Below are 144,179 nucleotides of genomic sequence, written 5' to 3'. Positions count from 1 at the left end.
TTAGCCCAGCATGTTTCACATGCACTCATGCTTACGGAAGTAGAAACAGATTGTGAGTCAGAGAAAAAGTTGAGTCAGAATGAATATGTGAAGTGAGTAGAAAGGAATGATCAGAGCCATTAACTTTGCCTGTGAAAGGTAGTAAGGCAAGACCAGTCAAAGGACTGCAGCAAATGGAGCACCCAAAGGGCAACTGGGTAAAACTGCCAAGATATGTTGACAGCTGAAATGACAGGTATTTCTATTACCCACAGCAGTTACATCTGCATGTTGCAGAAGCTCAGATGGCAGTTTATGTAAACCTTTTGGGTACTTTTTGTTGACATTACTTCCCACTGCCCTTGTTTTCATTACCTAAGACCTGATTGTACCATGAATAAATAAGGTAAAATATAAATGCTTCCCCATGGCAAGGTAGGAAGCCTATATAAATGCTCTCACAGACTGTGTATATGAAGGAAATACAGATACTTGACTTCTTGACATGTGATTTATTTCACAGAGCTTGAAAGAACTGGATATTGCAATTTAAAATGCAACTGGGAAAATGTGACAGAGAAACTTTCTGTAAGAAAATGAGACCAAAGAAAAGCAGATTTCCTTATTAAGATACCAATGATTTTCTGGGTTTTATAATTCACAGATATCATGAACCTAGTGTATATAGAGTATTTTAGTGTTGCAGCTCTGATTTAATTAAGGTTGTGTTCAGGGACAGAGAAATGTTTACAAGATGTCAGTTTTATCATGCTTCATTCAGCATCTTGGGTTTCAGTCAATAATTCTGTTAACAAAACAGTTGTCTTCTCAAGATGAACTTGAAAATAATTTCTTGAAATAGAAATCAAATCGACCAAAATAATTTATGAGTCCTAAAGTAAGATAAGCTGTATTGAGCACACATACTTCTGAGCTTCAGTAAGCCAGTATGACAGGGGAAAAAAATTACCCTATCATGATCATAGAGAATTCACTCTAGATTTTTGTGTTAAAAATATGTTAGTTTGGAAGGCATTACAAAACTCAGATCAGATGAATTGGTTAAAGAGGCTTTCTTGCTGAAAAGACACACTTTGCAAAGACAGGCAATCTATTAGGCCCATTTACATCACTGAGAAAAAAGATTTCAGGCACACAAATACTTGTACAGGTCTGAAACAATAGAAGCATTTTGCAAAGGTAAACAAATTTAGATCAAGTTTCTGAGTTTCAATTGACTGCTGAATACTAAGATATGACAGGAAAAGTTGCAGGCAGCAAAGGTAGGAAGTGCTGGTTAAGCCAGATGGTGATAATCTCCTGTGGGTCAGAAACAACCGGCTGACTGTGTTTGGCTCATCCTGACAATACTTTACAAGGGAAGGCATTAGCATTGATTTTTTTTCACATATATCCATCATAAGGAGGAAAATGCTATCAAGTTTTAACACAAACCCTGGGTTCAGACTGGTTAACTGACCAGGAAAAATGATGAGTGAATTTTTTACTAATTTTTGAGCATGACCACTCAAAGTAAAATATTTTCAGCTTACTAGTGAAATCAGCCCCAGCTCACACCTATGTCTTTCTCCGTAGTTATGACAATATAGAATTAAGGTCTTGGAGATGTGTATATCTCTAAGCATAAGAACAGTCCTATTGATATCACTGGATTAAATCTATGTTTACCATGTGTAGCAGTATTGCAAATTTTGAAGACTGTGTAAAAACCAAGAGCATTTTTTTTTTACTTCAGCAAATTCAGAAATGTTTGAGAGTTAATTTTAAGTCAAAGCAGCACATTAGAAGCTAAAAGGCCATGATTGTCATCAAAACTGTAATCAAAAATTTTCTGCTGATATCACAGGCCCTCCCCACCTGGATTACCAATAATTGAAAAGCTTGTTGACAACACAAAAAGAAACCCCATGGACTACCTCGAAAGAATCCTTGGTCTGATCTTAACAGCTCTTTGGAGTGATTTATGGGAGGTGAGAATGGTGGTGTGTGGACAAATCTGAACACCCTCCAGTCAAGACACAGCAATTTCAGACTGGGAACCCTTCTGTGCTCTCTACCACAGGAAATCCAGCAGCCACTCCAAGCCAGGAGTCTGGCAGAGGTCTGCTGCACCAGGGGTTTGGGTCAGGCTGCCCCGCACTGCTGTGTGTCCTGATCCACACCGTAATCAGTCCCAGCTCCTGGTGGAAGCTCTGCAACAGCACCCCAGTCAAAAACAACAATAACCAAACCATATTAAAATTTCTTCAAATGCCAGTTTATGGTGTTTGCCATAGCATATGAAGCTCCATATGTTGTTTTTTGTACTGTCAACTTTGAATTTGTCACTTCTTCATGCACCAAGTCTCTTTTCTTCTGTGTTTGGATTTTATAGTATCAACCACATCTGAGATTTTCTCTGTCTGCTGTCCCACTTATGAACAGTGCTGTGCAACATGAACCTTTGCCCAGCACAGTGCAGAGCTCTAACCATCTCCTCTGAGATCCTTGTAGAGCTACAGTGACTATCACCAGTAATCTTATTCTGAGCCAGGTACATTTTCTGTAATGGTAATTTATAACACTTATACACCAAAAACACCAGTACCACCTGTCATCAGAAACAATGCCACTGATACCCCTTTTGATCCATTTCTCCATTCATATTGCTTTTTCTTTTCTGTTTTCTGATCCTGGGTATTCTTCAGAGAGTCTAAATATCCAGAGTTTTACTTCACTCATTTGTTTTTCTTTTTCTAATGGCACAGCTGCCTGCTGTATGAGAACTCAGCTAATACCATATGACTTTTCTGAGAGTATCTTCAAGAAAACTCATCCAAAAACTTACTCTAAAAAAGATGCCTTCAGCCTTGTCATAAGTTTGGGGGTTTTTTCCCTCTCTTGGTCTTACAAAATCTAGTGATGAAATTGTATTTTCAGACTTATGTGATTTTTTGTCATATTCTAAAATCCAAGAGAGAAGAAGCCATTAAACAGGAAATTAAGCTTTTCTTTTTCATCAAAAAGAAAAAAAAAATATAAGCATCTTTTGTGTATTATTGTCAAGAAAAATGCAAAGTCTAAGATGAAATTGAATGAAATAGCCTTGCAAAATTATTTGGAAGTGGGATGTTCCTTTGTCATCACCATCCCCAGACTCTTTGTGAGACTATCAGCTAATTCTGCATATGGTATGTTGTAAATAAAGTATCACACAAATGCTTTTCTTCCTGTAGCATAACTGAGTGATTAATGCCACTCTGCTGTGCTCTTCACCCTTCACTCTAATGACTCATGCAGTCTGGATAATGGTGGACCCATATCCATTTTAGTTAGGGTTATTTGAATACTTGTTAATTTTTCTGGGCCACGACAATCAGGATGTTATATATTAAAGGAGGAGTGCAAGATTACAGCTTTTGACACTCTCCCGCCTTGAAAATAAATTCAGCAATTATGATAAGATGAAATCATCTCCTGTTTTTCTGAGAAACTGAAGAAAACTGTTGGGTTTTGGGGAGAGGTTTTTGTGGGGTTTTTTTTGGGGGGGTGTGGTTTTTGGTTGGTTGGTTTGTGGTTTTTGTTTGGTTTTGGTTGGTTGGTTGGTTTTTTAATAAAAAAACAGACTGGTCTCAAAATTACTGCATTAGAAGTTTTGGGACAGAGTAACCAACAGAAGAATTCTACACGCTCCTTCTCAGCCCAGGAGCCAAATGCTCTGGATCTGGGGCAAGAAGGAGCATGCACTGGCAAGCAGGCAGCCATTACTGTGCCCTGAGTGCCAAAGCAGCTCCCCCAGTCCTTCCACACCCAGTGGAAGCTTTTACAAACAAGTCTCCCCTTCCCTGCACCTGCCTTAGCCCTGCACTTGCAAGGGCAACCTCCCCTGGACTTGACTGCACTCAGGACTAAGGGTGAGAGGGCTGATAAAAACATCTGGCATTTCCCAGTTCTAGAATAAAAAAGAGCCAGAAAAAAAAAGCTTATCAGCTACACTGGACTTTTGCACTTCTGCAAAACTGAGGGAGTAAGCCCGGGGCAAAGCAGGAAGCATCTGTAGCCTCATCCCAAACCCTCATGGAAATTCAGACCCTGGAAGCATAAACATCATGCATTGTTTTCTTTGTAATCTGTGTACTTAATTAATATCTGACACCTTCCAAACACACACTCTGCAAATACAGATCTAACAACTAAAAAACAGAATATACCTTTTCCTGTATAGACCCTCCTTCTGCATCATGTCAGTAGTGAAAATTGGACCAAAGTCTCACTGTGACTTTGTTTGCCATGATGGCCAAGGTTGGTACTTATCAAATGGAGATGCCTCTGTCTACACAACCCGAAGTGTTTCTAGCCCATAGTCTCATTTACTCTGATTAATGTGAATCACACAGAGTATGCACTGCTTCTCAAGGGTCTTCACAAGATCTGAAATGCAGATATCTAATCTTTGAATCCCACTCAAACTGTCCTCTCCCTACCTCAGGGTTTCCACACAGCTCCCTGTCCAAAAATGAGGCTGCTTAGCCAGACCAGTGACAGTCAGTCATAGCATAGCCATCAACAGACAAACTTAACAAGTTATCCAAATAAACTTCAAGCAGAGCTCTGGTAGAAATTTGACACCCTTTGTTTCATACAAATATTTGAGAGGATCAAATGTAAGAGGTCTTACTTGCAAGGAAATTTGTTATAGATTGAAACATTATTTTATTTCTTACAGAACTTTTCCCTTGAGAAAGAGACAAGTTTTCTTTATCATGTCTACTGAAATGTTAGTTTATACCACTGTAGAATATGTTTCGGAAACCTCTGCTATTAATTTTTCACTGAGATAACCGTAGAACTATTGTTTTAAAGATACTGCACTGACTTGTAAAATTACCATTTTCTTGGTAAAATGTCCAATAGAAAGAGGATTGGGCCATGAACTGACTGTGTGTTTTGAACAATTCTCAAAAGAGGCATTTTCCAGGACACAGATGAGGAGATTTTAGCAAAAATCCAATCTAGCTTCAAAGCTGGTCAGCATAGATGCACACTGAACAATCGAAACATCAGTTGGCTGCTTCAATTTAGTACATGGATTTTGAGAGCCAAGCAATCAAAAACCTGAAAATATGCCTAGAAAAACTTCAAAGAGTCCATAGCAGTCCACAGACTGCGGGGGCTCCTTATTAGAAAGTCCCTACCCTGGCTTCCTTTCAGCCTGAATTCTGATTTTCATCTAAAATGTGAGACTGCTCAATTTTACCAGGAGACAGACATGGGTGGTTTTAATGAATGCTATCATATATATACACAAAAAATGAAAGGATATTTCTACATGCTGTAATAAGGCATAAGAGATTGATTTAGCTCAAATTAACATAAACAGAGATAGCTCTGGTGGTGTAGGTTGCCCCTGTGTTGTGCTTGAGCTAATCCACCTTGTGGAGATTAGATGTCCTTTCGCATGGAGACTGTTTTGGCATGAGCCAAACATGATCTCTGTGTACACTGTGCTGCATGATTTGGATGTAGCTGTTCACTTCAGTGTGATCCGTGTTCCTCAACCTGACCCTCAACCATGCAGTGAGGACATGTCATGACTCACCTTCTCCTCCCTTTCCAGAAGCAGACATGCACTGAGCAGACATCTCTCAAGCCACCAGGGTGTCACTAGGATCCAGGTCCTCTGGCGTGTTTTTGCTTTAACTCTTGCTCCTGCCACCAGGAATCTTCAGGTTATTAAGTAACATGCTGGATCTGGGGCCAGAACCTTCAGAAAGGACTGTCCCATCAGAAATACAGATTGCAAGGATAAGGCACCTCAACTTTTCCCATACACACCCATAAATTAGCCCCAGTGCCTCTGATGTACACAGCTTTGCATTTTCTGATAACTTCTTAAGATTTTTATAATTGGAAACAGAAATCCCAATTCCTAAAATAATTCTCTAGCAAAGCACATTCTGAAGAAGTGCTTCATAATTCTACCAAAATCCCCTTCTTTGCTTTTGGATCATGATTTTGCCTTCCTGTCAAAATGTAGCCATTTCTTCCTCCTGGAAATGGTGGACAAATGGCTACATCTGACAAGCTTAGAACAAATTCAACCTTGCACTTTATTGTCTTCAGAATTAGTGGAAAAGCAGTGATATAAATTTTAAAAGATCACATTCAGCAGCCTCACAGGAGATTTTGCTTACACAACTTCCTCTGTCTTCTACCATTTCAGAGGAATGTTTCTTGGGTCTTCCCCTTCTCTAATTCTTGAGATTTACCTGCATGGGAAGAGGGGACCAGATAAAGCACAGGATATATATTTCTTTCCTTTAGTCTTCACAGAAGTCCACAAGAGGTTGTGAAGATGATCAGAGGGCTGGAGCAGCTCTCCCATGAGGACAGCCTGAGAGAGCTGGGGCTGTTCAGCCCAGACAAGGGAAGGCTCCAGGATGACCTCATTGTGGCCTTTCAATACATCAAAATGGACTTTTAAGAGAGCTGGAAAGGGACATTTTACCAAGGTCTGCAGTGAAAGGAGAAGGAGCAATGGTTTTAAACTCAAAAGGGCAGGTTTAGATAAGACATTAGAAAAAGATTCTTTGCTGTGAGGGTGGTGAGACACTGGCACAGGTTGCCCAGAGAGAAGCGTGGATGGCTCATTGCTGGAAGTGTTCAAGGCCAGGGTGAATGGGGCTCAGAGCAATCTGGTCCAGTGCAAGATGAGGAGCTGGGTTAGTTGATCATCGACTCATTTCCAGTCCAAATGGGTTAGATGACCCAAATGTGGTGTTATGACTATGATTTCACACGTGACATCACAGTCTCCTAAGATGTGTTTTTCACTTGAACATAGGAATAAACAAAAAGTAAACAAACAAAGAAATTTCCCTTTTGCCACTTTCCATCACAGAAATAATGATCTTGAGCTGATAAAAAGGGAATTTCTGTCTTGAAAAAGATCCTCTTTTTTCTTTTAAACTAAACTCAGCTATAAAGCCAGCAGTTATCATGCATGCTTCCCACCTTCAAAAAATTACTTTGTGAACTCCAAATTTTCTGCTCAATATATATAATTTTGAACATCTTTTTTGTAGAAAAATAAGTGTATTTAGAAGTGAACATTTTTTCACTCTCAAATCTTTTTTTAAGAGCTCCAAACAGCAATCCACCAAAATCTGTATCCATTTAAGAAATATATTTCACTAGTGCACTCTTCCTTCTAGAGACAGCTGCTCAACAAATGTTTTTTAACAGTTCTCATGAGATCTAGATGGGGAGTTATGAGGAAATAAGTATTGTCTTTACAATCAGGACAGTTTAATCGTTAGAAAACTTTAACTATAACATGTACATCCTCTCCATCAAGAGATATTGAGGTATCCTACCCTCCCTGTTTCATCTGCTCACTAAAACAACACAAAAGGAGTAAAATTTTATTAGTGGTGGCAGACCTTGTGCAATATGATCAACCTTATGCAGAGTTCTTCTTTCTTTCTTTTTTTCCCAAATATGCTCAGAAACCATATCCTAATCCTTTAAAATACATAAATATATAGCTATTAAATACAGTCGTAGCCACTTCCAAGGGTAAATCTGCTTCTTTAGCACTCATCTTCCCCCTTCGTGTTAATATGGGACAGTAAGAGTAAATTTCAAGTAAAGTTCACTGAGATGTTACAGGGCTAAATATTAAAAGATATTTTGCAGTAATATTTATTTGCAGCTTCTGTTCCTGATCTCTTAGTCTTCTACTGCACTCTCAGATCAAAATGCAACATAAATAGTAGGATTTGCCACAGTCTTTTCCACCTCAATAAAAGATGTCTTTCTCTCTCTATTTCCCAGCCATTACCATTTCAGCAGAGTTGCTTTAGGAGGTAATCAAAAGAAAACGTCCCGGAAATTTCTGACATAACTTTTTTTTTTTTCTCCCCATCTTAAACAAGGGCCAGATGCACACTCTGAGACTGAGTCATAGTGAGGGCTTTTTGCTTATTTAATTACAGTTTTTAATTAATGTGAGAAATCTTAACTGATCCTAAATGGTGGTAGCGGTTGACAAATTACAAGAGCATTCCATGTCCACAGAAGAGCTAATGCTGCAAGGAAAGCACAGGGAACCAACACTAGTTTGTAATCAGTTACATTTCAAAGAAATCGTTTTTCCAAGTGTCTTTGTGCATGTGGGTTTACTATCGTCTTTGAAGTTGAATCATTTTAAAATCTGGCTAGGGGCAAATTAGATAAGAAGGCGGCTATGCAATTGAATTAATATTTTGGAAAGCTCATACACTTACAAGATCCAAATACTTTCCCTGACAAAATGCTGCCAACACTTTAAAGAGATGCAGTGACTTATTTTTTACCTATAAATTTTTTTGCTGACAGATTTGGTAGGTGCATGATTCAGCACTTAGCACTGGTACCATGATTATGGTAACACAGGTTTCTGAGCAGCTGTCCCGGATGACGGCTGCAGCAAAGACTCAGCTCTGTGAATCCACTCCCACAGCGCTTGGCCACACTCACAAGCACAGCTCGGAGAGACTCGCTGGGCCGAAACTCGGTGCTGTTTCCCAGCCCAGCCCACTGGAACAGTGGCCAAAAACATCTGCTTGAGGTGGTGTCAGACTCACCGAGTCGCGCAGATGATGACAAGATCCGTGCCCGTGCTCTCCCTCACGCCGAGCAGCGGGGCCCGGGCAGGGTGTCCCGGGGCAGGGTGTCTCCGGGCAGGGTGTCCCGGGACAGGGTGTCTCCGGGCAGGGTGTCCCGGGACAGGGTGTCTCCGGGCAGGGGGAGCCGCTCCGCAGATCCATCCCTGTGCTGCCCCTCACGCCGAGCAGCGGGGCCCGGGCAGGGTGTCCCGGGGCAGGGTGTCCCGGGGCAGGGTGTCCCGGGGCAGGGTGTCCCCGGGACAGGGGGAGCCGCTCCACAGATCCATCCCTGTGCTGTCCCTCACGCCCAGCAGCTGGGCCCGGGCAGGGTGTCCCCGGGCAGGGTGTTCCCGGGCAGGGTGTCCCGGGACAGTGGGAGCCGCTCCACAGATCCATCCCTGTGCTGCCCCTCACGCCCAGCAGCTGGGCCCGGACAGGGGCAGCCGCTTCGCAGATCCATCCCCGTGCTCCCCCTCACGCCCAGCGGCGGGGCCCGGTGTCCCCGGTCAGGGGCAGCCGCACGGCAGCCGGGCTGGCTCTGGGACAGGCAGCGCTCAGGGACAGATGCTCTGGCAGCCGGCGATCCACGGCCTCTCCCACAGGCTTCCCCTGCCACCCCCAGCACACTGCGCTCATCAGACGCCTTCAGCCCCTGATCAATGCCTGCCCCATCGCCGAGCTCCCTGCAGGGTCCCTGCACAGGGCTTTGCTAACTCGGCAGGTTTGTGGTGATGGACTGTCAGATCCTGCCTCTGAATCTCCTTTTAGATTATGTGGGGTTTGGGTGTCAATCACTCTCGCTGACAAAGAAATCAAATCTCTCCACACAGCCTAGTGGTTTTGTAAAATATATTCTGAATCATATGAGCCAGAAGCCTTTATAAAGCTGCATTTGTGACCAAGACTTGACAAAAGAAAGAGAGTTGCAAATTAATGTACATTTTAATCGTTAAACCCATTGAAAAGTCAGCTAGCTGTACGGAGCAACAGCAGGTGAAAAAGGGCTGTTATTTGAGCTTGTACATATAAATCGTCAGTGAAAAATTTGAACAAAAGTAGTGTCACTTTTTCAGAAAAACAAAAAAAAAATCATATTTGTGTTTGCAAGAAGGGTCAAAGCTTTGTGCAAACTCCTTTCACACAGCCTTTGAGAGCTGAGCCCCATACAAGCAGCAAGTGTTTGAGGTGATTCACTGTGATTCACTCCAGGAAAAATTAAAAAACCTGTGATATTTTGTAAACCTTATTGTGTGATAGTTTCCGTCTTCAGATGCCTGAATATTTTTAGATGTCTACCCTGATTTACCTGTCATATGCACAGAGTTAAGGTGAGGCATTATCCCATTTTCTATGTCTGGAAATGAAGGTGCACAGAAGTTGAATCATTTACCTGAGGAAGCACACAGGAACAGTCCCTCCGGGTTAGAGCAAAGAACCACTTACTCCAGGAGACTGTGCTGAGGGGTGTCAGCAATGGAGGCTCAGGACAATGCCCTAAGTAATGGGCCTTGAGCTGTGTTTCCCTTCTTTTTCCTTCATAGTTACTGACCATTAGTGTAGGGACCTCTTGAGACAGAGTGGCCTCCAGCAGACTGTGTTCAACACCCATCAACAGTGAGCTATTGGCCAACAGTGGATCAAATCCAAATTCAGCCTCCTGTCTCATAGGTTGTATCCTTGCAAAGGTTGTCTGAAGCCTGGAATCAAATTCACCTTAAGATTGAAATCTCCTGAAAATTAAAGCATAAAACAACTGTCCCCTGAGAATCTGGACACACAACTCAGCCTGACTTCAGGCACACAAGGTTTTCATTTGGGCTCTCTCACAGAATTTAAAATTTCCATCTGGATCCTGGCTCCAGCACGGTGAACAGAAGTGTTGCAGAACCCCGAAGAGCCAGCTGTGCATTTCAGTTTGGTATCTGTGAGACTGAGCAAGGTGAGTCACTTATCGCAATCGTTACATTCAAGACGTCCCACAAGAGGAGCCGCTGAGAGCTTTCAAGAGCACTTCAAGGTTTGCTTTGCTGCAGTGCCCGTTGCAAAGAACTGCATTTTCCATTGTAATGCACTGCTTTAGAATGAATCCCAACAAGAAAAGAATGTCTTACGCTATTGCGGTATTACAATTTTAATAAATATTTTCCTTGTTTCCCAAGTACTCCATGGAAGCAAAGCAGGGAAGGAGTCACTGCAAGCAACATCAACTAACAGCAGCAACTGAGAGAATCAAAGGATTTACCTGCCAGGCATCACTCACTCATCAGCTTGGCTTTCATTTGCCTTAAACACCCACTAATGATTAGCAGCACTTTACATGCCCACTAAAAAGAAAAAGCACACTTCTAGGAAATTACCTGTATTGCATCTTACAGGATATTTGAGGCAGAGGGAGGGGTAGGTTTTGCAAATTCTTCCAAGAAAACCAATGCCTTCACTTAAAGAAAAAAGTCAGAAAAGCACAGGATGAGAAACAGAGGACAGTGGGAATGAGACTGCAGCAGCACAGATCCTTGGAACCTGGATAAGGTGACAAGCCCATTCTGCCAAGTGCTAGGAGTCTCCATTCTTGCTGGAGTTAATGGACACCCAAATTCCTGGTGGAGAAAAAATATTTCTAAACTAAAACCTCTTTTACTCAGCTCTTCTTTCTGCTGAAGCAAAAAATCACTGAGTTCAAAATCAGTCAAAAGCTGTTCCAACAGCTTATGCGAGTGAGTTTCTTGCCAAAGGAAGGAGTGCTGGAACAAATGAATAACTTAAAGAAAAATGGGGATACTGTGGTAACATGTAAAATAGTTTAATGGTGTGTTTGAGCCCATTAAAAATAGTGTATTTCTTGCTGGAGTATGGAATTGAAACAAGTATTTATATTTCAAAACAAAAAGCAAAAGCTAAATGTCATTTTGGCAATTATTAAGCAGTTAAATTTATTTTTTTAAATGGCATTAAATTTAAAGGTTATATTTGTACAGCATAATGCTGTATCATGTAAAAATGCCCTTACACTGAATGATTGAGAAGGGTATTGCAAGGGAGCAAGGAGACAATTAATGCAAATAAAACTCCTGCTGCTTATGAAGGATTGTGAACCAAGGCAGAGTCGTGCTGTGAGGGCCAGGTCCCTTCTAGAATCAGAATTAGCTTGCAGACAAGTGAGGCCGAAATTTCTGGATGGCAATGCCCTTTGCAATCCTGAAGAAGGCTACATTCACTTAGACACTTCACTTAAAGCTCATTCTGGTTTGTAGAGGTTTTCAGGCAGTCTTTCCACATACTGTGCTTGGTGTCCCTCTGCCATTTTATTCCTCTGTATACAAGATTCAACACTGAAGGGGAACAAGTTCATAAAATGCAACTGATCCTTGCTTCAGCTAAAAAATTTGAGGTACTTCAAAAATAAGCAAATAGAAAAAGGATCATATTTAGGGCTCTTGTGACAATCTGCACTGCTCAAAAAATCCATGTCTGCAGTCCTTATGGTAGTACTGGCCAATAAACTCCATTTAAAGCCAAAACTCTGGTTTGCCTATGCAGACCTTCACCTTGACTAATGTCCTTTTCCCTCCATCTTCAATGTTAATTCTTAGGGGCTGCTAGCACAAACCTGAAAATAGGGACTAAGGGAATTGGCTCTTCCATAGAAACATGAACATCTCAGGCAACAGAGGAGGGGGAGGGGGGTGATTTGAGTGATAACTTTTCAGCTCTCCTTGGTAACAAAGCAGCCTGGCCAGGGTCCCCATCCCTTGGCAGGGCTGAGCTGGATATCACATGTGAGTCACACTGTGCTGGGTTCTGCTGGAAATGCTTGGGAGTGAAAGAAGTGTTTCACAGAGACTGTTGAAATGAAGATGCTTTGTACAAAGGAAAATACAAGAGGTGGGAACATGTGGATGAGCTAAGAGAGAGAAACTAAAAGGTAAAATTGACATGCTTGTGCATACTTTTTAATACAATTTTTATAATATTTCTGTGAAAGACAGCCATCATTTTTCAATGTACTCCATAAATTGTCCTTGCAAAGAGATTTGCCCTTTCTGGCTCTTTCTCCAGTTAGGTGCTGCCTCAGTTATCTTCCTCCTGAGAGCCTGATTGGAGCTAATAAGCAAAAATACTGTTTTCTGTAATCTCACTTGTCTCTATTATACCTCCACTTGCCTTAGCCCCACAAAATCACAACATAGCCTGGTTAGAGGCTGGAGAAGAAGCAAAGACCATGGTACAGCTCAGGGCTGATTCTCTCAATGAGACCAACATATTTCCCCATCTTCTGTCCCTAAGGTCTTCTGAAATTTATCATGCAAATGCAGAAAACTTCACCAACAACCTCCCTGTGCAATACCTCCTTGTCCCAGGCATAACCACAGGCAAATAGCTAACATCTACCCAAGTTTTGCTAGTCTCCAACTTCAAGATATTTGGAAAACAGAGAAAAGCAATTTAGAAATTTTTTTTTGCTTATTTCCTGCAATAAAAAAAAAAATCATTTAACTAGAAGTACAGTACTTACCTTCTTTACTCTGATTTAAGCCATTGTTCACTGTCTCCAAAGCTTTAGCTTATATTACCTTTTCGAAGTGCTGTAGTAACACAGGCACATCTTCAGTATCTTCCTTTTCTTACTTTTCACATTTAACCTCATTTATAGCTGGAAAAACTCCTCTTTGGGGATGGCAGCTAATGCAATTGTTGCAAAAAAATAAAAACAACACTGGAAAGAATGGAACTAAGTCCTAAAAACACAAAGTCGCAGACATAACAAAAAGAAAGGCGGGTCATGTTTTAGAAGTAGAGTAAAAAAAAAAAAAGTTGGTATTCATTAATTGTGGAAAACTGATACATACGTACCACATGAGGACAGCATATGATACAGATCAATCACTATCCTCCAACTCTTATTTTCTTTTGTGAATTTTCTTTCTGTTTGTAGCAGTGTGCAGGCTTTACAGACTACTTGAACATTTTCTTCTTGCATCTTCCTATTTCCACGAGATCATTTCAACAGAGGCATTTCCACTCTCAGCAAAAGCAGACTGTTCCTGTTTGTATCAGGCAAAGCAGATGGAGAAAACAAATCATTAATTTATGACTTAGAAGATACATTTGTATGACAGGACTTTGTAACACCCTACACTTCTTTTTTAATTTTTCATGACATTAATGAACAGATAGGAAAATAAAATTAGAAACAGGAGATTCCTCACAGTGGCAGTATTCTGTCCTCAATCCTCATGCTGCAATTACAGATCCTCTTCTGCCAGGAGCAGTTCCAGGCAAGGCTGTTCCTACTTCCTGCTATTCCCAGAACCCCAGCATTGGTGTGTAAGGAATCAGGGCTGTCTGGTGGGGATTTGGGGGGAACAGCACCTTTACTGAGCTAAGCAGCAACAGCAGAGCAGCACGTCAGGCCTTGGCCTCGGCCAGGGGGAGTCAGCCTAGTCTAGAGATCCTGTGTCTTCTTTGGTTCAGGATGGTGTCCAAGAGCATTTGGATACACCTGCCGTGTCCTGCACATGAGTGTTTCACTCTCTTGCTGGCAGAGGCCTGGGAATGAGCATTTGGAATGAGCCAAGTTCCCTGGGCTACTGGAGAGATCCAGTTGCCTGTGGCAGCTCCATAAGAGTAGGGCTGCTCTCTTGCAAACAGCCTGGGATCTCCCTGTCTTACACTTGCAAGGTTTCCCAGTGGCCAGGAGAGGAGAGGAGGGGTCAGAAATATTGCTCATCATGTTTAAACAAGAGACTCTGCTCTGCATGTCTACAGCTGAATTATTCCCAGAGCAAAAGAAGGCGTGTGCTTTCTCACTGCTCCCTTAACTCCTCTAATAGCTTCAAGAGCAAATGATCTGTGTGCCTCTGGGTGCTGTGGATAGCCCTTTGGGCTTCTTTATGGACCTCTGTTCAGCACAGCTATCAGTCAATGCTGACAGAGAGACAAGGTTATCAAAGCATGTACTCTTTGGAAGCTGGATCAGATTATTGGTTTTGTTTGTAAAACTGCTCCAGTTGTGTAAACTGTGACAGGCTCTAAGAGGGCAATTTCATTTTTTAAATTTTTTTAAAATTTTTTTTTTTTTTAATTTTTTTTGGATGAAGCAACTGCTGTTTTTACTTAATTGCCAACTCTATTTCTCAGTACCAAGCAGAAAACAAATTCTATTCTATTTCCCATAATAAGCCAATTCAAATTAGGGTAATTACCATGGGATAATTGCAGACTACCTATGGTTAATTAGGGCACTGTGTGTTTACAACACTCCAGAAGCATAAATACTCAATAATAACCACAGCTTCATAGACTGTTACCACTTAATTTAATATATTACATCATTATTATTGGGAGGGCTGGAGAGAAAAGAGGCAAAACCTTGAAACATGATCAGAAAAGCTGCAATGGGCTCTTTCCCCAGTAGTAAATCAGCTTGCCTGATAATGTCATTATGCTGAAAGATTCCCCTTTTTTAGACCATCTCGTGTTCACTCAGCAGGAGAAACAAGTGCACCATCACCAGCCATGAGCTTGAACTCTGAGCTTAATGGCAAGCAGAAAAACAAAGTGAGATGAAGGATGGTAGTAGACTCAGTCCCCCTCATACAGCCCTGTCTTTCTGAGGCACCATGCTGGTGGGACAGTGGGAACTCTCTCTGCATTTTCACCCTGCTGAAAAACACTTCATGAAGCACAAGTATTCTTACTAGACAGAGAAACAAATATATGCAAATTTTACTTGGTGTGAAATACTGTCTCATCTCCTTGGAAATATGGGTGTCCTTCACTTAGTCATTATTTCCTTGAAAATGTGACATCATGAGCAATAAGAGAAAGTGAAAGCAAGCACTTGACTTCAGAACATGGAGAAATGCACAGGAAATTCCATCTGCAATTAGAACTAGGATCAGGAATATAAAACTCACAGAAACACCTCAGTTTGCTCGCTGGCCCCTTAAATTTGTCATACATGCAGAAATTAGCATTTAATAGAGCAAAGGAAATTCCCTAAAGCATGTCCACATGTGGGGTGTGACCATGTGCAGTTTGCCAGTTGTGCAAAATAATTCTTAGTCTGTTAAAGTCTTTCTTTAAACATACAGAAGTTCAGAATCCCCATCCCAGACAATAGGGGGAAAATTAAAATATCAGTTCCTTCCTCTTCCTTATAGAAGAAAATAGTGATGCCTAATATGGTTGTAAGTATCCATTGTAGTTTCCAGCTTTATCAGCACTTCATGATAAAATAGTCTCATTCATCTATAAATAAAAAGTTTAGCCAAATTTTTCACTTATAACTTTTCTCAAAAACAGAGAAGCTGAGTTAATAACTCATGTTGCCAGTCTCCTTTGGGATAACCTCCCATTCTAGTGACAAACATGACAACTGGTGAGTCTTTTTCTCCCTTTGAATTCTGTTTTCTGAATAATACTACAACTGATGCAGAAGCATCTTTCTCAAACACCTCTGTCATTCTTCAAAATGGAAAACTAGGTCTGTAGCACAGGAAGCTTCCTTGTATGAATGCTATGCCAATAGTAATGGACATTTCTTCTGCTGATCATCTTCCATTGATTTCCAGCCAGGACCATAAATCAGACATATTTGTATTAAATCCCTGAGTATAACTCAGAAGTTATATGAAACTACAGGAGTTAGAGACATCCATGGGAATGATACTGTTTTATTCACACTCTGCATCTAACCACTGGGCTGTACAAACTGTGCTTCATCTGCCCCATTTTCTGTGGAAGCAGGAAAAGGGTGGCAGTGCTGCCAGCAATTTGTATCTCTGGAGCTGGCTGCAGTACTTTGTTAACCCATAAGTATGTCAGTGATTCCAGGTCTCTGGTTTAGACATAGCCTCTGGGTCTATCCCAAACATGAATCCCAACTCCATTAACTATTGGAGTTAATATCACACCACAACAAATCACTCTTGGTGAAAAAATCCATTTGATTCCCTGGTTTGTTACCATCCTGTTATCCCTCATGAAGAATTATTTCACATTTATTTCACAATCCCTAAATATAGTATAGTCATGTTTATAGTTTTGGTGGTTATCGAAAAATCTTCAAACCCACACAATATTTTTAAGTCATACTGCCAGAATCCTGAAGAAGCCTTATTGCCACCTTTGTAGTGCCCAACTCATCTTTGAAATACCAAATGATGACAATTCGTATGCAAGCTTCTTTTTATTTTCTGGTTACTGATGTTAATGAAGTTGCAAGTGATTTGAGGTTTTGCTCATTTTCAAAAACCCTCCAATATAAAATATTTAAGATGCTCTCTAGCCAGCTGCCAAAAGCTATTATCCACCTTTTGCACCTTTATCAACTGAGACTGTCTTTGAGGGAATTTAAGAGACACTAAAGATTCAAATTGTGGGGCAGCATTAAAAACCCTTATATTATAGCCTGTACTGTATTTTTTAACTACTGTGTGTATTCAGTATTCACAGAATCCCAGAATCCCAGAACATGCTGAGTTGGAAGTGCCCCACAAGGATCATCAACTCCAACACTTAGCCCTGCACAGGACCATCCCCAAGAGTCACAGGACCATCCCCAACAGTCACACCATGTTCCTGAGAGCACCCTCCAAATACTTCTTAAGCTCTTCAACGTGACAGAATATTCACCACTACAGAGTATTCACTGTGCAAGTAGCAGTATTCTTCTGCTTTGAATTTAAGAAAAAAATGCAGTTAATGTTTTGCCAGATTTCTGTTGCTCTTGCTCCACAGATCGTGCAGGTAATTACAATTTCATTTGCCTCCAGGACCTGACAGAAGTCCAGCTGAGACACTGGCATTATTGGGTACTTGGGAAGAGGCAAGGGCAAAGAAATAGCCGTTATTTAAGAAGCTTTGCCAAAGGGGGACAGAAGAGGAGTTTAACAGCATGTCCTTTATGGAAAAAACACACTGCAGAGAAAGTGTGTGCAGGAAGGCAGAGGTTGGGCAGAGGGGACCATGGCTGAGGCACCTCACAAACTGACTGGCAAGGGAGTCAGAGCCCTGGAGAGCAGAACCCTGCAATTCCCCCTCTCCTCCCCTCAACATCACCAAAGCCTGATGGATTACCAGGAATATGCTGGTCTTCAGTGAAGTCCAGCAGCTCAGGAGGAACACTGCCCACTTCTTTTTGTTTCTTTGTGTGTTCATGCCATGCACAAGATATGGAATTAAGCTTCACCTTCTAAAGACATTTTATTAGGTCATGCAGAATGAGTGAACTCTGTTTTATTTTCATTGCCAAAGACAACGAACAATTAAACATTAAACATTAAGCATTAAACACAGCTCCATCATGAATAAAATTCAGCAAAGTCACCTGATAATCACGTTTTTCATTCCTACTCTTCCGCATTAAAACTTCAACATTAACTGTTTGCCAAAAGTAAAGTCTTACTTAAGTATGCAAACGATAAGTGATTCATTTCAAAGCTAAAACCAACAATTCTTACAAGAAAGCCGGAAGCTGATAAAGATATAATGCACCTGGTCTAATCACATTTCCCTTTCTTGAACTCATCCTACACTTTAATAGCTTGAATCACCTCTAAAGGAGAAAAATAATCAATCCATACATATGTCTGGAGCAGAGTAGAATTATTTTTAGATTGCACTTTGTGGCTAAAGCTATAATGCATTGTTCTGCTCCAAGAAAGCACTCCATTAATGTGGCACCACACAGGTCTGCTTCAGCAGATTTACCAGCTGTTCATTTCTGAAAGAGCTGGCATAATCAGAAGAAATGAAACTCTTGAAGAATATATTTCCTTGAAAAATTATGTCTATATCAAAGGTAAAGGTCAGTAAGCAATTGAGAAGTTAGCTGAAATCTCAGGAGGATAACTATTTTTAACGGCCAGTCCTCTTAAAAAATCAGGAGGAGGCAGATAATGGAGTAACTGCCGTATGGATACACTTTTAAAGGACTTTAAAGAATACAGGAAAATAACTTCATGAAGGGAATCCTCATACATAGTAAATAAATGCTACATAAGAGGTTTGTATAATAGTCAGCTGAATAAAAAGTTGGTTTGTAAGCCTAGGGAGGTTCACAGGTGAACACTTATTTGGGAAATATAAAAAAGTAAGGGAGATAAGAAGAGAAAAAATATGAGCCTGATCCTGTTTTATTTCATGGCTGTGCTCAGAGCAATACTAGAATATAAATGCAGGGGGCAATATGGCTTTAAGGTAGCTTCTACTTCTATTCAAATTTGAGTTTGAAAAGAACAGAAAATTACATATCCTGAGAAAATAGAAACGTGGCAAAATGCCAGCCCCATAATCTGTGCTCTCCTGGCCTCGGAAAACCAAGCAGGCAGTTGTACCAAGACATCAGCACTCCCCACCATTCACTAATGATTCACTCATTCCCAAAAACCAATCTGCTCAGCCTGCAGTTCCTTTGGATGTGTCCAGGAGCAGCTGGTTCTTCACAAGAAGTTTCTATTTCTTATCTGACTCTTTAGCACTATTTTCAGCCACCCTGACAGCCATTAAACCTCTTCCAATCTTTTTCTTAAGGGAAGCCAAGCCTATAAAAAACAGTGGGAGCACAGTACTGAGCATAGCAGGGCAAGGCAATTACAGATAAATTGAAACTATGGCCTGTAGTAGACTCCATGTACAAGCTGTGCTGACCCATTTTAATGAAAATGGGAGATAGTTGAAGAATTACATAATCTCTGTACCTCCTACTGCCTACATGGCTTAACTTGCCAAGCACTTGTAGCTGTTGAGCTATTGTTTTCAGAAGAAAGGGTGTGGGTGAGTTTTATATTCCTTCATGCCCGGTGAAACATTCTCCTTACTCTCCCCTTCAAGTCATAATGCACTTTGATTAAATCATCAGATGGACTTAATAATTTTTTTCTTTTGAGTATCCTCCTGTTTCTGTGTCTTTCTAAGCTTTGCAAATGCTCTATTGCTCTTCAGAGCAGATGCCAGCATGGACCTCCACAAGCATCACTTCATTATTTCTCAATTACACAAACCATACTTCTGAAATGGCTTGGTTAGCTTTATTATATCCATGAATTTTTAAAGGGTTTTTAATTACATCCCCTGCTGTCTTAAGCACCCAGCCTTTGAACAGGAAACAAATTTCTAGAATTAATTTCACAACAGGCTACAGCAGCAGTTGTATTTCTCAAAAGCCCAAGAACAATGGGATGTTTTTGTACATACAGTAGGAGAGCTTCAAAAGAGAATTGCTAGACATCAACATTTTAAACTGTGACAATGCTAGGCATTGCAATAATTCTTTTATTTAAGAGGATAAACACTCAAAATAGCTTTTTTTTAAAAAAATCAGTTCAGTTTCTTGGTATTTTGATGACTGTTCTATAGAGTCCAAATACAGATGAAAAATTCAGCATATGAACACTACTGTAGCTCAAATCAAGAAGTACACTCATAGTCTGAGGAGTTAGTGCAGAAAAAAGGGTTTTCTAAGGCAAAGACTCAGAAGATGCAATTTCCAGGAAAAGCAATCACAGTAACGAGCTGCAGCAGAGCCACAGTAAACTTGAGAATGAGCAATCTCACTTAGACCTTATAAAAAGAGAAAACAAAATGCATTAAATACCTCTTCTATTATTGAGATAATTGTCAGTGCAGCAGTAAATATACACCTTAAAAGTAGAGGTGAAACTATTTAATATCTATTTTGCACATATGAGTTTTATTATTTGCCACTGATGTACTTTTCTTGGGCGAAAGATCCCCTTTTGCTGGTCATGGTGGAACTGGTAACTAAAACTACAGAGAAAAGACCTGAATAACTACAAGCCAGGTTACACAGAGCGTGCATAATCCATTTGCACAGAGGAGAGTAGCCAGAGGAGCAGTCTGTACCTGGGCCATGCTGAAGATATATGCTATGGAAAACAATTGCATTAGTTTATTATGAGTCATATGGATTTGTTTATGGAGCCACTAAACTCAAAGTACAAAAGTGGGGAATGTTGTGCAGCTACAGATGCTGGACTGCGTCATGGCAAATGTGTGAACTATTTTCACCCAATTATGCAGCATGACGCAGTCAGGAACCAAAGCATCACACCCTGAGCTCTGTCCAAGATGATGGAATCATGCAAACCCATCTGAAAAAAACATGGCAATGAGCTGGAAAAATTGCATCTTCAGAGGAGAATTCTCCCAGAATCCTTTAAGAATCATGGACCTAAAATATGACAATTCAATCTTTTTACCACATATACCACATGGATTTCTATTTGCATATCATGTCAGCCTCATAGTTTTGTGCCATTTTCCTTTATTTAAGAGATTTTGTCCTGATGTTCCTTTCATCACAATCAGCTTTCCATCACAAAACCTATATCTTTAATATTTTCATTACCTGCTATGAGTAATGCATACATGCATAGTGATTCAGGAAATCTACTTCTGTTCAGGTGAAATTATATTATTGTTAACTTTAAAATCGAAGCATCATGGAAAATTGCTGAGTGAATATATTTTTGTGGTCTGTAAGTGGTAGTGCTTTTTTTTAGGAGGGGAAATATCCAATGACAAGGGTTTAAGTGAAGTCAGCAAAACTAATTTTCTTCTTCCAGAAAAAAAGAGAATGTAATCTAGAGCACAGGAAGTAAATGAGTACCCAAAGAAAAAAGCCAAGTATTGCATAGGGAGACCTGCAAAGCTGCACTAAAGTCTTGTAGACTTCATTTGGATGTATGCTACATCATTGGGGACTGTCTATTCTAAAGAATTAATTTATGTATTGAGAACCCTCTTATTGAATCCACAGCTTCTAATGTAATGCAACAATATTTTCTTTGGGACAGTGATAACTTTTACACTATGTGTGCAAGTCTATTTTTATAGACCGTTCAGTAGTATATATGACCAACTCAATTAATATCATTTCAATAGTTTGTCCATAAAAAAAACCAAAACCAAATAAAAAATTTAAGAGGGAAATCCTGTTTCCATTAAAGTTAATGAATACTTGGCTATTGTTTCCAGCACGGGTGAGCTTTCCCCATAAAAGAGAACACTTACATAAACTCAGTTTGATTGCTTTGCAGAGTCTCACAATAGGATCAGCATAGCTTTAAGAAGAAGAGAGATCTTCTTGCAGTCAATTTTTAAATTTGAACTCTATGTGATGCTATTAAGAAAGTTTTATGTACTTTTCTAGTAGCTGGGATATTTTAAAAATAATTCAGTGAAAAATCCAACTAAGATGTATTAGACACTCTTGTTCTACCGCATTTCATCTTTGATAATCCAGTGATGAATAGAACTAGATAGATATACAATCATAAAAATATTTCAATGCTAGCAATTTGCTACAAATCCCTGTTAAAGTGATTCTGTTGCCAATATACCCAGGGGATTGATCAGCTGACAAATTTGGGTTTCATCCAATGGGGGCATAGAAGGCAAATCATAGGATTAGATTTAGACTGTTTTTCTGTTGTTCCTATATATCTCAGTATTTGTCAGTTGTATATTTGTGCTGCTGAGGACAGTCACTTAAATTCATCTTCCACAGGTTTTTTTCTGTATTCCTGCAATGACGAGTGCAGCCCTCTGCTCTGACATGAGACGTGTCAGTGTCAGTAGTGGGGGCCTGAGACTGGCAGAAAGCACCAGCTCAGCTCCAAATGTGTGTCAGTAATGAGCTGGGCAAGCTACCTGAAGTGAATCAGGTGTGGACTTCAATTATGCTGCTTCACCTTTCCTGTAGCTCCTAACTCCTCCTCTGCAAAGCAGCAAGCTAAACTAGAAGGCACAACTAAATTAGATGCATCTTAATCCTATTTATAGCTGTACAGAGAAATTGCTGTAGGAACTGTGCAGCTTAGAGTGTCCCACTGAGCTCTGCCCTCAAAACCTAAAGCAACATCTGAAACTAAATCCCAGCACTAAAATGCAACTGTAATAGAAGTGTCTGGTGTGTGTTAGCAGAAGGGATAAAATGTCTGAGAGTGCAAAACCAGGAAATAGTAAAACAGACAAATATTCTCTGCATGTTGCTCTCCAGGTTGGCAACAGCAACTCTACACGTCTCATCAAGTTGTTGTAAAAAATGGCATTAAATTTTAGGTACCTTGTTGCTCAGGTTAACACCACTAATATGATGAAAAACAGACTTATAGACAGGCTGGCAGTCAAACAGAGGAAAAATAAGCACCAAAAATAAACTTTTGGAGACCATGGAGAGGAACACTCCAGACAGAGAAAATAGATATGCTAAGTGTACACAGAAATATGCTTAACATGCTAATATGACATGGAAAATATATTTAGATTTAATGTAAGTCTAGTTTCTAACAGTCAATTCTGTCATTCTTATAAATCATTGTCCAAAAAGCATACTAAGGAAATTTTGAAAAACTTACATCAGATATCTTTTGGTAATTCTGAAAAAAGGTTTGGATGAGAGTTTCATTACCATGCAGGTAAAAGTGATGACCCAACAGGATCAGTAATTTCTAATTCATCCAGCTGAAATGTATATCACTGAGGTAGTATAAAACATCTCACATTTTCTGGAAGTCTGACATCATGGGATAAATACTACTGGGGAAATAATGTCAGATCAATTAGCCATCCATAGCTCCTTATTATCTGTCTGCTTTTTCAGCTTTTTATAACATGAAAGCCATAAAAATGACAAGAGCCATTTTACAGATATTTATGGGTAGATGGTCCCTCAGGAGAAGAAACTGCTCCCTGCCATTGGGATAATATGTCCTACATTTAGCAAAATCTACAGCTTACACATTAAATATTCATACAAACACTGTGCACATAGATTGCATCATTAACAGCAGGGATTTTTTATAACTGTAATAAAGAAAGTGAATATATTTATGTATCTTATATACAAAAGAGTGTGATTGTATAGTGTGGACACCTGTACATATTTTATTTAATTTCTTCCCATGAAAGGAACCATTTACAGTGTCTGAGACAGAATTCAACTGTCAGACTATTTTTGTGCTTTCTGTAAAATTTATTTCTCAATGGTTATATAAATAAAGTATCTGTAATCTGGCTGAGTCATTATTTAAACTATACTTCACTGTGGATGGTTGGTTTGTTCACTTTGCTTTTGTGAATTTGATTTATTAGGGATTGGTGGGCAGGGGAAGAGTTAGGGAACAGTAACCATGTGTTTATCCCAATCAAGATTCACTAATTTTGGATTCCTCACACACACTAAGTTATTTCTTGTGCTCATTCTGCAATTTGGGTAATTTTCATAAAAATTAATAAAAGATACAACCAAGGAAAATTAGCTGTTAAAATACAGAGGGAAAGGGGCTGGGTAGACAAGTCTCCTCCTGACAGATCTCAGTGCAATCCTCAGTGGTTACTGACTCAATCTACAGCAAGAAAAGTAGGTTTTGGACAGGAAAAACAATCCTTTTGCCGTATTTCTGCATTTACAGAATAAAAACACAACCCAAGCATTCAGCCAAGCAGCTTTAGTTTGGTCCACTACATCTCCTAATTCAATCAAGAATCTATTTATGATTAATATAACTTTTCAATTGGACTCTCCTGTATACATTCTTACTGTACACAAGGCACTGGGGAAAACAGCTGAAGAGCCAGGAGAAAAACTGACTGAAGAAATATCCCAATTAATATTAATAAAATGTAATACTACAGCAATATCTGCCTCTTCAAACTGTCTCTCATTTTTTGTTGGAGGTGTACCTGAGCAGTCCCAAGGGTTTAAACAGGTGGAATTGGCTCCTTTGCCTTCCCTCACACTGATTAATTTGCAGTCATTGCAACCATTCATGGTTTTTTTAACTGGCAGGTTGTTGTGTTAAAAAACAGATGGGTATTTTATGCATTCAGTTTTGCTTTCACTACAGTGCAATTCACCATATTATTTTCCAGACTGGAAATGATAATTTATTATAGCCAGGGAAAATCAGGAATTGGGAGGAAAGACAACAGAGGGGACTTCATCAAGGTCTGTAAGTGTCTGAAGGGGGTTGTCAAGAGGATGGATCCAGGCTCTTCTCAGTGGTGCTGAGCAATAGGACAAGAGGCAGAAACTGATGCACAGGAAGTTCCACCTGGCCATGGGGAAGAACTTCCCTGTGCAGTGAATGAGCACTGGAACAGATTGACCAGAGAGGGTGTGGAGTGTCCCTCACTGGAGATATTCCAGAGCTGTCTGGACACAATTCTGTGCCATGTGCTCTGGGATGACCTTGCTTGAGCAGGGAGATTGGACCAGATGACCCCACTGTAGTCCCTTCCAACCTGATCCATTCTGGGATTCTGCGGGAGAGTTTCAGAATTCTGTGGGTTTCAGGTTTCTGTGAATTCAGCGATAAAAAGCAGCAAGCAGTTTAAAAAGATAATAGACAGAAATGGCCATGAAATATGAGTAGCATGTTTGTCATATCTCAGAGGAACCCTGATAAGGAAAATTGCTTAGGAAGCACTTTGAAACCCTCCAGTGGCAACACAAACTGTTATTACTATTATAATTCCTTCCCTCCTGCAGGTTCACTGGAGGTTAAAATGATTCATCAAATGGGCATGCACTTGTTCCTGATTGCAGGCACAGAGAAACCTCCTCTGAAGAGCCCTGAAGATCCCTGGCTTTAGCAAGGAAACTGAGGAAAAAACTGGTGTGCTAGTGCTGCTGTGGCTGCAGCAGAGCCCTAGAGAAAAGCACAGGTGTTCAAAAACTGCTTTGCCAAAGTTCCATGTCTTTCTTTCAACAATTGCATGCTCCCAAGAGTTGAACCAAAGCACCCAGAATGGAAGAAACCCAGAGAAGGGTCTCTCCAACTACAGGTCCTCTGACAGGCTGGGCCCAACCACTCAGACACAAACAGTCTCATTTTGGGTGCAGCCATTGGACTCAGCCTAGAGAACCCTCAGAGGATGGCTCAGCCAGCCAGTGACAAATGAACATCAGAAATAGGCTCAAATAATCCTTCCTGTGGTTCTCCCAACCCTCACATTGTATTTTTTCCTGTTTACAAGCACCCTGCACTTGTGCGCATGCACTGCCTTCCCACTGCCAGCTTGGACACAGTCCTTGTTTCCCCCTGGGAAAAACAGGTTGGGATGTTCTAGCTAAAGGTCAGGTACAGTGACCTGATGGAATTAAGTGACTTGGAGATATTTTGGGAGACAATGAGGGACCTCATGCTGAGAGGTAATTCAGGTCCAACATCTGTACCCAGGCAGACAAATAAAAGAAACTTTCTTTGGCATTCACAAGTGCAACCCTTGGCAGCTGTTAGAGCTGGCCAATGCCCTGTGTGGATGCACTAATGAAAAATGCCCTGTAATTGCTAGTAGCCCTGTCAGCAAGTGATTGTTCCTTAAATGCTGCAATAACATTTATGCATGAGGAGCACAACACTGAGCAGAGGTTTTACTCCTGGCCAAATTTATCCTTGCTCTGTCTTCCCTGAAAAAAGAGGAGATAGAGAAGGTGCTAATTGTGCCTGGTATGTCCAAGTGCTTTGGACATTAATGCAATTGCTGTCTTTGGCAGGAGGAGGGATGTGACTTACGTAAGAATCAGAGAATGTATATCCTCTTGCAAATAAGTACATTTTGTCCCAAGACAAAGGCTGCAGTAAGCAGAGGTGGCAGCCACAGCTGGGACCTTCAGTGTCCTTGGCCATATTTCTAACATGTCCTTAACCAGTTATTTATGTGCCTGTGTAAGATAAGAACATCCCAAGAAATCTGCAGCTGTGAGGATGAGTGCAGCACGACATTGCCAGAGGAGCAGAGCACAGCCCTGACAGAGGTGTCCTGTGGGCACCTGCAGGAGCAGCCTGGGCTGCATCCTGGCTCACTTTCTGCACCATCTGGGAGTGTGGACCACTCAGGAGTTTGAACTCACCACAGGCAAGCTCTTCTTCCATCCCCACAAACAGAAAGAGATTGGGAGGGAAAGGAAACATTGAAACTCCTCTGTGGGGTAGGAAGGGAGGATGCATAGCTCCATGCAAAAGCATCCTGCTTTTCTGCAGGATTCCCATATTTTCTGGTAAACTCATAAAAGTGACCACCTTCAGCACCTCTTCATATGGAGAGCATTAATCCCAACAATGGAATAAGCAGAGGATACCTTACTTTGCATTTTCCAAACAAAGAGTGACATGCCAGGAATATCCTCATGAATAATTATTCAAGGAAAAAAAAACCCCACGAAGATTTGCCAAATGCTAAACATCAGGAAGCACTTTAATCCACATGACCATAAAACCTTGTGTTCATCTCTGCGTTCATGATAACAGGCTTTCCTATGCTTTAACAGCTAAAATGCACTGTTACATCTACAAAAGGATTGGTGACAGTTGTTTCACATGCATTTCCTACACTTTGTCTGACAGATCATTTCTCAAAAAGGTGCTTGATCCAGGCATTTACACAGATATAATAGTAATTCAATATTGCAAAGAGAAAATTGCTTCCCATTATTGCCTCTATCATCTCAAAATTAAATGGGTTTGAGGATGAGGATTGTAACTCCCACTGTGTTATAGTACTTCAAACAAAAAGCTGATGTAAATCTTCATCTGCTTTCCTTTTAGCAACAAAAGAACATAAAACTGCCACCCAGAAACACTGTTCCTCACTTGACCAGTTAGCTGTTGAATGGAATTTGCCATGTAATTCACTTCTGGGTCACATTTGTACCAGCCAAAAGGGTCTATATGCCACAGTGGGGACCCCATGACTTTAGAGTACATTTCTGGGAAATGCCATCACCACCATTGCCAACATGGCAACACCTGCAGAAGAGGCCTGTGTGACCTTCTCTAGTGAAAGGGAGCCTTGGAAGAGACCTGAGAGAAGCAGTTGTCCCATTGTAACTCTTCTGAAATTTCCTTGCAAGGTAATTAAGGTAAAACAGCTTTCCACCCCAGGACATCAGAAGGTTGCACAAATATATGTACAATGTTTCTGGAAGCATATGCATAAGCAACAATGATTTTTTTTTTCTTTTTCAGCCTTTACCATTATAATGAAACTACAAAAAAAAATACCTGTCCTACTTAACAGCTTCTTAGGGTGATTTATTGTCATTGCATAAGGCACTGAAAAAGTAATTAGAGACTAAATGCTGGTATACAACTTAAATGCCCTCTTCAAGGCCATAATTTACCAAATTAAGAAAATCCTGATGTGGGGGGAGGCTTTCCATGACACTGCTGTGACTTTGCAGTGAGTGTGATGGTCCCTAGCTGAGTTTATTGGCTTCACTGTCGGAAGTGATGGGGACCAGGAAGGACTGCCAGCAGTGAATTATGGGAAACTCTATTCCTGTCACTTGCCAATTTTTCCAAGGCTGAATGCAGGCCTGCCCACAAAGAGCACTGTAACTTGGTTGGCAAGAGAAGAGGCAGCACAGGAGGGCAGCAGGAATTATTACAATAAGAAGTGAAGTGCCCCATCCCCTCAGGGGCAGGCATGGAGTGGGGTGCATTTTACCCAGACTCAGGGAGGAGGTCATGCCAGCCCTGGGCTGGCAGCTTGATGGGCTGCCCCTGCTCTCCCTGCACCTGGGAGGCTTCACTGGGCACGAGAAAAAGGGCACTTTTCTGCTGGTTTTGTTGTGCTGAGCAGGAAGAGTGTGTGTGGTCTCCTGGCGTATGAAACGCTTGGCATTTTATTGCTCCTCAGCTTTAGTGTAACTGAATTGCAGCAGTTTTTCTGCTGTCCGGGCCAAGCGTGTCTCAACTTGCATAAAAGGAAATTAACACTGAGGTTTTGAGCTAAAACCATTTCTACACTAAAGCAGAACTAAAGCAGTTTGATACATTCAGCTAATCTGTGCTGTAATCTAAACAGTGGGAAAGAACTCCCTCATGTTAACCTGTGAGCAGCTAACATTCACTACAGCTCCAACTCCTCCCTCCATATTGGGACTGAGTCCTCTCTCATTAAAATTCTGCCACTGGCACCAAGATGTGAGGAATCCCTGAGGATTTCAGCACACATTCATTCATACTCATGAAATGCCTGTGAAGCAGGGACAGGCCCTCAGCTAGGCTGAAACATTTGTGAACGAGAGCCTGGAGGGAACGGGAAGAGCTTCACTTTGTTAAACCACTGCAGTTGGACTGTCTGAGCTTTATTTAATTTATTTCTTTATTTTAGGATGGGCTAATGAATATCACCTACAGTAAGAACTATAGCAGTGAGCTATGTCCACTAAGCATATCCATCAAGCATTCAGATATGAAACTGTAACATCACTGACAGGACATAACCCAAAGGGCAGGCCACGTTCTCATCTTTAAGTATTGATTGTGGCTGTTGCCATTCTTAGAAAAGCAGTGAGATGCCAGTAACAAGCCAAACCACCTTACAGTTTTGCTACTAAATTATCAACAGGATTCTAAAAAAATTTAATTATTTACAAATAAACCACCAAAAGTTAAAAAGCAATGAGCTATTTATTTTGCAACACCACCACATACAAATTTACATCTACTAATTTCTGGGAACCATATTTGTACAGCAAGGGAAAGATCATGCAATTATACACAATCTGTTCCTGTGGAAATTTACACTAGCTGGAAAATAAGTTGCAATCCTACCTCACCATGTGGGATGGAGAAAGACTCTCTCTTCAGCTGCCCCAAGAGGGGAGAATAAACTTGTGCTTTCTGTAAGCCTTCCAGTTTCATCTTAGGTCCAGTACTAACAGGAGTGTAAATTTTTTGCAAAGAATGTCTGCATCTTGTCTTGTGGCTTCTGAGGGTTTCAGCTACAAGCCAGAAGCTCACGTTTCCATTGCTCTTCTGAGAAAGGAAATGTTTAAACTACAGAGAAAGAGTGAAAAGTTAGAGCCCAGATCCTGTGGCCAACACCATGAGACAATGAGCTCCTATACACATAGGAGCCTGTCTCTGCTACAGCTACAGAGCTGGAGTTTCCTGAAGGATCCAACAGCTTTGTCCAATGATTATAATCTGCTAACAGGTCAATGAGGTCTTTCAGTTCGGCAAGTGTCACATAAACTATTAGCAGTGGAGTTTGTAGTAAGATTCCCACAGCATTCAGGCTATAATTGAAAACCAGAAATATTGAATGAATATAGATAAAAGTAACTATTCCTTCTATCCAATAGAGATGTCATGGTGGTGAATTAGGGCCTGCCTGAAGCTCAAAAGTGTCTTTCAAATACCCACTCTTCATTGCATTGAAATTCCTTCCTAGCCCAGTGCTACTGTTTCAACAAGTCTCCACTGAACACATCTCTGGGTGGAAGCGTGTGCTGGCTAATCTGGCTTTACTGCCTCCAGAAAAAGAGGACAAACCAAACCCACTGGTTTTACTCTGGACTTTGTCTCTTTCCAAGTGGTAACAGAAAGGGCTGTTCTAGAGGAGCCAAAGGTTGATGTCTGTTGCAAAACTGGAGATGAAGTTCCTGGAGGCAGAGCACAGCAATTAAGCAGGTTCTAGCCTGGCTTAGGCTGCTCACCAACAGATTGCTTGAAGACCACTTTCATGTCCCTCATCTATGATTCCTAAATCAGGACTTAGTCAAAGTGCAGCATTCAACTACTCCAGCAGCACCCCAAGAGGTAAATGCCAACCTCTCCTACACTATTTCAAAACTCCTTCCTCAGTATAAATGAGGAACTCAGGCTTTACCTGGAAATTTTTGCTTTTAATACTTCAAGGTTACTTTTGATGTTGATTTTCTTTGAGCTACTGCCTCCTTCTACTTGTTCCCTAATTGAGATGAAAAATTACTTGCGTGTATCATGATCAGCTCCTAGAGACCTGTTCATGTACAGGTGAGGTATTCATGGCTTATCCTGGGTTGAGAGTTATCTCAAGTGTTCAAAGCACTTCCTTGTTATTACAACATTCCTAAGTCTAATCCTGTGTGCTACTAATTATATTTTAGTTGCACATGCTCTTACTAACTATGTGTCATCAAACAATCTTTACCATTAATTTGGATTTTCATAGAGGTTGCACATGACACACAAATATTATATGTCACAGACTTTGTTTAAAGGCTTTTAGTCCAAGTAACTTCCACTCCACCCCACCAAGGCACAGAACACTACGGTGCCATGCTGAATGCTTCAGATAGGAGGAGATGGTACCCATGAAAGCCACAAGTCTGACATCTGCCAACACTGAGCTTCTGTTTTGATCACTGCTCTGCAGTTGCTCAGACTGGTGCTGCCTGGATGAATTAAAACCAGAAAGGAATTACTCCTTCTCCCATATTTAAGAGTTAGAAGAAAACTCAGCTCATAATGGATTTTCTGCAGAATCTAATGCTAGTCATAGATAGAGACCTGAGTTCCTGAGCATAATTACTGTGCAGGGCTGCTTCTCCAAGATTATCAAGTGCAAAAAGAAGTCACACTGCTTGAGTCTGATTCTAAGCTAAACATAACTGGCAAATACTGCTTCATGATCCTGAATCTGCTGACATGTTTATATTATTTGCTCTGTGATTTCCTATGCACTTGTTAAGCAAATTGAGAAAAGTTGAACACACACAGACCGAGAACTAAAAAGACTTTTAAATTCTACATTTAAAATATGAGGATACCAAGAGAAAAAGAGTTTAAGTCTGTAAGATAGTTTGTTGTTGGGTTACTTTTGAAAGTTGATCTGTGCAACCTTGGCTTCCTGAAGTGAAACTGTTTGGGGCTACTGGAACAGCACAAGGGGAGGAGGTCCTGGAGTCAGAGCCACAAAGAGGAGTGTGCTGCTTGACTGTGCCAGTGCATCCTGAGAGCAGCAAACGCTCTGCACCCCACACTAACCCCAGGGCAAGCGCTGGGTCCTTTTGGTCATGCTTGACCTAAAGGCGTGGCTTGTGTCAGGTCACTTCCTTTGGCATTTTAGGCCATCTCCATGATGGCTGGAGTGCAAGACTGGCTTCAGCAGACACACACCAGGACACCAAAACCACCAGCAGGCAACCACCATCACCATTCCAGGCTCTGCCCCTCACCAGACCATGGGTACAACTTATGCTGAGTTATAACCATTATGCCTTTAACATTAACAGCAATGGCAATATGAGTTATTTTCAGGGTGCAACAGGTGCAAGGAGCATCAGTCTTGGTAGGCCATAAGCTGCCTCTTAAGATGCCATTTTTTCACTTGCTCTCTAATCTCTGTTAGTGTTAACTGTCTTTAGCATCTGCAGCTCTGTATGGATGGTTGTTAAATTCTACTGGTGACCATATATTTTGTGAACTCAATCTGAAACAGAACTCTTGCTTTCCTTGGTGTTTATTTTTATCATTCTCATTTCCTTTTTCTGGGTATGTGACTATAGCACATCCCTGGGTGTAAAAACTTTCCAAAAGCTGTGGTAGATTCCTCAGGCACTCTGACAAGGGGAGATGCACATATTTGGTGTGGATTCAAGAGGTGAGCACAGAAGAAGTATTTGACTCCTGAAGACCCCAGATTTTAGGCATTGCAAGATGTGGTTTTCTCACCCACCAAGCTGGCTGGCAGACACAGTGGTCAGGGCACTTCTGGGACAGAAGCCAGAGCTGTTAGACAGAACTTCAGTACTTTCAGCAGCATATCCACAAAAAAAGATAATTCCCCCAACAAAAAGGAAAAAAGCCCCCACAGGGTTGGGGATTTATTGTCAGCAACTTCATCTACTAGTAACTCTTACTAAATAACTTTCACAGTCTGCAAAATTCTCAGACGTTGGGTTGCGCCATCCTCATTTTAAACATCTTTAGATGCTTGCTGAGTCATGGAGATGGCAATCTGAAGGGAAGCTGTCATTTCTCTGAGCCAGTGCGTCCAATATGAGTGTGTGAATGTGACTCTTTGAGGGCTCTCAGAATGAAAAAAGACAAGGATAATGTTCCAGATATTTTGAAAAAAAAAATAAATCAGGGAACCTCTCTAAAGTACTTCAAGCACACGCTAAGTAGGAATGGACAGTTGAAACCTGGATCAAGAATATCATGGCATTATGATATAAAAGCAAAATAAACAGAAATAAAATCCAAAAGCCAGAACAAGGAAGACAAAAAACTGCTTGCTTGCATGCAATAAAAAACAAAAAGCCCTTTAATGAATTATCAGTTGGAAAAATTGGAATTATTCTATTTTAAAAATAAGCTGCATACCTTCTTTCTTTCTTTTTCTTTTTCTCTCTACCTTTCCTTTTGGGATGCTTGCTTTTTTTTCAACAATAGTGAAACTGGTAAAACCTCCCATAGACAGTGACTTGTTTTGATATGTATTATTTACTTTAAAACTATTTTCCTGTCAGCTGAAGAACTGTGTGTGCAGCTTGCAAGATTAAATTCATTCATTAAATGTCTGTGACACTCACTGATCTGAAGTTTCTCAAAGAGGTCAGTGCCAAGTTACTGTTTATTTCCATAGCAACTATGTGCCAAAGAAAAGGTAAGTATTGTCAATGTCTAACACTTGTTAAAAGTTGGAATCCTCATAAAGGACTGCTGGGAGAGGCATTGCCAAAGTCTGCTAATGAGACATCTCTTACTTTACCTCAGCATTAAATAGAAGTTTGTGTTTTCCTTTGGTTTGGGTTTTTTTATGTTCATGAATTTATTAAATCACATTTTGAATCAAAGTTAATTTTTAGTACTTCATATATCCCCATGTCTGGTTTCCACAGCTGAGCTGCTGCCTAGTGATTTCCTTGGATGCTCCCTCTTATTTTAGAAGAGCAAAATTATCCTTCCTTATTGATCTTCATGCCATGTATGATTTTACAGCTCTCTTTCATATTTCCTCTGAGTCATTTTTCATAGCTGGAGTCCTTCCATGTTTGATTTCTTTTTTGTATTGAGCCTCTTTACCCACAGTTTTCCTTGTCATTCACCTGTACCTTTTATAAATACATACATATATATGTGTATGAATATATATATATATATACACACTGATATGAAGGCTAAAAAATGTCCACAGCCAAGATATTGTAGCTTAATATTGTTTTATGTATCGTTCTCCCCTCCTTCCCTAGTAATTTTCTTCATACTTGCTGCCATTCAGGACTATGCTGATGTTCCTGAATAATTTGCTATTATAACATCAGAATCTCTGTACTAGCTGATAATAGCTTCTTCAGAGTCTGCAATCCAATATATTAAATTAGAATTCCTCTTGTGAACTCTTTTTACATTTTCACACATTCCCTTTCCCCACCCTGCCACGTTACTCAGTATCACAAGATGTTACAGCAGCTCTTCAAACTTTGCTAGCTTTTGGTTTTAACACAAAGAAGAGTTCAGAACAGTCACTGAACTTTGTCACTTCATATTCCATTCATTTGTGAATGTAATGAAGAGCAGGGCTCATGAGATCTACTCCTATGGGACCACAGTGTTACGTTGGCTCTGGTGAGAAAAGTAACTTCTTTTAATTGTTTGCCTATCCATGTCAGCATTGTCCATCTCATCCCAGTCTCAACTTCTTTAAGACCCTTTGGTGAAGGATCTTGTCCAGTGACTTTCAGGAATGCAAGGAGACCATATCAGCTGTATCTCCCAGACCAGCATGGCTGTTCAGTTCTTCAGAGAACTCAGCTAGATTTATGAGAAATTCATTACCTTTGCAGAACCATCAAAAATCGTTCTGAATGTAGCATATTTGCCTACATATCCAGTAATTCTGCTCTTCTAATAATGTACAAAACCAGTCTGTAATCTTCTGAAGTCTCTGAAACTCCATTCAACATCAGGCAGCATCATTTGTTACACTTCCTTTCCTCTGTTATCCAGGTTACTGGTTACAGGTGAGAAACAAGTGGCTGTACACTAAACTAATAGTTCATTTGTGTCCACTTAGAGCTCTCAGGTGAAAAATATGGTCCTGCTGGTAGCTCTCCGCTAACTCACCATGCAGTGGCCATTAAGGGCAATTTGAGTTTTCATGGGTATGCCATTGCCAAGGCTCAGCTCTCCAAAACTCCTTCAGGTCAGGACATTTTGAAGTAATTCTTTTATTCCTATAAAATTAACTGAAATGAGAGTTGTGAAAAGGCCAGGAGAGGAGAAAAAAGTAGTAACAACCTGTCAGTTAAAGACTCTGTCAGAATGCTCATTTAATGGCTGAATGTTTAAAACCTCCTGATTTAATTTCCCATGGCACTTCTTGAAAAGCTCTGAGAATTAGCAGGAGAGAAAAACAAGAGCCTGTGCTCACAACTGCCTCTTTTCTTTTTCAGTTGTGTTTGTTTTCCTGTCTAGATTCAGTCCTGTCCAGATTCAAAAGGAATGAACAAAAAGATAGATCATGGTGCATAGGCATGCTTTTCTGAATTAGGATGAGCCTTCACAAAATGAGAGTTTCTGTAACAAAGGCTTTTAGACACTGGGGATTTTTATACATTGCTCACATATAATTTAGCAATGAGTAGTTACTAATGTAGTCAGGCAGTTGTGGACCCAATTATCCAATTACTGTAACTGCAGACACACAGGGTAATTGTACAATGAATGCACTCACATACTTGGCATCGGTGGTTTGTGAGCCTAGTGTCACCCTTTCAGTGCTGTGCCAGAGCAGGGACCTTTCATCTTGCTTATTAACACCTCTGTCCTTGGGGAAGTTTTAGCACGTGGCTTGGGGAGAAAACATTCTGGGTTTTTGCAGAAGGCAGCCAACAGTGGAACTACCACAAGTAGCTGGCAACCAGGAGCCTTAATTCTCCCAAATTTAGATGACATTGAAGTTAAATTTGCTAGCTTCTCTGAGCTTCCCCTTCTCAAAGTTGTTCCTTGTGATACTTCACAAGAATTATAGATGTCAAAAAGTCATAGCAGCCTCATCAGCCAGAAATTTGCATGTGACTGAAACAAATCCACAGTGAAAACTGAATTTTTTGCTTTGCCTTAACAGATTAATGTAGTGTATGCCACAAAATACAAACCCAGATGTAGCTCAAAACAAATTTCAGCATTCTTCATGTTATTCCTCTTGACACTTGGGTTTGGCATGAGAAGGGAAAGGTGCATCCATCAAGTCTGTGCCTGTGCAACAGCAGTATAAATAATTAGGCATTTTTTTCTTCAAGACACAAATTCATGTGGAAAGCTAAATAATAAAAATAGATTTTTTGGGCTGTTGCAAATAAATCAGATCAGAATTTCCTTCCCAGTGGAAGTGGAGTACATATTCTTCCACAAACTGAAGGAATGCATTTCCCTTCAAACTTACATTTCTGACTGTGAATTCTTGTGTGGGAAGTCTAATGACTTGGGACAATTACTGAATAAAATGGCACTGCAAGAAAGGAGATACTCTTCGTGGGATGTAGCAAAGGTAAAATCACAGATTGTTCTAAATTGCTTGTATAGAACGTACCTTTATAAGCATAAAACATACTGTCTTTTTGCCTTGAAACAATACCCTTACAGTGTTCATCTTTTCCCCATTAGTCTCCTGGATTCCCACAGTGCACAGCTCCCTTCCATTGGTCCCTTATCCTAAAAAGTAGTTGATCAAAATCCAGACCATGTTTATCTTGCTGGAGGCAATTAGTTGGGACCAGCTGTCAAAGCCACAGCCGGTTCCTAGCACATGTGTGCTGCCTGTCAGCAGGCACAGTAACAGCATATGCTTTCCAGAAGATAATGACACTGATCTTAAACTGAAATCACGTTTTGTTGGGTAGAATAACACATGGAGAACCAGATTAAACCATAACCAAATACTATGATATTTCAATACATGATTCAACTTCAGGCCCATTTTCTGTTTTGTAGACGGTTAGCACAGCAGCTGCTTGTAATATAAGCTCAGTTTATCTACGCCCTCCCAGTACTTAGAGGTTTGAAACTCCTTTTGAATTTACTGCCATCTCTATTTTTAAAAGCTCATTTATCAGATAAGCACAGCTGAAAGACCAAGAAACCTCTAGCCTTTGAATGGAGGGATTAAAGTGTTAGGCACAAGAAATGAAGATTTTTTTCAATTATGCAACTTCCCCTGCACATCAGTGTTTTCAACACTCTGTCATATTTAGAAACTGTTTTGCTGCAATATTATTAGAAACAGTAGTTAAGTGTTACTTATGAAAGAAAAGCAAAATAATGTTACCCATTTGTGAGCCAGAACTGTCTACCTCCTACTGAATGAGAACTATCAAATAATAAAAAGCTCTTTAAAATCTATAAAAATACTCCTGTGCTAATTATGTTTTACATTAAACCTTTGTGATTCCCAACAAATTCATTATGTAAAATTGATAAAGAACAAGTGAAGATTAGGCTCACAGTGATTACTAAGTGCAGGTCAGAGATAGGAATAGTCCATTCCAGGAACAATTATCAGGAATGAGAAACTTTGTTTCTGGGTTGAGATACATTTCTGGGGATGAGCATTCTGAAATACCCTGCCTCCCCCTGAGAGGCTGCAACAGCCCCAGAAAGGAACCCCAAAGGGCAGAGGATTTTCTGTGAAAGTGGCTTTAGGAAGAGAAAGTGTTATTAGACCTGACATGACTAAAGCAACTTACTGGGAAACTGAGACAACCATCTGGAGGGAAGTCCCAACCCAATGCACTGATCTCTTCTGAAACTGGGAAGTAGAAGAAGAGCATCAACAAACTGCTAAAGCTTTGAGCCACTGGTAACTGCATTACTTTGCAATCAACAGGGACCTAATTAAAAGCAGACAAGGTAATGTCTTGGAAAGAAGCAGCACAAGGAGGACTTTCCCCTTTTCTGGATCATTAGTGTCTCAGGCTGGTTTTGGATGTGTGGATGTGCATCACTGGATTTTTGCCTGTGCATCATTTTGACTGTTAACTTTGTTTTAACCAATGCAAAACTCCTGAGCAGCAGAAGAGCTGAGATTTTGTTGTTTGCTTTTGAATTGCTGACTACAAAGGTGATAAGCCTCTTTAATAGAGGCTATTCCTTTCTTTAGAGAAGGAACATGGAGCTGGAAGCTCACAAGTGGGGTAATTTTGAAACTATCTCCATGCTAAATCTTCTAAAACTATTGCAGCAAAAGATCATAACAAACTCTCTCTTTTTTGGATAGCCCTCTGTGAAGTGCAAGACAGAGAAGAATATAAGCAAGAGAAAAAATATGAAATAGGAAAGGAAAATTTTAGGCAGATTATGAAAATTATCCAAGTAATTTTCTAAATGAAAGTAATCCTTGACTATGAGCAGCAGAGGCTGCAAGTAGATGAGACTTTTGGGTAGAGAATTCCTCTTACTAATCAGAAAGAGAAGCTCTGTGCGAGCAATATAAAAGGAGAGTAATAGTATTAGTCACTCCTCATGCTCTGGGATTAACTTCTTTCAAAACACTGAAGTACAGCCCAAAAACTGGAATTTATAAATCAGACAAGAAAGTGGCATTTTTAGTAGTTCCGTTTCAGATCCCAGCCATTCTCTTTCTGCATAACCAAGATCAGCTTTTGTAAGCTTAGGAAGTTCTACCATATATAGTTACTCATCCTATATAGTGAACATTCCCTAAGTCACATTGTGCTTCAGCTGATTTGACAGCTTATTGCCTAGGACTGCAAGTTGTGTGGGGTATGGCAGCCCAACAACCACCTCTGGCCACTGCAGACCTCAGTGAAATGTCCTTATTTGGCTTTTAAATCACAGCAGGCATCTGCATACAGAGGCCAGGATTAAAACAATTTGAGTATGGGTCTCTTTTGCCTCCTTTGCCTCCTCTCCTGTGTTTGCCCTCCCAGCTGACACAGAACCAGGGCCAGTTCTTGCCTGGAGCACAGGGTGGACAGGAACAGTGAAGCCTGACCAGCCATTTTATGTCCCACCCTTGGAAACCCTTGGCTCTTGGCCAGGACAAACCAGCTTTCAGCTCTGAATACTCAAGGTCAGTGATAGCTAAGCAATAAATTATGTCATAAGAAGATGCTGAACCCCTGGCTAACACACCTGGAGAGAATAACACAGAAGATCCATTTTTGAAAAAATACAGGAGGAATTATAAAACAGAAGCAAGGAAGGTTGTCAGTCAGTGGATGACCTTCTGTCAGAAGAGGTCTAGTCTGATTTTTTAAATTATAGCCTGCAAATTTAAGCACATTAAACCTGATGTAGAAAAATTCCATGGATTCTTATTTAACAAGCCCATGTCTCTGGCTTCTCAAGGAACTAAGCTGCAAAGTCAGTTCCTGCCTGATTCATCTCCAGATATCTGAAGGTTGCACATTGCAGGTGTCCAGAGCCACTTCCAGGGTCTCAGGAAGACGAGTTTGCCTCAGAAATACATCTCCCCTTCTCTCTTTGCCTTTTCTTTCTTGTGCCTGAATATGTGTGATGAATCACAGCATCCCTAGGCACAACTCCAAGAAGGGGCATGTTTGTCCAGCAGAATTCACATAACTTTAAGCTCTTGCCCAAATGGAATGTTTAACCACTGCTTAGCTCATGCCCTGCCAAATAAAGGCATAAGGACTAATAACCCCAGTGCTCAATGGTTATGAAACTGTGTGGTCAGACTAACAAAGCCAGTGCTCATTCTATGCTGAATCTGAAGAAGCAGGTCAAAAATTTGTTAACATGTATGATGTCGCTAGAAAAGATCTAAGAAAATTTTAGACTTAAATATTAGGAGACCAAAGCTCTTTAATAATGATATTACAGTCACTCAGCATGTACAGCAGATAACCAAGGTGAAAGCTAATTTATCTAAGTATATACACAGACACAGTATCATCCCTATGTTCATTAAAAGCAATACATTCAAAAAACCATGTAAATTGCCTAAGCACAGCAAGATGGAAAACAGTAATGTTGAGGTTATGCATTCAATCTTAAATGAGTCCCTTTCACTGTTTCTTAACTGGTAATAAAACATTTCTCTCCAGTTCTCTACTTATTCCAGTGTATCAAGTAATTTATTTTATATTGCCACCTAGCTCCAAAGGAGCTGTTTTTCCTTTAATTTTTCCTAAAGCAGTTATTAGTGTGTCAGTAGATGCCTAAATATTAATATCAATCAGAATTTTTTTTAAAAAGGACCAAGCATCATTGCTTCTTTTATATTGTCTCCTCTTTACACTGCTTAAATGACAACTTTTCTAATTATGGCCCAAATTAAATATTTTTCTTTGAAATATGCATAGCTGAATTAGGGTCCAGCTCAGTTCCTATTAAAACCTAATGACGCAAATGAAAAGGAAAATAAGACATTTTAGTATCTTTCACTCCCAGCTTCAGCTTCCTTTTTTCTCTTTCTTCTTAGATTCACTATACATTTATATTGGTTTCTGAAGGGCATAGGGAATATCTGACCACATTGTCTTTATGCTCACCTTCACATTTGAACCCTCTAGCTTAATGTACTTTAACTTGAGAGAGCTCCTGATCTCCAAAAGGTTTTATTTCTCTGCTTCTGGGGAAATAGCAGAGAAGAGACACCCAGATCAGTCACCCCTCTAGGAGAAAGGTGGCAGTGTGAGGGGGGTTGTTACTCCCCCCATTTTGCCAGGCTGCAACCCCTGTAGGAAAGGCAGTCCTTGGGAAGCATGGATAGCACCCAGTTGATAGCTGGGTACTACAGAACACACAGGAGGATGAGTCAGGATGAGTCTGACATGAGCCTTAAGCAGATTGGATGCCAGACTGGAAATCAAGATTCACAACTGACAACTCACAAACTGGATGTTCTGTTATTATTTCTATTATTTTACTTTTATTTTTTTGAGGAGGAGGGATCAGTTTGATAATGACTTGCAGTCCTTGTGAATATCTAAGTTCTGAAGAAGAATCCACATGAGTTGGATGTGGCATTTGGCTGAGCTAAATCTAAGCAGAAACTTTGGGACTTGGCCCAGTGGCTGTAAGAGCTCACTTCCTCACTTCATTTCCTCCCCAGATGGCAAATGAGTATTTCACCAGGGTACCAGCTCATCTCACCTAGGCCAGCTGTGAAAGCTCATATCAAATCCAGCTTCTAAAAGTACCATTTCACCTGGTGTTGGATTTTTCCCTCTCCCCTCAGTGATAAATTCAGCAAATCTTTCATTTTTGTTTCAGAAATATTAAACACCAAATCCCAGGTCTTAATGAAAGCTGCTATATGTAATGTCTTATAAACATAAAAGTAGGACAAGAGATATAAAAATCAAATCCCAAGCCTCACTCAGTTGTGGGAATTTCTTTCATTATAACAACTAGTGTAGTTGACATAGCTCAGCTACATCTAAAATTGCTCAGATGCCTGTTCCATTTTCTTTTTCACAGCAGCTTTGCTCTTAAAAGAAAATTATTTTTAAAATGTTTTGTCCATAGACTGATCTCACAATTATACAGGCCAGCTTCTCCAGCACCTTCAGATAAATCCTTCCTAGCCCTATCCCCAGTATTGAGTACATCCAGCTTCGTTCAAGTTTCTAACTTGTTTTATCTTTCCCCATTCAGGAAGGGCTGTCCTTCTCCATCCCACATCATGCCAGTTCCAAACCAGCTTTTCCTTGTGAATACGGAGGGGAAAATGTCACTGAATACTTAAGCCATTTTTGCTCCATTTTAACTAGTTCATCTTCTCCATCCATCTCTGGGTCCTGAATTTACTTTGAAACCAACATTTCCAGAGTCTGTGCTCCTCAGTAGTTTCAGTTCCAGCTGGGCTATGGCCTTCCTAATTTTGACACTAAGTTTCTAACACTGCTCCATCTATACTGCCTGTCCTTCTTTCTACATCTTCTCCACTTACTTTTTGTGAGCTACTTCAATGAGAAGCTCCCCACCTAGCCATGCAGATCTTCTCCAGAAATTCAGTCTTCCCACATGGTGGGATTCATTCCTGAGTTCTCAGTAAGTTACCTTCAGAAACCAGCCAGCTTTCCTGCTGGTTTCACTCCTCCCCTTCACAGCAGCTCCATAATGGATCATGCCAGATAAACCTTGAACCATTCCCTGTTCGCTTCCCCAAAGACCAGGGTCCTCTGCTCACCAACCTCCAGCATCTTGTGTTGCTGCATCCTGGGCTGCCCTGTGTGACCAGAGCTCTTTCCTGCTTGTGGGGAGCAGGTTGTGTCAATCAGTGGGGTTCAGTCAAACCATCACCCCGAGGAGGAGAGCCTGCCAGCAGGATGGGGCTGCTGGTTTGGAGCTTGTGCCTGTTCCCAAGAAGTGAGCACCCTTCTGCCACGGGTGAGCGCTGTCTGTCTGTACAGCCATGTGTTGCCAGCCACAGACACTATTAAACTTCATAAGAATGTTCCATAATAATTGCCTTGAAGAGGTGAGCTGGTCCTCTATTTTTAGATAAGTGACAGCTTTACTTTCAATCACAGTGACACTTAATACAATAAAAATAGTATTTCTGTTAAAATCTGGACTTTGAACTCCTTTCTGGAAATAACAGGAATATCAGCTCAAATTACTGTTTATCAATCACTGATGTAACTGTTTCAAATGAAATATAGCTTTCCAGTTTGTTTTCATTTTTAATTATTTTCTGCCATGACAACCACAGGTCTTACCATGCTCCAGTCAAAGACTTGTTTTTAAATTTTGATACAGCATGTGAGTCTTAGAAGGGGATTCTGACAGTGGAAAAACAAAATAGTATTGTACAGAGATTTTTTTTTTTAGAGTTAATTAAGAAAATGACCATGTCTGTACTTCACCACTTTATTAAGCACAGCTATACTTTGCTCAATATGTGATTATGAAACCATTGTTTTGTAAAAGCAAACATACATTTGAATGCATTGGGGGGCAAGGGAAAAGTTTGCAGATTAGTGGTAAATGGAGTCTTATATCCCCGACAACAATAGCTTGTCTGAAAATTCTCACTCAGGGATAAAAATGGTATAATTATAGGGGGGAAAAAAAGATATATTGGTTTGGCACTAGCAGCAGTTTGCCAGGCTGGGTGGCTAAACCAGTACGGTCTGCACCAGTGAGACATGACCTTAATACCATGTTGCACTTCAATGATGTTTTTATAACATCTGGAATTTTCAGTGTTGAAATTTAGGTCCAAAAATGTAAAACATGATGAAAAAGAGGTTACCTTTCAGACTTTTATCATCTGAAAGATTTTATGACTTCTTTTTCTACAGGAGAAGAAGAAAACAGCTCTGTCAGAGCTGCTGAGTGTGGTACATGTGTTTTAAGCAAGTTTTAGTCTGCAGGGGCAAAAAATAAAGGTGCAGAGTGTTGGTTTAATTGTTGCCATCTATATTCTTCTTTGGCCATTCTTTTTGATCCTTGAGGTTCACACTGCAGATTGTCATTACCAGAAACCCTAATTTTAGCATCAGAGATCCTAAAATGAGATCCTTATTCCAGGGTATGAAGAACACACTGAAGATGGATAGAAATGCCAATAATTCTCAGGAATAAATTTAGGAATAGACAATTAGAACAGAAATTTAGGAACAGACAATTGGGCCCATCTAGCCCAATATTTCTTATTCCAGTCATATGTATCAGCCACCAGTAAGGTTTTCATTCAGAGCTCAGAAGTTCTGTAGTTCTTTGTTGCCTTTGTTGCAGAAGAGTGAAACTCTGCAGTCCTTGAGTATTTTGAGTTTTAAGGACCATGTAGAAAAGAAAGTATTTTTTCCCTAATGTCATATTCCTTTGCTTTCAAGGTTCTAGGTTAATAGTGTTTGCTAGGCCACCTCTGTAATGTAATCTCTGTTCACAAAGCATTATTTCTTATTCCCTATCTTACCCTATTTGTCTTTATCTAATCAGGTTTGCATGTCGGCACTCATGACTAAGTACCTGAATGCTACCAGTAGGAACTTGATTCTAGTATCTACAGGACCATATTATGTACTAAATAATCACTTGCCCCTCCACAGAAAGCCACTTATATTTCAATTTTAGTTTAGCTTTATTTTTTTCTGTTATGGACACTTGCTATATCTGCCCAAGTATAAAGGTTAGAGACTGACCCAGTAGCAATGGACTGGGTGGGATTTCCCAGTGCAACAAGTTCTACCTATCTAGTATTACTGGCAAACAACCTGAATCATCCTTTTTATAAACTGACTAAGTTCTAGTTTAAAACTATGTAGATTCTGTCATCCCTTATTTCCACTGTAGTTTCAAAGCTACCAAAACCTCATTACTCTGCTAGTTATAAACCATCCCAGCTTTCAATTCAGTTTTGTTCACAGACAATTTATACTCATTAGTTTCTGTGCCAATTTTGTTCTTGAGCACAAGTGGCTCTTTTGCTTCCAGGTGTTTTACCTGTTCGGCATTCACAGAGAGCAACCAGGTCCTCTTTCAGCTTTTGCTTTTCTAAGCTGAGCAAGCTCTCTAGTTCAAAACACTTCCCATAAATGTAACCAATTCTCTGCACCTGTTCCAGTCTGAATTCCCTCTCCCTCAGTCATTGATGCTCAGAAGTGCACACAATACTCCAGATAAGGTTTTGGCAGAGTCACTTACACCTGCATGAATACATCTCTTTTTTCATTACAATTACTTCAATTGACAAATCCAAGCACTGTGCTTCAAGGCAGCTTCTCATTAGTAGCTCACAGTCTGATTCTGATCAGTTAATACAGCCCATAGCACTTATCCTCTCTGTTATTCTCACCTGGCATTCTCACAACTCTTTCACTAAGGTATTTCTGCAGGAATAGTTTCATTCATACAATTTCAGCGATTTGAAAGTTAGTGGTCAGGCTCATCAGCTTTAAAGTATCTGTCAAAGGCAATTTAGGTATGTCCCACTGTGATTCATTCCATCTATCTCCAATAGATTTCTAGTACTGACTTGATGTCTCTGCCCAAAGATCACAGAGTCTGGGACACATGGGCCATATTCCCATGTAAATATTCAGCCCTTGCCTAATACATTGGAGTCATTTTGTCACATGCTGGCCCTATAAGTCCCATTTCCTCCATCATCTTCCCAGTTGCCTCTGAGCTTACACCATCCCTGGCCAACCCAAACATATAAAAACCAAAGCTCCCACAATGACAATCAGTTTTCACCCACTCTGTGTAAATACTGAAACCCTCAGCCATGAATTACCCAACACCAAAGAGATACATAAGATGTGTTTTCACAGAAACCTGATGGGATTGAGTAGAATGAACTGGAAGATAGCAACAGAGCTTGGAAGGGATATTAGCAAGAAGATAAGGACTGGACTACAGCTCATCTTCCTGGAACAATTGTGTGGACAGACCAAGACCTGAGACAGCTTTGAAGTTTGGTGGACCAGAGAGAGCACAGACTATGGGACAGCCCCAGCCATGGCTGCAGGAGGGGTAAGGGGAGCTCCTGAGGAAAGCCTTTTCTCCTAGATATCAAAGAAACAACTGAAACTCCCTACCATGGCCTTTCCCACTGAGAAGTATTAAAGACAAAAATGCTGATTGTCATTTATTTATGATCTGAGCACAGGCCTTTTTTCCAGAATAATTGCTCAAATGATTACTGAGTATAGCATGGGAAGGCCAATCAGGACCAGAGCAGTGTTTGGGGAAACAGCCTTTGACTACATTTGCCAGCTCATTTCTCATTTTTTGAAATGGGTGAAGCCAGAACATGGGACAAGCCCACACTATCTCTGCAAAAGCTGTTGTTGCTGTCTAAAAGAAAATCATGGTTAGAAATTAATTGACACTTTTTCATGTATGAAAAAACCAGGAGCCCAGCAGACATGTCTGATTTGATAGGCAGGTCAGTAAGGCAGGACTAGGTCTGCCTGTCCATTCCAAGGCCAGGGAGGCAGGACTTTCTCTGAACCTGCTTATCTGAGCAGCTCCTGGTTGTTGTGGTTTGCTTAGCTGTCGCTCCAAGTTTTGCTCTGAGGCCCATGCCCATCCTTTGCCCTGACCACAACCCCCTGCCCCATTCTTATAATTGCAAATATTCTGGCACTTAGAAACACTAGGAGTCCCTTTTTCAATTCCTTTGGTTTTGAGGTTGTGTTGTTTTTGTTGTTGTTTGGCATTTCAGTCTAAGGAGTGAAGGTTGATGAGCATATTGCTGACCTATTCAGATGCAGCCACCAATCTGCTCCTATCAGTGAGGGTCAGCTCCCACTGATACAGCTGGACCCCTCGTTCATCTGTCAGCTTGGAGGCTGCTGGGAAGTCTGTCCAGACACCCAAGGCTGTCTCCAAGACATGGTGACCTGGAAGGCAGATGGGCATCTCCTGCCATGGCATCTGACACATGGCTGAGAGGAGAAAGGAGAAGCAACTCTTGCATTCTGGACAAGAAGAGTTCAAAATCAGGGCAGAGCTGTGTGGAACTACACTAAAGGATTCCCAGCAAGTCCTTATAGTGTCTGGATAATCTGCTTGTACAACACTGATTTTGTGCAAGAGAAGAGGCCTCTGCCAGATATGGTCTCTTTCTCACATCTGCATTGCCCTGGTGAAAATGAATTCAGGGTGATAAGAAGGTCTGTGTGTAACAGCTTGAGACATCAGCCTTGCCAGTGGATGTCCAGGGGCTTGAAAAGCTTGGAAGAGGCTAGTCTACAACAAAAATCCACTTGAGAAATTACTGCCTGAGTGCAGAAAGCCTCCTCCAGATACAACACTGAGCTTGATTTCAAGTGACTGACACTTTTCCTCACATTTTCAGGTTCATCTTCAGCCACTGACACAATATAAAACTACAGGTAAGCTACATGTGTAGCATCTTTCTATTGTGTTGATTTAAAGACTGTTAGAAGTTAACAGTACATGTCTCAATATTACAAAATTGCCAATGATAAAGCCCACATTCTACTTTACAATTTTCAGACAGTGAAGTTCAGTCGCCTTACTATAAAAATGTGCTAGAAGAACCAACATTTCTCAACCTTAATAAACCCTGCTCCTCCACCCTAGAGAAGTTTTTTTGAAAGTATGTGATCTCAATGCCTCTGAAAAATAGGGCCTCAGATACATTTCACAAAGCAATAGAAATCCATAAAACTGGGATTGCTCTGTATTTTTAGTTCTCTCATAGTCCCTGCATCCACCTGGCCCTTAATGCATCATAAATGCTATAATAAGCATGTCAATGCACGCATCTATTTAATTTTGGCAAGTTCTTGATTGCAGTCTTTTGTATGGAGGCAGTTGCAGATAGGAATTGTGACAGACAGTAAATCTAACTGACTTTGAATTGGCAACAATAGCTGTAATGAAGATTTGCATTTTTAAAGCCGTGTAATTAACACCAGTATTAGCTTCCTCCTCCAACTAAAAAGTCAAGCTGAACTACCTTTTGCTGAACTTGTGTTGGGTTTTGTATTTCTTTTGCTTTGCTGACAAGTATAAAGCATACAGAGCAGCTGCTGCCCAGGTACTGTTTTGAATATTGCTGTTACAAATGGTTAACCTGTGAGAGAGAAAAAGCAGGACAAATGGGTAGATGTGCTGGGATGGATGGATGGATGGATGGATGGATGGATGGATGGATGGATGGATGGATGGATGGATGGAAAAATACTTAGCTTATCTCAGGGTCTGATCTGAGACATTACCTTAGAAAACTCGGGTTTTACTCTGCTTTCTATGGCAAAATTACACAATGCATAAGGCAGTAAGAATTTTCCTTCTATAGTTTCTTCATTTTTATTGTATTGTATTTCATATGCACATAATGAAACATAGAAATGGCTTTGGTGTCCTTTATGTTCCCTCAGCCTTTAGACACTCAGTTTTAACATACCCCTATGAAGGCATGACATTCAATCCAATTATTTCAATTTTTGTAAACATCACGAAATACATAAAAGAATAATATTATGGTAGACAAAGTACTAATGATAATGGTTTTCAACACTTTAAAAATCACATATCAATCAGCAAGCCTGAATTCCCAATTTTTCACTGCTGTTTACTTATTATTTCTAAAATTTATAATTTTCCAGATATTGTTTCTTTAGCTGAAATCTCCTTCAGCTTGTTTAACAAGGTCAATAATTGACAGTAGTAACAATAAAAAATTATTTACTTGAGCTTTCTCTGGGCCAGAACCTGATGTTTCTATCTAAAGTTTACTCAGTTCTTTGTAAAACAAAACTTCCACAAGATTTGATTGGTCCTTGCCTTTTGAAAGCTATGAGTATAAGCTCTTTTATAGGGTGCAGAGCAGCTTATGTGAAGAATTCATCAAACTGTACAGAGAGTTAAAAGCAAGACTAAGCATGAACCTTGCAGGTGCCACTGTGGGATCGATAAGATTAAGTCTATGACACAGCATGGAAATTTTGGTTCTGTAAATTAAAGTTCTTCACATGTCTTTGAAATGCATGGTGCTATACCAGAAAGCTGTTTTGAAAACCCCTAATTTAAAGGATGCTATGCAGCAATCCTCTATGACCAAATGAACTGTCCCATTTAAAAATAAAAGTTTAACAGCCAGATTGATTTTTGCTCCTGTAGGTATTTATTTGAATTATGCTTATGGTTTCAACAGGAAAATAATTCTATTCATTGTTTTACTGTGTTAGTATATTACAGAATCAGAGAATCACAAAATATTCTCAGCGGGAAGAGATTGCCTTTCCATGGACCTCATATTTAAATTAAATGTTGACATTAGTTTTCAGGCTTTTTAAAAGAAAGTACATTCTACAACTGACATTAATGTCTAGAGGGAAACTTTTATGAAAGTGAATTAATCAAGAGGAAAACATGCTTGACCAAACTGACATCCTTGTATGGCACAAATGGCCAGGAAGATGAGGGAAGAGCAGTGGATGTTGTCTACCTTGACTTCTACTTGGAGGGTGACAAAGCACTGCAATATCTCCTTCTCTGGTGATATTTGAAACTTGCCTGGGACAATCCCGTGCAGCCAGATTTGAGTGAAGTTGCCTTAGGAAGAGGGTTGGACCAGATGGCCCCACTGTGGTCCCTTCCAGCTCCAACCATTCTGTGATCCTGTAAATCTGAAATTCTGTAAGTATTAGTGTTGTTGTGACATCAATTTCTAGAATTCCTTGATTTTTTTCCCACAGAAATGCACACACATGATTAAAAGTGTGACAAACTGAAAAATTATTCATTGAGTCTGTGAGAATTTAGAAATATGCCAGCATGTTTTTCTTCTGCATCCTAACAAAAGGGTGAAAAAACAGCAAGGAGCAGCTTCCAACCTAAACTTTAAAAGGAGAAACTAAAAACAAACAAGCTAAAGGCAGAAAATTAGATGAGATCTGATATGAAATAACTTCTAAGGTTTACAGAAAAATAAAGTGAAAGTAAGGCAATGCTACTTAAACATGCTGAGGAAAAACACACAAATGAAACAATCTCTATATTTTTGCCTATTCCTATTTCATGTGTGTGTTCTTCCTTGCTCTGAATATATACAGCCATTCATTGCATTCAAATATACTTTATCTTTTGATTATGGACACAACTCCATTCTGCTTAGGCGAGTCAGTGGCATCCCTGAAAATGCAAAGTGGTCAGAAAAGCTGGAGCCCCTTTCATCATCTGCCAGCAAAGGATCTGACCCCTGGATACTTACATACAGAAGGAGAGCCAAGAAAAGTATGCTGTCAGGAAAATCCTCCATTTGCTGCTATTTTGTTAATCCAAACTAAACTGCAACCTTTTTTTTCCCCCCATAATGTGCATAAAATATGTCATGTAGAAATCAAAATATTTTTTGTGAGCAGGAGCAATTCTGCTGAACCTTGCAGCTACATGGAAAAAAAAAGATAATAAAACTGACAAAAGAGGGTCCATTTGCACACTCATATTCCACAAGACATTTTCACTTTAGCTTGCAGGTATTTTGGGGCAGGCCAGGAAGGAAAAATAAAAGCATCTGAGCGGTGGATCTGCAGCCAAAGCATCACTTGCTGACACCACTGGCACTGAGTCAGCTGAGGTGAAAGTAGCAATCCAACCATCTCAGACAACCAACAACTAGATAACACTGTGGCCTGGTATGGAAGGAGAAAACTCATCAGTATGACAACTCTGAAAAAATCATATATATTTCTGCTTTCAACAACATCTGCTGTATGATAACAAAGTGCAAAATTATTTCAATCTTCATTTACATTTTCCTTCATTAATAGGAGTGCCTGTATCTGCTACAAAGAAGGTGGATATTTAAAGACCCAAACTCATGGCCAAAATAGATGAAATAAGCATAACTACTTGCTTCAGACCTAACAAGTGAGTCAGCAGTCAGATTCTATTTCCTTTGTTGAAGTCAGAAAACAAATTCAGCTGACAGCATGCCTCTAATGGTGATGACATCACTGAGAGCAGAGTTATTTTCAGTCTCTACAGCACCGGTAAAGGAGAAGCATAAAAGTGAGAAACGGAAACTTAACTTTTTACTCATGCCTACTCCTAATACATTTGCTTTGCACCCTCTCCCTCAAGTTAGGTATTTTTTGCTTTTGTCATTCTGTGTTTAAAAGTATACATGCATTTTTCAAAAGCTTGTAACCATATGACACTTTTCTTTCTTTCTCTAGGAAGCACCAAAACATAAGATTTACAGCAATTTTATCCTTGTATGAAGTGGAAACAAGTCCTCCAAATACTTTAGAATTGCATCTAAATAAAGCAGAGAAGATTCTAAACCATTTCCCAAAATGTTCAAAAGTGACCTTATATGAAATCTGTCAGTCTTCAGATGCCCAACGTGTTGGCCCTGTGGGCAGTATAGAATGTGGCTCTACATCTGCAAAAATACCTCTCTCTCTCAACTGCATCGCCTTCTTTTAAAGTGGAGGTGGAAAAGCTTCTGCTTTTTGACACTACAAAAACTGTGCTTTGAAGAGTTTTCTAACTTGGAAAAAAAAAGACTTTCTGGGACAGTGGCTGAGAGGCACTATTAAGGTGGATCCAGGGAGACTCGAGGGGATTTGGGGAAAAGCAGGCCTTTCTACATGAGAAGCCTGAAGCACAGAGTGACATAAAAAATGCATGAGGCTGAGAAGCAGCAGAAAAGAAGATGCATGAGTATAGAGGCCCATGAACAAGAAAAAGGAGAAAAGGAAGAAATAAGCCAAGGCAGAGCTCTGCCAAGCTATGAGGCTGAACCTGAGTAAGAAGCAGAAAGAAGTGAAAGTGTGGAAGTGTCAAGGGAGATGGGAGCAGCCTGGCTGTGTTGGTGAGTGATGAGATGTGAGGTGATGAGAACGTTGCAGCAACAGGACTGCAACTCCTGGCACTGGCAACAGACAGGAAGGAAATGCTGAATAGCCAATATGCAGGTCCTGAAGGTACATGATTTAGTGAGAAACTGATGACTTGACAAGGAGGATTAGAGAGATTGGCTTCTTGTGCAGCAAGTAGGAAATTATTGAGAGAAGGGGAAGAAAATTTTTGGATGTACCACATAAAATATACAGATAATTAAAAAATAATGATGACAGGGCAGAAAGAGGAGTCATAGTAAGTGAGGAAATAGATGTACATGAGGTGGGTGGGCACCTCAGATCTACTTAATATAATGCAATGAGAGCAGGCAATATTCTGCCAAGTGCCAGATTTAAGCTGCGTGAGAAGGATTATGAAAACCTTGAAAGAAACATGAGAATGAAGCTAAGAAAACAAGGTCTCTCTTCAGAAGATGAAATGAAGAAGAAGAAATGTACAGAGGGCTAAGAGGACTGAGAAAAGGCAGTCAAAGCTGGCCGGAAGGAAATTAGCGACAGATTTCCTGCTTGTGTCCAAGGAAAAAATAAACCCAATGCAGAATGTCACACTTCAGACAAGAACATTCATGACAAGATATGTTGTGAATGTACCAGGTATTCTATTGACTAAAGTGTACAAATTTTGTCATACAGATGAGTGGTGCTTTAAGGAGCTAATAAGAAATCTCTTTGTCCTGAGAAACTATTAAACCCTAAAAAATCTAGTAACAAAATTAATAATTAAGGAAGCAGTGCAACAGACCAATTCAGCACTCTCTGGAGATGGCCATCTTATTGCAATTTACACTCTCTCTTAAGCAACGTCATTAGTAGGGGTTCTAGAAAGCAAAAAGTAATGAAGCACTGAAATACTGCAGGAACACTGTCAACACTGATCAAAGCCCCCATCACAGCTTTTGTTCAACTAGGGCAAGCAGTGTGTTTGTGCACAGCAGAGGAGCATTCATTCTGATGAAGCAGGCAAAATAACGTCATTCCTACCTGAAAATTGTGATTTTTAAAATAGATTCTTTGAAGTCAGACAAAGTTTCAGTTTGCTGAAAGTGAATCAGTAGAGGAAGAATATAATCCTGACAACTCATTTAATCCCTTCTACTGTCTGTGGTGACGTAATACCAAAAACTCTATTAACTTATATGTCCACTCATGAGCTGAAAATTTACTTCTTACTGCAAGCATTAAGCCAAGCCATTGGAAATTGTATCCAGCTGTAACAGATTTAATGAGACAGTGAATGGTTGTTGTTTCATTAATCTTGTATCAAGTGACTTTAAAAAGAAAATACTGACAGATTTCTACAAATGTTTAGAGCATCTCTCTGGCTTATCACTATGAACACAACAGCCTTTACCATTTTTATACTGAAGTATATATTTAACTGGCTATTCACATCCAAGACACAACCACTCCTTATAAACTTATAAGCTCCTTTAAAACTGTTCTGCTCTTTTCCCTGTTTAAAAAGCCATTTCTATTCTCAACATTCCTTCTCCATTTTATCCTACATCCTACATTACCTTCCTTGGCACTTAATAAAGAATGACCAACAAGCCAAAAATCTTCCACAATCTCCCTTCCTCCAGTATTTTGCCCATCTCATAGTAGATCAAGTCCATACCACTCACCCTCACCCTATTTCCACTTCTATCAACAACCTCAAGAACATTCCCAACACAATCACACAGTCAAAACCTCCTTCTTAATCAGCTTAGTTCCCATAACAATCTACATCTACTTTGGAACAAAAAGCTTCACCTCCTTCTGAGATTATAAACTTCAAAATCCCCATCAGCCTAAAAATAGATTTCTACTCCATTACCTTCTTCCCCATTAGTCTGTTCATATCATGATCCATCCTAGTAGATCAAGTCCATACCACTTAAGCCCAGAACATTCATCAGGTATCAGACTTCACAGCTCCTGACTCACCTGTCACATATATACCATTTGCAACACTAAAGCTCTAAGTAAAGAACCACATCTTAACACAGTCTTCAGCTGCTCTGCAGTACAGGATAAATGTTGCTGCCTCCTCATCCTGTTACTCCTTTTGGCAAGTTTGGGACTCTGGAGCAAGGCCTTGAGTGTGTCTTTGCTCCATTAAATAGGACAAAGTGGGTCAACACAGCCAGGGCAGAGTGAGATACTTAAGGGGGTAACAGGGTTGTTTCATTTAACATATTTCTCTTCATTGCTTCCAGATAATGCTTTCAAAGCTGTCTTCCATCACTTTCATGCTTCCCTTCAGAAAGCAGTGACTTTGGGGACAGAAACATGCACTCACTGTGGAACTGTGTAATGGCAATGTGCTGAAATGATTGCTGGGGATGTAAAGTATCTATACTTAGAGTAGGCACCTTTTCACCAGTAAAATCACTTGTAGGACACAAGGAAGGGAGTCAGTATACTTTGGAGTTTGATAGCTCCCAGCCAATAGTGAGAGCCAAAAAACACTTTAGGGTAAGGCAGTCATCAGTGAAGTTCCTTTTTGATGTATCAACAGCACATAGGAGTGTGAATCCATGATTTCACTGAATCACAGAGGGGCCCAGGGCTCATACAGGGAGCTGAGGAAAATATTACCTCTACACAGGCTCTTGTACAATGTACACAATTATGATCCCTACTGATTTACATCTATGATGTAACAGGTTTGTTGATCACTAGATAACATTTTGGACATGATCACAAACCTGGGCCCCCTCTGACACTGCTTTGTTCTCCACAGGGCAAAAGGCAAAGCACAACGGTGAGATGCCGATGGAAAAGCAAGTGAACTGTCTTGAGAGAATACATGGATCTTTCAAACCAGTAGAGGTAACAAACTCTATTTTTAGGTATGATCACTTCAACAGCACATATCTTGGAAATATCCCCAGACTGCTGGGAATGAGCATCAGGTGTTGTCAGGCAGGATAAAGGACAGCTGTTAGCTCAGTCTGGAGAATCCTGTTCAGTATAATTAAGGGTCAGTAAAGAGAAAGTCAATCTTTCTAGATTTAAAAGGGATTCTTGGCTAAGAGATGCTGGATAATCTATAAAAGGAAGTGAAGAGTAAGATTGTTGGAGTAGAATTGGTATCCAGATTTCAAAGAGACTGAGGCACTATTTAATTGTGAGGGCATAAAATCAGGAAATTTAGGTAGTAAGGTTAAAAAGCAAAAAAGTGAGATAAAATAGGCTTTGCTTGTCAGTAGGCTCTTTACTTTGATAAGAATAATAAAAGGGTCTGTGACCCTTAAAGTCCTAGATCTGTGGGGGGTAGGGTGCATAAATAATGCTGTGCCTCATCAAAACAGTGTGTTTTATTGCAATGATTTGTGAAGCTGATGAGTTTTTTATTGCTATATTGTATAATATAACATCATATTCTATCTCTGTCACCACTGATTTTGTTTTGGGTTTTTTTGTTGGTTGATTTGGTTTTCGTTGCTTTTTTTTGTAAATAGCTATCTTGTGTTGTATTTAACACAAGAGAACACTGACCCTTGAACACTGATGCTTGCTCAAACTCCACCATTTCCTTTTTGTCTCAAAATACCCCAATCTGAAATTCTAATCTGCTTCTCAATGTTCCAGTGCAAAGGGGTGACAATTTACATTCCGAATTTGACAGCAGGTCTCCATGTAAGATCTCAAAGCTCAGCAAGAGGTTTCTTATACTCTGTGGTGAACAGGATAAATTTTGTCATTCAGACAATAAATCTGAGCTATCTGTATGTACAGAAACACTAAAATGAGAACATATGTTGGAGACAGGTATGCTGTAATGAGACCATATTTTATTGAATTCCAGATTTCCACTCAGGATGTAGAAACCACAGGCACAATTATTTCCTGCTAGCATAGTGACCACAGATAAAACTCGGATAAGTAATTCCATCGAGCCTGATGCATTAGGTTTTACCCTTTCAGTGCAATTTTATGTAAACATACTTACATCCAGAAAAGCTATAGTTTTAAGCAGTGAGTCAGACATTGTATCTCTAACATATATAGGATTTAGAAGCATTCTTATTGTCATTATCACATTTACTACACTTGCAGGATTAGAACTTCAAAGAAGAGCCTGCCAGAGGAAAATGCAGGAAATGTTTGCATTCCTGTATGATTCCATCATCCAGGGGCCTGTAATGGTGAAAGCACCCTTCAGCAGATGTTGTTTGAAAGGTCAGGTTAAATCCTAATACACAATAGACATTCATTTCAGTTCTTCCCTTTTTAGTTATTGATTATAACTCTGATTCATACAGCAAATCCTTCTGGTGTCTCTGCTATGACAACTCACACCACCTGGAAACTTCTTGCCACACTTTGTCTCTCTTTCCCTGGTCTTTGTCAGCTTCCCAAAAATCACTGAAACCATCCTTCCAATATCCCAATGAGGTTAAGGAGATGTTCTTTATATCTGCACCTAAAGCACAGAGCCAATTCTAACTAGCACTAAGGTTTCCTTAGTTTATTTTGGCAGAATGTATTTACACTTCTTCAATCAAGGCCTCCTCACACTTTTGAAAAGATCATGAAGATAGACTAAGTCTTCTTAGTTGAATCTCATCTATATGAAGTGACTGACTAAATTACACAATTGTCCTTTGTGTTCTGCTAGGAATTGAATCCAGGTGTCTTAAGAGACTCTCTTTGTCTATTAGCTATACAAATAAACAGTGTTGATTATTTTTTACTCCTTGGAGGTCTTTTCCCATATAAATTCAGATAGTACCTTCTGTATATTTTCCTGTGCATTAAATTCAAATTATACACCTCAGTGCTGTGGTCATAATACTTGAAACAGAATTTCACACTTTTGCACTGTATTTACAGTATTTACTGTTTCATATTCTATTCAGAAGATACTGCATCATAATTCCCACCTAATGCACTACTAGACCTTCTAGATGACTGTCAGATTGTGGGGTTTGTTGCCATAGTTTCCTTTCATTTTCTCCCCACTTTTATGTGTATTTTAAAAATGCAAGTTCAAGTTCCCAAATATTATCTTGATAGTAATATTAGTAAAATAATTTTGGTTTATACTTACTATTTTGGGGGGCATGACTATGGTGATTTACTAATTCTGCAATTAATTCTGCACTAATTGCAAAGAGTAAGTAGGTACTACTTCAAAGCTAAGCAAAGCATTAGATACAACCATCCATAAGCAAGCTTCCCTAATTTCTGTCACATATATATCAAGAGGCTGCCTGTAGGAAAAGACAGGTAAGTACTATTAAGCTGATGTCTCCCTTGCAATCGAGTGACATTTTAGTGAGGTATGTTAGAAACAAGAGGAAAAAAAATGGTGCAGCATGTGAAGCCCATCTAATTCATATGACAAGTTAATGGGATTTTATACAGCACTGTCATTTCAGTGCCATATGCTACCCTTTTCTACCAAACGTGATCAAATTTTCGGTTGCAATGCGTATAAAACATCCGTGTGGATGCAGCACAATTGCAAGCACTTATGCAAAGGTGACACCAACGCCCACAGCCCAGCCTGGTGACACACAGTTATTAGCAGTGACTGCAGTCAAGCAGAGCTAGCTGTGCCCAGAGGGAAAGAGGGTAAAGGGAGAGGTCTGCTGCCACAGGTGAAGGCACTGCCTTACTTTGGCCTGAGACAAAAGGAATGAAAAATAGGAGCCACTGTCTTGAGGCAAAATATCTTCAGCATCTTACCTCTTGCTGAGAGGATGATCCAACTCTGAGCTTAGCAGGATTTGAAAGTCAGAATCCCCTGCATCTCCCAGAGATTAACTGATATGTTTGTCTTCCCCGTGGAGACACTTTCCAGATGATTTTCTTGCCCTGAAGTCTGTTCTTGCATAGTAACTCCTACTAAAATCCTGATGCAGCTTTCTCTTTTATAAAATTTAAATGTGTGGTGTGATAATGCTGAAACCCCTGAACAAATGAAATGGCATACTTCTACCTACTCTCTGTACTTCAGTGTCTCAGAAAAGGTCAGATTCCTATTGTTTGCAGCCCTCTTACCTGCTAGTGCAGAAGACCTTTGCCCTTGTTTTATTGTGGATTTGTAAGATGCATACAGTGAAGGACAAAAGAGGATCTATGTAAAAAATGATAACCAAACTATGACCCCCCTTCCCTTCTAAAAAGAGTTTAAAATTCAAACAAGTAATTTAGAATATGTACCCATGGCAGGAAAGGACTAGACAACTATGAAAGGAAAAGAGATCATGGAGATTTTTAGTTAGAGGAAGGAAGTCTTTTATAAAAAGGGACTTGTTGAACTATGTGAAATGCAAGTTGAGGTTTGGTGTATTTTTCTTGTGATTGCCACCTTTCAGTTCTCAGGTTCTTCTCCCTAATGGCACATTTCAGATGTATGTACTGACTGTGCAGTTGATGCAGGTATAAATGCATGAGCTTTGATAAAGTCAAGTGAAATATCCCTGTGGGGGAACAGAAACTTGTATTTCCAGAGGAATGTAAGGTAACATTTTTTGAACATCATGAATTTTTACATTAAATCAGGGATATTTTTTAAAGTCCTGATTTTAAAGTCACCACATAATGCATGACTGCTGTAAAAGAATAGTTTTATGTTCAACATTCCAGCAGCCAGTCTGAGACTGAAGTGACCTGGTGCTGATCAGACTATGAAAAACTATTTCTTGCATTGTGCTTAATATCATAATGTCTGCATTGTTCTAAATTTCATATCATTAACCAGCCAGAGTGCTGCAACTTGACTACATTGGAGGGAAGCAGTCCCAGCTCCTCTTCAGCCTTTAATAGGGTGGGTGGGTGGGTGGGCTGGTTGGTTGGTTGGTTGGTGGGGTTTTTTTGAGGACAACAGGAGGTAAAAAGGATATGGTAGGGTAAGTTTTGATGTGGATCTGTTCCCTGGTATAACTCACCACAAGACAGCACAAGCAATTGCACCCCTTCAAGAGACACCAATGCAAGGGCCAGACTGAACTGCAGTAAATGAGGGCACATCTGCTCCTCCTGGCTTCAGGTGATCATTCAACTGTGACCTTTTACTGCAGATAGGGAAGTCTCTGTAGGACCAACTGAAGACTGGTTCATTATGAGCAACTGCCTATCCACTCCTTTGTTGCTCTTTGTAGATGGGTATTTATGCTTACATGAACGTGAAGGGGGATCAAAACTGCTACCAAGCAGAAACAGAAGCAGCCTGTGTTCATCACAACAGTGTGTGCATGCACACATACAAACACACATACTCTTTTAATTGCTAGCACTCTCGCCATTTCTCCCACTCCAAAAAGCCTTCCAAGTATTTAAAGAACGTTAACATAAAGGATGGAATAAATCATGTGACCTGTCAAAATCTAGAAATGGTCAGGGCAGTGGGGACTGTGGAAAACTAAGAGGCCTTCTCAGAGAGTTCTGGAAAGCTTGACTTTAACAGCAAGAAGTCTGACACCAGCGGTCACCCACCTTCAGTTGCTGGTCTCATGTTTCATGGATTCTTCAGCATCAGCCAAGGCATCTAATGTTGCAAAACGATGGGTGTTTATGACAGGGCTTAGCATTTTAGGAGAGCCATGCAACACCCCACAGGCTGTGGGTCTCAGTTTATATGTTTGCGTACCAGCTAACAGCTGAGAATAAAAAAGTAAGGGCCGTTTTCAGAACCTGTGGGGGGCTTTTTGACGGCTTTACCTTCATGTCTCTTGGCCTGGGGAAGTATGACTTTCCCGCTTCGAGGCAACGCCTACTCACGCAGTCCAACCACTACTTAAATGGTGCTGCCACAAAAACAAATCCCTACACCTTAATTCCTTTCCCTCTTTGCCTAATGATATTCTGCACAACACCACGTCTCACCCGCCTCTCGACTTCTCCCTCCGCGCTTGTTTGTGCAAACAAACTCTTCGTGTCTCCAATTGCCCTCAGCCCGGGGAGGGCCGCAGTCCCGGTTCCCGCAGCCCCTCTCCGTGGGGCCGCGCCCGCCCCAGCGGCAGCGCTGAAGGCTCAGCCCCTCACGGGCACGGAACGGCGACGGTCGGGGCCGCCGGGCGCAGGCGCGGGCGGGACCCGGCGGCCGCCATGTCGTGAGCGGAAGCCGAGCCGGGCCGGGGGAGGGCGGCAGCGCGGCCCCGCCCGGCAGCGGGGAGGGCGCGGGGGAGGGACGGGCGCACCGCGGCGGCAGCGGGCAGCAGTCGCCTCAGGAGCCGCCGCCGGAGCCAGCCGGGCTGTCCCGCGCCCTCCGCAGCGCTCGCTGCCTGCCTGGCCGCCCCCGCCGGGTAGCGGGAACGCGGAGCGCGGAGGCTGCGGGAGCCGGGCGGGGAAGATGCCCCTGGCGCAGTTGGCAGACCCTTGGCAGAAGATGGCTGTGGAGAGCACGGCCGAGAGCAGCACCGAGGTACGGGGCGGGCGGGGGGGTGCTGCGGGGAAAGTTGTGAGGAGAGGACGGGACCGGGACTCCCGGTGCTGCCGTCGCTCCGGGGATGGGCAGAATTTCCCCTAGCGAGGTTTCGGGGTGGGCAGCGGGCGGGGGCCGGGCGGCAGCGGCCCGGCGGGGGAGCGCGGCGAGCGCCGGCCCCTGCACGCCGCTTCCTCTCCGGAGCACTGACTCACGGCCGGCATCGGCCGGGACTCCCTCGCCCGCACCGGGCTCGGGGCGTGTTTCCCGGGACCGGGCTGCTCTCGGCGCACTCCCTCCCCTTCCGCCCCGTTCCCGGGAGGGAGTAACCTGCCTCCGCGGTGGCCGCCGGCTGGGCGCTTTTGTTCCAGCGCGGTGTCTGGTTACTGTCACGGCGAGTTTCCTTTCCCGGGGCGGCCCCGTCGCCTCCGCCGGCGGGGCTCGAGGTGGGCAGGAGGGCCAGGCCTGCCCTCGCCTTGCCCGGTGCCCTCGCCTTGCCGCCGCTCCCCGTGTGGGTCCCCGCCCGGTGCCGCTGCCCACTTATCTCGGCAGGATAGGGTTGCCGGCAGTTTCGCAAGAATTTGGGAAACCGCAGAGACGTGAAGGGTGTCGGAGCATGGGTGAAGCTTTGTGCTCGGCGGCGTTGCCGGGAAGAAGCTCGGGGTGCCGCGCAGTCTGGGTTTCCCGCTGTGGTAGCGGGGAGTGCTGTGTTGTGCCTGTCCTTGTTAGGCAGGACGCGTGTCAGCTTTCCTAGGCTGGAATAATGAGAGCGGCTGGAAATTCGAGTTACTTGATACCGAGGCCATAGAAGCTTTCAGCTATTTTAATGTTTTTTCCTACTACTCTTGGTTTGGATCTATGTAAACACTGCACCTACACTGTCAGTTATGCTTGCTCCCTGAGTCCCTAGTAGCCCACAGTGCGTGTGCTACTTTGTGACCAGATTCCATCTGAAAAGAAAAAGCTGCTTTTGACAGTGCAGCTTCGACCTGAATCGGCTCCAGCTGATGCTCAGCCAGGCTGCTTCAAGTGATGCTGATGTGGAACGGTGTGGACCCAGGCCAGCTCACAACAATTAGTCGCAAGGTTAGGACTCTCCTTAGTGAGACGAGCATAGAGGGACCAATGCAGAGTTTCTGCAGTATCAGGATTTGTCCTTTTGATATTTGTCTTGTCATCCTTCTGCTGAAAGTCACTGTATCTCAAGGAGTCAGAGGAACCTACAGTTCAGATCTGACAGGCACATACATTTTTTTATTCTTGCCAGCTACTGTAGTTACTTTTAAATTCGTGCTAGTTATTCACTGACTTCTGGAGTAGTGATCTTACATGATTTTAAACTGGGAGTTACTACAATAGTAGTGTGATGCTTGAAGGTGGGGCAGAGGGTGGTAGGGGAAAACAGATTAATCATTTAGAGAAAAGTAACTGTTACTTTAGTCTTTGATGCTCACTGCATGCGGTCTAACTTCAATAATAGTGTATTTTCTAGATATGTAGAAAAATAGATTGTTAACTGCAATGTGTGTACTTCCATGATTTTACTTTGTTTTAGCATATTTAAGACATCATTTGTTTTTAAGTTGCTGTCCTAAACCTTTTGAAACAAGTGTATTTTATCACTTCCTTAAAAGTAATTAAACTTTTTTATTGACATGAGTGTACCATGTATAGTAGTTTATCACCAAAAAATGCATAGGACCAATAATAAAACATGAAACAGCATGAATTGACAGGTTTGCACTCCAAGGCCCTAGCCTAGAATAAACAGTTTTTGAAAAGACCAGGCTGCACCTGCAAAAGCTCCTCAGATGACATTCAAAAGGAAAAAGTTACTTAGAAAGGTTGCTTATGTGAAATGACTATTAAAGAAAAGATATTTTAGTAAAAACAGATAAGTTTAATTCAAATACATAGACAAGTGACCTAAATACATAACTTGGATTTTTGATTTGCATGAGTTGTGTTTATCTGTAACATAGCAATATCCTAATTACAGACCCTATTCTGCAAGAGTATCCTTGGGCAAAAATGTTCTTACATTTGCCTGAAACTCATTGTGATTTCAGTCATAGTTTGATACTAATAATGTCTTAGCTGTGCTCAGTAAAGCATTTCTGCTAACCTCTCAGATTTGCTGACACAGTTCTTGTAATGCTGTATTAGCTGCATATGGAATTACAAATCTGTGAGCTCTAAAACTCAGCTCAGACACTTTCCTTTTCTTAACGACTCATAGAATATTTAATTGACTTGATTTTTCATTTGTTTCCCAGTGCAATCCTGTAGTTACAGTGGTACCACCAAGGAGGTGATATTCTGTGATAGGTGAGCAAATTTAGGAGGAGGACTAGAATACCTTTAAATAGCTTTAGATTAGAAGTGTCCTTAACCACAAAGAGCTGCTCTAACTTAAGTGTGCAGAACGTAGAATATAGTCTTTCTTTCTTAAAAAATAAAGCAGACAATATTTTTTTTTTAAGATAAAATGTGGCTTTATGATTTTCAGGACTTCTATTTCTACAGGTGCACATAGGTCAGTGATCCACATTGCATCTCTGACAGCTTTTTTAATATGTAAAGCTATTACACTATTTTAAAAATATTTTGTCTGTATGTGTAGTTTCAGTTTCATGTTGTAAATCACAGCACCTTTAAAGCTTGTGGAATGATGCTGTCTCTTACTGACTCAGGGTCTACTCAGGATTCATAACAAGCACAGGTTTGTTTTTCTTGGTGAGAATATGCCCATTATTGCAAGTCATCTGCTTTTGAGGAAATTAAGTATTGATGACTTGAGTTTGCATTTGAATGCCTGAATAACTAGCCTGATCCTTTGGTCTGCACTCCCAGCCATGCATATTAATATCAACTGGAGGAGAATGAATACAGTTATGGCAGCCAAATTTTGGACACCAGTATGTTGAAAGAACTGGCCATCATAAGGAGATGCCATTTACTAGGTGTTCTGGGAAGTATTTGTGACAGTCGTCATTAAGTGCTTTAATTTAGATGCTCCAGACTGGCTGTGGAGAAAGGTCTTTTTTTTTTTTCCACTGCTCTTGACAGAGTTTATGGTCACTTGTTCAGGTGTTTAAATAGATGATATGAATTTTCCATCCCAAATTTCTTTGTTTTATATTCTGTATCCAGAATTATTTGAACTTTCCATGAGACAAGGGATGCTAGCATTTAACAACCATGCTGTTATTTTAAAGAAACTTGTATAATGCAAATTTTGCTTTGTAATTTCATTTTGATTGTCAGTGTGGCATTCTCTATGTCAATATGTATTTCTGGCCTGGAAGCTGAAATTTGTCAGATGTCTTGCCACATGTAGCCCTGAGCCTGTGGTTGTCTCTTCACATTCTGTACCGTGTAATCAGTGTTGTACTTGTGTTCCACAGCAGCAAAGGCTATATTTACAGTCATTTCTGGTATAGCCAACACAGGTAAATAGTTAAAGCCAAAGTGGAATCACCTAAATGGACTGGTCTGTGGGGTTTTGAAGACTATCCATTGTCGCTCCGTTATAGACAAAATCATGTGCAGCGCTCGGCTCTCGCTTCTCATGCAGAAGTGCTGTCAGCATAGTGCATTCTGAAGTCTGAATTTTTCACTGATTTGTGGGGTGATGTTTTCTTGTACTGAGTTAAAATGGGAATTGGAAATTTAATTTTCATTTAAATAAGTAGTATACACTATATTCCACAAACTGTTGTGATAGACAGATAACAGATCTTATATGTATGTAAATACTGTCTTGAGAAACACATAATCTGCATGAAAAGTGTTGGAGGGGTGTTCAGATTTTTCATATCCTTATTGGTACCATTTTACCTGCTTTGTTTTTCAGTTAACACAATCCTAGTCTGTAACATAATAATCATGTCCTGTGGTCAGCTGAGTGGGACAGGAATAGGCAGAAGCTTTACTTTGTTGAATTCAGTACCTCCATGCACTACTGTGTGCTCTCTGCAGCTCTTGATTTCCTTGTAAAGGTGTAGAGTTTAACTTCTTTGAATGGTTCTGTTGCTTTTCTTAGGACATGGGCAGTTCTTATCTTGTTATTTTGTTTGTTGTAGTGTAGGCAATATTTCTTGACCCAGCTGTAACATAAAGTAGATGTGAGCAGATTGACACATTTAAAGGTGTGTCTGTTGTCTTTGAATTGGTTGTGGTCTGTCACACTGACTGTAGTTGTTTGTCATTTGAAATGCTAAACTTAAAGTCACATTGAAACATAGACGGAGGTGGGCGTTTAATTATTTCTGCACATCAAAAATACTAGCTTTGGGTGTTGACTGATCTTGGCAGGTGGCAGATCTACCAGCTTTCAGAGCCTACTCAAGATACTGGTTTGGAATTGTGTTTTTTTTTCTGTGGGGAGATGTTTTGTTTTGAATTTGAGGCTTTTTTTGTTTGGGTTCTTTTTTCCACCAGATATATAATTCATAGCCGTATTCCAATAGTGAAACTTTTAAGCACTTTTTTAGGCCAGAGTAGATTCATATAATTGGTTTTTTTCAATCTTGGTGATGTTCAAGAGGGGAACAATTTAATCAGTAAAACTGGGAAAAGTTAGAATCCCTTCAAGGAGCATTTGAGTTTGGGCGAAGTGGTTGATACCACCGTTGCTGTGCTATATGCTTGCATACATGATACTGTGCTACTTATTCTGCTTATTCTCCCCTTATTCCCTGAAATAAGATTAAATGCCTCACCCCCCTGGAAGTAGAGGGGAGAAAAAAATCCTGTGTAGCAGATGGGAAAATGAGGCTCAACAGCTTAGTGACCCCATCTAGCATCATTCACTGAGTCTCTTCTAGAATTACATGAACTCTGATTTTTTGGGACCTACTCCAGTGCCTTGACCACAAAGTTACTGCTGGTTTATTCCTATCAGTGAGAGTTACCATATGTTTGCTTTGATGCAAGAAACCTCTGTGGTGTGCTTAATGCTCCACTTAAGTATTTTTGGAGGAAATAATTTTTTTATTAATTTATTTATTTATTAAGTGAAGCCATTCAATTTGGTGTGAGTATGTGTCTTTAAAATACTTTATTATGGTCTGGGTATGTTTCCTGACAGTTTCTAAGTTTAAATTAAAATAAATGTTAAAAGAATATTTAAATAACTTAATCCAAGTGTTAATTTATTGAAACATGCTTAGCTATATGTAGGTGATGTGAAGAAATGGTATTTTGTGATTTTAAATGTCCAATGATACATAGCTTTGAAAAATAAAACTCTCTTTGTCGTGCATATTCAAAAGGTAGTGGTTTTAGGATGTAAATATTATCTTAATTATTTCTTGCATAACATGTTTATCAAAATTAGTTACTGTTAGAACTTAGACTTACTTGTGAAAAAATTATTTTAACTTCATGGGGATTCTTTCTCCTTCTGTCTTCCTGTAGCTGACTTTTGTTACATAGTCAGAACTATACTTCAGAAATCCTGAATTTTAGGAAATAGTGAAGTTGTTCCACAACTTATTCTCTATTCTTAGCAAAATGTGTCAAAATAGTAAATTATAAAGTAAGTGTAAAAAAAGTGTAGATTTCACCCTTTGAATTTATTATGAATTCTGATAAACTGGCTGACTTCCGAAAGCCAGTGTGTGCAGCACAGGGGAGTGCAGGGCAGGGCCTTGCCGTGCCTGCTGCCTGTCCCTGCTCACAGGGAAGGGCCTGGCTCATCCTCCCTGAGTGCATCCAGTCCTTGGCAGAGCCCAGGAGGGCACAGGGCATTTCTGGGGGCCTGGCACTGCAGGAGGCAGGGAAGGAGAGCTGCACCTGCCTCCTCATGCAGATGCAGGCTTGGTATATGATTTGGACACTCTCAGGTGCCAGAGTCACTCTTAAGATGTGTTCAAGCAGAAGGAATTTCTTCTATTGTCAACTGTGCAGCAGTAGTTGGATAGATTAAGGTGGGTGATTTCTAATAATGTGTATGTTTCTTCTTCCTCTTTGGAGCACATGAACAGGGATGGGGTGCTGTGGGGTTTTGGCTTTGTTTTTTACTAAGGCTGCTGAATTGATGTGTTAAGTGTAATAATTTACTACCCATCCACTTGTTTAGGTAGAGAACTGAGCCTTTCTCTTCCCTGTCTTTTTCTCATTTTCTTGGGTTTTTGGTTGATTGGTTGGGGTTTTTTTGTGAACGCATGACCACACATGATTTGGAGCTGGTTTTAGCTACACAGACTGCTTGTCCAAGACAAAGATTTTATAACAGTATATGTACAGCATCTTGAGTAATGTTGTCGCACATGTTTGACTTCAAGTTAATTCAGAGACTAACTCTTGCTGAGAGCTGCAAACTTTTTTACTATTCTTTTCTAATGTTCCTTGGCACAGTGCTGGAGAAATGCCAGGGAAGGAAAGCATTGCAGTGCAGGAAAGGGGGGACTGCTTTACTGTATTGTTCAGCTATACTCTTGAGTCATACTAGATGGGAAGAAGGTGGCAAAGCAGATAGGGTTTACAAAATCACATAAAGTTGCCCAAGTATCCTAACTTAAAGAAGTTTGGCTTTGTACCTAAATGATTTGCAAGTTAATGGCTTTTATCTCAGTTTGTCTGTGGAGAGGCAAGTTTCAACATCCTGTTGTTTCTCTTAATACTTAGCAAATGAAGAAGCCAGTCACCTTAGACAATAAAATGGAAAATAAATTCTGTGGAATTCATGGAACATAAGTTAACAAAGTTTTATATTTAAAAATGCTTATGGGATATTTTTTTAATAAGGAGTTTTTGATACTTGCATGTATTATTTCTAACAGCACATACAAAATGTTTTGGATAAGTGCTATAAGAGAACAGCTAGAGAAGTCTAAGATGGTGGCTCACTTCTGCTATTTACATCTAGTAAATTTTAATCAGGTCAGGATTTAGGTAAGTGCTTTGGATCTGTGTGGCTTCACAGCTCAGAAGTTAGGGCATAAGTCATTAATTCAGATCCTATTAAAGCCTTATATTTTATTTAGGCACTGGAATAGATTGTGAAAACTCCTGAAGATTTAAGGGCTTAGACATAAATGTCTTGTGAGCAGCATTGTAGGAATAGCTGATCATGCTTTGGTACATGGAGATAGATCAGCTGACCTCTTAAGGTCCTTTTAGTTTATTTTCAACTATTTTTTGCAGACCAGCAAATTTTTTCTCGAGGTAGCTCATTGCTACTTAGAATAGCAGTTTTGAGTGTGCAGAGTTTGAAAGGTTTTTACTAAATGTGGTTCCACACAGTGCCTTGTGGCACAGGTTTGTTATGAGTGTTTCAGTGGGAATGCTGCATTTTGTGCTGCTTTGAAACAAGCCAGAAGCATTGTCACAGCTTTCCTCTATCCAAGGAACTCAGTTCTTGGGCTTTGTCAGTTGAGAGTCCCTTGAAAACACAGAGGGAAAGAGCTCAGATCTATATATACCCAGTGTTTTCATGACTAAATAATACTGAAAGTTGTCATGTGTTTAAATAACTCCAGTTGTTGGGTAGATCTGGAAGTTTTCATAGTTGAAAACTAGGAGTTACCTGAGAGAGCCTTCATCACCTATGTTACTCATTGGCATGTTAAAACTTCCAAATAACAATTTGTAAGGGTCTGATTCAGACATCTTATCTCTTTTGCTTATTTGTGTCCTCAAAGCATCATTCTGCACTGATACACAGTTTAATTCTTGATTTAACTCTTGTTAAGTCTTGATTAATTGCTAAGTCTAGGAATATAACATTTTTTGTTTTTACTGAGTTTTGTGGTTCTGCTACAAGGCACCAATTACATGGAAAAGCCAGTAGTTGCCAAGTCTACTGAAATCTGTTAATAGTATAAGGACTGCTTACTAATTTATATACTCAAGTCCAGTATTAATAATTAGGAAATGTTGAGTTTAATGGCAGAAGAATTATTCCAAAAGATGCAATTGGTATCAGTTTCATAAAGAGTTTTTAAGTAGCTGACAAACATAATTGAAGAAAAAAGTTAAAATATTTAGCAGAAAGAATACTTAAATATCCCAAAATAGTCCAACAATAGTCTAAATGCAAAGGAGAGATATTGTAGAGGTGGTAGGAGGTGTCGAATATCAAAGAAGGTCTGGGGACAAACTTAATGCCCTTCAGAAAAAAAATCCTTTTTGACTGTAGAAAAGAACAAAGATTAACAGAATGTTAGAATGGAAATGCTAAACTAAATCTAAAAACTCAAGTGTATACTGTCTATCATATTATTGATGAAACTAAGGGGAAAATGCAAAAAATGAATACAATAGGAAACGTGGTGATTTGCTCACTTAAAATTTCAATTGGTATGGTTTGGATACATGTGAAAAACACTGCACTGTGAATGATGGTTACCTGACATTATTATTAAAATAAGATATCCTGCCCCAGATTGCTAAGTCCTAATTGTATTTATGGATGCTAGGTGCTGTGTTGTACATAAAAAATTGCCTATTTGGATCCAGCACTAATCAGAAAGGTAGATGTGAAAAGCATTAGGTTTATTGTGCAGGTGAGTTTTACCAGACTTCTGAGACAAATTGGATCTCTTGCAGTAAATGCTGGAACTAATTGAAAACAAAAAAAAAAGTGGCATTACAACTTGCAGGTCCATATGTAACTGTAGCATGTAAAGTGCAGGATATTCAGTGCTTCAAAGGAAGTGGTTAATTGATTGTAGGGAGATTGGGCTGCATTTCTTGGTGTACTTCTTTGTTACAAAGGGTTTGGTATGACTGTGTGTTCTTGATGCCAGTACCTTAGCATGTGACATTGCTTGTGACCACATTGTCCCTGCAGTGTGCTTTTTATGGGTGTGCATTGCTGGTCCAGATATGAAATAATTTGAATTTTAAAAAAGCTTGCTTTAAGCTGTCTTTCTGCCAGGAAATTCCTAAGAGTTCTTACATTCTGAGAGCTCAGTGGGTTGAAACCTGTAATTTTTGATTGCTAGAAATATTGATGATTGATTGACTTTTGTGTCACATGTTCTGTCAGATCATTTGGGGGACATTCATGTACTAGCTGCCTGATAAAGATTCCCTGGTGTCTGCCTGCTTTATACCTAGTAGAGAACCTGTAAGAACTCTTTGTGTTCTTGACCATTTGATTTCAGGAAAACTGCTGGAGCCCAGCTGTGTTTAGGTATTGATTTCTACTAATTTAGTGAGATATGGCAACAGGTTTAAAAGCTTTGAGGAAACAAATTTTGTAACTTAATTAACATGACTTTTTCCACTGGAAAACAGAATAGGAAGTTGAATCAGAGTGGATTGGAAGACCGTTTTGTAGGTTGCCTATGTAAGGGATGTAGACCCTCCTTTCCCTGGCAGAAATTGCTTGGTCATGTGTTCAGGTGGAAGTAGAAATTTTCTGTGGACCTTTTCTGTTATTTTTCTTGTACTTCTCTTGTGTTGCCATCTGAAATATGTTTTACTCTTGAAACCAGAGTACTGGAAATAGCCAGATCTTGGATCAATTCTGCTAACTTAGTTGTCCTGCTATGAGAGGAGAGCACCTGAAGAATAATCAGGGTCTAGAGTCTCTGTCCTTTGAATTAAACTAATCTGAGAATGTGAAAGATATATTATTCAGCCTTCTCTTAGTCTGTGTTCTTCAGACTATTGGATCTGCTCCCAGCCTGTTATGTCACTGAGGCAGGCCCTTGGTGCTGGTTAAATACTAGAGGGAGTCTACACCCAGCAAAACAAAACATGTTTCATTTTCTCACCTCTTAAGTGTGCTGCTGACCTCCTCACTCCACACTGGTTTCAATAGTGCCATTTCCAACAGGAACCTTTGGGCTTTCCATTTGAACTCCTAAGAAAGGCTGTGCACTTTGTAGCCTTTTTGAATACACAGCTGTTTTCCATTCAATGGTGTATACCAGCAAACCATAAATCATATATACATATTCTTCTTTACCTTACATGGTTCAGACTGTTCTGAGAAAAACTGGTTCTACCATCCAGTGATTCCCTTGGCATAATCATTGCTTGGGTAGACCTGTTTGAAAAGATCTTGCTAAGCCAGTGCTCTGGCTCAGACAGGACTGCATGGTGCTCATGCTGATTCCTTGAGTTTGTTCCTAGTTCCACTGAGTGTGTTTTGCTTGAGTTCAGCTGAAAAGTAACTGTGAGGAGTGCAGGATCAAACAGGAAGACCAGATTGTGCAAAACAGTTTATTTGTTTTGCAGAAGTTTGCTGTGGTTTTTCTGGTTGACTGCTGAGAAAGTCAGTGAGGTTGAAGATTAGAGCCTTTTTAAAAACAGAGGTTGATCTTGCCTTTTTGTCTTTGAAGGGAAGCTTGTCTGAAGTTTCTGAGGGTGCATTTCACTTCCAACTGATTTCAGTTGTCTTAAAGTAGTAAATGTGAGAACTTACTGTGTTGTGAATTCTTTTTTAACCTGCAGTTAATGTACATTTCTATTTAGCAGAATGACTATTGTAGCAGGAATCACTATTTCTGAAAATCTGCATGTGGAGTGGAGTCAGTGTAGAGCACATGGTTTTGATATACAAATTGCCCTATTTTAGGCCTCAGTGTTTAGCCATTGTTGCTGTTAGGACATTACAGACTCCTCCTTTTCAGCTAAAGTCAATTATTTTATTTGTTCCACTGATTTTTTTTTAATTTTTTTTTTTTCTGATTGCAAGGTTGAAAGAAGCTATGTTGTGGCGTGAACAGAATGTAGAGGTATATAGCTAAAATACTGATGTTAATTTATGTCATAAATTTGAGAAAAGGGGAAGTATGTGACTTGTGGCCTTGATGGTAATGATATATGTGTACTCAATATACAGCTTGTCCCTGTAAACAAGCTTTATTAAAAACACTCATTTCTGTTACTTAGTTAAGCTGGTATTTTTCTGGTCTTCTGTTTGATAATATTAACTTTTAATGTATCTTAAAGAAGGATAGTACAATACAATATTCACTGCCTGTACACTATAAGTAAAAGATGTTACAGTGTGGGGAATGTGGGCTTTTTGGAGAATCATCAAATTACCCTTTGCTGTACAGATAAAAGCTTGTATTAACTGCCCTTAACTGAGACAGCTTTTAAAGATTATATTCACTGCTGTAGTTATGTATAGCACATGCCACTGATTTCTTACTAGAAAGAAATCTTTCCATCATGGAAAGATGATTTCCAGAGTCATGTCAGAAATCTCTAGTGTCTTCCTGAAGCCAGGAAAGATGAGTAAATAGCTCTGCTACCATGTGCCAGATGTCTGCACTAGGAAGACAATCAGAAAACCCTGCCTTCTTCCCCTCCCCACCACCTAAACAAAACAACCAAAAACAACAACCAAAAAAAAAAGAAAAAACAAACCCATAAAAACCCAAAACCCCCAAAAAAACCAAAAACACCAAAAAAGCCCCTAAAAAAACCCTGAAGAAACACCCCTTCAAAAATCCCAACCCACCTGTGTCATATTTGAGAAATCCATGATTCCTATAATTTAACTTTTTCTAGCTGCATCTTCCAGGTTAAAAAAAAAAAGAAAAAAGAAATTTAAAAAATGATCAGTTGCTAGAGAGCTGGTAATCGTCTGATTGAACATTCAGTGTGCTTGCAATATTTGAAAATTAAAATTTGTAAGAGGTAATTTGCAGTATTTGAAAATTAAAACATTTAAGTGGTTAATCTGTCACATATGAAAGACTCTCCTCTAGCCATATGCAAGCTAGAAGATTCTATCAATCAGAAGTTACAGAAGATGTTAGGAAAGTTCTGAAGAATTGTGCTGAAAAACTGAGTAATGGGAAGGAAGGTGTGAAATGAAACTAAAATCTGAATTTCTGAACAGCTTTTATTAACTTTCTGACATCTAAAAGGTAACTATCTATACATGTATGTAACTTTTAAGTAAGTTAGGATTTGAAAAAATTGATTAATTAGACTTTGGATTCTCTAGGGAAACAATGCACAAATGAGCTCAAATTCTGTCTCCAATGGTATTGGAAAATGGTAACCATTTTTAATAGTTTTTCATTTGTTTCTAAAATGATTCTGAATCACTGTTAAAATTTAGGAGCAAACTAAGAATTAATGCCTGAGGTGATGCCCTGTACCCTAACTTAGGAAATACATACTTTTACTTACAACTTCCTATTGGCCATGCTTGTTGTGCAAGCAAAGTCATTCAAATTCTTTCAGGGAAGAATATCTCTTAGAAATTCTCCAAGTATAGTATCACTGTCAAGCAAAAGAAAGCTTTTGTTGACCAACAAGTTAAAGTGTTTTTTTGGGGGGGGGTTGTTTTTTTTTTTAATTTTTATGGCTAAATTTCAAAGACTTTTTCTGTATTGCTTGTTAGAATAGCCCTTGGGAAGGTACAGAAAGTGGAAAATGCTGTAAAATTAGAATTGCATTCAAATTTTTTTTAAGTCTATACTGTAGTTAAATGTTTTTCTTTAAGGTGGAATAAGGACTGACTTGCTGTGTAAGGTCATGCTCTTAGAAGGAGCCCCTTTATCTGTTTATTTTGTGTGGCTTTTTGCCATTCAGTCTTCATCAGGTTTAACTGTTTTGCAGAAATTGGAGTAATGGAAAATAATGTCTACCTGTGTAGTAGTGAGGCTTCAGATGCCAGGTGGTTTTATGTATTTCTTACTGTGACTTCATCCAGGTTGACAATACACAAGGATCAAAGCAAGAGTGGCATTACATGCCAGCAACAGGGAATTTTCCCTTTTTACTGTTTACTTTCAATTACTTTTCATTTTTTCAATTTCAATGTTTACTTTCAATTACCTGCTTTTGTAGAATATGGAGAAGAGAGTACAGTAACATGCTGTGAAAGCCTATTTCAAATATATTTATTTCTGTACTTGGATTCAGTATTTATTTTCACTTTGTGTCTTTTTTACAGAATGGACAGCAAATTGTGGATGAACCTATGGGAGAAGATGATATCAACCAACAGACTGTAAGTGAAAGATGGCTGTAATAAAAACTGTACAATTTTGGAGCATGCTGACATCTCTTAATTCATCATGGCAGTTTGCCACTAGTGTTTTGTTGTTTGAGATTACTGGACATGGGGTGCGCTCTCAGATCTTAATGTTTTTGAGAGAGGTTTTTTTCTCACTGACTCAGGTCTAGTTTGGTATCCTACTGTTCTCAAAATTCATTCCTCAGCTTTTAATAGTGTTTCAGGGAAGGTCGAGTGTGAGGAACAGCTGTGAAAGTCTAGTTTCCATTGTGCTTGTTATTTAAAGGCATTCATCAAAGGAGTTCTTAACCTGGGCTTCTCAGAAATCGAGATTGTTACTGAAGAGGGGATCAATGAACCTTCCTGGCTATGATCATTTTTAAGGTTCCTTGCCTTCATGTCAGACTTGCAGTTTACAAAATTTCATAATGTGAAGGTACCAAGTTCAGTTTTCTTGTTGCAATGCCTGTGAATTTTGTCAAACGTGAAGTTTAACTGTGCTTTCATGTTAGAGAGTACTAGCTGAATCTTAGGTCTGGTGATAAATGGCTTTGCCAGTAAAAACAATTTTTGAAACTCCATACTTGGTTGGACTTCAGGGTTTATATGCTGCTATTGCATATTGGGCAGACTTCAGGCTGTGAGTAATGGTCCAAGCTGTTTCCCATTCCACCTGTGCTGCTTGACAGGCAGGAGGTAGAGGAGTGGTATCAGCCTGAGAAGAAGAGGAGGGTGGAGAAAAAGGTGGTTTTAGCTTCATCTTTGTTTCTCACTATCCTGGCAACAGGTGAAATCAATTTTCCCTAAATAGATATTCTTTGGCCCATGGTGGTAACTGGTGTGTGCTGTCCCTGTACTCAAGGCAGGGCATGAGCTTTTCTCCTACATGTCCTGCTGAGGAGGGGGATTGAGAAAGTGGCTGGGTGGGTGTCTGGCAGTCAGCTAATGTTTATCCCTCAAAATTATCAAACTTCTCTTTTAATATTTGATAACTACAGAATGCTTGCAAATGTTTCCCTGTATTTCCTTTGGAAATTTCCAAACTGCTGCTTTTTTTGTGAGCAATTGATTTTAATACAGTATAACCATCAAGAAGTTGAAACATTAATCTGATATTCTTTCTGTCATGCTTGAGTTGCTTGGTTAAGATTGTTTCAGCTTTTTAATGTCTCATACCAGTATTTTAGGAGTATATTTTGCATTTATTTCTAGACTGTGGTGAATAAAAGGTTGCCAGTTGTGATGTAAATTACTCTAGGGGTTTTTAAACAACATGTTACTTCAGCTGAGTCAGTTATAGCTGGAAGTTAACCAGTGCTGTCAGTCAGGTGTTAAAATACTACTTGAGCTGGGATGTGAGAATTTGTCAGTCCTTCATAATCTGTTTTGATACAAGATGCAGACAATTCTAAATTACCATTGAAACTCATTTATGTTGTGCTGTTTAACTTAAATGCACTTAAATGGACTTGGGGCACTTACATAGTTGCTAACAATTTATGAAATTTCTCAGCTGTAACTGAGGACAGTAGAATGCCTCGGGTGTACTGGCAAATCAGATCAGAATGTAGGTGTGTAAAGTATGAAAGTTGAGGACAGAAGTTGCCATACTTCTATGGAGATAGAAGGTGAAAGCTTGAAATCTGTATCCTTTTGCTGTTGTAAGTGATTGGATAGAATGTTGATAATGCAAATAAGATAGGAAGTTTACAATAAATATTAAAACTTAACACAGTTCTGTGTACGTAGGAACTTTCTCTGGTATTCTGTGTATCAAAAGATAAATTGTTTCATTAGATCCATGTTCTTTTGGTCAAAAGTAAAGTTAATTAACAGGAAAGCCTGAGTTACATGGCTGTGATTCAAATTTGGTGATTGTTTTAGGAAAATCAGGAGCTATAAAGATAGCCATTTCTAAGGAATCCAAGATGCTCTGTGGTTCAAAGTCTTGCTTCTTTTAAAAGTCAACTCATTCAGTACTCTGGTTTTATTGCAACAAAAGTGTGCTGATTATAGCTGACTTTATAGCTTGTTGCCAACAATTTTTTATCTGTATCTCATAAATGACCTGGGACCAGCAGGAAATGAATGTAAGAGCAGCTGGCTGAAGCTTAACCCGATCTGAAAACTTAAGTGAACATTACTGAAAGGGGAAGCTATTTAAAGCTTTTTATTTGCTACCTTTCTCACTCTCGTGCTGTCTGCCATTGCTTTTTGTACCTCTGTGTCCATAGAGATTAACTGAGCAAATTAATTGTTTGGAGCTGTTGTAATCATGCTGCATGCTTTATTGCTAGTTAAAGCTAACCAGAAACTGCAGCTTCGTTTAACAGGTGGCTTCCCATTTTATGTGTATGTGAAGAGTGTATCATGTCTGTGCTGTGTTCTTCATGTTCTGTTTTCTGGGTTCTGTGTAACTGAATGAACACGTAGTACAACTGATGCATTACCACTGCATTCCACTAGCTTAAGCCTACTTATTAAGCATATGAAAAATATTAGGTTCCAAGATTTTGTAAAAATTTTTATTTTCACTAGAAGTGAGATTTTCATTTGTAAGTTGCAGGAAGATTTCTTTTTGGTAACCTGCAAGGATTAAAGGGTTTTTTTTCCCAGTACAGGCAGAAGTGGAAGCTGTTCAATCTCAAACCTGGGATGAGCCTCTCGTCAATGCAGGTGGTGGGGTTGTATTACTACCCTTAACTTCTTGCTTTGGCCCTGCTTTTAAACAAGCAGAATTAAGGCACACATAGAATTAAAACTAAACCAAAACAAATCATATTGAAATATGCAGATCAAGGGGATAAAATAAATCTCAGTAGCTGTCATCCTCTTACTAAAAATATGCAACTAAAGTAACAATGACTAGTCAGTGGGTAGTCAAAGGTAGAGTAATAAATGCTTGCAAAGAGAAGTCAGTAGTTTAAAAAGTCTTTTTCACTTATGTTTTCCTGCTAGAATTTAAGTAACACATCTGTTTGTAGTCAGGAGAGATGAAAATTAAGATCATTGTCTTCCTACTTGGTGTTTTTTATTGAAAGAGTTTATAAGAAAAGCATGATTTTAAAAAAGGCTTCAGTATACATTGGAAAAATAATTTGAAGCATGTGGACAATACAATCTCTTTGTTGAAGTATTGCATTTGATTGGCTGGTGCTGAGATTCTGTATTTTACATGTATGAATACCATACAATTTACAATTTAAATCTGTAAAGCACTGGGGTGGGGACGTCAAGATAAGGAGAGGGAGCTCATTCACCAGTTACAGCCATGGGCAAAACAGCCCCCGTCACTCAAGCAGTAATTCTAAATCCAGGGTAATCTGGGGTAATCTCATTTGTTGTGTCTTCATCTGTGAAAATAATGTCGGATGAGAACATTATTCAGGAAAATTCAGGAAAAAAGCATAACTAAACTGAACGATTTTTAGGTTTTAAAACATTTCAGAGAGGCTTTAGCTGATTTTCAGTTTAGTCTCAATTTTTAGTATTCTGTACTGGTGAGAGCTCAGTGTTTCAGAAACTTTTGGTTGTCTTTTGGCAAGTTGAAGCACTGTTTCAGGACTGCTCTAAACATCTGTTGGATATTCCTGCTCAGGTGATCAGTAACAGTTTCCATGTTTAAGAACAGTCATATCTGTTAGCATGACAATAAAGGCATTTCTGATTTTGTTGTTTTACTTTTTCTGATACAATCTTCACATTCCAATTTTCTGTGTGTGCATGTTTGTCAGTTTTTTGGTTAAAATTCTTGGCTCTGTGGTAGAGGCTTTAAGACATAGCTATAATTTCTTAAACATTAGGGAAATGTTTGGATTCACAGGTGTTCAAATCCATAATCCAAGTTTTGGATTTCTCATTATTTACAGACTGATACTTAATTTTAGCTGAAATAGCTACTTGTGTAGCTACTTGTAGCTTGGATTGCAAATATTAAACTTGTACTTGAAAGTATTCTGTGATTCCTACATTACTTTTAGTGTATTCTACTAAATATACTTAGATATATGTACTCATGTGCATAGTTTTATTTTACAATCAAATAACTTGATTCTGGAACAAATAAGGGTTTTTTTAGGCAAACAATTTACATCTCTAAAAATTAAATCCAGTCATTTCCTTCTCAATGACCAGACTGTGCTTTGTAAAAGGCTGAATACTTTTTGTTTTTTGTCTAATGTAATAAAATTAGAAATTCATTATCTTCCAAAGCACTCTACTCTGCTGAAATTTGCATGAATTTTGTTAGCGACTTTGTGACATGGTGCATCTTACCTTTTTGAGAATGAACTTGCAGGTCCTCATGTAAGAAGTTACAGCATCCTTGTAAACAGTGCAGACCATTGTTCTGAGATGTTAATTCTTAGATATCAAACTAATATATAAAGAAGGCAAGCCCTGCAATACTTTTTTCCCCTAAGATGTCATCAGGTGTTGAGGAAAGACTACAGCAAAAATTTCCTTAATGTGTTCTACTGGATTTTCTGAGTGACTTATTTTGCATTTGGTGTCTTAGTTGCAGGATATGTTCTGGATCTTGGTTAGAAAATTTAAATAATTTGAGAGTGTAAGCAATGTTCAAAGTCAAGCTGCTTACTTGTTACATGGAGAGAAAACAGATGGTAGCCCTGCAAAGCCTGTAAACTGACAGATGGAAGCTGCCACACCCCCTGTTTAATAGAATATTTCTGCTTTGGCTATACAAATGTATTTATTATGAAGAAAAGTATATTATTCTGCTTCTGAAAACTCAAAAAATTAGCTCTCTGTTCCTCAACTGTTGACCTTTGTCAAACAAGGGCTTTTTATTCCATATGTGTACTGCTTCTTTGGTTTTTTGCAAATAATTGAAAGCAATCCATACTACAGAGCCTTGCTTTTCTAGCACTGTAAAGACTTAATTTGCATTGTTACACTTCTCAAACTGAGGGTATAGGAGATAGAATATAAATGGAGTCCTTCAGATAAACTGACAATATTTCAGCATTCAGTACAACTCATGGATTCCCAAATGTTCTCTATTGCTTTGAGAGTTCCTCAGCAGTTTTCATTTCTCCTGCTCTCTGTAGTGTATGTGAGCTCTGTTCTCTTGAAAGTCTAGACAGCATTTCTCTTAATTTTTGTAAATTCAGATCATCCAATTTAAACAATGAGGAGGGGATGGGGGGAGATGAACTCACTTTGTTTCTGTACTGGAGGAGAAGGAAATGCATTGTGCAAGTGGAGTTCTGCAATTGATGGGACTCTTACTGACAGGCTCACCACATTCCCTTTGTTTTGGAGACACTTGTGTCTCCTGATAAACAAGTATAATATAATCCTTATCAAAGATTTTAAATTGGGGAAGCAACTTGCTGGAGCAATTTCTTCTTTTTATCAGAGACTTCCCTGTTGGGGACTGCTGCCCTCTAACCTGTCTCCTTCGTATATGAGGGAATATTTAAAAGGGCAAGCTCTCTTCTGAGACATGCTCAAAGTGAGCTGTGTAGTTTGTATCTTAATGTTTCTGGTTGGCTGCTGGTGCTCTTTGGGAACCATGCAGGCTGTGTTCTCCCAGAGCGCAAGAAATTTCTTCCACCTGCCAGACTCATGCCAGTTATAGGAGAGCTATTGTTGTGCAGTAACCCCAGTGACCCCTGAGCACTGTGCTTTGTACTTCTCTGGGAGGTCACATAAAAGGTTTTGGAGAGCAGTAGTCAGTAATTGTACAAATGTTTCAGTTGAAATGCCTTATTCCCATCACCCTTAGCAGATACAGCATATCTGCAGCAAAATACACTCTTACCTTTACAGCCACAAGAGAAAAAAATTATTATTTACCCACAGTATCTTTTCATCTTTAAGGAATATTGTAGTTAGAGCTGCTCTTACCATTTACTCTCCATTTCTGCCTTTAGCTCTTTCTGGTACAACAGGGTTTAATTTAGTGACTTGAAGATTCCTGGTCACTCTGCTTTTAGTGTAATTGCATCTGTTCTTTACAAGGTAATGGCAGAGAGCTTGAATGGTCTCCCATTTATTTATTTAAATTTCTTTTAAGTTTTCCAAGAGCAAAATTAAATTCTTGGGGTATTTCAGTTTTGAAGGAAAAAGTAGCTACAAGTTTGAATGAATTGAAGAGAAGAAAGCTTCAAGTAATTTTATGCTATTAATGAAACATTTTAAATCCTTATGTTGCAGTAAGCTTCTTGTGTTCAAGAAGCTTTGTTCATCTTGAAACTAATGTTTAATAATTCTTTATGTTGTATTACTGCTGCTGTAGGAAGAACTGCTTCCCAAAAGGCTGCACCACACTGGACTGTAAATAGCACATTGGCATTGAGGACTTCAGAGCCCTCAGTTGAGTTACAAAGTCCTCCTTTGTGTAGTAGCAGTTCCTGAAGGCCTGTGTTTATTATCATAGTAATTGTGTATATTCAGTACACAGAGTTTGAAAGATTGTCCCTGCAGATGTGACACAAATAAAGACCCAGAGGAGTACAAGAGAACACTAAAAGGGCGCAATTTTGCTTCTGGGATATGGCTAAAGTTAGGTCTTTATTTCACCTCTCCATTTTGACAAGAGGATCTTGGCTCATGGTGAGGAGATGTGTAATCCCAATTTAAAGGAAATGCTAGAAACTGATACTGTAGGGAGCCAGGATGTGGGCTAGAGATAGCAATGTGGTCTGTCACTTAAATTACTGGCTTTGTCTTCTGAAGAGGAATTAAAATATAACAAAAAATGAAGTAATCCAGATATTTGTTAGAACCCAGTGAAGGGAAGCTGTGTGCAGGGTGGATTTGTTTTCATGTCTTGTGCAAGCAGGACTAGAGTATTTTGCTGTATGTTTCCTTTGATACACAGTCACTAAACAGAATCACCTGGATATATTTGTAGCTGAATACTTGTATATGCCTTTGACTAAAGGTTTTTACTTGCCTTTGTTTATTTATTACTTGAAAAACAATCTTGTTCCGCCAAAGGAGCATGTACTTTGCAATTCCTTGTTTTAACAAGTATCAAAAAGGCTAAACATAGTGTCAATTTTCAGGAAAATAGCTCCCGTAGTAAATCTAGAGAGATCAAATTAAAAACTTCTTCTCTTACTCTTCACAGTAAATAGATTGAATTCTAATTCCTAAAACATTTGAAGTGTCTGGGGCTTTTTAAACATTGAAGGAAAGCTTAGGAATATTTTTTACTTCAAGAATTTCACTTTCTACAGAGCAATACAACATTGGTGCATAAGTCAGACATTTGAGCTGGGCAATCCAATTTAAATATTTCTGCAGTTTGCCTTGGCCTAGAACATCTGTGTAGCATTTTCTATGTGCAGGATTTCAAAGGATTCAGTACAAGGTCATTTTGGTCCTCCCACTAAGTTGTAGTAAATAAAAACAACCTGTAGGCATTCTCTGCATTGAAGTCTATAAGATAATGATATGTGAGATCTTATAACATTTTGTAAAGTTAAATTCTTAAAAATATAGTAATAGGACCTATAGGACTTAAAATACTTGCTATTGTGCTTAATCGGTAAAACGTTGTGTAGTAGTGTGATTTCTGAAAGAGATGCTGATCTCTGGTGTTCTTTTCTGGGAACCAGGAATCAGTAACATCTGCAACAGCCTGTTGCTATCAGGCAATCTGCTTAAGTTTCCTGTGCTGATCTATGTAAGTATCAGCAGCACGAGTACCACTGCTGCCCAGTCTTTCTTTATTATTATTTTCTTTCACAGCTCTGTATATGTGTGTGTGTGAAATCCATGTCTTTTTTTTAATTTCTTTTCTTTTTGACCTTTTTTTCCCCCTTCTCTCTCCCCACCCCCCAGCTGTGTCTGACTTGCCTGACAGGAAATTTTCTAATTGCCGGAACAGCTGGTCACAGCAAAAACGCCAGGGTTGGTCTTCCCTGCTAGACTTCTGATCACTCAGTCAGAAAATCCAAACATCATGGTTCCTTAGTCATGTTTAAGTTTCTGCCTCTGCGTGTTCGCTCTGTTCGGGTGAGCTTAGTTTATTATTTAAGAGAATAACGGGGAAAGTTTTACTTTTGTTTAACTTGGGATTTCAGAGCAGTTTTAGTCTTTCGCTGCTTAGGGATCAGTGTTGTTTGGATACGAAGTGTTTTGTATTTCCTTTAAAAAAAGTCTCTGGTATGTTTGTATCTTGTAGAAGTTTCTAAGGTACCTGCTGATAAAATTTAGCCTTATTAGGAAATTATTTACATACCGGTAACAATGTAAAACTTCTATTTTAGGGGGAGGTGGGGGTTGTTAATTGTGAGCTTAGCTGCATGTTTTCTCACTGAGAGTCAAGTTTTATTAAAAGCCTTTGTATTTTTAATATTAGTGGTAATTTTAACTAATTTTAATAGTTTCATCTTAATGTAGTGCTTTGAACTGTAAAATATGGCTCTGTGTGGTGATAGTTAAAATAACTCTGGCATATTCGTATCTTAAATTTACTTCTGAAATGGTGTGAAGAGTAGTGATACTTGCATAACAGGGTTAGGGTTATTTCAAATGATAAATTAGTCATAGGAAATGTTTTATTTGTGTGATTTGTCTTGTTGGGCATATATTTAAGCATTAAAAAGTTTGGTTTATGTTGAGAAAAATTACTAGTGGAGTATTGTATTGTGCCAAGCACTGTTTCAGAACTATTTAACATTACATGTAAACATTCTATCATTGGAAGTCAAATCTGTTTTCACATTTATCCTTTTGTAGGTCTGCAAATACTTTTCAGTGAGGGGGTAAAAAACCCAAAACCTCATGACCTTCTTGTGTAATGACTTAAGTGAGGGTCTGTTAACTTGTAAGCAGTAGACACCTACTAGCCCATGTACTGGTTTAAACAATTTGTATTAGTTTTTGCAATGCATATTAAAAAATGAAATGGAATTTTCTTGCCACAAGTGAAACACCAAAACAAGATATGAATGTAAAACAATAGAACATGGATTGCATTATAATCAAGAGATTTTTAACGTAAATCTTATAAAATATATACTTATCAACTCATGGTCCTGAATTGCAGTTCTTTTCCACAGGCAACGTGAAAGGTATTCCTCAGAAATTTGTTTAAATAATGACATTGTTTTATCTACTTACAGCAGCCTGGTTAGGTTGTCTTCAACATTCTGTTGATTGTAAAGTGCTAGCTATTGCAGATCAAACTATGGGTTTTCAACCCATATAGAGTTCAATATATATTTAGGAAATTATGATAATAAAACAGGATTCATAGTTTTCATAGATTAGTGCTGAGTATGCTCAGGGATTATTTTTCCTTCTAAATAGTTTGGGGCTTTTTAACTTTAATTACTTTTTAATTGCAATTCTCTGTTAGTGCTTACCAAGTAGGAAAAAAATTTATATCAGTGTTACTGGGAAAAGAAAGTTCCACCCAATGAGTATTTTTTTCCAATGCTGACGAGCTCATTTCAGTTCATGAGATAATTCTGTGCTTGATCAAAAGACAACTGCATTGCAAAACTGCTTTTGGTGACATTGAGCTTTTAAAATGCTTACAGGAATTCCTCAGCTTACCTGCCAAACAACCTACTGCTCACAGATCCTTTGGGGAGGAAGGGGCAGTGTCCTACTCCTGTCCTGTCCTTTTGTGTTTTCATTCTAAGGAAAGAAAGCATTTTCAGAATGACACTCCCAGCCTGGTGAACCACATTTGTCCATAGGGCCTTACCTGTCCTCTGGCTTGTTTCTCTGGGACAGCCTTCATTCTTCAAAGTCCTGTCTGGCTTCTTCAGTACAACCAAAAGAATGAGTGGAGTTCTGTCTCAGTAACCAGGTCTACAGTCTTCATTTTGTGAGTTGTCAATATGAAACAAATACAGATATAGTCATCCTTCTAGATCTCAAAATTGTTGCAGAAGAAGCCAAAAATGAAAAAGATTAGAAAGAGGCTAAGGAATAAATACATTAATACAATTTTTTTTGTTATCTCTACAAATTATTTTCCTCTAAAAGACTTAACAATTTAAGAATTTAAAAAAAAAAGCCAGACCTTGAAACTAAACATTTACAAATAAAGTTTTCTTTAAGAAATCTTGTTTACTATCAGGTAAAACAATAGATACTGTCTGCAACAAATGATATGCTGTTAGTTGAAATTGTAGGTTTTTCCATCTCTTAAAAAGAAGCAAAGAATAAATTGTGAAAGCCTTGGTTTCTGACTTCAGATGTCCACATTTAGAACTTCTGCTCTACTCTTGTTTTTCTTTGGTAGTAGTGTAAAACACACAGCATACACAGAATATCCTTAGATCAGCTTGACTTAATTTTATGCATGGTACTGCTTTGCTTCTTGTTGTATTGGAATAATTGCTACTTCAGAAGGAGGGTTTTTAGAACAATTGTTTGTGTATGAGCAGATAAGTAGTGGCTACTTCTATAAGTGACTCAAATTGAATATTAGTCACAGTTATAAGGAATGGATTTTAGTCCATGATTTAGCTCACTAACACTGCTTACCAAAGTGGTGGGAGATTGTGAAGTACTTGTTGCAATGTGAGTTTTATTTTTAGGATAGTTTTGAATTTGAGGGTAGGAGTATAAAAAGTATAGAATATATGAATGTATATAAAATGTGTATAACGTATTTAAAAACATCTAGACTGGTGAATTCTTCACATTTTTAATTCCCATTTTTATCTTAATGAAGATTTCTATAAGCTCTGTTAGAAGAGGTAAAAGTAATTGGTTTTCAGTTTGTTGTTCTTTATTATTTATAAAAGTATAACTCAAAAGGAGGGTCTAATTTCTGCAGATAATGCTTAAAATTTATCCTATGTTCATAACAAGTTGGGAAAGTAAAAATGCATCTAGGAGACTTCCTGACTCAAGGGAGGGGAGGAAAAGGAAGTTCTGTATATGAGCTGGGGAACTGTGCCAACATTGAGTCATCCTTTTAAAATCACTTGATATCCAATAAGCTTACTGTCCTTACAGGACATAACTGCTTTATGTAACTTCAGCACCAAGGTTTAATATCATAGTCAGTACTTCAGAAAGAGTTTATTTGATTGTGGGGATCAACATTATGATGCCTGTGACAGACAAACACAGCCATGTGCAGCAGAGCTCTTAGCAGTACAGTGAAGGCTAACAAAGTAGTAAAAGGCAACCTATAGCCATTGTTGGAGCAGTGGTAATAAATTGCTGGGGAATCCATTTTTCTGTTTTCAGCCTTATCTTTGCTGGTACTAAATGTACATGTGCTTCAGGAAAGTGCATTTGTCTAAAGGAAGCAAAACATTCCTGAAAAGAGATTAAGAGGGGTGAAAGCAAAGCTGCTACTTCCGTAATGAAAATGGAAAAATCTATGTTGCTACATAATCAATACTAACAAATGAAAAATTATAAAAGCAGTATCTTGGCTGCTGCACATTTGGATTGCTTTTTTTGATAATTGTATGGTCAACAGCATACCCCGATTTTAGGACTGATACACTGATTTAAGTCTTATCTTGAAAAATAGCTGAGGTTTAAGGGAGGTGTTTGCCAATATTGGCAAAATGGTTTTGACTTAATTGTTATGATCAAAGCTATCAAAAAGGATTTCTTTTTTCTTATTCTGATTCCTGACCATAGAAGTTGAAGATCCAGAACTGTGATGCTTCCTAATGGTGATTCTGGCTGTTTCTAATGTGTAAATTATCCCCATATAAAATAGATTTTAAAATACTGTAGTATGTGATTTTAAACAGAACATATTCATTAAATAGTTCTCTAAAGAGTTTCTGATGGATCCACCAACATTTTTTAATGTTTTCATAGGGTCTATTTAAAAGAAATATTAAAGTCCCAATATTGCTACAGTTGAGTGCTAAATGATGTATTTAGAACAAAATCTTGCACAGTTTGGGGGAGTGACTTGGCTTTGTCAGGCAGTGGCTCTTGGAGGGGCTCTCAGTGCCCACTGAACACAGCCCCGTGGCTGGTCCCTCAGCAGCTGTGGTCACTGCAGGTCGAGGCAGGAGGATTGTGGCTGGAATTGTGGGCGTTGTTGCTCTATGTGCAGCAGAAATCAGTGATGCAGAGGCTTCCATAATAACATGAACTATCAAGTAGTAAAAATAAAAAGTCGGTGAAGACTTTACAAGAACACGAGCTAGAAAATCACTTTACAGTGAAAAATATGAAAAAATCTTTAAGAAGCAAATTAAATCATAACTAAGACTTATGTCTGTATGTAACTGTATGTCAAAGATTGTTCTGTTTCGTACCTTCTTTACTCTGTAAGGCAGTACAGAATTAACAGGTAAAGGTGAAACCTGGGTAATGCTGGAACCAGGATTATCAGTATTTAAATTAATTTCTCCAGTAGTTGCTTAAGATGGCTCAGCTATTATCAAGGTTTTAATTATTTATTGAGATTAAATTTGTTAATCTTCTTATCTGATGTTGATGTTAAGTCAAAGCCTTAGCCTCATTTTTACAGATTTTGGTCAGCATGTCAACAATGTTTGATGTCTGGGAAGAGCTTTTATGATTACTGAACCCATCCAAGGATTTTTTTGCTTGTGTCAGATTTCCTTCCCACTGGGTTTTTATGAACTTGAGTATGTATAGCACATCTACCCTAGTGATGTGTGCTTGTTATTGGAAAATGGCAGTTTATTTAAAAGTCCTGCTGATAGTCAAGTTTCTTTGCAGTTCTAAAAGCAAAGATATGACAGAAGGGTTTCTTTCTGTCCAAAAATTGTGTTGTAAAATTTAGAGATTTTATCTAAAATGAGTGTGAGGTTAATAGTTTGTTCTTGTTCATTTCTTATGTCCTTTATTTCATAACTTCCATCTCTATTAGCTGCAGAAGGGGTTGATCTGTGGCCTTTTACTTTTTTCAACCATGAAACCTTTTTTTCTGATGTTACAGGTTTGGTGCTGTTTCTTGCTATATTTTGTAAAGCCAAGAAGTGTGTAGAGGGGAAGCTTTTTGATCAGTATTTAGTCATCTGCCAGCTGAAATTTACTGCACTTTTGAGGAAATTTTCACCTTCATCTGGGTAATGCTCATTTCATGGGAAAGTGAACTTGCAGCCAGCCTTGTTTTGCACTCAGTCCTTGTGGGTCCCTCCTTGTAACAGCGTGCGGATGTTGTGTGTTATCTTCAATATCCCCTTCCTGATGCAAAGGACTCAGGATGGTCATTCATCACATGTCTCATGCAATAATGACTTCAGGATTTTCTTAATCAACCTTTTATAAAGAGCACTTTCTCAGAAATCTGTTCCTGAATTTGTTCCAGGTAGAACTTGGGTATGGTGAAGAAGTCATTTATTTTCTTTAGCCTTTAGCTGCTGTTACTCCTTTTATGTCATCAGATAAGAACATCCATTTTCCACAATAACAGGCCTCAGAATAATTCAAAAAGTAATGCGAATCCTTTCAAAGTGTTCAACATGTTAAAAATAAATAGAATGTTCTTTCAAAAAGCCTTAATCTACAGGTACTTGTGGCATGTACTGCACATACCTATCTTTGCTCTTGGTATGGTAAAAAAATTAAACCTGCCAGGTTTTTTGTTATTCTTTGCATAGTTAGTCCAAAAGATTTTTTTTTAAATTTGATTTTTTTAAATCCCACACTAACAGACTCAGATAAAATATTCCTGGACCCTTCCAACCCCCCAGTCTTGTTGTGCATGCCTGTCTTTGTTACAAATCTTAGGTTTTGGCTATCTTGCTTTCAGTCAGCTTTCTGTTTAGTGTAATTTCACTGAAGTGAACAAAGTGGACAGCAGAGACTATGCAGTCACTCTTTCTGTTCAGGATGGGTCCAGTTTACTTTTAGAATCACATGCTATTGACTTTAATGTTTGAATGCCTTAAGCTGTAAATGTTTCCCTGTACTTTTTTTTTCTTACCTTTCCAATTCTATGTCACTTCATGACTTTACACCCTTTAAATGTCACCTCTGTGTAGGAGCAATATAAATACACCAGTCCATTATTATTTTTGCATTAAAACTTCACATTTTTTAGGTAGCTGCTGCTTTTGTCCTTTGGAATAATATATGCATATCATAATTTTAATTTATAGTTTCAGAATATAAGCATATCCTCAAGTCTTTGTCCCTCATCGTGAAGCTGATGAACAAATTATTTTTTAGCAACTGTTATCTAAACTATGCTATCAAGATATCAAAATATCCATCTTAATGAAGATTAAAGTGTTTAAATATATCTACACATACTCCTGTAATTTTCAGTATCTAGAAAAGGAGAAATCTGGCTTCCCTGCAGTCCCCTTGGGATACTGGAAGGTTGCTGTGGGCTCTCCATGCAAACTTCTCTCCTATGGGCTGAACAGCCCCAACTTTCTCAACCTGTCTTTACAGGGAGGTGCTCCAGTTGTCTTAGCAACTTCATGGCTCTCCTCTGGATTTGCTCCTACAGTTCCATGTCCTTCTTATGTCCACCTTCCAGAAATACCTTTCCTAAGTACACGTTTCATATGTAACGTAGCAGTTTGTTCTTTGATGTTGTGTTTAAGTTAATTCACATCTAGTTCTTACACTTCTTTAAGAGTACATTCTTGCTGAATTTCCTATTTCTGCCCCGGTATTGTGGAATTTCTTTCCCAAGCACTTGTCACCATGCAAGTTCACACAATGCTTATGCATTTTTTTCAGGAAGCTGAGGCTGAGAATTTTAGGTGCAGTGAGACTCTTATGGTGTTTGGATGTGCTAATATTCCTTATTCTGAATGGCTTTCCTCTTCCTGCTATGAGTAAGAGCACAGATCTGATCCTGTGCTGCCTAATTAGATGATTTGGAGTATTTCCTTGTGAATGATTTTACCAGTATTGCAGCATACATTTATATATTTTTAAAATTATTTCATCTTTAGTTGATTATTTCTCTTTTTAATGTAAAATTTGTGGATGAAGAATGCTTCCGTTTTTTGAATGTTTACAATTTAAACACTAATGAGTTTTGCAATGATATTGTTGGTTTTACTGGTAGTTTTCCTAAATATCAGTTCAGAGCCCAGTTTAGTAGTCCTAGAGCAGCTTTTCAGCTGTCCCTGGACCATACTGCTCAGAGAAAGGTCTGCAGATAACACACAGCTTGTTCTGCACTGATGAACTTATGCCATCCAGCTCTGCATGGGCCACTTCTTTACACAGAGCAGTTTTCAGGTTTCCTATTGAAAATTCAAAATTCTGAAGGGTAAGTTGCAGAAGAGTCTATGTATAAGTAAACTCATGTTTTTCTGGACTTTTTCATTACTACGGAGAAATACATGCCTAGTAAGACTCTGTTTCTACTTCCTTTAGGGTTTGAAGTCTGGTTTTCTTTTAACACATTATCTATTAGTTGTTCCTGTAATAAGATCTCAAACAAATACAAATATTTTATGTTGCAGCAGGGTTAATTTACTTTTGAATTTAAAAATTATGGTAAAGGAAATTCACATAAATTCAATTACTAGAAGTAAAATTATTGTTTAATTGTTAATTAAGTACCTAAAATATTGGGAGTTTTTTTCCCAGCAACATGATTAGGCTATCATTTTTATAGTTTGATAATGATTAAATAGTTTTTCACTGCTTCCCTAGAAGGTGTCTGTGCTTTTGTTTTATTGGCAAGCATGTTTCCTATTCCAATTTGTAGCTGATTATTTATGATAAAAATGAGCTGCCCTTGGTGTTGCAGAATCCCCATTTTTTTTTCTATAAAATTTTTCATTCAGATTTTGTCTGTACCATACAGTCCATTTGGTGTTCTTTCCTGTGTGTATGTGTGTGTTCTTGTGCACAGACATATATTGTGAAATATATTACTATAATCTTACTTATATGGAGATACTGCCCAGAATAGACTAGATCAGTACAGGAAATTGTTCTGGAATATCGTATTTTAAATTCATACCTAAACTTGTTTGTCACTCCCTTCCTTTCTAGGCCAGTGTTGATTTAACCACTATTACATTGTTAAGTAAACTCAGAGTAATGTTACCTTCTGTTTGTTTCCTTGTATTCCACATTGAGTTTCACTGTAGTGGAAGCCAGCAGCAACTACTTAAAAGTTGACACACATGGTTGTTTTGGGGATTTTTTTAAATCGCTTTCTGAGGCAGTGTAACTTTATAGTGTGAAGAAGGCCTTGAGAGAACTGTGTGCCTAGAAGAGGAAATCATGTCTCGAGACTTTTATTTAGACCCTGCTGCAGTACAATGCTTGAGAAAAGGGAGCTTTCCAAGCTTATAAATAACAGAAATGAAATGTAGGCAGTAGGGTATAGTTGTAACTAGAAGGAAGAGCCCACCATTGCAGCTGGTGAGTTGACTGTCTGTAGTTGTGTGAAAGGTGTCAAGGAATGGAAGAGAGGAGCAGAGAACCCAAGCATTCCAGCACCTCATTTATTTTCAATTCATCACATGGGACAAATGTTTTTGCCAGGTACCAAGAAATGATCAAACAATTCAGTACCCGATGGAACAGCTGGCTTCTCTTCCAGTTTACTTCAAGGTGACATCTATAATCTGATAGAATTGGTGCAGCTGGTTGAGAATAGACATCTCTTTCTACAGTGTATAAGATTTGTGTTTTAATTCAGGTAGATAGTGAGGCTTGATTACCTCTCCATATAATTAGTGTTTCTATAAAAGGCTTAGCTTTTGTATTTTTAACTGCATTTGCAGAGCACTGTTTAGGTTAAAATAACAAACATTCAGCAGTCATGTCAGAAAAGGAAACTGCAAATTTGTGGACAACCACTCATCATAAATCTTGCTCCCAAATAAGAGTTACCGACAAATTAAAATTGAATATCATTAGAGTTCCTTTTAGTTTAAAACAGAGTTCTATTAGGGCTGCCTTTTATGGACTGAAGAGTAACTGAGCCCTGAGAAAATGCAAAGCCTGGGAATATTCTCTTGGTATCAGGAATGTGAAGTGGTGGTTTGGGGTTTGTTTTGTTTTTTAGAGGGTGCTCAAAATAACCACTGGAAAGATGGTTGCATAATAATTGCATAGCATTCAAAAATAATAATTTTGTTTGTGTACAGAGAGCAAGTTAATATATTTTCTTGTTCTTGTTGAGTTTTGTAGTGCCCTTAAAGCAATATAGAATCATAGAAGGATTTGGGTTGGAAGAGTCACCTAATCCCAGCCCACTTGCCTTGGGCAGGGCCACCTCCCATTAGATCAGGTTGCTCAAGGCCTTACCCAGCCTGGCTTTCCACACTGTTGGGGCATCTATAACTTCCCTGGGCAAGCTGTTCCAGTATCTCACCATCCTCATAGTAAAGAATTTCTTCCTAATACCTAACCTAAATTTCCCTTCCTTCAGTTTGTCCCCATTACTCCCTGTCCTGTCACTGCAGTTCTTGCTGAAGGATCCCTTCTGGCTTCCCTGCAGTCCCCTTCAGATACTGGGAAGTTGCTGTGGGCTCTCCATGCAAACTTCTCTCCTGTGGGCTGAACAGCCCCACCTTTCTCAGCCTGTCTTCACAGGGAGGAGCTCCAGTCATCTTACCAACTTCATGGCTCTCCTCTGGATTTGCTCCTACAGTTCCACCTGCTCCTTCTTATGTCCACCTGATTGCATTGTATCCATGAAGGCAGTAAATAAAAAAGATTTGAGTACATTGTGTTTCACATGTTCTTGTCTTTCCCAAGATTGCCAGGGAGCAAATAGATAAAACTGTTAAGCAGAAATGGATCAAAGTATCTGAAGTAATGTGTGCGTGGCAGTTTGTTTTTCTGAGCTATTCTGTTCCTCCCTTGGGATTCTCTAAGATTCAGTGGGTGGTTTAAGTAGTATGTAATCAAACTGATCACATTATAATACGAAATATAAAACCAAAAATGTCCACAATATTTCTTTCAGACTCTATAAAGATTCAGCTGGTAATCAACAATGGTAGCATTTTCTCCTGAAATGACACGAAAGTTCAGGTTATTTGGTGGAGTACTCAGCATGACTATGTGCACACACATGCAAAATTTGGCTGTCTTAAATGGAAACAGCCACCTAAACGTACAGGACATCTTGGATTTGTCTTGGGTCTTCTAAAACTATTCTTAAAACTAAATTCTTCACACTAAAGTATCTTTTTTTTCACTCACTGATTTTAAAAGTTGCCAGCATGTTCTGTGCATTATTCCAAATCACATGCTGGGTTTTTTTAATATATACTGACTCTGACGCGCTCTCAGGATTTCTTGTGTGCAACTCATTTCCAACTTTGTAATCTTTTGAAAAAAGAATCTTTTGAAGAAGAATTGTCTGTCTGGGTGGGAGAAGCATGTGTTGGAATATGCTGACCTGGGTGGACAGTGGCTTTGCATTTATATACAGTACTGAAATGATCAGATGCAAAAGGGTACTTTCAGCACTAATTCACGCACATAAATTTTGCAGAATGCTTGAAAAGCTTACAAATTAGTGCTTCAGAAACACAGTTTTAGAACTTGGCCTCTACTAACCTATCACTATAGCTAATTAGTGCACATTTTGGTGCATATAGATGAAGGAAAAGACTGGAGCAAGGAGGACATAGTCTTAGAGGTAAATCATAGAATATCCTGGGGTGGAAGAGATTCATCAAGATCACTGATGATCTGACACTGATGTTCGGCTCCTTGTCTTGCACAGCACCATCACCACCCACACCATGTGCCCAAGAGCATTGTCCAAATGCTTCTTGAGCTCTGTCAGAATTGGTGCTGTGACCTCTTCCCTGGGGAGCTGTTCCAGTGCCCAACCACCCTCTGGATTAAGAACCTTTTCCTAATATTCAACCTAAGCCTTCTCTGACACTGCTTCAGGCCATTCTCTCAGGTCCTGCCCCTGGGTAGGTTAGAGGATACTTAAGCAAACAGGGTGTATCTAAGTCTGTGGGCCCTGATAAGCAAACAGAGTGTATCTGAGTCTGTGGGCCCTGGTGGAATGCACCTGAGTGCTGAGGGACCTGGCAGCTGTCATTGTGAGGCCACTGTTGATTATTTTCTAATTATCACAATTACTGGGAGAGGTGGCAGGACTGAAGGAAAGTGATTGTCAATTCCTGTCTTCAAAAAGCAGGAGGATCCAGGGAACTACAGGTTGGTCAGCCAGGCTTTAATCCTTAGGGAAATCATGGAGAAACAAAGTATTCCTGTATGCATGGAGTACCAAAGGGTAGCTGGGCTTATTCAGCATGGATTCACAATGGTGAAATGATGTTCAACCAGCCTGAAGGGAGGGTGCAAAGAGCTTTTCTTCAGTGCTGCCCAGTGGCAGGACCAGAGGCAATGGGCAAAAGGGGAAATGCAGGAGTTTCTGTCTGAATATTAGGAAACATTTTTTCACTGTCAGGCTGGCTGGGCCCTGGCACAGGCTGCACAGGGAGGTTGTCACCATCCATGGAGATGATCAGGTCCTGGCTCTGGGTGGCCCTGCTTGAGCATAGGGTATGGGGTTAGACAGGATGATCTCCAGACGTCCCTTTGAATGTCAGTCAGTCTGCAATTCTATGAAATGGATCTAAGAGTTCCTCAATAAATAGATGGAAAGTAGTCTCAGATTTATTTTGTTCACCATAACCAATAGAAGAAATAGAGGATGAACAAGAAGTTAAAATTATAGATAGTATGTTGCTTTCTGTTTGTTAACTAGCAATCAGTTGTGTGTTAACTTAGAGTAGCTTGGATTGCATGTAATGCCTAGATAGATCTTCAGATAACATCAACAATGCAGGTTTTTTGACTTGATGATTGTAAGCTCTGAAATTCTTTCCTTGTGTGGCAAGGAGTGTCACTTTTCAGGGGTTTTCAAATTCAGTGCAGAAAACACTGAATTAAGTGCAGAGCACAAGAAGATAAGATTCACTGCTGCTCAGAGCTTTCTGATGACCATTTTCTCACAGAAGGGGAAAAGGTTAAGACTGGGCAGCTCTTATAGGATAGACTTTCCTTGAGAAGAATGGCAGAATACCTTCTTCAACAGAACTTTGTCAGTGGCAGGTGGAGCCTGCTGCTGAAGTGGGGGTGGAGAGTGTTGCTTTGTGTGGGAATCTCTTGAGTCTCACACCGTCTTAAAAGGTGAGCATTGGCATTGCTGCAGCATGGTGCTCCTCATTCAGGTGTTAAAAAGGAGGGCTTTCCAGACATCTGGTCCATTTGATCCACTCCAAGTATGTTTTAAGATTACTGAATTCTTAAGAAGATTGGTTTCCATTAATTGTTTGTGAATCTGGAACAGAAATATGAACCCGATAATATGGGCCTAAGAGGAAAATCTTGGGAATTCCTGACTTCTGTCAACTGTTATTGTTTGGATCCTGGTGCATCTCTAAAAGTTTAAGCTATATTGTTACTGAACTTGTGCTGTCTGTCTTAATTATGCACATAGCATTGCTAAGTGGTTTTTTCCCTATATTTGGCATTGTCTAATTGATTGGGTTCAGTGACACTGTTATTTTCCAACATATTGTGAATTTGTAAATATTTGTAAACCATTAATCTAAATTTCTTCCTCTGTTTTCCTCTGCCAGGAAGAAGGAAGTATCAAAGAAATTGCAATAACTCACCATGTAAAGGAAGGACATGAGAAAGCAGACCCTTCACAGTTTGAACTTCTGAAAGTACTAGGACAAGGATCCTTTGGAAAGGTTGGTAACTGAGCTCTTGTGGAGCCAATTATTCAGGAATATAGCATTGAATATTGGTTGTGAAATATTCAGAACAGTGGCAGTTTTGCATTAAGGCAATGTTGCAAGTGAAAACTGCTTTCTAAATTAGTGCTAATTAGGCACTGTAATTGTGACAGATCTTTTTAAAGCAGTAATTTTTTTTCATGTTAGCATGATATGTGGGTTTCAAAGTTCAATAGAAAAAATGGCTTGATATGAAGTAATTCAGTATTTACTGTTAAAATGAAATGTCATTCTTCTTTTAACTACTCTTCTCTATTTGAGAGGGTGAGGGCTGAAGTATTTTTTTGGTAAGTATTCCTTGTTGCTTGCTAACTGTAGGACATCACCAGTACAGAAGCTGGTTTTTGTAGCATGGTGCAATTGTAATGAACAAATTTTAGGCAATAATGGCTACTGAAGTAAATGTGATACATCCCAGTCATGTTCATTTTCTGGTGTAATTTGGTTAAGGTGCAGTGTACCTTGATATTTATCTGAACATCTGTTAATGACTCAAAGTTTCTAACATTTCATGAGTACTGAGATCTCACTAGGGATACATTTTTTATACTTTTGGTTGTCCAAATCCAACTTGAAAGCAAAACATTAAGTTCACATGACAAGACAGATCAAGACTGAATGGAATATGCAAGACAGGGCAGCAGAGCCTTTGCATCTGTTTTCAGCCTAATTGCAGTTCTTAATGTGATATTAAGCTCTAGCATGTAAAAAAAAAACCCTTAGATATAGTGGGAAATAAGAAAAATAGGTCCAATTCTCTTTTGGTGGTAACAAGTTACTGTTAGTCACATTATTGTTCCAGTTAAGTTTGGAAATCTAGGTGCTTAGAAACTATAAAATTTTGTATTCATACTAGTAAGAATTCACTGGGAAAGCTGATTCCAAAGGTTTGATTTAATCCAGAATCATAACCAAGATTTTATTTGGAAATCTTCAGATCACGAGAAGTAAATCATTCAAGAGCAAGGAAAAGTAAGCTAATAAATGATCATTTCAGCAATTCTTTTATTGATAATATTAAATTCAGTAATTTAATGGGAGGGAGAAGGGGGAATGTGAGTTTTTAAAAAAGCAAAAATAATAAACTGTCTAGCTGACACAATTTTCTGCAAAAATGCCAGTCTTGTTCTCAGTTGTCTTAGCCTTTATGCAAAAATCATTAATATCTTTTAAAAATCCATTAATCATTTTGTTAATAATTGGTGAAGCTGTCTCTGTTTCCCATTTAGTTTAAAAAAAGTAGATTAGCATGCTTTTCAAGGTCTCTTGATAATGATCTGGTAGTCTCTGAGTAATGCAAGGAATGCTAACATAAGTGAGAATTGGGCACAAAACCAGGCATCAAACTAATTTCACATGACATGTTTAACTTCCTCATGTACCACAACATATGTCTATACATGTCCACAGCCAGAAAACCTGTGACAGTTGGTTTTGGTACTTGGGGTTTTTTTCATTCCTAAATCTAAAATTTGTCTCTACTGGAATTAATTTTGTGTTAAGGGTATTTAAAACAATACCAGTCAAGAAATCCCATGATATTGAAGAAGGAAATGAAACACCCTTTAATTGAGGCTGCTTGTTCTTTATTGTTACATCCAACACTAGGATATTTTTAAAGTTTATTTATACATGGATTTATATAAGTTTCTGGATCAAATTTTGTTCACATATCTATGGTCATATCTGAAAATTATTTTATTAGCACATTTCCTGTGTCATCCTCTGAATTTCATTAAGATAAAACTAGAGATTAATTTTAAAAAGCTGACTTTTGTGTGTCAAATTTGGAAGAACTTCAGAGAGAATCCAATTTATTTTTTTTACTCACTGAAATGACTTAAATTAGACCAAAATTAATTTGGCAGAGTATCCTCTGAATGAACTTTTTAGATTATGAAAGGAGATTTGGCTTTGCAGAATCTAAAACTGTCAAATAAAGTTTCATTGAAATCATAGTGACTACTTGAATTTCATAGCAAAAAAAAAAATAATCTGACTTGCTTTTATTTTCTTTTAAGAATTCTTTCTAATTTTTAATGCAGGTCTTCCTTGTCAAAAAAATCTCAGGATCAGATGCTAGACAGCTTTATGCAATGAAGGTATTGAAAAAGGCCACCTTGAAAGGTAAGCATTGTTTAGAACAAGGAAAGAGAAATAAAAAAGGTCACTCAGGGACATTATACCAAAACCTAATCTTTACACAGCTGCTGCTCTACAGATTGTGTCTTACAGCTTTCTTCTCTGAAACAGGAAATAGCAGAATACACTGCTTTGTCTTGTAAACCTGGAAGGATTAAGGATTAACAATACCATAGTGCTAGTCAGAGAGGACAGCAGGCTCCTTCCCTTGCCACTTTCCTTAGGTGATGGGGGGTTTAATGGAGTGCTTGTGGTGCATCTGCCCCGTGACTTGCTCCTGAGCTGTTATTTGAAATTCAATATCCTTCCGTTTTTCCTTTGCTGTGTGTCACCAAGGATACAGTTAATGCCTTTTGCTCACTTTATAATTAGGTCATGATACTTAAAAGTACTTTATATTGGCTGTTGTATTCTGGAAGTTCCTAAGCACATGACTTAGTCTTTTCTTTTGAAACAGACGTATACAGTACACTTGCCCCAAACGCTTAGCACGTGATCTTGATGTGGAATGTATTTTATAAAATCTTAGGTTAATCATCTAAGTTACTTGAGCAAAAATGAATTGTGAATTGATCTGTTTCATGGGTGATTTTGATCTTGAATGCTATCAGTAGCAAAATAAGTCTAAGCCTGAACAATCTCAATTCTGTCTCAGAGAATTCTGTAAGAAAAAAGAAATAAGGTATTTTTTACCTAGATCAGAATGAAACTCATCTTTTGCACTGCCTTGACCAGATTGTATGCTTGTTCTTTTGTGTCATTGTTTTATAGTTTTGTCTATGTGAAGTTCTTCTAATTTATGACTCTACTGAAACTGAAATGATAATTTTGGGATGATTCCAAGTGCCTGTAGTGCTTTACCGATGTTATCGATTGTTGTATTGAATTTCAGTTTTAATGTTTTAATTTCAGCTTTAATCCTTTTATCGTCAAATATTTGTAGAGTGATGGAGGGAACAAAAACATTGGTTTATGAACTTCTGCTAAAATGTTTACATTTTTTCACTTAAGATCTAGTGCTGAATGTCACAGTTCTTACAGAGGGCTGTGTATTTGAACAGTTTCCTATATTTTGATTCCTTTGTGTTTTGTGGCACGTGTCATTCTCATTATTTACTTCCTATTTTTCTGAATTTGATTTCCACTCATTTAAGGTACATTAATATCCTCAACAGCCTTTCATTCCCCAGCCTGTTAATAGCTCAGGACTGGTCAGAGGTCACTCAGCAGTTGCTTTTTAAGATGTTTGAGGGCTTGTCTTCATCACCTTTTGATTGCAGTTTAACCTCGTGTAAAAATTACAGTCCAGGCTGTGGTTCTAGTTTTGCCTACCCCTGGGAGAGACTGATATGTACTGAAATTGAGAGCATGACTTCTAATTGGGAAAGGAGACCCTCTGAGGCACTAAGAATTCAAGGATGCAAAAGGCTTGAGCAAAAAGGTGACAACATCAAGAGGATGCCCCAGTCCTCAACACTTTGTATCTGGATTATCAGATGTTTTTCATGCACTGTTTGCTTGTGATTCATGTTTTAGGGAGAGCAGAGTTGCAAGCAAATTAAGATTACTGTTAAAACTTTAATATGAAATTAACTGAAATTAATTTTATTTTCCATAATTGCAACTTTTTAATATATGTAATACTGTATTTTTAAAGAATATAGCATATTACTTGATGTCTGTTTCTTTAGCTCTTTCAAATCTATTTCATAAAGTTATTTTTGCACTCTATAATTAAAGTTAAAAATACCGCTTGCAAACAGTGTACGTGATCCACAAATCAAAATTAGAGAAAATATTTTCATAGAAATGCAACTGTATTAGCCAGAACACATTGATGTAACTACACAGTCCAACTTTCTAATGTTTAGAGCAAATGCAAGAATATATACATATAATTTTGTTTACTGCAGAGACTAGTTTATTAATACACTCTGATAGAAGGTGTTATCTTTCAGTGCCCCATTATGAAGTGGAGAGAGAAACAGAGCCAAAACATTGCTAGAGTGTTTGGAATCAAATATATTAAGACAAATCAGTGCTTCCAGTAGAACCCATGTGGAAATTACAGTCAAATAAAAATCAGATGTCAAGTCAAATAATGGTTTATGCCATTATCTGGAAGGAGCTCAGTTCTTTTCACTTCTTTTGCTTGGAGTTTTAAGTCCATGCTTTCCATGTAACTGCTGCATAGCTGCAGGCACCTGAAAGTCTTTTAAATTTTTTTTTCATCTGAACCTGCCTAAAAAAAAAAAAAAGAGTATTCTGAATTTCAGTCTTGTAATTCAGATAAACTGCTGAAACAGTTAAACTGCACAACTAACTATCTTGTGACATTTTAATGGCTTTAGATGCAAAGGTCAACATTCAGATGTGATGTTTGCTTTGTACTTGAGCACTTATTTCATAAGCTTCCATTTTTAGGGATGTGTTCTGCAGGCAGATGGAAACTTCATGGTTGTATTCATTCATGAAAACATATCTATATAGCTTTTTCATAAGTATCTGTATTATTGTGTGTGTTTCTGGGAAAATATAGGTAAATGCCTTAACACCATTTTGCTTCTTGTTCTTTTTTCTTTTCTGCCTTGTTATGTTTTAATATATGAGAACTCTGGCTTGTAAACTGTACAAGGAATGCTGTCAGCTTAAACTTTGGACAGGACTTCATTGCTCTGGGGTGCTTCCTCCAGGAAGATACATTTGTGAAAGGAGCAGTAACAAAATGTAGAATAGAGGGAAAGAGAAAAATGAAACACGAAACACGAAAATGAAAAGAAAAAACTTTGATAGTTCTCCTCTGTGTAAAGTACTGAATATTGTCTGTGTCCTGGCTGATTCAGAGCTTCTTCAGAAGGGAACCAAGCCCTGACTGGAGCTGGCAGGAGAACAGCTGAAGCAGGTGCTGTGCTCAGCTGACTGCCCTGCCTGTATTCCTGCATTGCTGGTATGTGATGCTCATTCAGGTTTAATCTCTGGTGGCATTGGAGCACTTACATGTCCTGTTCAGAGCCACCATGGATGGACAGCACAGGCATCTTGAGCAGCAACTGCTTCTAATGTCTGATATATTTCTCCATGCACATTTATTCTCAGTAAATGTCCTTAAAATCAAAAATATAATCTGAAGTATACACTACATTGAATCAATGGCATTTTTAAGTTCGTAATAAAGGAAATGAAAAAAATCCCTTCCAAATTGTAAAGGACTTTATATTCTATTAGAGTGAGTTATTTAATGGGTTAAACCAATATAACATCTTTATGATAGTATGATTATACTTATGCTGTTTGTTTTGCTATGACTTTCTCTATTCTTTTCACTAGCAGAATGTGTTCTATACGTAGCTGTGGCAGTTTTGCTCTGTTGTTTGAAAGGTTTACTAAGTACAGAGCAGACTGAAGGGTGGCTGTGTTTTCTCATGTGCTTTTGTTATATTTATTTGCCTAGTGTTAGGTTTTGTCTATAGCAAAAACTGAAGTAAAGCAAAATGCATAAAGATATTTATCAGAAAAAATATAGAATAAATTTTCTCAGTACTCAGCTGTGTAAAGTACAATGACCTGCAGGCAATTATAATATTATACAATGGGAAGTACATCAGGAAACATATGAGAAGTACTGAGTTATGATGCAATTTTTTTTTAATCTTGCGTGCTCATGTTCTGTTGTAGTTCGAGATCGGGTTCGGACAAAAATGGAACGCGATATCCTAGTGGAAGTTAACCATCCTTTTATTGTCAAGTTACATTATGGTGAGTTGCAGAAAAATTCATTTTTATAGCCTAGTGTGTTTGTCAAGATAGCTTTTAATATTTGCTCTGTGGTTCAGAAAATCACAGAACTTTAGGGTGTTAAGTCCCAATTGTGCAGACTTGTTCTGCAATAATTCTCATGCAAAAGAAGCACATGACTGACTTCATGCAGTGTTAATTCTTTATAAAACTGAGAGTCTGTAGCCTTTTGTGTTATTAAAAGCAGTTATCTATTAATAACTACCCATTATTTTCCAAAACCTCCAATCTTTTGTATGACATACATTTTTTAAGTTATTTCTTACAGTTGCTTTGTTTATTCTATAGAAAATGTATGCAATGGCATTAATTCCACTTGCATCAAAATTGGTGGAAATTAGCCTTTTAATTTTAATAGTAGGAGCAGCTGTAGCACAATATTTATGTATAAAAGGGGAGGATATCAATACTTTTAACATGTGGAAAAAAAAGGGGAGTTTCTAGCTTGGTTTGGGTTTTTTTCACCTCGTATTTTTCTTTTAGGGTTTGTTTTTTCCTGTAGTTAAACCTCACTCTCTCTCACTTTTTGAAGTGGCTTAATGTCTCTCTCTCATTTTTTTAAAGTGGCTTAAATTATGTACCTTTCACTATTTTATTTGCCATTCTTTTGCAGACTAGATTAAATGTCCCTGTTTAGCTGGGACATTTAGATTTTAGATTTTTAGATTTTAAAGGGTTGATTAGTTACTAGTTTGCCCTTTAAATTTAGCTTCTTACTTTAAAATCTGAAATAAAATGCTGGTTAACCTAAGTTAAGTTTATTTTTTAAGGAACTTTATTGGTGATTGCTTTACTTTCATATAGCATGGGAATTACTTGGTAGAGAATCATTTATCTAATTCATTTCAATACGTTTTCTCACAAACAAGAGAAAATAATTTTAATAATGAAAATAAGGGGGAATTATTTGGTATGTTATTTTCCTAATCATGGATAAAGTTAGGTGATATTTAATTTTTTTTAATTGATCTTTTCAGCTTTTCAAACAGAAGGGAAGCTGTATCTTATTTTGGATTTTCTCAGGGGAGGAGACTTGTTTACACGTTTATCCAAAGAGGTACAGTCTTTAAATTTGAAAAATTGTCTGTTGATAGAATTTGACTATAAATTGTCTGTATTAGGAGAATTTACATTTTAAATTCTGTTTTCATTTAAGAAAATTTTGACCTGTTTTTAACCAGGTACATTTTTTGTTTGTTTGGGTTTCTTTGCACAGTCACTTCATAGAAGGGCCGATGGCAATTTACATTATTTCTGAAAAAAATCTTAGATAAGCAGTCTTCCTATGCTGCTTTTTATACCTGGCAAAATCTCCTTTTGTCACCATGTTTAAATATAAGACTCAGAACTTGGATTTTTATAAAGTAAATTTATGGCTGGTTTTAATATCCAGAATTCAGGGACAGATAAGATATTCTCTTTTTTTACCCCTGAATGCAAAATTGCATTATGTATGAATATTTAAAAAGTGAGAGTTGTACTCCACTTATTTTAGTAATTTTCAAAAAGTGAATGTTTTGCCTCTGTCATGATGGTAATGTGTCTGTGTAGATATAGGAAATAACAACTTCAAAGGGTTTCATTACCTCAATTTAATTTGATTATAATTCCTAAAATAAATGTTAACATCTAATATATCACCATATTTTTAAGTTTTTGTTATCCATTACTCGTGTTCAAAAACTCACACCAAACAAAATGGAAAGCAGCGACAACTGCAAGTCCAGGCTACCAGATACACTTTGGATACAATCTCTATCCAAGGGACTTGCAGTCGTCCCTGCTTTCCATTTTCCTTTGCCACAACAGTGTCAGGGGCAGCTGGGTTGCCACTGCAGTAAGTGCAATACCACTTATTGTTATAAAAAGGAGAGTAGAATGGAATTGACTTTGTATATAGATGTACCCTTACTTCTGTGCACATAAATTATTACATTTGTTTTGATGATGCCATCTGTTTCAAGTTGCCCTTTGTCATTTGTTTTGCCACAGGTAACTAATAGGTTATTAGTACTCTAAAGTTGAGATATGTTTAAAGTTTGTAGTTCATTCTTGATTCCCAGAAAAGAATGTATATTGGCTTCCTGCTTCCTGACTTTTTCCTGAGCTACTCACATTTTATGAAATTTAATGTGGTTAGATGAGAAATATTCATTATAGGTACCTGAATCTAAGCAGAGTTAATGACTGGTGAGTGAAATGGCATGCTGGATGCTGTTAATGTCATCCTTATACCACACCATGTGATTTTGAAAGAGATCACATGAAAGTTGTTGCTTTTTCCTATTGACTGCAAAGGGAAAGGTGATTAATTCCAAGCTAGATGTCTACACTGCAGATGTTTAAGATTAGGAAAGACGAGTCCCATGCAATGGTTTTAAATAACATAGTGTGGGTGTATTATCCTCCTCATAGGATCTTTTATTATTTGAGCTTTTAAATGTTTCTTATACAGATTTCCTTTCTTGAATATGTCTGCACTAAATAGTGGCTCTTTTGTAGAGGTAACATCAGCAACAACCTATTGTATAAGCTTTAGTATTGCTTTCTCTCATGAAACTGCTGAGGGGAAACATGTTCTCCATTCTTAACTTTTCTTTAAAATAATCTTCTGCTATGCTGAAATAAATTTTTATGCTTTTGCATAAAAAAGAATTGCCATTCTTTTTTCTGGGTGTATATGCTTTATCTTAAGGTATTAAGTCTTCGATTCTAAAAACAATGCAAGTGAAATAACTGAGTAGTAACTGAAATAGAATCAAATCATGCAGGATCTGGTTTTATTTTTATCTTTTTCTGCAGTCTCAGAAGAGTTGAATTGTAATGTATTCTGTCAGGGATCACAACAGTTGATATACTGGGACAACATGTTCATTTCAATTAACATAAACAGGGAGTAGTTTATCTTCCTAATCCAAAAAGTGGGATTGCTACCTGGGATCCTCCCCGTGCTCTTATGCAGGCTGTTCACTTTACTCCTTGTTAGCTCCTGTTAGTTTACTCCTTCATCTGCCTTTCTGCAGTTACATCTCAGGCTGCACCTTGGAGCTTTTACCATTGCTGTCACTTCTTCTCAAAGTACCCAGGAGCAGTCTTTCCAAAATCAAGATATATATACTTTTCTTCTCTCTTACTTTGCAGATGAAATTCAGGCATTTGGACTTGTTTGGTCCATTTGTTGTCTGTAAATGAAATTAACCCATCTAACCACGTGGTACTCACATTGTTTAAGTGCTTCCAAAGTATTTCGGTTTGACTACAATGTGTCTATCTGTTTTCTTGAATAATCAGAAACAGATAATCTCTCAATTTGCAGAAAGAAGAATATATTGCCTTTAAAAATTCTTTTTCAAGTATGTCCAAGTATTTCAAGTATGAAATAGTGTGGGTTATAAAATCCTAGTTTTTGTATAACTAAGAAATTTGAATTTTCTAGTGTTTTGTGTATCAATGAATTAAAGTATTGTAGGAAACCCTTCTGAAACACCACTGTTGTTGTTTAGTTTGTGCTGGTGTAACCTTTACAGATTTCACATGTAAAATACATTGTGCTACTTTTTCAGGTGATGTTCACAGAAGATGACGTTAAATTTTATCTGGCAGAATTAGCACTTGCTTTAGACCATCTACATAGTCTTGGAATAATATACCGGGATCTAAAACCAGAAAAGTAAGGCTCCTCTGTGAGAAATGCAGTGTATTACTTTCATTTCTATGGCACTTCTTCCTGTGTACTTTTTCCCAACTCTTAAACTTTGGTAATTTACTATATAAATTGAACAGAGGGAGGTGGAGGAGATTTATGAGCTATTTTCATTTAAAAGGTTGGATTTCACCTGTCTGAAAGAGGAAAAAGGATCTTAGCTTAGGACTTATAGGGGTTTTTTGAGGGAACTTTAAACTCTGTTTGAAGGGAAATGGGGGCAAAGCAATAGGTAAGCCTATGGATGGCACACCACTCTTTGAGGGACAATGTTCCTCCAAGGTCCTTTGGTCTGCCATAGAGGTAGAGTTAAGGGATGGAGGTCCTTTCAGCAGCTAGGATGAAAGAAGTATCAATATGTTAGAAATCCCAGAAGCAGAAGACAAAAACAAAACAAAAAAAAATATTTGTACAAATCAGCAGCAAAAGGAGGACCAAGGAGAATCTCCATCGTTTGTTGGATATGAGGGGAAACATAGTGACAAAGGATGAAGAAACGGCTGACATGCTTCATGCCTTTCTTGCCTCAGTCTTTAATAACAAGACCAGTTGTTGTCAAGGTGCCCAGCCCCCTGAGCTGGAAGACAGATGGGGAGCAGAATGAAACCCCCATAATATAGGAGGAAATGGCCAGCAGACTGCTGTGCAACTTAGAACCCCAAAAGTCCATGGAAGCAGATAGGACTCACCCAGGAGTTCTGAGGGAGCTGGTAGAAGAACTCAAGCCACTTTGAATCATTTATCAGAAGCCCAGGTCAACTGTGGAGGTCCCAGGTCACTGGAAGTTGGCAAATGTGACACCCAGCTATAAGAAGGGTTGGAAGGAGAAGCCAGGATGTCAGCCTGATCTCGTTGTCAGGAAAGGTCATGGAGTCATCATCTTGAGTGCCATCATGTCACATGTACAGGACAGCCAGGGGTTCAGGCCAGGCCAGCCTGGGTTTATGCAAGGCAGGTCCTGCTTGACCAAACTGATCATCTTCTATGATGACGTGACACGCTTAGTGGATGAAGGAAAGGCTCTGGATATTGTCTACCTAGACTTTAGTAAAGCCTTTTGTAACATCCAACCCTTAAGGGGAAAGGACCACCCAAGATTTGTAAATGCTTGTCATGGAAAGGAGCAACAGAAGTCAGAGGGTCTGAAAAAAATCACAAGGCTTTACTAGTAAATTATATACCTGGCATGGAAATTGGCATTTTAGTCCCTGACCTACTATAAAAGCACATGCAGTGGGGTTTAGGTAAAGGGGTAAGATAAAGAGAGAAAAGGTGAATTGAAGAGAGAGAGAGAGAGGAAAAGAGAAAAAGAGATCACCAGTTTTGGCTGTGATCACAGTGCCAGTCCAACAGTTGGGACATCCAGGGTCTGGGGGGTGTCAGCTGGGCTTGCTGGGGACATGTTTTTATAGATAGCTTTCCCTGCCACAAAGGTAAGTTTCTTGTTTTCTGTACAAATTAGTTATTAGGCACAGTCTGTTCTTTCAGATCTTTCGGGAAATGGGTTGGGGGTTTTTGGGAATATTGGGTGGTCTTTTCTTCCCCTGCAGTCCATGCCTGTTTCTCAACCTCATTCCTGCACTTGTGCTGTACTGGGTTGTGCTTATCTTGAGGAATTAGAACGAGGATGTTTGTCCCGGAAAAGTGCTGCCCTATCTCTGCATGGCCTCTTCTCTGGGCACATCTTGTTCTTTCTCACAGTGTGTTATTACCAGCAATCCTTGCTTATTACAGGCAATCCTTATCTGTTTCTAGCAACAGTCTGTGGTTAGCCCCAGAGCCAAATGGCTTTCAGTGTTTGAGACATACACATTAGCCCCTTATCTTCTGTGATTCTATGCCTTTGACACCATTTCCCACAGCATTCTCCTGGAGAAACTGGCTTCCCATGGTGTGGATGGGTGCACTCTTCACGTGGTAAAAGACTGATTTATTGACCAGGCTCAGAGAGTGGTGCTGAATGGAATTACATCCAGCCAGAGGCTGGTCACCAGTGGTGATCCTCAGGCCTCTGTGTTTGACCAGTACTGTTTAGCATCTTCACTGGAGTTCTGGATGAGGGCATTGAGTGGCCCTGAGCAAGCCCACAGACAGCACCAAGTTGGGTGGAAGTGTTGATGTGCTGGTGGGCAGGAAGGCAGTGTTTGCATATGGCACTTGAGGACAGATTTTAATGGTTCCCACCATGGAAACTGCAAAAAGGAAGGGAATGGGGCCTGGGTCATGTCTTGCCCCCAGGATGAAATGCAGATGGAGGAACTAAATCCATTGTGTAAGGGGTGTTACAAAATCCAGTTCTTGAATACTTTGCATGCTTTGCAATACAGTAATATTCAGTGGTAGTCAAGGACAGTTGGCATCTCTGAGAAGTGTGGCCTTACTTGTGATTGAAGTGAAAAGGTGGAAGTCTAAGGTCTGCTCCCAGTACAGGGCCTGTGGGTCCTGTCCTTTGGTGCAACATGAGGGTATTTATTACTCAATGTTACTTGAAGTGGTCAACATATGGTAATTACAAATTAATACCTGTTATGTATACATATGGAAACATACCTGGTATAAGAAAAATAGAACTATGTCTCTGTTTTTAACAGTTACAATACTGCTGCATGTGCTGCAGATAGCCAAAACTGTTACTACATGCTGAATTTAATAAAATATTTGAATAAAACTCTAGTAAACCTGTTTCTTAATCTTTAAAAAGAAAGAGTAAAAGGAAATCAAAATGTGTAGTTTGAATGTATCTTCTAAGAATTCATTTTCTTGCATGTTTAATTCTCCTTGTCTTTGTGTATCCTCTACTGTTTATTCTCAAATATTGTCAGTATGTTTTCTGAAACAATACTTAAGATATTTTAATTAGTTTTTAATATTGTTTTTATTATTTTTTAGCATCCTGCTTGATGAGGAAGGACATATCAAATTGACAGGTGAATAAAGGAATTGCAATACTAGGTTCATTTCTGTTTATAGTAAAATATTTGCATTTTCCTTTTGGTAAACCAGTAAGATATAATAAGTAATTTTAACTGATCAGTAATTTAGCTGTGGAAGCAAGTAGTGTAATTTGGTTGAAATAAATAAAATCTAAATATTTCAATAAGATACCTGCTTTACAAGTATATCTGATGTTATGGACCTGTGGTAATGTGGGGAGGGAAGGAGAATCCTGTAGGTCCCATATTAGCGTTCAGTTGTCTATACAAATGGTAAAAGCAAAACACATCATATTATGGTAAGAGTATCAACCATCCACTTTTTGTTTTTAAAAATTACATTTGGAATTACTTTTATCCTTTCAGATTTTGGCTTAAGTAAGGAGTCAATTGATCATGAAAAAAAGGCCTACTCTTTCTGTGGAACAGTGGAATATATGGCACCAGAAGTTGTTAACAGACGAGGCCATACACAGAGTGCAGACTGGTGGTCTTTTGGTGTTTTAATGGTAGGTTTCTGGCAAATGTAAATAATAGCAAAATTGTGATTTGCAAGGTCTGGTGAAACAAATCAAATACTAACCCCTAAGGTGAGCTTTACATGAATTTTAACTACAAAGGAAGTCGAAATTGTGTGAAATCAGTAACACCACAAACTTTGGTCAAGAACATAGACTAGGTTTTATATCAACACCAATAATATACCATATTTTTATTATCATTTCAATCAAATACTTTATAATAGTTTGAATGTTATGACCAAGAGAAGTATACAGAAAAATGCTGTCTATTCCAAGGTGGGGAAGAAATTCATATTCAAATTTTAATTTTGAATTTACATTCAAGGGGAAAAAGGTGATTGGCAACTTTCTAATTAGAATCTACAGTGTAATTACAAGTTAGTGGAATAATGACAACTGTTCAACTGTTGTTCTCACCCATCATGTTGATCTAAATGACACTGACCTGGTATGGGATATAGTTTCTCAGTTGCTTATGGTGTTTCTGCAAGGGGTAATTACTGTAAAGTTTCACGGTCAGGGAAAATATTATGTATATGGAATATGAATTGGAAAATAATAATAGATCATGTTTGTTATTTAAGAAATGCTGAAAGACTTCTAATATTTAAAATATTTGTGTGCATTTTTGACATGGAAATTAAGCAATTGTATAAATGTATTCATTTCTTACTGCTTCTGCTACACAACTGTAACAGTACAGCTAATGCGTGTGCTTTATAGTACAAGGACTCTTGTGTCTGAAAATAGGTCATCCTATGGCTTTATGATGATTAGAATGCTGTTGTGATCTGAAAACTGACTATGTAAAAGTAGCACCTGATAACTGAACTCTCTCCAGACAAGCACACACACTCCTCACAACCTCACATTTTATCATTAAGAACAGTCAATTAAAAGATAATTACAGTGTAGTTGCAGAATATTTGTTGTTGATAACACAAACATAATTAAACTTCAGCTTTAATTTATAAAGGTAGAAAACATAATTTGGTGTTTATCAAGTGGATATGGTGTAATTGAAAATTGCTGTAAGATGTTAGCTGTGATTGGGGTGGCTTTCACAGTCTGAAGTGCTCTGCATGTTAAATGCTTTGGCTTCTACTTTGAATACAAAAATATGACCATAAAAACCAAATTCTTTAAAGTAATATATGAAATACAGTGCAGCTTTTTTTAGGACATATTTTTATTACTTGCATTTATAGTTTGTAATTTTCATAACAAATCTGTAAGTATCCACTTTTAACTAATTCTTAATTTCTGAGCTGATCAAAAATTCAAGTGATGATTGGTGTGGTATAAGTACACAGGAGCTAGATTGAGCAGAATTTATAGCATAGAAATTGAGACTTTGAAGATATTTCAGCAAATCATTTTGCTTCTTTTCTTGTGCTGCTAGACATGAAGTATGCTTAAGCCATTGTTAAGAACTATATTCCAATTTGTCCTTTAAAGCAGTGACAGTTTTAAGGGATGCCATACAAGTAAAAACATTCATTTAAAGTTTTCAGAAGCACTGAGGTACTCTCCTCCTGAAATAAAACATAAGTAGGAAAGGCCAATGTTGGCTTATTCTATAAGCACTATTGGCTTATTAATGTTGGAATATAGTATTTGGGAGGGGTGACAAAGAATACACGTATTGAATTGTTAATACAAGCATGTGTGCTTGTGACAAATTAGGAGCTTGTAAAAGAAACTGTATTTCATGCAAGTGTAAGTGGAGCACTCCAAATTTAGCTTTAAAAAATAAAAAACTTTAGAAGTGCACCTTATAAAAATCTTGCTAAGCCACAAACAAATTTTTTTTTTATACTTACAGTTCTGGCTTATCCCTCTCGCATCTTCCTGACAATTGTCCTAGGTGTTAAAGTTAAAAGTAGTCTTTTTTTCATGTTGGCATTATTATTAAATTTAATTTTTTAAATATATCAGTAAGAAATATTATCTAGACTGTAAAGTATCTACCAGTAGTGAAGAGATGGCAGTAAGGAATTCAAATTTTATTTCTATAAAATGGTGTTTTAAAGAATATTATTAGTTCAACTTCATGCTCTTATTGTAGATCTACAAATACTGTAGTCATGCATTATTTATTCAAGTTATCCACTCCATTTTTTATGTTTAGGAGGCTGAGTGTTTGGGTCATAGCAGAAAAGAGAGGAATAGAGGATACCTTGTGTTCAGGGTGACTTAAGTTTGCATAAGCATTTCCAAGGGTTCCTTTATAATTATTTTAATTTTGATGTCATTAACTGAAGGCCATGAAATTGCATTGAACTAAATTGCTTTGCAGTCTTTAAACCAAAAAAATCCAATTTCTGCCTAGGTGCTGGCTGCCATGACTGCTGCCAGCCTGCTTTCACTGCCTCACTTAGATCTGATATCCCTGCAGCATACTGCAGTCCAACAGGAGTGCCTTTATATTTATCTATTTTTACTCAGTCACTTTCAGAACAAATCAGTATTTCAGCAGTGTCTGTTGCTTACTGCCAGGCACTGTGGAATGTGCATGCACGTACTGTGTAGCTCTTCCGTGTTCCTTCAGGCTTTATTTCCACTGTATGCATACAGTAACCACTTTTCATCATGCATGTCTTTGTCAATCAGCTAACCTTTTCCCCTTCCCAATGAAGGCTGTGTACATGCCAATTTTCAAAATTTTGACCTTTTAAAAAAATTCTGCATGAGGAGAAATCATCACTAACTTTTCAAAGGAAAACCTTTTCCCCTACCCCATCCCCTTTGTTTAAAACTAAAAATACAGTTGTACAGATCAAGTCTTCCTAGGACAAAATTTTTAGGCAGAAATTAAATACAGAACATTATAGTCTAAGTTGTTCAGATAAAAGGATGTGTAAAGAAGTTACCAATATAGGAAAATATTTTGCAGCTTTAAAAATGGCAAAGGCTGCTCAATGTTCTTAGCAATTGAAACTGTACAATGAAGTTGTTTTGCTCAGACTTGATTGTTAACATGCATGAATTTTGGAAGGTTAAGATGCTAAGTAGTTTTGTCAAAAATTAGTTTTTGTCCAGGTAATGTAATTGATGAAAGTTTTACTCTATACAGTTTGAAATGCTCACTGGTACTCTACCTTTCCAAGGGAAAGACAGAAAAGAAACCATGACTATGATTCTCAAGTGAGTACACTCTTATTTATATATCTCATCAGGTATTCTACAGGGATGCCCTCCGGGCTGCAATATCTAATTTCTACTCCTCCCTCATTTTCAAAGGTACTGGTAAATCCTCACTCCCTATTCCATATTATTAATTCCCTTTGCTGCCTATCTAATTTGCATCACTATTCCTCCACCATACCAGGTACAAAGGATTTCATAGCAGCTCTTTAATCTGTAATAATAACTTCTCCAACCACATGATCTCTCCCATCTTATCTCCATAATATTTTTTTAACTTTCTTATCCTTTTTGATAACATGTGCATTTTTTTTCTTGTTGGGTTTTTTTTTCCTTTGTTTAGGTTTTTGGAGGTTTTTTGAGAAAGTATTTTCACTCCTCATCCTTCTTTATCTTACCAGCTCCTCACTCTTTATATTAATGGTGCTGCCAACAACTTGCCTCCCCAGTACTCCTCCCTTCTGTACTCTCCTATGACTTGCCTTAGCTCCAATTTTTCCCTTTGCTATTTTCAGCATTGATTTTGCATTAGTTCTATTGTGGGAATTGCTTTCCTTCATGCAGTTAATGTTCTTGTTTTTGCTTATGAAGGTCTGCTTTTTTCTTTGCCAATTCCCCACATATTCTCTAAACTAGTACAACCTATGGCGTAAATGCCCCATTTTTGGGACTGTAGCCAAACACCGTGCAAACAAGTCTGTTTCTTCATACCATAGGTTCACTTCTCTGTTTCCATCTATTTTTAACTAATACCATTTTTTTTCCATGGAAGTTCATAAGATTATCTTAGTTTTCTAATTTGTTTTCTGCTTCATTGTTTATCATTGTTCTCAGTCCTGTTAGCCACTTGTCTACCCATATATCAAAGCTGGAATTTTTTTTGCACTAAAAGCCTCTTTTGAAAAATAAATACATGGAACTTTTAATATTTTCTCTAAATAATTAGAATGTGAAAACCACTAGAAAACACACTCATTATTTTCCTGGCTTTTGCTTTCATAATGCATATATCTTATGTTATTCTTTGGTTTTTTCTTCATTTTTTTTGCAAATGTATTTAGTGATGCTAGTTTCTTCTGCTGCCTCAGCACTATGTGAGATCAAATCTTCATGTTGTGATTATTCAATGTCTTTTAACTAAAAAGTTCTATCTATTCACAGCAAGCATAAACTCCTTCTGACCATCTCCTATTTACAAGAAGCTAGTCTGAGATAATTCTGCTGCACTCTCACTTGCTTCGGGAGCCATGCATTTTTTTCTGTGTGTCTTATGAGTCATATCTTTCTCTTCTCTTTGTCTGCATGTGACTCTGCCCTGTTCCTCAACAGTCTTTTCACTGTTGCTATAAATATCTTCTGTATTCAGCTGCCATGTAGAATATCCTTGCATTTCTCCAGGTAATTGACATTCATAGTCATTCATAGCCCAGAGAGTGGTGCTGAATGGAGTGAAATCCAGCTGATGGCCGGTCACAAGTGGTGTTCCCAAGGGGCCAGTCCTGTTAAACATCTGTATCAACAACCTGGACAAGGGGATTGAGTGACAGTTTGCAGGTGCCCCCAACCTGGATAAGAGGGAATATGGATCTGCTGGAGGGTAGGAAGGCTCTGCAGAGGGATCTGGACAGGCTGAATCGATGGGATGAGGCCAGTAGGATGAGTTTCAGTGGGGCCAAGTGCCAGGTCCTACACTTGCATCACAACAGCCAGGCTTAGGGAAGAGTGGCTGCAAAGTTGCCTGGCAGAAAAGCACCAGGGAGCATTGGTCAATAGCTGCTGAACATAAACCAGTGTGTGGCCAGGTGGCCAAGAAGCCAAATGGCATCCTGGCCTGTGTCAGCAATAGTGTGGCCAGCAGGACCAGGGCAGGGATTGTCACCTGTACTCAGCATTGGTGATGCTACACCTCCTGTGTCTAGTTTTGGGCTTCTCACTGTGGACACACTGAAGTGCTGGAGCGAGTGCAGAGAAGAGCAGTGGAGCCAGTGAAGGGTCTGGAGCACAGATTCTGTGAGGAACAGCTGAGGGATCTGGGTTTGTTTTATCTGGAGGATGTGCAGGGGTCACCTTTTCGCTCTACAGCTCCCTGAAAGGAGGCTGTAGCCAGGTGGGGGTCGGTCTCTTCTCCACAGTAAGAAACAATCAGATGAGAGGATCATGAGTGCACTGTGGGAGGTTACAACTGGATATTGGGAAAAAATTCTTCATTAAAAGGGTTGGAACAGGCTGCCCAGGGAAGTGGCTGATTCACCATCCCTGGAGGTTTTTTAAAAAGTTGTGGCACACAGGGATATGGTTTAGTAGTGGACTTGAGTGGTGCTGGCTTAATGGTTGGACTTGACAGTCTTAAAGGTCTTTTCCAACCTAAGCAATTAGAGGTTTCTATGATTCTGTAATTACTTTCAGATTTCATTTGAGACTATATCTCTTAATGAGATACAACTTCTTTCCAGCTTTTTTCACCTTCTAGTCTTTGCAATTGTTAATGGTTTCGAATAGCTGCACAGAAAGTGTGCTATGATGTAAAGATATTTTACCCTCTTTGAATGTTCCATATTCTTATTAATATTATCTTGCATAGAAGTGTTTTTCTTTTGGTCATAAAAGCAGCTGAAAACCAGAAGATATTTTGAAGTATTTTCTGATTAAGTCCACACTTTTTTTCTGGTCTATGTTTTCTTTTTATTTTCCACATACGTAGTATATTTTTCCTTAAATTTTCCATTAAACTTTAAAATGGACAGATGTGCATATGAATTCTGGTTTCCATAGTGTATATTTACAATATATTGCTTTTCTTACCTTCTGTTCCTAAAAATCTATGGAAAATGCATTCTCCTTACAACATATTTTTTCAAGGGTTCTTTATTTCTTACAACATTATCAAGAGAAATTTTTGTTCATTCTTGTGTGTTTTACGTAAAACTGGGAAACCCTGCAGTTTGAAGAAATCATAGGTCGCTGCAACAAAGTTAAATTTTTAAACATTTTTCTCCTTTACTTAAGAGATATCCTTCATATAAAATTTTGCCATTGTCCATCAGGAATGTCAGAAAAAAATTGCTGTCACTCATGTAGTTGCGTAATATAGGAACTCTGAGGAGCTGGTAATTGCCTTTCCTTCTCCTCTGCCATGTGCCTGGTACAGGATTTTGTGAAAGGTGGTGGTGCATGGCAGTCAGGAAGAGCTGGATGGCCCACTGCCCATTCCTCCCCTCCACTGGTGGCCTTCATCTGTCTGTAGTATGTTATTGAAGAGTCCAAAGAAGCCAATGTTTTTCAGATTTTCCTCCTCCCTGCCCTAGCTTTTTTAGAGCTGAAAGGAATGGAAAATTTACTATGTTCTAGTTTTAAAGTAATGAATAGTGAATCAGTGGCAAGCACCTATGCATTTACACAAGTGATAGAGAGGTGAATATCTACAAATACCTGGAATACAAGACAAATCAAATTCTGATTGAAACACAGAGCTTGTGTCATGGACTGTTACAGAAAAATACAAGCTACAGGTTGAATTAGTGATGGAAAGGAGGGAATTATATCCCTCTTTCCCATTATCATAGTTACAAGAAAAAGTAAGACCTAGTAACAGTGAGAGAATGAGGGCTCAACATTAAATGGCAAGGAAGAAAATATGACAAGGATTACAAAACAAAATTAAGTTAAAGTACAGAAATTTAAATCTAAAAATTCAAGGCTGGCAAATTGTAAAAGTATTATTTGAAGTAGATTGGGGAGGGGAGAAAAAGGAAAAGAGAAGTGGGGTTTTATTGTTTGATTTTTTGGGGTTTTTTTACCAGCTAATCCTGCAAGATCTGTCCTACCTTAATTGAATTTCTGTATTCTGGTTTGTTTCCTGGGTTATCTTGGTGTGTGTCATAGTGTGGTACTTTTCTTAGTCCTTCTATTAGATAACTATCAGAATGCTTGGTTTGGTGTCATTTGCTAGTAACTGGACCTATAAGTGGATCAAAGCATATTGTGGAAATGTACAAGTTTATAAACTGCTGTTCTCTAGCTATTCTTCTCTACCTTTTCCACCTTTTCTTCCACCTAAGTTCCTGAGTCATTACTGAAAATACTATACTACTTAAAAAAAAATTAAAAACCCAAACATGGTTACATGACTGACAGCACTTTTGCTCTGTATCTGATGTCTGAAGGCAATTTCTCAGTGATGCTACTTCATTTATTATGGACTTGTTGAATGGCGAAGGACAGGGGGAATGCAGAGTTAATTCTTACCTAGATATATTTGTATGCTATTAATTATTTTTATTCTCTAGGGCCAAACTTGGAATGCCCCAGTTCTTGAGTCTTGAAGCACAGAGCCTCCTGCGAATGCTCTTCAAAAGAAACCCAGCAAACAGATTAGGTAAAGTTTTTAGCAGAATATTTTAAATTTGATCATAATATTCATAACATCAGTGGTCATTAAACTGACTAAAATTTTTTCCTATGTAAAATAGACTTTAAAGGAAGAATGTAGTTTGCCCTTCAAATATTATCATTTCTGCTAGTCGTACAGCTAAAATTAATGCAGAAGGAATAAGAAATATAATTTTGCTAGCCATTCCTTTGACCAAAAAGAAAATAATTCAAAGACATTTTTCTTCCTTATAAAAGGAGCAGGTCCTGATGGAGTAGAAGAAATTAAGAGGCATGCATTCTTTTCCAAAATAGATTGGAATGTGAGTATTTAATTAAAAATCAATCCAGTAAATTTCTTGGTTAAGTCTTTTATGGTATCATGTAACTTTTCCACTTCAAATTTGTCCCTTCTCTTCAGAAATTGTACCGGAGAGAAATTCATCCTCCTTTTAAACCTGCAACTGGCAGACCTGAAGATACATTTTATTTTGACCCTGAATTTACAGCAAAAACTCCAAAAGGTAAAGAGATAAGAATGAGAGAATTTACATATTCAAAAGATTGAATTTGAATTTCAGATTTTTTCATTCAAAATTTGATAGAAATTATTGTCTTCATAACTTCAAGGTGCTACCAAAATGTCAGTATTTAATCTCATATCTACATGTTAAAGAATCTGCTTGTAAGTAGATGATGTATTTTTCAGATTCACCTGGTATTCCACCCAGTGCTAATGCACATCAGCTTTTTCGGGGATTTAGCTTTGTAGCTATTGCATCAGATGATGAAAGCCAAGCAATGCAGACAGTTGGAGTGCATTCAATTGTCCAGGTGAGTACATCTAATAAAAAAAAAATCAGTGCTGTCTCTTGGTGGATGGATTGTTTCCTTGTCACAGAATGAAGTATCATGACAAAATCATTGTCATCTTTTAGACAAGAAAAGTAAAGATCAGATTGTTTCATCCAAACAAAATCTCTGAAGGTACAGGACCTGTATAATTACTGAGCAGCTACAGCTTCAAACAGGCTTTTAAATGAAAACCTTATACTGTATGTACTGTATTAACTCTTTAATGTCAAGCCATAATTATAAGGTGGAGTAGAATAACAGATATGTTGATGTATTGTTTTTTTCCCCCATACATGAAAATGTCAGTTGACTCCTGCAATGCAGTAGTAGGAGGCACTGGACTATGATTGTGAATTGTATCTGGATGTTCTGAACTGCTGGAATCCTGTCCCAGGACATGTTCTGTCCCTCCTAAGCCACTTGAAGTTAGTTAGCTAATCTCTCTTTTTGTGACTGGTATCAGTGCATGATACAAGTCAGTGTTACAGTGCACACTCAAGCTTTGGCTTCCTTCATGTGTTTGGATGACCCCAGTGGAGTCTCCTGTATTAATAATTGTGAGGTTATCACCTAGAAAAGGAGACCTATGTAAAAATTGTATTTCTCCCTCCTCTCTCTTCTTTTAATAATTACTGACTCATGAAAACCAACTCATGATCCAAATTGTGTTGAAAACTTCTTAATGTAGGTAGGAATAAATGATTGGATTTACTATTAGATTTATTTGTATGATTTGGTTTATTTGTATTTTTCAGTGCACTGGTATACCTGAGAAAATTGCAAAAAACCCAGAATTTATAAAGAATGTGAATGGCCCTTGTGTTTCATTAACACTGTCATGTCTAGAATTGTCACAACATGCTTTTCTACACATTACAGTTTCATGTATAATATTTTTTTAAATATAGCTTTAGATCCTTTTTTATTCTCCAGAAGCTTTCTGATTTGATATATACATCAGAATTATTTCTGATCCTGGCATCTTGCTAGAAGTTTCTGAAAGCTTCTCTGTGCTGCTTTATTTCTATGTAGTTTTGTAGATGGCATTATTGCTCTTTGTATATGGTTTCCTTCTCTTGTAAAGATCTGTTTCTCTGCTGCCTTTCCTCTGTGCTCCTCAACAACTTCCTCACTCCTATTTCCTCTTCTCTGTGCTGCAGGATACCCAGATGGTTTCCTGCAAATGCTTTGCATCCTTTGCACAAACTCCATACACTAGAACACCATTTCCTTCCCTTACAAGAGTGAGCACTTGTCCTCCTTTCAGCTTTTTATTTCTGTGAAAGGATTTTTGACTGCTATTCCATGCAATTCCAACCAATCTGATTCTATTCAGTATGTCTGAATTTTCCAGCTGCCATTCTGTCTATTCAGATAATAAAAGCAGTGATACTTCTTTACCATTGTTGTATCACTATTTTATCTTGAAGTCTTCTGGTTTGGAGTTTCTATCTTTAAATTAGTAAAGCAGCAATCAGAAAAATAATGCCATCAGTTTCTAAAATAGAGTGTGCATCATTTACAGCATGTGTAATATATAATTTATCTTATAGTAAGTTTGAACAGAAGGTAATGGGGATTTTGACCACTTTCACCTAGTAGAGTCATCAGTTAAAATTTTAAGCAAATCAATAGGAATTTTTTAAAAGTTATTTTAATTAAAAAATCAGTTACACATTAAGAATATTCATTAATTGATAATGTTATTTTGGTAGCAGTTGCACAGGAACAGCATTCAGTTTACTGATGGATATGAAGTAAAAGAAGATATTGGAGTTGGCTCTTATTCTGTCTGCAAGAGATGTGTTCATAAAGCTTCAAACATGGAATATGCTGTAAAGGTAATTATTTTGTTACAAATCACACTTTTCAGATTTTAGCATTGGGCATCTTTTATTTGCCATAGAGAAACACAGAGATTAAGATTAATTTTTTTAATGTAAAAATATTTTATGTGCAGCTATAAAAATAAATTCATAAATTCTTAAATGGGTAAGGAGTTCATAACAGTCTTCAGTCTGCTATATCTTCCAGAATAACTTCAGCTGTTTTGGCTTCCTGGTTTTCATTTAAAGGTATTTAATGTTGTTTTTGTTATTCTCTAGGGCTTTCTAGCACTTCTTTGAAGGCATTAAATTCTCACTTGGAATCAGTAGATTTCCCAGAACTGCAATGACAAGGTTTTCTATCTTTCTGTGTAATTACCTAGGACCAAATGGTTGCTGTGAAAGCAAGAGTATGGATTAGCAGACTTTTTAAGTGGAAAAAAAAAAAAGCAATCTTTAAATCCTATTCTGTGGGGCAGTTCTCTTTTTGAATTGTTGAACAGCTTAGTACTTAATTATGTAAAATACAAAGATTAATTAAGTATGTAGATTGCCTCCTCTAAACCTTCCAGTTTTAATCTGGTACTTAAATACTTTATTTTATTCTGGTTCTGGCCAGGAACAGATTTGACTTCTTTCCTTTCAATTTGAAGTAATTTCTTGAAACTGCAAGAAGGTCCTGGCATAGCTGATAATTCCCTCAGCTATAACATTTGTTGTGAAGATTCACTTGCTTTTCTATTGCCTCTGTTAGGGCATTTTTTTCCTCAAGGAATCTTGAAAAAAAGAATTTGGTGCCAGTGTCTGATGTGTTAGCAGGGGATGGGTAGCAGTATGGGCATAAGGGTGAAGGGCTAACATAACAATGGAAGAGACATTATAGAAAATTCTGCAGTTCAGGAGAGGAAAAAAGTGAGAAGAACAAGAGTACATTTAAGTAGGGTTAATGTTATTTTGCTTGTTTGAACAAGGTGAACTTGAGAGCCAGAGATTCAAATGGACTTTTGTAATGAATGTGTTTGAATTAACTCTGAGAGATTTTTATTTTTACTATTTTTTTTTTGTTCTCTTTCTCTCCTGCTTTCTTTTACTGCTCCAAATGTTTGAGATTAGCATTGTGAAAATCTGTTGATTAGCATCATCCAACCAGTATCTCATGTTAAATTATGAACTTCCCATTTTATTAAATAATGGATCACTGAAGTCTTATCTGCTGAACAGCCTTGCATTATTTATCATAGCCAAAGAGGTTAGGTCACTTATCCTCTGAAATCATTTTCAAAAGAAATTTTTTCATTTTTCCCAATATTTTTTGCTTTGCCTTGCTTTTCCAATTTAACAAACTTGGTTTTGGTTATAATCTCTGCCTTTTGCAACAATAAATACTGCTTAACTGTTCATGCTAATAAGCAAACCAAAGCATTACACTAGATTCACAAAAAGAATTATGCCCATTTCTGTATGTGCTCTTAACAGATTATTGACAAGAGCAAAAGAGATCCAACAGAAGAGATTGAAATCCTGCTGCGCTATGGACAGCATCCAAATATTATCACCCTGAAAGATGTAAGTGGTGTTTTAAACACATCCTTTAGTGTATTACAATTCCGAATAACTTCTAATTTGAGAGATGAGAAGCTACATATTTTAGATTTATGTTCATGTTTTTCAGTATTTAAATATAAAACAGTGCAATTTATTCAGTAGTATCTAGGTTTTTACTGGGATGTCTGTGTTTTCTTTTAAAGATGCATATATTGTGGTACAGTGTTATTCTAAGGAGTCAAATAATTCATCCTTCATAAATCCTAGCAAGAATAATTTATTTAATGTTGGCTGTGTTTTTAAAGGCTCAGGGAAGTTTTTTGATTGCTTAGTTAACTTTAAATCTGATTTCCCTTACATAAATCAGAAGCAATTTTATTATATAACAAAGGACTTATTGTTAGCACAGTACCCAAGGTATTTTTCATGGACAGTAGCAAGTATTACTCAAGTAGTATTACTACAAGTAGTAGACAAAATCTTTCCATGTCCATGGTTTTCACTGTTTTTTATCTTTATCTGGCCTCTGTATGAACACTATCTAGGTATTTTTTCCTTCTGTTATTTGCTCTGACCATGGAAACACTTTGTCCATAAAAAGGAAGGAATAATATAAGCTGGGACGAAGAGGTTTTTCATAGTGAACAGTATATTCTGATGACCTAACTGAAAAAGAAAATTGTCTCCTTGGTTATTCATTGAAGAGGATTAAAAATTAAAAAGGCGTATGCGTAATGACTTTCTTAGACTGCAGGGAAATATTCTGGTCCCCCAAACCTCAGGCAAAACAGCAAACCATTTCCAGGAAGCTGAGCTCAACTGAAAGGAGATTGCCAGACATTTTGAAGCCATTAAAACAACAGCTCATAAATGCTGTGGAGATGAGCACTAGAGAACTCTGCATGAAGCTGATCTGCTATAATCTGTCTTCACTTTATTGATATCATACTGTTTGGCCCTTTCTTGGACAGAGAAAATAAGGTAGATATTCAGGGAAGCCCACCAGGGAGCTTATCTTCTTGTAAGCAAGATGCCACAATTACAGTCCCACTTTCTGTTCTGTTTCATGTGGGTGGACAGTAAAGCTACCTGGAAGGAGCTGTGCTGAACAGAACCTGCATCAGCATTCATGGTGCTTTTAGTGCTGCATGCTGGGCTCATGTGTTATTTTAATTCATAACACAGCTTATGCTATTTAAGCAGGAACGCAAACATGAGAATGTGAGCACTTAACCTGAATGTAAGCATGATGAAAATTTTACATTGAGAACAGAAATCCAGGCAGTCTTAAACAGCTGCAATATATGCTGAATTATCTCACTCTGTAATTAATCTTTTATTATCATCAGTCATCTTCCAGCAGGAACCATCTTTCATGCACAGCAACAGCAACACACAAATAGGAGAACTACCAAAAAAAACCTCCTTAAGCCCACAAAGGGAGAAAGGCTGTAATTCTCACTCACTTCTGCTTCAAGATCAGTTCCCCAAGCAAGATTATGGAAGGATGTAAAGAGATGTAGAATTCATATGTAATAGAATCTTGTGTAAATCTGTAAGAATTTGGCATTAAGTTTTTCTTGTCCTAATGCAGACCCATGGGGCAGATTGCTTGCATACCCCACATTATAGTGGTGTGCTATTACAGCTTTCAGAGAAGATAAGGAGCATTTTGCCTTCAGGTCTCAAACTCTAGAGCACCATTGTATACCAAACTCTAGAGTACTATTGTAAAAATAAAACTCACTGTTGATTTCCTCATTTTTTCATTTAGTTCCACATCAAGAATGAAATATTTCTAATCTGAAGTGCCAAAATAAAATATTTCAGTATTTAAGTGCCGGCTTTGGAAATTATTATTCTGCAAGAAACAATTTCTATCTTTTCTTCTATTTCAAGAAGGAATGCAGCAATATTTGAATTTTGCTTAAGATGGAAGTTTTCATTCTTGTTCAGCCTTTTTATGTAATTTAATTCTGAAGGTGTTTGGATTGAAACAATGGATATTCAAGAGACCAAATTCTTTCTGCAGTGCACAGTCCTCTGGTGATTTTCCTTCTGATTGTTATCAGTGGTCTTTTTCAGTTACACAGTGTATAAACAAAAGGAGCTATATTGTGCTAATTCAGATATCCTTCTTATCCAATATCCTGCCTCTGACAGAGGCCCTTGGTGCATGCCTAGGAAACAGTGTAAGAAGGGAGGAAGCACACAGCTTCCAACAAAACATTACCTAGAAACTTCCTGTGGCAGACCTTTATAAGTATTGTACCCTTTTATGTAATAGTTACTGTTCTGTAACAGAACTTTTGTCCTGCTTTGAGTTACTTAAAGCATTGCCTGAAGAATCTTTTCAGAAACATTTTAGAAACCTGAATACAAGATATCCAGTCTCCCTGTCCAGGTGCTTATTTATGATTTCAAAATACCTCATAATATGTCTGTAAAATCTTACTTCCCTTGGCAAAAACCTTGATTTCTTTCTCCCTTGCATTATGTTTTGTTCATACGCCTACATCTGTTTCTCACTATAGTTTCTTCCACTTTACCTTGTAGAGCAAACATAATGACTGACCTTGTGCTCAGAGTTAATTTTAAAAAGTAGTGTCACATTTGTGATCTTAGCCTGATACTGTCCATCTGTGAAGAAAACTTGAGCAGTATTTATTCAAAAACAACTTTAGTTGGTAATACCATTAGAGGATGGTAAAACAACTTAAGTTGGTAATACCATTGGTGCAAGGGGAATAGTTTGTTTGGGGTGAGTTATCTGTAGGGTTTTTTGGCTGGCAGACAGGACCAGCAGATAAAATAGTAATCAAATGCAAATTTTGCTTAAATTCAGCAATACTGAGATGTGTATGCTTTGTCATGTCAAATGAAATAAGCTGATCTCCTCATGTCATACCAGGATTAGAGGAAGCATGCCTATAAAAAAAATCCAGTTTTGTATCTAGAATTAGATAATTCTGCTTTTGAATACTGTGTTATATTTAAAGTCTTAATACAAACACATTCGGGTGCTCAGCTATTTAATGGGAGAAAAATTCCTGTTAAATGTGAGCACAGAAACCCATCATGTCTTCATCTCCTTACAATCGTAAGCTTGTAAGGCCCACAGAATTATTTAGCATTCTTTTTCTTTTAATTTGCTGAGAAAATAAATCCTTTTAGTATTGTTAGGAGAAGAAAATTTTGATGCTTAGAACTTTATTAGCGACTTTTTCCCAGGTAGCTTAAGACCAGGGAATTGGGATAAAAACTTTTTTTTTTTTATTCTTATTTTCTGTTTCTTAGCTGGTATCTATTCCTAACTGCATTTTACTATAATTTTGATAATTGTTTCTACTTAAACACAAGGAGTTTTTTATTTCACACATTTTACTGAAAATAACAATTACGACATCCCCATAAAAGTAGGTTGAAAAAATTAAAGGGAACAGTTTGTAAAAGATTTCACTAAAGCAGGAATGGTTTCTGGATTAAATTGGAACTCCAAACCCAGGCTGGATGGGGCTTTGAGCAACCTGATCTAGTGAAACATGTTCCTATGGCAGAACGTCGGGACTAGATGATCATTAAGGACACTTTTAGCCCAAGTCTGTGATTCTGTGGAAGTGGAACTGAAATGAAATGCTGAAGTGTTAGTACCTTAAATGTGCTTTGGTATCACTCAGTCTATAGTGCCCTCTGGTGAGAATGTAAAGAATTCTCAAATGCTTCCCTGGATGATAAAATCCATGCAAAAATTGAGCCATTTTCCATAGAAGTAAGGGATAAAATATGCTTCTTTTAATGCTTTTAGACTTTGTCATAGTCTTCATATGCAGACTGTTGTATAACTTTTAGGTGTTTTTCACTGTTCACAGTGGCTATTTCAGATAAATTTTGATTATTTTTCCTTTTTTTTTTTGTCTGACTGTTGGCATGATCTCTATTTATATTTTTAATTTAGTGCAATAACCGCTGCTTGAACTAGCTCTTGTTTTGCCTAATTAGACCAGTTTCCATTTTTGCTACTTAATTTCTCATGTCTGGTTTCCTTTGTTGTAGTGAACCTGTGTGGGGGAAACTACCTGTTATTTATCTTTTATCTTTAAGCACTTTCATGCTAGTATTTCTATGTTATTTTGGTACAGTATTGCCTTTTTGTGACTGTTTTGTGTTCAGTTCTGAAGATGCACAACATTTGGACATAACGTGGGTTATGAAATCAGGGGAAAACAATTGAAGAAAACAGCTTGTGGACACACCTGCACTATCTCTATGTGCTTCACAGAAGACAGCAGAGAATAAATGTTTTGAAGTTTAAAATTTTTTGTACTTTTTGCAGGTGTATGATGATGGAAAATATGTATATGTAGTAACAGAACTTATGAAAGGAGGAGAACTGCTGGATAAAATTCTTAGGCAAAAATTTTTCTCAGAACGAGAAGCTAGTGCTGTTCTGTTCACAATAACAAAAACGGTTGAATATCTGCACACACAAGGGGTAAGTTTTCATCTCAGACAAAATGGTTTTTGCCATTGAAAGCTTCTCTTTCAGAAGCATAAACTTGTATCTTGATACATTCTTCTGTGTGGTAATTAAGTAGTTTTTGGTAAACAATTACATTGCAGCCGGAATTTGTGTTGAAATCAAAACTTTCCTTATCAGCTCTGTATGTGTTCAGATAACTGAGATGATGCAACTGTTTCTGTTGTTCTTTATGCAGTCTGTCAGCAGTTCTGTGGAATATGCAGATAATTACTAACAGAGAGGATATGAGGGAAAGAAAGTCCAAGAAGAAGTGCTAGGACCAGTGTTGTTGTATAGCCATGGGACTTAATGCAACTTCAGTCTTGTCCTGTGACATACACTGAAAATTTATTTTCCACCTGTCATACTCCTTTGACTTCTTGGTTTTGAAGAACATGGTTTATGACTTATAACTCTGGTGCCATAGGGTCAAGAACTTGTAGGAGATAGAAAATTAACACTTTGGGAAATTAATTTGGAGACAGAAGAAGTAGTTCAAATATAGAGAAGGACAATGTGATAATTGCATGGCAAGAAAGACAAGTTGCGTTGCATTTTTAAGTAAACAAGAAAAAGGGGATGGAGAAAAAGCAGAAAATAAGGGTGCAAGGAAAAAGTTAAGCTGCTAATACATGATGTTGTTACCCAAGAAAAGATGCTTTTTGGAATATATAGTATTGAAATTATTTTAAATAACAAAGAATTCAGTACATACTGTCATGGCTGGAAGCTATTATTTCAGAAAACTTATGATCAAAGTTATCTGGTATCTCATTCTGAGATTCATCACTCCAGTCACTTTCTCATGTGTGTGGTTTGGTTTTTGAGCCTGTGTGCACAGCTTATAGTCCTTGGCCAGCAGCACCCATGGGAATTATGATCAAACCTTGATACCTCTGTATGGAAATACACATAATAGAATAACAAATCATAGCTTGGTTCACTCTTGTCACATGTGGCTAAAAGATGCCCAGAGTCCTTGCATCAAGTAAGGGATTTTAGGGATTTTAGTTTCTTTACTGTAGATATCCATAAATATTGACATTTTAATTTGTATTACACCACACACACTTTGGAATGTTTGCTTTTGTAAATTTTCAAGTCTTACATTAAGTACACCTCCACAGCAGAGCTGTCCACATATGTAAATAGTGGGCACTTCAGTAGTCTAAATCTTTTTTTGAAGAGTCTCTCATATCTTCAGTGGATTTTCCTGTTGAAACTCCTTTGGACACTGGAGGAGCTTATTTGAATATGGTATTAGGTAATATCTGGTTTGACAGTCTCTGCATCTGTGTGTAGTCTCCACAACCCTTCCAGGAAGAGTTTCCTCATGGAAATTTACCTTTGGGAAAACAGCTTAACATAGGAAGGTGTTTCACTTATTCTTTGACATAAACATTCTGGTTGCTTGGGAAGTAGTGTTTTAATTTGAGCAGCACTGTTACACTTACTTGTCCTCCTACTTGAGCCTTGCTTCCCCTTCTTGCAAAAAAAGCATACAACTCAAGCAGACTGTTCTAGAAACTGCCAAATCCTCAGCTCTGTGCTGCTTCCATTGCTCACTTCTTCCTTTCTACCCCTTTTAGAATCTCTTTCAAAACCCTCCCAGATCATCAATAAGACTAAAACTGGTTGTTTTTTATTTTTATTTGCCTCTTGGAGCAGTAAAGGTTGTTTCACTTATTATTAGGGAAAAAAGGTAAAAACTGAGGGCAATCAGGAACTGATTCTCTCATACACTGACATCTCAGGCCAGGGTGTTCCCCTTAACACCCCTGTTTCCAGTCAAATTCTTTAATATCATTTGTATATTTCAGCTTACAGGGTGCTTATTTCCATACTTTTAGGTACTTGGTTTGTTAAATCTGAGAATTGCATAGGATTTGCATGCTGGAGAAGTCTCTGCTAAATAGACTTAATGTGTTAAATGGCTTTGCAATGTGCATGACCCTCTGCACTCTTACCCCTTGGTCTCATACCGCTTTCCTGAAACCCTGATAGGTTTGGATGAGTGTGTTGAGCTTCTAATTTCTAGATGTCACTTACTTGCAGAAGTCTGGGGGTATCTTTTTGTTCTGATGTGATTATTTCACAATCTCTTCTGTTTCAATTTAACCATGAAAAGCTGTGTTTAACATTAATGAAACACACAGCACAACAAGGAAGATAAAGGCCCTCATGTTATGCTTCAATATTTAAAGGAGGACACTTAGATCCACTCTGCTGCCTTACAGTGGTATATACCCTGTTCTTTACAAAGAGCAAAGTCTCTGGAGGCTTTAGGCTGTCTAATCTTGTGAAGAAAATATAGCAGGTCATCTGATTTCAAAGACTGTCCTTGTGCATTCCAGGTTTTGTTAAGGCTTGTTATCACATAGCTTTAAATTCTGCCAGAACATGGCAGCTTCTCCAGTATTGTCAAGCATTTTACATCTTGAGTCCCTGCAAAAGCGGACCCTTGGGAACCAGTACAGGCTTTTTTGGTACTTGGAGAATACCCTTTGATACTTCATTGGGTTGTTGTTGTTGTTATTATTATTCCTTCTTAATCAGGCTTTAAGTGTTTTTCTGAGATTAATTCAGACTGTCTGAATGAAGAGAATGGAATACAGAGTTACTCCATTAGTAACTAGTCTGTGGTTACATAGCAAGGTGGCACATCAGCAGCTATGGGCATCCCTGACTCCAAAAGATAATAGAAACCAAAGGTTCTGATTTAAAGAGCCTGGTAGTTATGCATGTTAAAAAAGAAATACATTATTCAACCATTAGAAGAGACATCTGGAACTGTCTGCACAAATAAATTAGGGTGGCAGGGATGTCGGGAGGGGGTTTTACAGTTAAGAGTTTCCAAATTAGAATTTCTTTGCTCCAGACATCATGGAGCATCAAAACACTGCAGCTGTTGGTGGAAGCTGGAACTCTGGAAACTGAGCATGCTGATGGGAGACTTAAAATTAAGTATCAAAATTGTCAATTAAAATAAAAAGCTTTTCATGTGTTTAGCTCACTGTATTTAATGGTTTCTTTTTTTTCTTAGGTTGTTCACAGAGACCTGAAGCCTAGCAATATTCTTTATGTTGATGAATCTGGTAATCCAGAATCAATTAGAATTTGTGACTTTGGCTTTGCAAAACAACTGCGAGCAGAAAATGGTCTTCTGATGACTCCATGTTACACAGCAAATTTTGTTGCACCAGAGGTAAAACCCAGGATAGTTTATATGCCTTGATAGATTTTACTGGGATTTTTTTGCTAAATGGATTTTTTGTTGTTGCTCTTATGTAACAAGTAGAATCACTCTGTAAACAGTAAAAATTTGAAATTTTACCATTTTTATAGCATAATCAAAGCATTGCTAAGCATTTTTTTTCCAAAAAAATATTTGTCTCCCTCAGGTTTTAAAGAGGCAAGGTTATGACGCTGCATGTGACATATGGAGCCTTGGTGTTCTGCTTTATACCATGCTCACTGGGTAAGGGTGATTATAATTTGCTTTGCTGTAGAATACCAAACCAATGCAAACAAAACCAGTAATAAATTTAGGCCCATTGTTACAGATGTTTCTATCAAAGCAGTGCTTAATCTCATCTTTGGGGGTTGAGAATATGCTTTGCCTTCAGTAAAATCCAAGTTTTAAGGGACTGATGTGAAAAAATCTTTGCTTCTATTGTCTCCTCTATTTTAGGGTTTTAATTTCTGCTTAAAGGTGATTTTGCAGTAAAAATTTATTGTTTCATGTGAAAATTAAAAGACAGATTAAGCAGCATATATATTGAAGAAAATATAAGTTGCAAATACAATTACAATGCATTAAAGCATGTTTGTGTGCAAAATCCAGCCACTGAATGTTTGAAGTGATGCAGTTAGAATATAATAAATGCAATAGAAAGGCATTTGTATATGCAACAGAAATTAATTGTATAAAAGCTTATAAGGATTTCAACTATGGTACAAGGAGTTCAAAATAATGTCTATTTAGCAGATTCAATAGCAACTATCTTTTTATGCTGTGTTATTCAGATTGCCACTTTGGTTAAGTGTTAACGTCATCAAAGATTTTTGTATTTTAAAATAAATGACAAACATGCTGTGTTTTAAGTGAATCTCTTTTTTGGTTGGGGACATTCTGATAGCAAGAATATGTATAGTCAGGCAAGGAAAACTGGTGCACCTTTCTTCCTGTGGCATTAAACCAGCAGTCATTCTTTCTCAGACATTTAGATTTACAACAGAATGGATTGTTTTAGTACTTCACTAAATTATGAAAGCTTAAGGAATACTTTCTGTAATTCAGGAACCACCAGTATTTGAACTGCTATAGGAAAAATCTGCTTTTCAGACCAGATACAGAGGAAATACATGCAATAAGAACACATCTGTGCCGCACAGATAGTCAGTGCCATGTATTTTCATATGTTAAATAAATTATTTTTACAACTGTTTGACTGTTTGTTGCCTATAATTATGTTGAACTTGCAGTCAGATTTATAATACTGAGACCTAGGTTATGAAAGTTGCTAACATTGAATTTGTTTGGTTAAATAGCTACACTCCTTTTGCAAATGGTCCTGATGACACCCCTGAGGAGATTCTGGCCCGAATAGGAAGTGGAAAGTTCTCCCTCAGTGGTGGTTATTGGAACAGTGTTTCAGACACAGCTAAGGCAAGTATATTTGCTTTTTCTCTTGGGGAATCAGGGATGGATTGCAATGTAACATTGTTGATTATAATGTATATGTTGTATCAGAGATGATTGGCAAAGTTCCTCTCATTGTTATATTAAAATACTGATCTAATCCCTTATGTGCCTAGAATTTTGTTTCCTGTTTTTGAGCTGTTCATGTTTCAGCAGTCACTTGCATGTAGGAGGAAAGAACAGGTGTGACTTACACTGTAGCACTTAAGAGCTGTCCTTAGAAATCGTGTGTTCTATCAGTGTTCACACACACAGTTATCCATGGTGAGGAGTGCTTTGATAAAACTCCATGTGGAAGCATGACTTTCAAAAATGAAAATCAATGAAGTATTACATTTTTGATAATTCTGTTTTTGACAGCAAATAGACTCTGAACCTCAGTGTGCAATATCCTTTATGCCCCTTTTATATGGATGCTTCAAATGCTAACATTTTCCGTGTTTAATTGGACACTTTCCTTTTGTGTTACACTGTTAGCATTGCTGGGTGGTTTTTCACTTGTTTTAAACTGCCATGATGAACATAATTTTTATACCTCTAGAATCTTTTATAGTTTGAACTATTAGTCTGTTTTAAAGTTGAAATTCTGCTGTTATTTCCATTGGCCGTTGTTGACAGGACCTTGTTTCCAAAATGCTTCATGTTGACCCTCATCAAAGATTGACTGCAGCCCAAGTTCTCAGTCACCCCTGGATAGTTCACTGTGACCAGTTGCCTCAATACCAGCTGAACAGGCAGGATGCTCCCCATTTAGTGAAGGTAAGCAGGTATTTTTTCAGCTTGCTGTTTAGCCAAAATCAGTGTAAACAAAAGGGGTTTTGTTTTTAAGACTGGGGGTGGCATGGGTGTCTTCTAAGTACTGTGAAAAAGTTGTTACAAGTGGATGTTGCACTAAGACATAAAATGAACTTGGAATATGTAATAGGATTTAATGTGAAACCACTTACAGGTGATAAATCTAATACATTTGAAAAAAATTTAATTTTCTTGTGTTTGAAATCTATTGGGCTTACTTACACTGGAAGGTTTAAGTGCTTTTAGAAACCAACTTAAATCATTCTTCTCCAAGTGAAAAATATCTGATGACTATAGAGGAGCTGTAAAATCGTTTGCTAACTTTACAGTTTCGGGGGGGTACTTGCCAGTAACTGAAGGAAAACAGAATAATTTTTGATCACAGTAAAAGCTGAAGTCAAAACGGCAGTGTTAATTACTATAGTATCACACTTCTCCACCGTGTCTGAAACAACCTGGAACTTTTTTACTTTGAATAAGCAGAGGAAAATAAAAAATAATTGAATTCTACTTCTTTGTATTCAACCTTGTTTTCAGTCCTACTTTCAAGAATCTCTTGTGCAACATAAAACAGGTCTGAAGAATATAATTAACACTCTGAGTCAGCTATTAAAAAGTTCTAGCATCCAAAACACAAATGGGAAGTGGGGAGTTCTATCCCTCAGCTCACAACTTTCTAAATCTTTTTTAAATTAATTTTATGTGCTGAATACTGTGGGTGATTTTTAAATATTTTGTTGGAAACTGAAATGGTTATGTAAGTGATAAGCAGAGACAGTCTGCCAATGGGATTTCATTCCCCAGCTCTTTCACACAACATAGGGATAGAACTTAATTTGGCAACCTAGCTTATACCTTCTGGGTTTGACTCCAAGCAATGTAAAACTGTTTATTACCCTAAAAAACTCACTCCTAGCACTGCTAGGACTTGAGTAATGCAGTAGTATGTTTCTGTTTTGTAGATGAAAATAGGCTGAAAGTTGAAACCTGTTCATTTTCTTGCATTTAGCACTGCTGTAGTGTGTGCATCAGTCACAACATACTCTTACTGTTCTTTTCCTCTCTGCCCAGGGTGCAATGGCAGCAACTTACTCTGCTTTGAATCGTAATCAGTCACCAGTTTTGGAGCCAGTTGGCCGTTCCACTCTTGCTCAGAGGAGAGGTATTAAAAAAATTACCTCAACAGCCCTGTGAAATGACCTCAAGCAGACACTTGGTACCACGGCATAAGATGATAGCACAACTCATGGCGACAGGTAGCACATATCTGACAGATACCTGCAAGCACACTCTGTCCCAGCTGGTACCTATAATGCTGCTGCTCCTGCTGCTGCTATGCTTTCATCTACTCTCGCTTTAAACTGTTGATGGCAAGTTACTGATCTTACTGGAGCTGCAAATGGAGTGACAAGTGGAGACAGTGAAAATTACCGTGTTCGCGACTGCGTAAACCAGAAGAATTACAAATGCCACCTCTGTCAAAAATACACTGAATAAAGCACTCTGCACCACATAGCATTATTTTTATAAGGAATATTATTTTTGTCCCCTAAAATATTCTTTGTTACAGGCCGAGATGGACAATTTATGTTAAGCACTTAGCTTAAACAATCTGTTTATATTAGCACTATACATTGTGCCATCCAACATTTTGTATGTTTTTGTAAACAGTTCACAAGCAGTACATTTCCGTGCTGTTTTCTTTAATGTATACATGCCTTGTTTTACTTAGATATTATTAATCATTATGACAAGTAAGTCTGATTAAACAGTGCACCTGGATTAATCAGTATTGTTGGACAGCTCTAAAAGAAGCCTGACTGTTAAACAGCTACTGAATGTAATACTATGGATAAGTAGTTTTCCTTGCCTATGTCTTTTCTACATTTCTGTGTTTTTGATGCCACATGTCACGTTATAAAATGTAAACAATGAATCTCTCACCATACTATATATCCTATAGGTAATGTAACCCAGAGAAAAGATAACTTGCTCCATATCTCACTGTTTTTGTTACCCCTCCCCTCACTTTTAGTCTCTCCCATCTAATCTCTGGACTCAGGAATTATTGCTAAATACTTTCTGATAGAGGACATTTCTATATGGTTTATTCTTATAACCCATTGTTAATATTTTATCTGTATTCTATGACTTTTGTTTAAGGAATTGTTCAGTGAATGAATGTTGGCATTATAGAAGAAAGGCAACATTTGAAGATAAAGCAAAACATATTGGTCACTAATAAGTAGCAGCCTGCAAAGAGTAGACTTAAACTGCATTCATTGCAGCTGCAAAACTGATGGATGTAATGTTCTGTCAATTACTTTCTGATAATTTTAATTGACTTCAAAAGCAAAATGAGGGGCAGGACATAAAGATCTGTTTGGTTAGCAAAGGATCATTCTAATTTACCATGAAAGTAGTGTCATCCCAGACAGGTAAGATGAAGCCATTCAAAGGGAACATTCTCACTTTTCCACAGATGAACGTGAGTTGGTAGTGAGGGTGGAAGACTCACTTTAAATACTGGTATAAATTTTTAATATTTTTGGCCTCTTGGTATCTAAAGTAATTAAAGGCCCATCTTGATGGCTTGTCTTGAAAAGATGAAATTTCCCAAATGAGAAGGGCACTGGAATGTGTTTGAATACAGTGAGTGTTCCATTCCACCAAAATTACAGGCTGTGTAAAGTCCTTCCAGATATGAAATGACTATTGGGAATTCTAGCTTTAATAAAATGCAGATCTGGGTGAATGGCTGTTGGTGAACAATGCAATTTTGTGTTTTGCATAAGAAGGTATTTTCTTGGCTTAGTGGAATTAACTTTCTTTTATGCTCATTAATTGGCCTATTTCCCTGAAATCATCAGTGATTTGTTGAAAGAAACAATCATTTTTATGACACCAGAGATTTGCTCTGGATGGGAGTGTTTCTTCTGCCAGAATTTTTTAGTTCCTTGGGGAAGCTTCCTTTGCTAGATCTGCAAAGGATCCCACTTAAAATTTTGCTAAATATTTAATCCATTATATAATTGTGAAGAAATTGGTTTTATAAACAAGGATTCTTAATTAGCCTAGCTCTCAGAAGTTTGAAAACACAGCTCTTCCCAAGCAAACAGTATTTTTCCCTTACTTGGTGCTCTAACATTGAAGTTCCCTTTAGCTGTACAGATGCATCTACCCTTCCTTCAAGAAACATTTTTAAGTAGAGGCAGAAAAAGGCCATCTTTTTTTTTTTTTTTTTGACAGTGTCAGCAGTTCCAGAGGAATTTAGTAAAACCTTACCTCTCAAAAAATGTATTTTTCAGCTCTGTGAGCAGTTTTAAATCAGGCTTCTCAAAATCTGGAAACTGTACTTTCTGGTGGCTTTCAAGGTGTTAATTAGAAGATTATCATATCTAGTCAACCAAATAATTAAAATACTGTTGAAATAAAAGGATGGCAGTACTTGCCAGTGTGTCAGTAATAACATTTCACTTCAGGAAGGAGTTCCTGCTCTGTTCAGTGTGTGTATATAGGTACCTGGCAAAGAACAGACCAAAAAGAGGAAGTGTTGAGCTGCCTCACTATTGTCAATATCCATATTAAAATAATATAAAAATACTTTCAGTAGTTTTATTGTAGCCTTATTTTGTGGTCCTCAAGCTCATTAGCCAAATAGTGAGGCAAAGTCAACTCCTGCATTTTATGTATCTACACTCTCAAGTGAGCTGTTAATTTAGTCTAGACTTTACAAATGTTGCTTTTAAGTCATGTATATATATCAGCAGAGGATGAACATTTTAAATTGTAGCAAAACACAAAAATTTAGCACACCCTAAGCTGAATGTGTTGAAGTCTAGATCCTATATTTTGAAGTTACTTTCTAAACCAAGGTATAAAGGGCCTGCCTAATCAGGGAGGTGTATTTTACAGCCAGGCAGGGTTTATGTACCTTACTTCCTGGTTTGGATCCATGTTCATGACTTCCACTTTTTTCTTTGTTTTTATAGCTGCAGTTGTTATAACCTGTAAAGAAATCCACATAATGCTTCTCTGAGTCTCAGCACTTTTCTGTTAGAATGTGAGTTTATGACACACTGTGTACATGCATTGCTGGACTGCTGCTTGGTCTGCAAGGCATAGCAAGTGACTCAGAGAGTCATAGAGGATGAAAAGAGAATGCAGATACAGGTGAATTTTTCTGTGTTGACCATGGTTTGTTTTTAATTTGTTTAGTGTGAAATTACCATTTACTGTGCTTGAGAGCATGAGGGAACAGAGGGAAGAGTGAAGTTGCAATACCCATTAAATGCCATCTATGGCCAGTAATGGCAAAGTTCTGTGTTCATAATAACTATAACATTGAGTAAAACTTAAAAGGAGTTTTTCAAACAAATAGTTAAAACTTTTTTTCTGAAGAGACAAGGCCATAAGAAAATAGATTAACTGTGTCTGGGATTTATGTGTGTGTGTGTTTTGCTTTTGTAAATGTGGTGTTACCAATTAAAGCTGTGCTTTTCTATTACTGGAAGGAAAGGATTCAAAGTGTGCTGGCCCTTACTAAGCAGCAGTGGTTCATAGATGAATTTTCACTTATGAAAATGATGTAAATGATTAGCTTTATCTTGATACTCTTGACCTAATCAAAGGGAAGGTGTACTTATGAGGGATGTAATTATTTTGCAACCTAGTTGGGGGGGGGAAGTCGACTTAAACAATTTTTAAAAAATTACAAAATCACAGATAAAATATTTTTCTACGATTCTATACAATCATACTTTATACTAGTTTTCTCAGCATGGCATGTGAGTCTAAGGTACTGTTCCAGGAAATCAGTGGTATTGTACCTTGTTCTAGACCATTACAATAGCATCTGTTAGATGCTTGGCACTGCTGTCATAGAATGAAATGCTAGTTAAAAAAAAATTAATTGTACTGAATACTTTAAATGATTGTTTTATTCAGAGTCTGATCTAAGAGATGTTCCAATCATGCTATTAATGTGTAATTAAAACTGTTCCAGATGTAACTATGAACAGTTTTGGAAAGTATCATTGCTTGTTTTCCTGTCTAATGGCAGGTTTTGTAGTCTTCAAAAGAAATTGAAATTTCTACTATGAATAAACTTTGAAACATCTTAAAGGGTTGTTTTGTGTAGTCATTTGTTCTGACCAGTTACAAAAGTCATTGTTTGTTCATCACTAGCTCTGAACTACCTTCACAGCACACTGAGTGTGCTTTGCCAGCCAGAAAGGGTTTGTAAAAAGCCAGTGTCCTGACATTGCAGCATGTTGAGGAAAGCAAACATGGAGACAAAGGAAAAACTCCTGTTCTGCTGGTGCTTATAGACCTGATCTAACACACAACAAGACCACAGTGCAAGGATATTGTATTTAAAGATCCTGTCAGGTTCCAGTCAACTCTAAAGTACCACTTAATGGGAGGCTGCTAAATAACATTTGCAGTGCCTGCATTGCTCTGGACACTGAAAATATGGGCGTGTTGGATAATTAATTCACTTTGTAAACATTTGAAACATAATGGTATATGCAGAAGCACTCCATAAACAACAAGCCTATGTTTTGGCAGCTCATACAACTTGGAAGCTTACAGCTGTGATTCTTTTTAACTTTGCAACCTGGAAAAGATGAGAGATTTTCAAAGGTTGCATAGTGTACAAAACATTACAGTAATTGTGATAGAGGAATTGTGAAGAATGTTGCCAGAGGTTTTGCTAAGTGTACCAGAAGAAAGGCATCAGGTAACATGGAGAGGTTTGGCATGGATATGGGGCAAGGGTACTTGTGATTTCCGTGGTGAAATTCATACCTGGGATCAGAAGTCTCCATAGTTGTGGCCCTTTGTTCACACAAGGCTTTATGCTGCCTGCCTAAAAAACATTTTTTAATTTATTTACAAGTAGACTGGGTCATTTGTAAACCTCCAGAAACTGCAAAGGCAGAAAGGGGGGCTGGTATACCACAGCTCCTGCTGTCAGCCTTCCTCACCTTCGTACCCTCTGATTTACAGAATCATAGAATAATTTGGCTTGGAGTGGAGCTTGAAAATCATCTGATTCCCATCTCCTGCCGTGGCAGGGACATCTCCCAGCAGAGCAGAAGCTCGGGGCCGCATCCAGCCTTGCCCTGAGCCCCTCCGGAGATGGAGCACCCACAGCTTCTCTGGGCAGCCTGTGCAATGCCTCAGCACCCGCACAGTAAAGAATTTCTTCGGAATGTCTCATCTAAACCTACTGTCTCAATTTGAACCCACTCCTCCTTGTTCCGTCACTACGAACGCCTGTAAATAGTCTTGCCCCATCTTTCCTGGCAGGTACTGCGGGTACTGGAAGGAGTTATCCTGACACCGCTGCCCCCGAGCGCTGTGCGGTGTCCGGGGCTGCCTGGGTGCGCACTGCCAGCTCCTCCTGCTCCTTTTCCTTGCACTGCACCCCAGCACGCCCGGCAGTGCCCAGGCGGGGCCGTTCGCGGGGCCCTTCCCGGGGCCGCTCGCGGGGCCGGCACGGGGAGCGGGCCCTGGGCGCGTCCTGCGCCGCCAGAGTCCGCCGTGCCGCGGGGGGGCGCTGTGGTCGGCTCGGCGCAGCGGCCGGAGCGCAGCGCACGAGCCCGCGCAGCCCCGGCCCCGCCGCTGGTCCCGCCCGGAGCCGCCGCCGAGCCCGAACCGCCGCCCCCGCCCGGAGCCCCTCCCGCCGCCCCTCCCGCAGCCCCTCCGCGGCGGAGCGTTCGGCGCCATGCCCAAGAATAAAGGTGAGTCGCCCTTTTCCTCCGCCGGGCCCGCGGCGGCGCGGCCGGGGCCGGGCGCGGTCTGGCAGGGCAGGCCCGGGCGCCCCTCACGTGGGCGCCGCCGGAGCCCGGAGCCCGCGGTCGGAGGGGCCCTCGCGGCAGCCCGGCGGGTCCCGGGCCGGTCCCGCCTGCCGGGCGCGCTCCGGAGGCCGCTGAGGCCCGGCCGGGAGCGGGAGGCCCTGCCCGCGGCTCGCTTGTCAAGAGCGGCCCTGCCGGGAAGGCGGCCGGGCCCCTCCGTGCCCTCGCTGGGCAGCTGCTGCCGCTTCCCTTCTTTCGTACTCCGGAAAGAAACGCAGAAACCGTGATGAAAGGGAGCAGCAGATTTTAACAGCGGGGCGAGTATGGGCTGCTCTTATGCTCTTCGTGAAGAGCATCTAATCCTGTTGCCACGTGTGTGCCTTTTAAAAGGGGTTGCTTCACTCGGAGGGTAAGCTTCCTCTTGAGTATTTCAGGGATTTCAGCAGCACAGTAACTGAAGTTATCCATCTGCTCTTGAAGATTACGTGCATCAGGCTATCCCACCGCTATTTCTGAGGTATTTGGTAGCAGGGATCACAGAAACTGAAAATGGCCATCTTGTGAAAATCATTTTGAAGGCTGCTGTCACTCTAGAGCAACCAGGACAGCTTAAACAGTGGAGGGTCTGATGTTTAATTACTTTGTTACCACCCAGATAAAAATTTAGACTTAAAAGTAAGCAAAAAATCTAGATCTGGGTGGGATATTTAAAATTGACATATAGAGTACAAGCATAAAAATCTCCATAAGTCTGGCTTTTTTCACTCGTATCTAGAGACAGTAACACCTGCTTTTTCTTCTCCCACTTAATTTAGGCAAAGGAGGTAAAAACAGGCGACGAGGTAAGAATGAGAATGAATCAGAAAAAAGAGAACTGGTCTTCAAAGAAGATGGGCAAGGTGAGTTTTTAACTGTAGTGTGGCAATGTCATTGTTTTCAGTCACATACTGTAAGTGACAGAATAGAGAGAGGTATTCTTATTGGGGTTATATTTGAATTCCAAATGGCATATTGAATGTAAGAGAAAGACAGTAGGGGGAGGGGAATTTCCAATATCTTCACTGGTTAAGAATGACATTTTCCTCTTCTTGACCTTAGTGCATGCTCTGTGTAAAACAGCACTTAAACATTTCCTAGAAACCTCTTGATAGCTTTGTGTGAGGGTCTATGAGCAGCTGGCTTAGCATAAGTGGTTCAGTTTTGCCAGTAATTGTCCCTGGGATGCACAGTCCCACTTTCTGTTCTGTATGGACTCTAACATCTCTTGGACCCTTCACTGAGCTCCCCAAACCGATGGCAGAGCAGCTCATCTCACTGTTCTGTCCCCTGATGGTCTGCTTCACTTGGCTCCTGGGCTGAAGTCTGGCAGTTTTTAAAGCAGGAGCAGCAAGTGGGATGCTGTGTGGTGAAGTGAGGCACAGGAGAGTTCATGGGGGATGACTGGATTCCCATCTGCCCTGCCTTTGGTGACAGTGAGCTCACCTCCCTTTCAGCTCACCCTGCCTTGTGTGTCACACTCTGGTGGTTGCTCACATAATGTGAGTGCTTTCCTAGTAACCAGTTAATCAGTGTGTTTGTTAGAAGTATGGGAAGGGTACTGATTTAAATCACTGTAGAAGTGCCACTGAACAAATTTCTGGTGTTTTGTGTTGGTTGTAAGCAGAAAAGGAGTTTATTTTTATGTACGTCTGAAGCTTAAGATCCTTTACATCTCCCAAGCAAAATCTATTTAATGAAACATTATTCTCAGTTATGAACAGTCTCCTGGTTCATTGCACTGTCCAATTTGTGTGAAGTTCTCCAGTATGTGATTTTTTGCAGCTTGGTAAGGGAGATGAAATGCAAGGTGAAGAGATGAGGGTGGGGTTAGAGAGGTGCCTCACAGACCTCAACTGAGGTCTGCTGTTTGCCTTGCAGACAGTGTCTGATAAGGGTTCTCTCCTTTCAAGGACAGAGGGTGGTGTCCCAGAGCCTCTGCAAGAGGGATTCAGAGTCTCAGAGGGTGCTGTACAGGGCATGCAGCTTTCTCTGCCTCGGTGACAGCACTGAGGTGTTGTCCCTTAAGACAGGTGCTGTGATGTTGTCATGTACTTTCATACTCTGAGTGAGTGTGACTCAGTAGCTCTGAGACTTTCTGTAGCAAGCATTTGAGAGGGAACCAAAGGGTGGATGCAACCAAGAAGGAGCAGTAGTTGAAAATGTTAACATCAACAGTGATACAAAACTGTGATACATTCAGCAGCCTGTGTGGGTGCTTGAAGCTGCTGTCAGCAGTTCATGTTTGATAAAATATTACAGCAGATTTGGGTTACAGTGGAAAAGTTATTGGTTGTATCTTGAAGTTGGGTTTGTTCAGAAGTTTTGCTCTGTGGCACTTTGGGACATGACTTGGTGGACTAACTGCTGGATTAATAGCTGTACTTGCTGATCCTACAGATCTTTTCCAGCCTAAATGATTCTGTGTTTCTATATGTTACCCTCTCTTTCAGAATATGCCCAGGTGATCAAGATGTTAGGCAATGGAAGACTGGAGGCATTATGTTTTGATGGTGTGAAGAGGTTATGTCACATTAGAGGGAAGCTAAGAAAAAAGGTAATTCTGAAGCATTGCAATAGGAAACAGTGATGTTATGCATCACATGTAATTGTAAAAATTTGCATATGCAGCTTGTTACAAAAACAAATATTTCTACTGCACTTAATATTTTAAACTACTTTTTTTTTATAGTAAACTGGTCTGTCCTCCTGCTTCCATTGCTGGCAGAAGAGTAGGCAGTCTCTGGCTCTTGGGTGAAGCTCACAGTTGAAGGGGTGCCTTTCCATGCGCATTTCTCAGGGGAAGGTTTTTGGCTGCTTATGAAATACAAGCTTTTCATACTCTAGAAAATAATCCATATATAAAATACTAAAAATCTCCCTAATTGCAGATGGGGAGCTTGGTGACTATTTAGAAAATACACCTCCAATTCCATTGTTTCATTGTCCACTTCATCAGTTCCCAAAATATTTCTGTTGGAAGCTAGTGTGCAAAGATTTGTACCTTCAGGGATAAGTGTTTGCATTCTTAACTTTGCCCTCTTCAGATGGTGTCCCCTCTGGCCCTTGTTAGGTGTTACCTGTTCCTGTCCTCTGCTGGTGTATGGTAAGGAGGCGGTCCCTCAGTCTGTTTCCAGTGGAAGCAGACATTCACTGTCTTCATTCTGGATTGTTCCATTTTTTGGACAGACCTGAGTGCATGTGTCTTGGGATCAGTGTAAGCAGTGCTATAGTTGCCTGCAAGAAACTGTTGAAGGTAGTGGAGAATGTGCATAAATAAACACTAAGTGCTGCAGAATTAATTTCTTGCACAAAAAGCACCACTTAACTATTCCTTACATTTAAAAGAAAGGAAATTCCAACTGAAATTAGTTCAGTCTCCAAAAAAAATCAAGCAGATGTGAACCCACATAGAACCACCCTGTGCATTTAAAAGAATATCCTCTTATGCAGATTTCTGGTTAACATAGTTTCTAGAAATAACTCAGTACATTTTCTTGTGCTCTTCACTGTTCTTGTCCATCACCCCCTTCATCTAGTTTTTCTTTAATTTGTGCCATTGAGGAGCTCAGTTCACAGAGTTCATGACTGGTGCCTTGATGCATTCCTTCTGTTTTCTCAGATGTTAAGGCTTAGGAAACACCCTGTTGGATAGAAGCTCTTCAGAGAACTTTGATTACCCTGTAATAGCTCCATAACATGTAAAAATGACTATGAGTATTTATGACCTTGGATTTGCTGTTAAAACATTAAATTGGATATTTCTGGCATTCTGGTTAGAAAATGAAGGTAGTGGCTGTAGTGAATTGTTTGTCTCTCTGTAAATCTAAGTGTGCAGTTTGGTTCTTGTGTTATACAGCAGAAGTTGAATTTTTGTAACACTTGTTTTCTCCTTCAGGTCTGGATAAATACATCTGATATTATATTGATTGGCTTAAGAGACTACCAGGTAAAAATCCAGTATAATATGCCACTATAAGGAGTATCTTACAAGTATCTTTATTTACTGTTAAATTACAGCAGGTGTTGTGAGGAAATTCCTGTCTAACTTTGCATTTGTATTTAGTTATGCTAAATCATGATTTTTAGTTTCCTTGTACTACAGAAAGATTGTAATGAGTAGACAAATTCTGGTTTGACTTGTTCTTCTAAATTGCACCCTGAGACTTTGTGAGTGAAGGTACTTATTGTCATCAAGCTTGACCTGTTTTTTTTCCAGATGTAGCTGTTTGGTGCTTGCATCCTATGGTGCAAAAGGAGATGGAGTCAAGTACCAAACATGTTATTGTGATAATTAGAATTGTTGGTAATCAGAATTTTGATGTTTAGGCTTTTCCCTAAAGAGGGAAATTAATCACTAATTAATTTGTAATAAAATTTCCAAAAATGGAGTGGTGTAACTTTACATAATATAAACAGTAGTGGGAAACAATTATCAGGTTTTCATTAGGTGAATGCCTTTCATGAATGTTTGTGTTGTCAGCAGTTGTTGAAGATAGGTTCTGCTTCTGAAATGTGCATTAGGTTTATAAAACATTTAAGATACTGTCACTTACTGTATATAATAAAGTACTTAAAACTAGGAATTTTTTGGATTTGACTTCGCCAAGGGAAATATAAGTTGAATATTAGGAAGAAGTTTTTACAGAAAGAGTGATAGAGTACTGGAATGGCCTGTCCAGGGAGGTGGCAGAGTCACCATCCCTGGATGTGTTAAAACAAAACTGGATGTGGCACTTGGTGCCATGGTTTGGTTGAGGTGTTAGGGCTGGGTTGGACTCCATGAGTCTCTTAAAGGTCTCTTCCAACCCAGTCATTCTGTGATTCCTGATTGACCTCAACACCTCACTATGTGTGTTGTCTGAAGAAAGGTTAAGTTCAAAGGCATGAAACTGAGCTTGTCAAGTTATTGAATACTCAGCATTTCTCATTGGTCTCAAACTCTCTTTTGTCTTGTTGCCCAAGGAAGTTGTGGATGCCCCATCCCTGGCAGTGTTCAATGCCAGATTGAGTGCCCTGGTCTAGTGGAAGGTGTCCCTGCCCATGGCAGGGGGTTGGAAGTAGATGATATTTAAGGTCCCTTCCAATCCAAACCATTCAGTGGATTTATAAATTACTTATAATTGGAGATAATTAAGTTATCATTCAGAAGAAATGAAAATACTCCAATGTGTTTACTTCACATTTAAGGGAACTGGAGGGGAAGGAAGAAAAAGATGTTCTTCTGTAAATATTATAGGTGTTAATCCACTGTAAATAATATAGTTGTTATAAATAATGCAGTCTGCTGAGGTTAATAGTTTTATTTTTCCTTCATAGATGACTAATCCATTCTTATAAATTCTTATTTAGGATAACAAGGCTGATGTTATTCTAAAATACAATGCAGATGAAGCCAGAAGCCTGAAAGCATATGGGGAGCTTCCAGAACATGGTAAGAATCTTTTCACTTCACATTGGAAGTTCATGTTGGATAAGAATACTCAGTCTATCTTGGCACAGTGTGAGTGCACTCCTTAACTTCTCCAAATTCCTTCATAGCTAAAATCAATGAAACAGACACATTTGGTCCTGGAGATGATGATGAAATCCAGTTTGATGATATTGGAGATGATGATGAAGATATTGATGATGTAAGTAGTAAATGTGTATTTTTATCATATGCTTGAAGCTCTCATCTTTGGCATTAAGCTGTTGTTGTTAGTTCTACAGCAGGGAGTACATGGATGTTCAGGATAGCCTTGCTTCTCAGGGACTGCCTCAGGAATTGCTGTGGTGCATTCATGTGCCAGCTTTCTGTCCTCTCTCCTGTCCTACAGTCATTCCTGTGCTGGCCTCTAAACACATGAAACATTTGGTGTCACACTGCTAAAACACACGTGGGGAGCAGTCTGAAGGTGCCTAAAAGAGAATCAGTCATTTGACACCCCCCAGTTCCTCTAGGTTTAACAGCCTTGCTGTCCCACCAGAACTGCAGCAATAATTAAGGAATTTGGTTTTTAAAAATAAAGGTTTTAAATCTCCATTTTTCTTTACATAAAAACTCCAAAAAGCTGCATCCTAGTAGTTTTTCCAAAGTTAACCATAATCTTGACTGTCACAGTCACTTGTGTTACTGCTTACCACTGCACTGGAGTAATTGGTCATGTACACTCTGAAATTATAGTAGTAAAATTGTTATGATTCAAATTTTATAGTAAATTGCAGAAGTGGTATCTGCTGTTCAATGTTTTCTAAGTTGATGCACTTTAATTTGCAGCTGAGAGATGAATGTGTGCAGGGTCAGCTGGCTGAGAGGATAAGTAGTAACTTACTGAGCCAGTGAGTTAACTTAATTGGATAGACTGCTCTAAGAATACTATTATGCTTTAATTCTTCATCTTTTTAGTCCTCTCTCTGAGTTGATAATATGACTAATTCTTTTTAAATGCTTCTATTATTCTGACTTTTTTGAGGTTATCAATATATGATTAATTAGATCAAGTATTTTAAAAATATCAAAATGCTGAAGAATTTTTCTTCAGACTTTTGAAAATTTCACATTGGGCCTGTCAGTGATTGAGCTTACTGAAGATTTAGCTCATTGAAGCTAGAAAAACTAGTACTGCATGCTTTTAATAATGAGGCTATTGTAAGACATCAAAGAGATAAGTAGCTGTAGGAAAAATTTACACACTAATGGATCTGTGTATGGGGTTAAGTGAGAAGCTATGATTGTTTTTAAGCTTTTGTCAGCTCTTCAATAAAATATTAATATCATGCTTTAAGAAGGTAAAAGATGTAAAGAAAACATGTGAGTAACCTCTGTGAGGATCACCATCATATATCTGGAATGAAGTGCAGTTTCCAAGGTCATTGTTAACAGGAGGAACTTGGTGGATCCTTTCCTTTGTGTTTTGTATCAGAAGGATGATTAGAAAGTCACTACTTAGGGAAGTGACTCTCAAATTTGGTTTTATTTTCATTTGTGAGAATCATGGGCTAATGGATGGCTGTTCCAGTGATGTATAATTTTATTGCAGGTACTGTGGTTATGCAGAATTGCTCACCTGCATGACCATAGCATTGTCACAGGGGCTGGTGGGGACAAAAGCAGGGAGCAATTGTTCATGTGTGAAGAAAACAGGGGATGAGCTGAGACAAAATAGGACTGTGCTAAGTTCAGGAAGTCTCCTGTTGAACTGTAAAAATAACTTTAAAGAAGTTATTGATGAAATATACACTTGGATGAAATACATGCTGTGGTGTTTTTGCTTTTCAGATCTAATTTGGAACAGAGGTTTACATTCCAGCTTTTTTCCTCCAAGGATTGTTCTACATTGATACTTCGATTATTTCTTGGGTGATGTCCCTTACTTTTAAGAAGACTGAAAATTCTCAGTAAAGAGTGTAGTTTGTTACATCAAAAGGATTTATTTTCAATGTTTGTTTTAAAGTATTTATATTTCTTTAGAAATGGATAATGCTGGATTATCACAAAGGTTCAATGACATGCCACAAATATTTTGTCTCTTCACCAATTAGAGCTTTTATCTCTGGATGTAAGTGAGATACAGTGACATGGGCTGTAAAAGACTGCATTTTTCCCTCTTCTGCTTTCATCACTACAATTCCAGTTAAACTTGTATTTTGAAATAAAAATTGTTTACCCTGTAATTATCATGGATTTTGATTAAAGGCAAATTACCCAGTTCAGATTAGTATCAAATCATACTATGCAGTGTCTGTCCTTATACCCTTGCCTTGATGTTAACTTTAAAAAAGATTTTGATAATATAAGAGGAAGGCAGAAATCTGCATTTAAGCTCACAATGCATGATGAATCTGCTTTTCGTGTCTAGTAGCATGCTGCTATTTTTATACTGATTTTGATAATTAAAAACACTCATTATTTCCAAGATGTCAATTTTCCATGGTGGAGGGAGGGATGGGAGAGGAGTAAAGATGAACAGTGAGCAGCATCTCAAATTTGCAATTTTTTGGAGGCTGCAGTGGCTGAGCTGCAGCTGCAGATGATGAACATTGGGTGGCACCCGACTGAACAGGGAGACACAAATGCAAAGCCTTCACAGTGGGGTTTGTACTGAAAAATGCATAAAATAGGTTTTCCCCAAAGTAAATGCTTAACATTCTTGATATGTTAAACATGTAGAATATTTTTACATTATACAAAAGGTTATGTTAAGAGTAGAGTTTTATTTTAATCTGAAATTCCATACATTGTAAGGTGCAACATAAAAGCTTATGTGAACTTTGAGTAACAATATAAATAAGAAAATAAGTTTGTGTCAAAAGTAGAAAGAATCTTCTCATCCAGAATAAATCAATGAAACAGACTGCTGGAAAGATTCTTGTCCACCTTCAGACTGGAGGAGTCAGTTGAGAAACTGAATAAAGACTAACATCATCATGCAAATATTATTTTGTGGTAGCCTTAGTGTCTTTGTCTTTAATAATGTATTTAACGACTCTGAAACAGGTTAATGAAAAAATTCCTTTTGTGCCATAAAGATCTGATTCTTGACACTTGTATTCCTTATACAGTCTTTTTGGTATGATGTAAAGTGACTACCCCAATAGATAAAAACAAAATGGCTTTAAATACAGAGTGGCCTCTTTGCTTTATATGTATTTTAAGGAGATTTAAACATCCAGAGCTTTTGTAAAAATGTCTTCTCTTATTCTTTCATTATGGTGTCTATTTTCCTTACATGGATCAGGTACCCTGCTCTAGGAAGAACATTTCCTTAGTATTAAGTAATTATTTAATGGATTTTAACTATTTGTTGTAAAAACTTGGTAAGTATTGAGGGAAAGATACTACCAGTACAGCATTCTTACTTAACTGATCTTAAATGTATGAATTTACTGTCTTTGTATGTCTGTAAGGTTCAATTGTGAAGGAACATAGATGGTGTAATGTTTCATAATAAGGCTTATAAATCACTCCTAAGTTCATTGGTTTCCTCATTGTATTCAGCAGGCTAAGCAGCTCTGAAAATGGTTAAAAGCTCTCAAAGTTCTTGAGGTGTGTGCTTTCAGTTGTACTAGCAGGAAGGTTAGTGATTAAACTGCAGAAAACATGTACTGAAGATTCAGGTACTGTGGGAACTGTACTTTGCAACCTGATACTCTGGATGTGAAATGTAAATGCATGGTCAGTGCTTAGGGGAAGCAGGTACACACTGCTGCTTTGGGGAGCCTGCAGTTCCCAGTGTAACACAGACTGCAGCTCTGGGTCAGAGATGGAGCCACTCTGTCAGAATTGGTTCTGGTTTGTCCTGAGGTTCCTTCCAGTCTTCATTGCTCCCACATTCATGTCTGGCTTTACCTAAACCGCACATTTTAAGGAAATTTCTTATTTAACTATTAATTCTTCTTAGTGCACCAGCTAAACACCCTTAGGTTTCTACTCATAAACTGGGCTGTATTGCCTTTGTGAGGACCCTTGGTCACCTTGTTTCTGTCCTCTGCTAAAGCTCCCTTCACAGTCTAATCTAGGCAGCTTGATATCATCCCTATTGCCTTTTTTCCCTTTGGGGCTGGAAAAACAGCTTGCACAAGAAGCTGGCTTTCCCATGTCTCTGTTCAGAGCACAGTGGTAGAACAGCAGCTGTCAGCTAGAGCATTGCAAGGTTGCTGACTCCAAAGCTGTGAAAGGCCTTCCATCTGTAAAATATTTCCTAGATAAATTTTTAGTTATTCTTGTGTGAGAATTACAGCTGGCTTTTTCCCTAGAGTGCAGAATTGAAAGCAGGGATACAAAAATTATTCTCCCACAGCTAAAATACAAACTTTGTGTTCTCTGT

At 38.6% G+C, this 144,179-nt stretch overlaps 2 protein-coding genes across 4 annotated transcripts; both read left to right on the top strand.

Moving 5' to 3' along the window:
- The first annotated feature begins 58,850 nt into the window (after positions 1-58,850).
- Positions 58,851-132,655, top strand: RPS6KA3 (ribosomal protein S6 kinase A3). Of its 3 annotated transcripts, none has more exons than XM_058800562.1 (22): positions 58,851-59,083; positions 71,964-72,020; positions 92,519-92,635; positions 94,726-94,807; positions 98,498-98,578; positions 99,595-99,674; positions 102,181-102,287; positions 105,210-105,247; positions 105,620-105,762; positions 108,851-108,921; positions 113,208-113,296; positions 113,548-113,612; positions 113,711-113,813; positions 113,999-114,123; positions 115,863-115,985; positions 117,447-117,536; positions 121,849-122,007; positions 125,078-125,239; positions 125,436-125,512; positions 126,586-126,703; positions 127,355-127,495; positions 128,603-132,655. In XM_058800562.1, exons 1-22 carry the CDS (start codon positions 59,012-59,014, stop codon positions 128,723-128,725), a joined length of 2,223 nt encoding a protein of 740 aa, XP_058656545.1. In that variant the 5' UTR covers positions 58,851-59,011; the 3' UTR covers positions 128,726-132,655. The 3 variants fall into 3 exon arrangements, with proteins under 3 accessions (XP_058656545.1, XP_058656544.1, XP_058656546.1); XM_058800561.1 differs by having other exon boundaries at positions 115,860-115,985; XM_058800563.1 differs by lacking the exons at positions 58,851-59,083; positions 71,964-72,020 and adding an exon at positions 79,972-80,015 and having other exon boundaries at positions 115,860-115,985.
- A 1,459-nt stretch (positions 132,656-134,114) lies between these two features.
- On the top strand, positions 134,115-142,995 carry EIF1AX (eukaryotic translation initiation factor 1A X-linked). The gene is made up of 7 exons (XM_058824534.1): positions 134,115-134,280; positions 135,150-135,233; positions 136,824-136,927; positions 138,269-138,319; positions 139,723-139,804; positions 139,912-140,003; positions 141,632-142,995. The coding sequence occupies exons 1-7, from the start codon at positions 134,265-134,267 to the stop codon at positions 141,635-141,637; spliced, it is 435 nt and encodes a 144-aa protein (XP_058680517.1). The 5' UTR covers positions 134,115-134,264; the 3' UTR covers positions 141,638-142,995.
- The last annotated feature ends 1,184 nt before the right edge of the window (positions 142,996-144,179 follow it).

This window comes from Ammospiza caudacuta, chromosome 2 (assembly GCF_027887145.1).
Source record: "Ammospiza caudacuta isolate bAmmCau1 chromosome 2, bAmmCau1.pri, whole genome shotgun sequence".
Lineage (NCBI taxonomy): Eukaryota > Metazoa > Chordata > Aves > Passeriformes > Passerellidae > Ammospiza > Ammospiza caudacuta.
This window is presented reverse-complemented; position numbering and strand designations above follow the sequence as displayed.

Coding starts and splice junctions, on each gene's coding strand:
- RPS6KA3 (XM_058800561.1), top strand. CDS start 59,012: ATGCCCCTGGCGCAGTTGGCAGACCCTTGGCAGAAGATGGCTGTGGAG. Junction 102,288..105,209: donor CGGGATCTAAAACCAGAAAA/GTAAGGCTCCTC, acceptor ATTATTTTTTAG/CATCCTGCTTGATGAGGAAG. Junction 125,240..125,435: donor CAAATTTTGTTGCACCAGAG/GTAAAACCCAGG, acceptor TGTCTCCCTCAG/GTTTTAAAGAGGCAAGGTTA.
- EIF1AX (XM_058824534.1), top strand. Junction 135,234..136,823: donor CTTCAAAGAAGATGGGCAAG/GTGAGTTTTTAA, acceptor CCTCTCTTTCAG/AATATGCCCAGGTGATCAAG. Junction 138,320..139,722: donor TTGGCTTAAGAGACTACCAG/GTAAAAATCCAG, acceptor ATTCTTATTTAG/GATAACAAGGCTGATGTTAT.